Source organism: Anguilla rostrata, chromosome 2 (genome assembly GCF_018555375.3).
Source record: "Anguilla rostrata isolate EN2019 chromosome 2, ASM1855537v3, whole genome shotgun sequence".
Classification (NCBI taxonomy): domain Eukaryota; kingdom Metazoa; phylum Chordata; class Actinopteri; order Anguilliformes; family Anguillidae; genus Anguilla; species Anguilla rostrata.
Window position 1 is genome coordinate 51700489 of NC_057934.1, and position 144179 is coordinate 51844667.

General features: G+C 42.3%; 3 protein-coding genes and 1 long non-coding RNA gene across 13 annotated transcripts in view; 3 read left to right on the plus strand and 1 right to left on the minus strand.

Moving 5' to 3' along the window:
• Nucleotides 1-278, plus strand: part of kdelr2b (KDEL endoplasmic reticulum protein retention receptor 2b) — a 5921-nt gene extending 5643 nt beyond the window's left edge. Inside the window, exon 5 of the mRNA XM_064322970.1 lies at nt 1-278. This exon is cut by the window's left edge and continues 1172 nt beyond it. The gene's annotated coding sequence lies outside the window, so the exon portion shown is untranslated.
• Nucleotides 279-2775: 2497 nt separating this feature from the next.
• Nucleotides 2776-12723, plus strand: daglb (diacylglycerol lipase, beta). The gene is made up of 15 exons (XM_064322982.1): nt 2776-3360; nt 3560-3711; nt 4117-4291; nt 4583-4847; nt 6368-6490; nt 6850-6977; nt 7091-7217; nt 8018-8101; nt 8258-8335; nt 8783-8863; nt 9438-9565; nt 9799-9867; nt 10165-10237; nt 10557-10807; nt 11810-12723. The coding sequence occupies exons 1-15, from the start codon at nt 3266-3268 to the stop codon at nt 12003-12005; spliced, it is 2025 nt and encodes a 674-aa protein (XP_064179052.1). The 5' UTR covers nt 2776-3265; the 3' UTR covers nt 12006-12723.
• A 1241-nt stretch (nt 12724-13964) lies between these two features.
• On the plus strand, nt 13965-72032 carry spag9b (sperm associated antigen 9b). 10 transcript variants are annotated; one of them, XM_064322971.1, is made up of 31 exons: nt 13965-14491; nt 31167-31287; nt 35444-35514; nt 37627-37721; nt 43889-44042; nt 50019-50105; nt 51417-51627; nt 52137-52230; nt 52598-52719; nt 55597-55654; nt 56471-56623; nt 57523-57574; nt 57913-58043; nt 58426-58482; nt 61237-61410; nt 61505-61634; nt 61831-61923; nt 62185-62346; nt 62602-62773; nt 62865-63119; nt 63212-63416; nt 63631-63753; nt 65042-65122; nt 65570-65637; nt 65766-65914; nt 66246-66417; nt 66804-66917; nt 68157-68195; nt 68941-69117; nt 69390-69533; nt 69722-72032. In XM_064322971.1, exons 1-31 carry the CDS (start codon nt 14192-14194, stop codon nt 69838-69840), a joined length of 4083 nt encoding a protein of 1360 aa, XP_064179041.1. In that variant the 5' UTR covers nt 13965-14191; the 3' UTR covers nt 69841-72032. The 10 variants fall into 10 exon arrangements, with proteins under 10 accessions (XP_064179041.1, XP_064179043.1, XP_064179042.1 ...); XM_064322973.1 differs by having other exon boundaries at nt 51417-51606; XM_064322972.1 differs by having other exon boundaries at nt 50022-50105.
• A 60578-nt stretch (nt 72033-132610) lies between these two features.
• LOC135248395 (uncharacterized) lies at nt 132611-139045 on the minus strand. The gene is made up of 2 exons (XR_010328417.1): nt 138590-139045; nt 132611-133972 (listed from the first exon to the last, which is right to left on the minus strand). It is a non-coding gene; the product is annotated as an uncharacterized LOC135248395 (long non-coding RNA).
• Nucleotides 139046-144179: the final 5134 nt, after the last annotated feature.

The window sequence follows — 144179 nt, forward strand, 5'->3', positions numbered from 1 at the left end:
GAATTGTCTACACGATGTGCATATTGTTGAGCTCACAACAGATAACCTTATTTTTAATCTTATGTATGATGTTCTGGGCATTGTTGTATAAAATTAAACTCAGTGTAGTTTTGTTTTTTACTTTTTCTTTAGGTTCTACAGCCTTTGCTTCCTTTGTCTTTTCATTCAGATCATTCCTATAGGGACTTTTGTTTTAATTCTTTTTTTTTTTTACTGAGCTTTTGCATGATGTGACCCTGTGATACCACCTCCAATAAAGATTTTATGGGAAACACAAAGTTTTGATTTATTCCATGAATATAATTTACCTTGGTGGGTCTTGGTGATGTGTTCAAACCCTTTTCTGTTCATGTTTCTGGTGTTCAGTCCTGGTTGGGAACATAACTATTTATTTTTATTTTTATAACACAACCTGTTAATCCATTGTGTGTGTGTGTTACTGAACAACAAACACATTAAGTATAAATCATAATAGCCTACAACAAATTGCAATGGAGAATGGATGTAGTTATGCTTCTGTATGTTTTAAGTGGTAGAGAATGCCATGGCCAGTGTTAACCAGAACAGAAAAAGAACATGCATTACTGTAACATCAAGCGTCTTTATGAATGACTAATTCTATTAATTGTATGTCTCTCTGGTCACCAGTGAAGGGTTTTCTGCGTGCCCAAACTGATGGAATGTAATTGCAGAAAATAGAGGAATGTCACATTCTGTCCTGAAATAGATTTCAGGATTTTCACTTTTTAGGTTTCTTTCATATTAGTTTTATTTCATGCTTTCAATTAAATGCTTTATTAAATTTCAATTAATATTTTGGATAATTTAATTTCTTAGGACCCAGCTGGCTTTATGATTTATTGGAGCATCACTTGGTTCATGATCAAAGGCAAGAAAACTCCAAAGCAGCTGGCACAGTGATATATTTCCAGAGATTGTGTATATGAACAGATTAATTTTACCTAATGTATTCACACTTTTGTTTCACACACAGTTTGTATAATTGTGTTCTTTGAGCACAGTGGTCTTTGGGTGCATCATAGGAAATGGTTCCATGTTAAAAAAAGATTAAACAATTTATTTAAGAATGATCAGGTTAACATACACATGTACAAGCTGAATTGTCTGAAGTGTATTTTCATGCTTTTGACCATGAACCCCCATATGCCCCTATACCAGCCACTGTAAAGCTGACGTGGCATCAGAAACTACCGTATCTAAAAGATCCTTCATTATACACAAAAAATGTCTGTGCCAATTGAAAACATGCACTAAAACCGAAATGGCAAAAATTACAAATGTGAACCAACCCTTAAAATATTGAAATCCCACCTTTTCCATTTGGTTTTTGATGTAATAACATGCTGTTTTATTATTGGTTTGAATTATTTGAAGTGCACTGCTTTAAAAGAACTTCTTAAAGTTTTCCAGTATTATAGGTTGATTATAGCTGGGTTGAGAATGGAGCATATAAACTTAGCTGGTGTTTGTATAAGTAACACCCAAAGCAAACAGCCCCATGAAGTTTGCCTTATTAAATCTTCAACCATTTTCTTCATTGTACTAACATGATTGAATATTTGACACAACATTATTATCGTTCTTTTTTAAACCTCAAATTTGGAAATGTCCATGGCTAATGAGTGATTTATTCCTTTATAATTTCAAACAATGCAAGCAAATGCAATACAGCTATAATGTATTTCTTTTTTAGTTCCCTTTTGGTTTGCAAATGTTTGAATATGTAAGATTGAAAGCCTTTGGCCTGTTGTTGTTGTGCCGTTGACATCTGAATCAATAGGGTCTGCTTGTCAAGTCTGGATGAATGTGAATGCTAAATGTTGCATAACTATTGCATCAGAACCATACATTTCACATTATAAATCCTACCCTAACAGCTCCAATGGCCAATAGATTATTCATTCGTGGAAGCTGGTACAGGGGAAAACTGTATTTATTACTTTACTCTTGGCAGCATTTACAGTGCGATTTTCTGTCATCTCCCCTTGTTTCTGGGCCTGTATCCTTGTTAAAACAGTCCAGTTGGTTATTTACTGGTGTTAAAATTGGAAATTAAATTATGATCTGCCATCTGATCTCAAAACCAGTGTCTTCCGCATATAATGCCTCTGTGCTTTTTGAGCACAGGATCATTTAAAAGTTATGGATGGATTTTGTTGACACTTGCTGAAATTATTTGATTTGGGACAAGCATTGATTTGGTTTTGGAGCTGCTACTGCAGCTGGTAAGAGGATTATAAATTGGTTGTTCATTAAAAAAATTAAAACAAAAATATATAGCTATTTAGGATAATTGTTGGGCACTCTTCAAATATATTCAGTGGTTTTTAGAAGGTTAATTATTAACCCTTGACACTTTAAATACAATGTTTATATTCTTTCAAAGAACCACCCCTGGGGTCAACGGCAGAGTTTAAACCTCTAGACCACAGAACTGCATTACAACTGAAACGGCTATCCAAATCTGTGAAAATAAGGATTAGCTGTTCTGGTTGTAATGCAATGCTGTGGTCTTGGTGTTTAAACCTAATGTTTAAACTCCACTTAAGCACACTGCAATTGCCCCCTGGAACTTATTTATTCATTTATTCATTCATTCATGCATCTATCACTGCTGATCTGAGTATCAGTCATTGTAATGGGTGTAATTTCTGTCTACAGTACGTATCCCTGTCATTAAATTTACCATCTTGATTCAACGGTTTCGTCAGACGGAACTACTCTCAATCACTTTGGTTGGATAGGGACTGTTATCATGTAACACGCGGGTATGACAACAACAAGGGAGGGCAACAAGCGGGGACACCAGGAGCAAGGAACTAGCGATCTGTCAGACGTTGATTTTTTGGGCTTTGTTTTCTTATTGTTGTGCAATGAAAATGAAATTGATTTTGTTTGACTGAGATTATGGTTAAATGTTTATTATCATCTTAACCGTTGCGGCTAGTCGTGTCAATGTCTTGAACAGACAACAACGATGGCATGACAGCCCTGCTTGACAGAATGCAATTCTTAATATTTGCTTCAAAGCAAGGGGATAATATTGTTAAATGCTATATGGTTAGCTAGCTCGTTAGCTATATACTGTTTCTTTCTCTATTGCGATCGGGATCGTAGTGTAACATCTGGTTAGGTTTGTTATGGGGACGTTCTGCTAAGCTAGCAAGCTGATGTTGCAAGAAATTGGGGAGTGGTGAAGTTTCACAACGTTGTTTGACTGGAAGTCGTAAGCTAACTTGACAGAATGCCTGGGATGGTGGTTTTTGGTCGTCGCTGGGGTATCGCAAGCGACGATCTTGTCTTCCCTGGCGCTTTTGAAGTGTTCATCAGGATTATTTGGTAAGAAATTAATTCGCTACCTAGATTACTCCCATTTATATAAGCGAACCGATTTTACAATTTAGAAAATGTATCCACTAATACATGCTCCCCTGTGTCCTTTTGAGGTCACGGACTCACCAAATGTAATTAAGTTATCTAGCTACCTATAGCTTGACAGGCAGAAGTTTCCTCTCATTCTAAACTGACTTTCTTTCAGGTGGATTGGAATTCTGGTTCTGTACACGATCCATAAAGGGCGTTTTGACTGTCCTGGTGGAACTGTCCTCCACAGTTACCTTGTTGTACTACTGGTTCTTCTTGCTGCCATCATCTTGTCGCAGTGTGCAATCGTCTACGTCAGTGCACAGGGTAAGCCTTTCATTGGGGGCTGCTGTGGTATAGGAGGCCACAGGGCCTTCTCACACAACTTATTTCAGACATGTTTCCTTGAGCATTGGGAAGTGAAAAAATAGAATATTCTGGTAATTTAACATAATTTAGTAATGCAGTTATGTGTAACTCGCTTGATTATAAATGCTTTATTGTAAACATACGTAAGTTTTATTGCTGCATTATATGTTTCCATGCTTTTTTTGTGAAAGCCACACCTTTAAAGGATAAAATGCATATACCCCCACCTTTTCACTTCCTTTACCATTGTACTCACAAAAAAGGAATAGCAGCCTTTTAGCAATTGCACGTGTAATGCTTTGGTAGATTCCTTTCTTTGTATATTTCTCACCTTGTACTTCTAACTTCTGTACCTCTGAACAGGGACCATTACCAACCCGGGCCCGCGGCGCTCCATCCCACTGCTTGTGTGTGTGCGGTTCCTGCTGTACCTTCCAGAGCTTGTGTGGGCCTGTTTAGGTGCCATCTGGGTGTCCGATGACAGCCGTGGCTGCGAACCGGCTGGGGTCACGGCTGTGATTTGTGCAGTAATTGCTAGGTGGGTGGGGCTAAATGTCTTAAGATGTACCTTAACTGGGCCTTTGACACCAAGCCAGGCATTATCAACTTTAATACTTGATGAATAAGGGAAGTTCTTATTATGCATATAGAAACTCTTTTTCATTGTTTTCCACTGCTCTAATGCTTGGATGCTGTCACTGTGCATACCATGACTGTTTGGCAAGTCAAGTCAAACTCAGTAAAGTGTAAAGTTTCAAGTGTAAACCAGTGGTGCATCATGGTACTGACAGGCATCGTTGTATTTCTGCCCGTCTCCCGGTCTTTGCAGCTGGATCATAGTGTTCTTCACGGGCATTGGGGTGGTGATCGTGTTTGATCCCCTGGGCAGCCAGAGGCACTCTCCGGCTCAGTATGAGCCAGGGCCCAGGGACCTGGAGAGCAGCGACTCGGCCCAGCTGCTGTACACGGCCCGCTCCCTGGCTGTGCGCGTGTGGGAGAGCCGGCTTCGTCTGCTCTGCTGCTGCCTGCCCCAGGACGACAGCCACCGCGCAGCCTTCTCCAGCATCGCCCAGCTTTTCAGCGGCTTCTTCTCGGTCAGAACACCACCCCCTTGCCTTTTCTTCAATAGCAGACAGAAATGATAGCAATCTCCTCTTCTTCAATAGCAGACAAAAGTGATAGCCATCCCCTCTTCTTCAACAGCAGACAGAGAGAAATGCTAGCCACCCCCCTTTCTTCAATAGCAGACACAGAGAAATGCTAGCCATCCTCTTTTCTTCAATAGCAGACACAGAGAAATGATAGCTATCTCCTCTTTATTAGCAGACTCAGAGAAGTACTGGTGTTTCTCCCCATTATAATGTTCATGTTTTAGTTTAACTTTGTATATGGTTAGTTTAACAAGAATACTCGCTGATCAGGTTATTTAGAGGATTTTAAATTATACTTTCTATTGGAAATCTGATTTAACTACAATTTAACAATAGTTTTTTTGGATCAGGTACATTGTTTTTTTAGCTGCGACCGAAGCTCTATAGCTCTGTCTGTCGGTCGGTCGGTTGGTTGGTCGGTTGGTCCACAAAAGTGTCCCACCCCGTAGCGGCCACAGTTTTCGCCCCAGGAGGCTGAAATTTGACATGGAGGTTGGTCATAACTGAAGGTAGAGCTGAGTAACTTTCAGGCCTATTGACCAAGAGGGGGCATGGCGATGGGCGTGGCCTATCACAAAAAGGCGCATAACTCCCGAATGGATTCACAGATTTGCACAAGATTTTGTTGAAAGTTTGGTCATGAGCCAAAGAAGAGGTCACGTGTATGTGTCAGGGTGTGTGAGTGGATGCATGCACACATGGATGCATGTGTGTGTGCGGTCGCAGCTATGGCGGATTCACGCTTGTTTCATATTATCTGGACAAATTAAATTGATGTTCTGTTTAAAGTAGCTTGAATAATTTGTACATATAATTTACATTGTTCCTGGTATTTGCTTAGCTGTATAATAATAATTTAGAGAATGGGAAATATTATGCTAAATTACACTCATGTTTATGTCTGTCAGTTTCAGGAACCCAAAAGACTCAATTAGACTGCCTCTAGAAAACATTTATCCCTGACTTGCTCTGTTGTAAAAGCTGTGTTACATAGACACCTTATGCTAAAATCATCAGAAGCAGTAGTCTAAGAAACTCTTAGGTTCTATTTTTCTTAACATGGTTCTATATGAGTTATTTTTATTAGTCAGCAGTTTGGCCTAATGTATGTTTGAATAACAGTAACTTTTTATTTTAGACGTTGCTCATTTTAGTAATATCTCTGTCCCAGTGTAATTGAATGATTTTTCCCCTCCTCAGAATGTATCATATGAACCATAATACTGGTCTCGTCTCTCAAAGTGACACTAATTTTGTTTCTCTTGAAGTGACACTATTTTTGTTACTGAGAATATTTGAATGACCAAAAATTGCTCTTTAGAGTGCAGTAGATGCATAACATTTTTGTCGTTGTAGTGCTCATCAGATTCTTCAAGTATGGCACTGTTTCTGTGAAGGCCCTGTTGCCAAGCTCTTCTTGTGTGCTTTTATATCTTAATGTTATACCCATCTTTTCTTTATAGGACACAGATTTGGTGCCCAGTGACATTGCTGCAGGCCTCTCCCTCCTTCATCAGGAGCAAGATAAGGTGGAACAATGCAGAGATCCTGATGATGTAGTGGCCCACAGCCCATCCTCTCCCATTGTGAGTAGTGGAGAATTGTGGGATATAATTGACAGCTAGAATTTTTAGTAGCATCTATGGTATATGCGGTATAGGAATACAGCTGGGAGAGGTTTGGGCTGCAAGCCCTTGGAAAAACAAAGAAAGCCAACAAGCAGAGTGCTGAACTCCTGAAAGTGCCTGTGAAATTGTTGTTTGTTTCCCCCTAGTGGATCAAGTTAGGAACTAGTGATTATAATAAATGAGCATTTTTTAATGACCATTATTTTTACATTTTTAGACATTTAGCAGATTCTCTTATCCAAAGCAAATGACGCTTTTACATATTGTCAATTTAAAAAGCTGGATGTTTACCAAAGCAATGCTGTGTGTGCCTACAGAGAGAGGACCTGCAGACGGAGTTGGAGAGAGCAGCCCACTGCATGCAGTTTGCAGTAGCTGCATATGGCTGGCCCTTGTACGTCTACTCCAACCCTCTCACTGGAGTTTTCAAGCTCAGCGGTGAATGGTGAGCATGCTGGCGCTGAATCTTATTTTGGTGACGGTTGCACAAACGTAATGCAGTCTGAAACTCTGTCCTCAAACCCTTGCTAGCCTTAGTACTTCCCCTGTCTGCTTTAGCTGCCGGAGCCGCAGCGCGGAGTACGACATCGTGGGTGGGGATCACCTGGGCTGCCATTTCACTTCCATTCTGCACAGCACTGGGCTGCAGTATAGAGACTTCATCCACATCAGCTTCCATAACCAGGTAACTACATCCAAGCACATCTCTCGCAAACTAAAACAACATAGGGTACCTACATACAGGCACATCACTTGCTTACTAAAGCAATATAAACAGGTAACTACATCCAAGTGCATCTGTTTATTTTCACTGGACAGCTGTATCCCTTGATAGTTACTGCACATTAGTTGGGAAAATGCAAACTGAATCATGTGTTTGAATGAAGACAACAGCTCACTTGTCTTGTTTTATCTTGCGGTGGGCTTGTTTAAGTTATAACGGTCTGAATTCAAATGATCATTTTGGTTTATTGTTTCTTCTTTATTTTGATCACATTCATGTGAGTGCATATAGTGACAGTGCAATTCAATCAAGGTCAAACATGTCAAAGGTATGAATTGTAAGATCTGCTGGTTAAAACACTAAAGAGTGTGCCTGACACAGCTTTAAATTGAGTTATCTTCCAGTTTCTCAGTTTGCTGATAAACTACAAGTGTGGCTGCATGAGTGCCTGGCTTTCACCCTCTTTTCTACTCAGAGGGGTAATGTGTCTGAGGAGCGCAGCTATATTTAGGGAATACTGAGTGTCTTTTTGTTCAGAATAAAAACAGTAATAACAGATGTATTCACAGACTGCAGGCCCTCACTCATTTGACTGACTAAATAATGACTGTGTCCCTGTGATGCGTACAGACAGACAGGAATAACAGTTCAGGTGCATTGCCATTGAGCACAGTGTAACAATGATAATTAGTTTCAATCCGTACAAATTGGTGCATTGTGTGTTCATGAAATCCTTTTTTCTTTGTGTCCTGTTGTCTCAGATCTATGAGATTCCATTCTTCGTGGCTCTGGATCACAAGAAAGAGGCAGTGCTGGTGGCTGTGAGAGGAACTCTGTCACTCAAGGTGAGCAAACAGTGCCGTTAATAATCTGGTTGAGGATTATTACTACACATCAACCATGATATTTTTGTAACACTTTATGATAATGGTGAATAACCCTGCCGACCTTTCACTGTTAAACACTGTTCTCAACTGCGTTCCTCTGCTGACCTTGGGCAGGATGCTCTGACTGACCTTTCAGCCGACTGTGAGAACCTACCTATAGAGGGAGTAACCGGAACCTGCTATGCTCACAAGGTAGGGCTTGTCATCACTATGAATGCTCATGCTGTCCACAAGTATGTTACCATGGAAACGGGGGAAAGTAGTCTGAATTATAAACATCAGTTTTAATTGGCTGGATTTCCTTTGCTATAGTTTGGATCAGCAAGATGAGGGTCTGTGCCAAGGCAGTGAGTCAAATTTAGCCGGACTGTGCGTGAGGCAGAAACTGCTAAATAAATCATACAAACTGCTAAAAAAATCATACTTGTACTCCAACCATCGAAAAAGAAACTCAAGGATACCGAAATATAAGAATGTATCTGAGCTTACTTACAAACTTGACTGATTAAAAAAAAACAAAAAAAACATTGCAGTTGTTTGTCATAGCTTGGAATGTGACTTGACCCCATTTTCTGAATCCCATTCACATTCGAGCGTCTCGTTTCTAGTGCGCTACAATCTCTCCTCTCTCTTTCACAGGGCATAACACAAGCTGCCAACTACATCTACAAAAAGCTCATCAATGATGGGATTCTGAACCAGGCATTCACCATTGCACCTGTAAGATCACTCATTCATGTTAAAGTTCCCAGTAGCTTTTTGCTGTGGTTTTTTGAGCAGGGAACAGTTTAAAATTAATCTGACCAGGCAGGCAACAGATGGATCCCTCCTAGGAATCTGTAACACAAATTTGATAGCCTCCAATCATCTGTTGCAAATATATTTGCAGATGTGTGAAATAGCAGTACCGTTCCAGGATTTATGTTTTGTGATTATATAACCATTTCATTAATAGATTGCACATTTGCATTGATTTATAATTGTTCATATGTCTGCAATTAATAAATATTTTGAAATGGTGGGAAAAAATACACTTACAATATCAAATATCCATTAGATACATGGAGATGTGTAAGTTTTAAAAAAAATCTTGTGTACGATAAAGTAAATTCAAACATTTTTTTGGAACAAAATTAAATTCCTTGTAATAAAAAGCATCATAGCGGCTAAGTGCAGTATGATTCAGCAGCCCATGTCTGTGGGGGTTTGTTTTATTGTACAGAATATACTGTACATGTGTATCAGTGTAGTGTCCCAGCAGTAGCATGGAGCATGGCTGTCTTTCTCTCTACAGGAGTACAGGCTGGTGATCACAGGCCACAGTCTGGGGGCAGGCACAGCCTCAATACTGGCCATCCTCCTGCGCAGTGCTTTCCCCACTCTGCAGTGCTACGCCTTCTCTCCACCAGGGGGCCTCCTGAGGTAATGCTGATCCACCAGCAGGCTGTGCGTTTTCTCCATACTGAGAGTGATCTCTCATTAGACAACCTGTGACAGCTGTGGTATGACATACCCTTACCACAACTGGACAGATTTGTTCCAGTTTGAATTTCAGGCCGTTATAGTGTGAGATTTGACCTTGTGTGGATGTGATCTCAAAAAATGCTGGCGATGTATGTGTGTCGTTTATACTGTCCTCCTATCTCACCCCACAGCAAGGCTCTGGCGGATTACTCCAGGGAGTTTGTGGTGTCTGTTGTGCTGGGGAAGGACCTGGTGCCACGGTGAGCAGGGCGATGAAGTTAAAGGAAATGAACCCAGAGGGGTGGGGCTGTATTGAAAGTGTCCTGGGCACTCGGTGATGAGGCTGTATTGTAACAAGCTCATATTCAGCTGTTACTCTTGTTCCTCGGTATATTGGAGGAACTATAATTAGCATTGCTTAATCATAACCCCTCTTGAAATATTGATATTGTATCTGCAGTGGTTTGTCTCAGGGTACATGACTGTTGAATGTCCTGGCGCATACTACCTGTGAAGCCGTGGTTTTCCCCTTTGACTTCCCCCTTCATTTTGGCCAGGTTGAGTATTCCCAATATGGAGGACTTGAAAAGAAGGATCCTAAAAATGGTTTCCAACTGCAATAAACCAAAGGTGAGAATATTATGATAAATGAAATGCAGATCAGATAGTTAATGTCATGATATCAAATGTTAATGTCATGCCCTTACCACAACTTTGTGTCCTTACCACAAATTTACTCTATTTTGAATTTTAGGCCATTACAGTCTGAGAGTTGACATTATGTGGATGTGATCTCATAAAAGGCTTGTGATCTGTGTGTGTGTGTGTGTGTGTGTCAGAGTTTGATGATCACTAATTATATAGAGTTTGGCCCTGTGGAGTCACATGACAGGAAGTGTGGCCTCTTCACTTGACCATGGGTGATCACACGTCTCTCCCAATCTTACAGTACAAGATCCTGCTCCGTGGCTGCTGGTATGAGATGTTTGGGGGTGAGCCTGACGACTTCCCCACAGAGCTGGAGAACCGCCGGGAGGAGGAGCTCAGCCAGCCGCTGCTGGGGGAGCAGAGCCTCCTGCTGCACCACTCCCCCTCCTACCAGAGCCTGGACTCGGAGGAGTCGCCCAGTCACGTCACCCACCTGCCTCTCTTCCTGCCAGGCCGCATCCTGTACATCACTGAGGACGGGAGCCCGCGCAGGTCCGCTGGCCTGTGCACCACAGCATGTGCACACTGATCTGCCTTTCCTTACAAGGCTAACAGCACTCAGTGGTTGTTATTATATAGAATATATATTCGTAACCACTGTGTGTTGTGTATGAACACTACATGGCCAGAAGTATGTGGACACCTGAGATCCAACGTCTCATCCAAAATTGTGGGCATTAATATGGAGTTGGTCCACCCTTTGCTGCTGTAACAAATTCCACTCTTCTGGGAAGGCTTTATACAAGATTTTAATCTGTTGCTGCAGGGATTTTTTTTCTAGTAAGCCATGAGACCATTAATAAGGATGGGCACTAATTGGGTGATTAGGCCTGGCTCGCAGTTGGCTTTCCAGTTGATCCCAACAGTGTTGGATGGGGTTGAGGTCAGAACTTGACTGTGCAGGCCAGTCAAGTTCTTCGGCACCATTCTTGACAAAACCATTTCTATATGGACCTTGCTGTGTGCCCAGGGGCATTGTCATGCTGAAACAGGAAATGGCCTTCCCCAAACTGTTGGGGAAGCACAGAATCATCTAGAATGGGATTGTATGCTGGAGCATTAAGATTTGCTCAGCCCCAGACCAAGGGGTGTCCAGATACTTTTGATCATGTACTGTATGTTATATGTTTTGTTTTTTTTGGTGGGCCTCTGCATTACGTGGTGAACAGGCAGACAAACTTGAAATAAGTGTTGGTTGCTGCCTTTTATCAAGTCCACGAACTGAAGAAGACCAAAACCTTCAAACATAAAATGAGGAAACAGCCAACAAAGCATTCATTGGGGGAAAAAGGCAGGCAGAAAGTCCGTAAAAGAAAAGCCAGAAAACTGGAGCACACAAAACCACCGCAGCCTTTCAGCCAGCCTATCCTCCAAACTGTCCTCTAATAGGCTTGACAACCAGGCCTTTTATTAGGCCCAATGATTAGGTAATTTGCTGCAGCCATAGTGATTACAATGAATTACCGCAACTGACATCTCTGTCTCTTGGTGCAGATCGTGTTTCTCCCCGGTGAGGTACCGTGCCGAGTGGTCCAGTGAGACGGCTTTCTCCAGCATCCTGATCAGCCCGCGCATGATCACTGACCACATGCCTGACGTGGTGCAGCGTGCCCTCCAGAGCCTGACTCAGGACCGGCCTTTCTCCCTCTGCCCATCCTCCCTCAACAACAGCCATCTCAACGTCATCTGAGTCCCCGTCCCTCTGGCGCGTGGATCTGTGGGCCACCCGAGATGACGCAACAGAGGAGGCCAGTAGTCGAATGCCATATGCCGTCTACAGCTGTTTTCTTCAGACTGTGAAAGGGCCTTTTTTCGTTTGTTTCCATTTCAGCTGAACGATTTCATGAATGACACTGCACCTTATGGATAGTGCTCAGTGTACATTTGTTAATGTTTTACTGTGATTGTTGTGCTTGTGTTCTCAGATGATTGTATTTCACAGTCTGGTCTTGGACTTTGGTGTCATATGACAGAACAAAAAGGAGAAGGTATTTTAAGGGTGTAACTGCTTGCTCTACTGCGTGAATGAGGCTAGAATAATCAGGATGAACAGTGCCTATGCATTGAGAAACTGTCTTGGAGAACTCAGCACTTGTTGAACGTGTCACAACTTAATGTACCTACTGTACAGCTACACTATTGTTTTTATATATAAAAGCTGTAATGCACGGTAATTTATTTAAGTATGTTTATAGCATGAATGTATGAGAGCTGAGTTTCTCAACTGATATTTATGATGGTTTGTGATTTGATGTAATGTGCTATACAGAAAGGATGTTAATTTCTCGGCTGATGTATATAGAAAGGAAGTGCCCTCTCTACTATTCATTTTTTTCTTCTGTGCTTACATATCATTTATTGTGGCTTGGAAAATGATAAAATACTGATTAAAGCACATTTCATGAAAATGTAAGTTGTCATATTTTTGAACAGGTGATTGTGAAACATTATGTTTTAGCTTAAGTTTTAAGTCATTTAGTGTCTCCCCTTGGAGACTTTTTCTGTACAAAAGTGCAATTCATTGTGATTGGATCAGTTTTCACACAATTATTGAATGAAATATTTAACGGGATGAAGGATTTACTAAAATAATACATTTAAATTATCTAGAGTTAAATAATGATTCCTATTAGTTTATAGAAACTGATAGTCTAAACTCAACGCAGTCTTGTGACCTTTTATCTGTGGAAACTTGTGTGTTATATGAGATCACACATACTGTCTATTAAAAATGCCTAAGTAGTTCCTAAAGCACTGCATCCTTTATTTACAGTAAAACAGTCCCGGTATTGCATTGTGGAGATATACATTTTTATGGAAGATTTATTGATAAATCTATTACCTGTGGTTATATAGGATTGAGCAGTGGATGCAGTTAGCCGATGGCATGTAAAAGAGAAAGCTGTGCTGCTTGTCAAGCAATGTTGCCTTTAGTTGTATACACAGTTGCATACTTGTAAGACATGTATTGTACGCATGCAACATTTAGAATGACAATGGTACCTACCCCCCTCCCCTGATTAAAATTTCTTTGGAGTAGCAAAGACATGTCCTTTCACACACTAGAACTGCTGTACAATACGATGTAAATACAAAATACTCTGCTTCCACAATAATCCACATGTGTAATGTGTAATGTGTCTGTGAGGTGATTGTAAAGGTGAAGTATGCACAAGTATTGCATGGTAAGATAATAATGTTATATGTTTGCTGTTGTTGCAAGTGTACGTCAGTTAATTTTTGTATATTGCTCTTTATTTGGAAAGACTTAAAGACTACCAAAACTCAAGCACTGTTTAAGATTCTTCCTGTAAATATAAATTTTTCCGTTTGGGAACGGTGGTTTCTTTTCATAAACCATTGTCAAATGTGTATAGCACAATATGGTTGAAATGAAACTGCCATGAAAAAGCCATTCTAAATATTTACCATTCACTTTTTGAATTAATTTGTCTATTGTAGTCATTAGTTTAACATTTTTATGGTATATAACCATTTCATTAATAGCCAATGAAACATGAGACTGCATTCAGCACTGAAGAATTTACGTATGCTTGACAGTATATTTTCCTAAATCGACACTGATTATTATTACACCCTTTCCGTTATTCCCTCCCATAGTGTGACGTCATCACGTGATAGTCTCGTCAACAACTCAGCTGTTGAAGCCAGCAAGGAAGACTGGAGCGGCGGGAGGAAAGATATCGGTCCCTTTAAGGGAGGGACTGCAAGTTCTCCGGATTTCATTTATTATCTCTAGATAATATTTGTAGGGGTTCTGATCACGTTTACTTGTATTTAACAATCATATCGGTCGGATAGCTACTGAAGCATATCTTTAAAATAACTGTGCGTAATCGCAAGAGAAAGGCGAAAATGGAGTTAGAGGACGGAGTTGTGTACCAGGACGACCCGGGAACGTCTGCTATGATGTCGGAGAGGGTATCGGGCCTGGCCAGCTCCATCTACCGCGAGTTCGAGAGGCTGATCGGGAAATATGACGAGGACGTGGTGAAGGAGCTCATGCCGCTTGTCGTGGCGGTGCTGGAGAACTTGGACTCTGTCTTCGCCGAGAACCAGGAGCACGAAGTGGAGCTGGAGCTTCTTAAGGAGGACAACGAGCAGCTCATGACTCAATACGAGCGGGAGAAAGCGCTGAGGAAACATGCCGAAGAGGTAAGGTTCGAGTCACAGACCGAGTGAGAAGCAGCAAGTTACGCGATAGGCAGAGTGACTTGCGTTTGTTAGCTGGCAAGCTAGGCCACCTTATAATACTGTGATCTATACTAGCTATCGAGAATTAGCAACACTACCCGACCGACTTGATTGGCTACGGATTCACAAACATGGGCATAGCTAACTCGCTAAATAGTTGAGTGCTTAGTCTATACCTAGGCGTAACTGAAAATCAATTTGAATAGGCATTCTCCGACAGTTATCCGGAGGGTAATTTAAGCATTGTTATTTGCTTACCCTAGATTGCCAAATAATCTTGCTTGAAAACCACCCTTCAACCACCGTACCGCAAGGTAGTTCTAGCTAGCTACTTAACCACTCGTTAGCGAAGTGGCTCTGGCCCAGTCGTTGCTGCAAATCGTGTCTTCACATTTGCTTGGAAATTATCAGTTTGCAGCCAAAGAGCTAACGTGTTCGTTGGCTTCCTATCATAGTTTGTCTCGCATGGGATTCTAAGTTCGTTGTCCAGCTGTATAGTAACGTTGGTAATTCTATTTACGTTCAGTTGCAAACTTGCTAGCTAACTATAAAATAAATGCCAAGCACACAACGTTAGCTGGCTGGCAACTAGCTACCCCCACAATGATTTTGCATTGAAAACAATAAATCTGCGCATTGAGGCGGGGGAACTTATGGCACGGTGACGAGCTATAAAATGTGCATTGAAATGTCTCGGGCTGCCCTCCCATTGTAACTGTTGCCGTGCATGCAGCTGCGACCCTGAAAGCAATGTATTCAGGCAGAGATAAATCTTTAGATGGCTCCTACACAGTCGGTGGTCAGATGTCTTAGTTGCGACGGGGATCCTGATAAGCATTTAGAGTGTGAGGCTTTGTTTAGAGGTCTCACTGAACTGGAATTTGCTTCTGTTAAGGAAGCAATACTTGCATAGCGATAAATTCGACAGTTGCACAGCGCTGCCACGTTGTTATGGTGCAGTGGGAGCTGTCATATACTTGATAAAAACATTTTTATGTGAGCTTGAATAGTATCAAATTGCATTATTTTATCGATTATTTTTATTCTAAAAACTCAATGAGTTTTGCTTGACCGATGTTTGATCATCTTGTAAAGTTTATCATCTATGCAACGAGACAGTTCTTAGTAAAATTAGTTTATTTGCATAAACTCTAGATTTTCATTGAACAGAAAACTGACGCTTTGTTGGGACACTCGACAATGTTAAAGTAAATTTGCAGTAACTTCATTTTACTGTACATGTTACATTTTATACATTTAGCAGAGGCTGTTATCCAGGGAAACATACGCAGAGGTTTTTTCACAGCTGGACATTTACTGAAGCAATTCAGGTTAAGTACCTTGCTCAAGTCTACAACGGCAATGCCCCACCTGGGATTTGCTAGCCCAGTTCCCTAGCCATTGTGCTACAGTGCCCCATTTTAATTGTAGGTCCTTTATTATATCATATTTCCCTGATGGAATTTGAACTTACGGTGGCTGCACTTGTTCAGAACCTCATACATGGTAGATAGCTCAGTTTTCCTTGTAATGAAGTAGAAATCAATGTACCTGATCCACAGGAGTACAATTGTACCTATTTACTTGTTTTGTATAGTCAAATAAAAAGGTGATTACTTGCTGTGAAGTCATCTGAAAGTCTTGTCCCTAACTGTCCTCAAGTATTGTGTAAATGAGATCGAGATTAGATGTTTTTCTCCTCTCTCTGTTCCTTTATTTGGCTGGGGGGTTTTTGGTGGGGATGGGTGAAATGGAGCAAGGGTGTCCTGTATTTTGTGCCATGTAATATCCTACTGTTCCTGTTTAATTGACAATGATAGTGTGATGGAAAATAAAATGACTAATTTAAAAGCAAAAAAGAAACTGATATGGCAGAGTTTGGGGTTATGTTTGTTTAGTTCATAAACTCAAAATGATTATGGCTTCTGCGATTCCCTCACTGTTACCACACAAAAGAAACCCCAAAGAAGATCTCAAAGCAAAGAACTCTATACAACCTACAAAACACAAACACGCAGCGAACTACAAACCACCCGAAAGAAAGATCTCCCCTGCCTCATACTTCCGGGTCCGGGCTTATATTGGGCCACAGGCAGGTGGAGGCAATCAAGCAATTAGGCATTCAGGGAACTACCTCCACCTGCACTACCCAGACCAGCAGAGGCAGGGGACGTGACACTCACACATTCATCTATTTGCAGTTTATTAAATGGAAAGGATATCAATTCTTACTTAAACGTTCTGTTTCCCCTTATCATCTGCTTGAAATGTCAGAAACTTCCACTTTAAAACATTTGGCCAGTGGAGATTCCACCAAAGCGTCATGAATTTCTCAGTTATGGAATTGTCATTGAGAACAAATGTCACTACAACTCAACTTCTGCTTGTAATCTCGAGCTTGTCCTAGCTGGTTATGAAAAACAGTGGCAAAGAATTGAGTACACTGATGTAATAATCATTTGATATTAAATGCATTATCTCATAAATTCATGTACAGCCATTAGAGTAGAACATAGCCCATTTATGTTTTGAAATGTTTGGAGAGAAAACATTGTATTGTGCCATCAAAGACTTTGCTAAAGATTAAGCTCATTTTTGCGAAATTTTGTTATGCCAGCTGGGCAACATTGGTAGCACTGTTCCAAAGGAAACAAAGGAAAATAATGTTTGAAAGATGCAAGCAGTTATTGGTAGTAAGTGTGGTCCTACCATGACAGTATGTGTTATCAACACCTGCTTCTGAACAGCCTTTGGACACTGATTGGGTTTGATGGACATGGGTATCCTCCACACGAGTGAGAATTAAATGTGAGATTCAAAACAAAAGGTTTTGAGGGAAGTCATGATCAAAGTAGTTTGTCATAGTTACTTCGTTTTGATCACATTTTCTTCATCTCTGTCTTTTGACTCATTTTCTTTTTTTAAGTGCAATTATGGCTCATCCTGTGGTATTCAGGTTGACACGTCTTTACTATCAGTGAAGCACCCTGTGTGGAGGACCATAGAGAGAGGTTGTTCTTGAGAAGTCCAGTGCCATGCCCACTCTTCGTTTGATTTTGTAGGCAGCTCACTAGCAAAGAGAGAGCTCTGTTCATCTCAAGTGTCTGCCAGTCTGCTGACAAGTCTCTATGGTTATTATTCTGAAAGTGTGACTTAAATCATAACTTGTTACTTGGGTGCAATGTTTTTTTCATGCTTCTTTTCTGATTAATAATTTGGGGGTAGGGGTCCTTCGCTCTGTGCTGACTATTGATTTGCTTAATTAGATCTACTGCCTTGTCAGTTTTCATTCCATCTCTGATTCAGGTTCATTACGCCTGATTAGGTGCATATGATTGGGTTTGCAGCTGTGAATATTTATGATTTTATCACCTGTTGAAGTGCAGATTGCATTGGTAAATTAAAGTACTGAATTAATCTATAATTTCTTTTGTAGCTCTAAATGTGTAGAATAAAGAAGCTATAAATAAGACAAGTCCTTCAGTATATTTTCATATCTTTTTTCTGTCAGGATATTCAGTTCAAGTGGAGAAATAAAGACCACAGCAGGTAGTGGATGTAAAAGGCGCCAGGTTGTGGTCATGCCAGCCATGGTCAATGTGTTTCCAAAGTTACGTTGTAGACTGCGACATAACTGGGATTTCACATCCCTAATGTTCACAGCTTGCATTTTTCCTGCACAAAACACGACAGAAATGTAATGGAACACATGGGGCAGCAAGTGGAGAACGCGATGGGCAATGGACCTACAGAAGATGCAACGGAAGTGAAGTCACATTTTACAGGAGGATCACACATTTGAAATGGCTACTATAAGGAGCGTAGATGTCCTTCCCTGATTACACCGCAGGCTTCAACTCAAAGGAAGTGCTGGCAAATGAATTGCTTCTGTTTCACATATTCCTCACATCACCCTTAAGGTTTGTATTGACACAGCACAGAGATACAGCCAGTTTCTGTGGTTAATGGAAAAGGACCTGTCTACCCCGTCTTAAACTCATATTTAGGCCTATGTGCTCCATAATTTTTTTTCATGTTTCCATCTTGACTGGGGGTTTCTAATCAACGGGTAACAGCTCAACTAACAACATATTTTTTAGGCCTTTTTTAACCCTTTGCCCATTTACCTTGCTGAGCTACAACACCCAATTGTTAATGCCCACCTGGGTACTTCTGGATCTATGCAGGCTCAACTGTATGAATATTTCCAGCTACACTGCTGACATTGAGTGGTCTGGAAAGACCTGGAAGCCACAATATACTCTTAAAGACAATGTGTATCATATACAAGGCTTGTTGGGTCCAAGGCACATTATCTTAAGAATGGTGACTACCACCGAGAAGGGTCGATCAGTTTTGGCCCTATGCAAGGTTCCCCCATACTCTGCCTCAGCAGGGAGTTACATCACATGGTTTCCTGTCCTGTCCTTTCCTCTGCGGGCGGACACAGGAAAGCTCAGCTCTAGTGCGGCACTGACACATAGGAGGGCAGTGGCAGTCTGCAGAGGGGCTGAAGAAAGGGTCTGTTGCAGCAGGGCACGAGGAGCTTGTCACTAGTCTTTCTTGCATCACTGGGGAAGCATAGGACGGTGTAATTAAGAACACACCCAAGACTGCAAATGATGATAAAACAAGTATGGACAAAAGGCATGCTGAGTCATGGGTAAATTTAAATAAATCAGCATTTGGCAATAGTTCATCAAATCTGTAGAGTTCAGGCTACATTGTAATTTGGGTATTTTGATTCTGTCACTTGCCTCGATGCCATCTTATTGAGGTTTGTGAGTTTGTGAGTGTTTGCTAAACCGCTCTTCAGAGCCAGGTTTAATTATTGAGGAATGGGAAGACTTTGAGTCTGAAAGCTCTTTGGATCCAAAAAAAGTCTTCTCACACGTAACGAACAGGATATGTGCCTCCCTGTCCCCACAGCCCCCCCTTTCCCCTTCCCCTATTTACACCTGTAGCCAATGCTGCTGTGGGAGGAGGTCTAGCAACACCCACGCTGCTGTTCTGTATGAGCCATGACTCTGTACTGTAGTCAGAAAGACATGATCTGGTGATAGTAAGCTTGGAGTAATGTCCCACTGGTGCAGTGCTGTGGTCTGTGCATAGGCCTGTTTCTGTATTCGCACGGGACACTAATAAAAGAGCTGAATGGTGGCAATATCATGGCTACCCCTAGTACACAGACCTCTGTTGAAAGAAGCAACATTCGTCGCAAAGGAACAAGATAATCTGATTTAAGTGGTATGTGGAAGAGATTACTGAGTACCTGTAATTTGTGCGATAAAAATGAATAGGGCCTTTCAGATTTTGTGGAAATGACTAAATGAGGGGCAGTAGTGGAAGCAGGTTACTTGTCTTTTAGCTGTACGCAATACACGACTCTGGCTGTAGTAACAGAAGTGTTGTGTGGCTTTAAAATCATTCCCCGAATGATTTGATGCATTCTGTTCTCCATCTTTTCTTTTCCAACAGAGTCAGTTAGGTGAAATTGATTGAGGTGTGTTTAGAAAGGCCTGTGGTAAAAGCTGTGGTACTGAGGCTCAGAGATGCGGTTGCCTGGTTCTGACCGCTCTTCAGTATAGGCTGCTGTTCTTTAGGAAGATCATGTCACAACGCACCTTTTATCAGTGTGTGTTTATCAGTGTCATAGTTGCTAGTACCGGCTCTCTTCTGATGCATGTAACGTCGAGCAGCTGCTTCTTTGTGCAAGTTGAGCTTGCACAGACGTGAGTTGCAGGAAGAGTAGGACTGGGTCCCAGTGACTAGAGCTGAGATACCATCACCCCAGGAGACTAAATCCCTTCTTCACTGGGCAACATTAAGATCAATTGTGCGTTACCCAGTGGGCCTCGATCCCAGACATGGGGCATGTCCACACATGGGACCAGTGCCTTGACAGCATGAGCCACCCAGTTGCCCCCCCATGCAGTTTTTATTGCATTTTTTCTGGGACCTCTGCTATGGACTGACACCTTCAGTTGTGCCTGTCCCTCATGTGCAGTGACGCGTCATTTAGCTGTGCCTAAATATAATGCTTTCATTTCTGAGCTTTAGCTTTATAAACTACAGCTAAAATCTGCAGTGTGTAGGGGAATGTGTCATTATCTTCAGATTTTGGCCTATAACCTCAGGGATCATTTTAGATGAACAGTAGTGCGAAGTTAAAGGAGTCACAAAAGTAACTTTTAAACCTGGATGGCTTTTAAACTTTCGTCTGCAATAATTTCAGAGACGCTCATTTTTCTGGGTGAGAAAGAACATTCCAGAGCCTACTGTTTAACTTGGGGTGGTGTTACAACTCACAGGAAAGGGCATGTTTCTGTATGCCTGCAGTGCATTCTTTGACAGAACGGCAGAAGTCCAAAGGCCACAAATTAGCAGAACACTGTAGGCATGGCAATGGCAGTTGCGGCCTTGGTGAGCTGGCATCTGTGAATAGCGCTGGGGAGAGTCCAGCGGCTGGCAGGGATTGGTTGGTGCTGGTAAGGGGATCTCCCACAGTCTGCCAGATGGCAGGTGGGTCTGAATGACACCACACCTAGCTGTCGCGTTGGGAAACCTCATCCACTCGTCTCGTCCTTGGCTGTTACACACAATGTGGCCTGCGTATGCCCCATGCATTATTTAAAGATAATTGTAAATGGTTGTACTTGGCTCTATCGCTCAGTCATCATGCACTGGCCCCACTTCCTTATGTTCCTCAGGCTTGCAAGCAGCTGCTTATTTCAGTGCACCTTTGTTTGTGTGCAGGCGTGCTAATCTGCTGCTCAGGCCAATGTACAGAGCCATACGTTTCAACACACAAACTTTGCTCTTTTGTTCTTGGTATGAGGTGTTGTGTGGTGTCTTGTTGCTCATGTTAAGCAGTAAATGTCTGGAAATTAACTACTTGAGACTAATTTTAATGGCTCAGACTTGTGTATTCAGCATTGGTTCATTTACTGCTAACTTGATTTATCTTTTTTACTGATTGAAGTGTGCGTGTTTTTGCCAGTTTCATCTTAGTCTGATTTGCCCTGCTTGATGGCTGGTCTCACATATGACGGACTCTTGCAGATCGGCATAGTCCCTTTGTGTGTGCTTTTATGTCTGTTGTAATGGCCTCACATGTTAAACTGTATAAAGTATGATTGAAAAGCACGTTTTATCGTTCTTCCTCCTCACAGATTTTTGTGCAATGTGTTTTCTGTGCAATTTAATTGTTCATTTAATTGTCCTTATAAGGTTAAGTGTGTGTGTGAGTGAAGTACTGGCTGTCCTCTTTGGGTAAATAGCCACAGACTACTCTGTGTAATTGACTGTAACAAAATGTCCTGCTTGTGGTGTCATGGTGTCACTGATTGTCTGAAAAGGCCATTTCATCAAGCAATCCTTTTTCCAAGGAAAACACAACTTCATGTTGCTTTGTCCAATGAAAAGCTCAGGACAAACATGCCAAGTGTTGGAGGTAAAGTGTTAAAAGGATCAGGCCTATATGTTTTGGTTCCTTGCTATTTTTACATCTATCATTTCAGCACATACATTATGTAGATGGTGTATTTGTTTTGTATAATAGTGAAATGATCGTCGATTGTCGTTTTGTTTGTATACCGTAGTGCTGCTTCTGTTTTGCCCGGTGCTTCCTCGAGCATCAGACAGGAAAAGGCCCAGAGAGAATGGAAAGGCCTGAGCTCAGAATAGGGCATTGGTGGGCCGCTTCGCTGAACACAGGGACACTCCTCATAGCCGGTGCTGCTGAGCGTGCAGTCAGAAGCAGGAGTCCTCCGCTCACCTCCTTTGCATCTCCTCTCCTTTCGCTTGATTACCGGCCAGTGAAAAGCAGCCTCTCGGCTTGCAGGCTGGATTACAGTCAGCTGCAGCTCTCCTTTTGTTCTTACAAGTTGTGCTGAAAGGCTGCAGAGTGTTGCTGAAATGGGGAGAAGGGGGGTGGGGGGGGGGAATTGGGGGTTGTTGTTGGGATCGGGGTCTCTTTCCCTCTCGAAACGTGGCCTGTCTGGAGATTCCTCTCGTTACCTCCAGTGTGTCAGGTGATCCCTTGTCGTCCTGCTCCAATCAGGAGAGCGATCGCGAACGAAGCCTTGGCTGGAGACTGGTGCCTGAAGGGACACTGCTGGCCGAGTAAGCGTAGCCGCTGAACTTTCGGATGATGCTGTTTGTGCTTATAGCTGCCTCCTCAAGCACTGTGTCTTCCACGGTCAGAGCCAGGCTCCACGGTCAGAGCAGCGCTCCATGGTCAGAGCAGAGCTGCACGGTCAGAGCCAGGCTCCACGGTCAGAGCCAGGCTCCACGGTCAGAGCCAGGCTCCATGGTCAGAGCGTGCTCCACGGTCAGAGCCAGGCTCCACGGTCAGAGCCAGGCTCCATGGTCAGAGCCAGGCTCCACGGTCAGAGCAGAGCTTCATGGTCAGAGCCAGGCTCCACGGTCAGAGCCAGGCTCCATGGTCAGAGCCAGGCTCCACGGTCAGAGCAGAGCTCCATGGTCAGAGCCAGGCTCCACGGTCAGAGCCAGGCTCCATGGTCAGAGCCAGGCTCCACGGTCAGAGCCTGTCTCCACAGTCAGAGCAGAGCTCCATGGTCAGAGCCTGTCTCCACGGTCAGAGCCTGTCTCCACAGTCAGAGCAGAGCTCCATGGTCAGAGCCTGTCTCCACGGTCAGAGCCAGGCTCCACGGTCAGAGCCAGGCTCCACGGTCAGAGCAGAGCTCCATGGTCAGAGCCAGGCTGCACGGTCAGAGCCAGGCTCCACGGTCAGAGCCAGGCTCCACGGTCAGAGCAGGGCTCCGCGGTCCTTCTCATTGCGGTTCTACAGGCCATTGGCCAGCGGGCTAAATCTGCACGTCGTAGTGATAACTCTCTCGAGTTGTCACTTCATTCGCTTGGCAGGAGTCTGAAGGCAAACAGTCTTTCTTTGCAGTTCATTGTTTGTCTCATTCATTTACACTGGTCCAAAGAGCTGAGCTAATGTGAACTTTTGAAATGCCACATACGTGCTGTTTTAAGGTCTGCAGACATAATACCAGCTCTGTTCCTAGTGTGTACTTAACTCTGTCACCTGGTTCTGTTCTATGCATTCTCAGATTTGCAAGGGTTTCTAAGATTTTGTGCCTTTGTTAGCAGCTGGCACAATGTAAACTGTTCATAGTGGCTCACAAATTGATATGTGCTGTGATTTGAACTGACACTCTTACTAGACAGTGGTTGCACTAGCTATATATTTTAAAAAATCATCTAAAATGCTTGTATGAAGCATCTTTCTGTATAATATACAAAAACTACATGGTACTTGATTCTATAGTGAAATGGTCTAAGGGCACAATGGAATCAGTGGTTCCGTATTTCACAGGCAATTAGCCTAGTATGCGAGTGTTACTGTACACTTAAGTTCTCTTTTTGCATAGACTGCTGATACCACATTCTTGTGTTGCTTAAAGAGAAAATTATCCTGTGAGCCTGCTAGTCTTCTACACTGGAGGACAGAAGCAGATTTTGAATACTGAGGAGATTGATCACCCACGCTCTCCCACTCTAAAGCTGCCCAGCTCCGTTTAGGATAAGGACCGAGGGGTGACACATTCCTCTCGCAAGACTCCTGAAAGGAAGTGGGTGGTGATGAGAATTTTCAGGAAAAAAAGGGCCTTGCCTGATTTTCTCTCTCCCATCAGGATGTTTTGCAGAGAGCCTCTTTCTCTCATACTGACGTCACACCGCAGGAGATCCTGAGGGGCTCCTGCAGTGCTCACATACACATTCCTCCATGCCCTGGAGTTTCAAGACCATTTGACTTCAGCACTGCTGAGTGCATTCGAGCACTGCTGTTGGCTACCCAGTTCTCTTTTACCTAAAACTGAATGTTGATGATTTAAGGTCATGCAGGTCAGCTAAGGGGCACAAGTGTGCTGATACGGATACAGCTGTGGATGTTTTCATTTGAAGATGGTGCTTCGGCACTCCAATTCTTGTTTCATTATACAGTGCTGTGAAAAAGTAGCCTAATTGCCCCTTAACCTTAATAATAGGTAGCGATAACTGCAACCAAATGTTTGCCATTAGATATCAGTGTTTCACATCACTATGGAGGAATTGTTGCCCACTCGTCTTTGCAGAACTGCTTTAATTTCCACAAATTGGTTTTTCGAGCATGAACTGCTCATTTCAGGTCCTACCACAGCATCTCCATTGGGTTCAAATCTAGACTTTGACTAGCCCGCTCCAGAACTTTAATTTAGTTTCTTTTCAGCCGTTAAGATGGGAACTTGCTTTTGTGTTTTGGGTCATTGTCTTGCTGCATAACCCAATTGAACTTCAGCTTAAGGATTTTCTGTTACAGAGCACAATTCATGGTTCCGTCAGTAATGGCAAGTCGTCCAAGTCCTGAGGCAGCAAAGCATCTCTGCACCGTCACATTACCACCTCCAAGTGTTCTCCGTTTGGAGATAATGGCTCTCACTGTGGTTCGGTGGAGTCCCAGAGATTTAGAGATGTCTTTGTAACTCTTTCCAGACTGATATTTCAGCAACTTACTCTCTCTGTTCTGGAAATCCCTTTGATTGTGGCATCGTGTGCTTGTAGAAACTTGTGATGACTACTTCACTCTGATGGTAAGGTTCTGTATGGATGTGGTTTAGATTCAACAGGGCTGGCTGAAATCAAACCTGACTTTGATCAGTCATCTAGTTACCAATTAAATTTGGTTAATTGGTTGAATGAGTAACTTATGGGGCAATTACTTTTTCACATTTGTGACATTGGTGTTTGATAACTTATCAATTTGTGTCTTAACAGCTAGCAATGGTTCTTAGAGTTACGAGGCATGCATCTGTGCAGTTTAAGTGCTGCTTCTGTCTGCCACACTGAGCGGCAGAGAACAGCCCTTGGTGCAGTAGTCTTATATAATCACTCCATGGCCCTGTGGTTCTATTACTGGGGTACTGCAGGTCCCTCCCTGGGGCTTTTCATATGATAACTTCCTCTCCATTGAGAATTCTCTTGGTTTGTGCATCTTGATGATGGATGTACCCTCTCCCCAGTCCCTCATCCTCCCCCTTTTGTGAATCCAGGACTTTGGGTGGGGCGGTTTCAGGCCTCACCTACTGCAGGAGAAACACTCACCAACACCCCCACAGGTCGGGAACTGGGACCAGTTGCCTTCATGCAGAGAGGCGCTCTGCTGGGCACCACAACTTCCACTCAACTGGAGTTCACAGCGTGTGAAACTCACACTGTGCTCTTTATTTGGGATGACAAATGCGAACGACGCATTTCACGGTCACTATAACATTCTTAATTGAATGAGTTGAATTCAATTAAGAGCTGTGTGATGGAGTGTGTGACTGTAGATGATGGTAATGAACGTGCATCAGCTGCAGTCTGATGGGTGAGCCGCAGAGCTGACTGGAGAATGCTGGGAAAGCTGTGGGATGTTCCATGCTGTAAATCAGGTTTCTTTAGCTGAGTTAACTCTTTACTGGGGCATGATGGCGTTCTGGCTCTCCTTCTACCCTCCTCTGGCTTTGTGTGTCCTGGGCTTCTGGGCTAGGCTGGACTGGGCGTAGATGTCCCCTCCTGCCTGTCCTTTGTTCTGCCGTACCGGCTTGCCCACACACATTCTGACTGTTTGACATGGAGGCTGAGGGAAGTTTTCCGCGAGCCTCCCGTGATGCGCCCTTCACACACGCGGAAGGGCTGAATTTGGGGGTGTCCCCCGCTGTGCCCTCATGAATGTTGAATGAGGCCTGTGCACTTGTGCCAGAGCTCACTGCGATGCGTATGGATTTGCGGAGCAGAAATGGAGGATTCCTCTACCCTCCCTGCCACCGCTGTGGTTGTGGTTTCTGTACTCCCTTACATGGGGGCGGGGGGGGGGGCGGTTACTATTACTGAGAGATTAATTTGCTTGCTAATGTGGAGGACGCATTAAAAGAAAGATTCCTGTCTGGAGGAAGTATTTAATCCATTATTACTGCTGAGGGCATCAACATGATGATGTTTCATTCGCGACTCCAACTGCTAAATGGCTGAGAAAATGCAAATCGGCCTCTGCTGCTGTGGGCATTCTCATGAGGGAGTATTTCAGTTAACCGCCGAGTTAACTGACCGTTGAAATCGGCCACAAAAGCGCCGCTGTCTCCCTCGTGTGAATCGGTGAATAATGTCTGGTTTCTGCGTTTGGCTGGCCGGTGCGGTGCTGTGGCCAGCCTCCTCCGCGGACCGCCTGAAGAATCTGGCTGTGAGGGACTGAATTATGTATGTTAGGTTGAGCTCTCTGAAAGAAAGAGAAATGTATCAATTCGGCCTCTGTGATTATAAAGAGCACAATGAGGACAGTGTGTGTGGAGGGAAAAGCAGTGGGCTGTCTCGCGTTTGTGAGGTTCTTCCCCCGGACCCCTGTCATATGACCTCCATGCTCTGGGTCATGTGACCAGCAGCAGGGACAGCGTCAGCAGCCGCACCCTGGGCCGCGCTTTGCCGAGGGTTCCGAGGGCGGGAATCGGAACGCACAAAGCGTGCTTTTATCACCCCTCACCCGCATGACTGTCCCATGGTACCTGGGGTTCCCACTGCCCTGCCAGCCGAAAAATCTGACTTGCCCCAGCCCAGGGTCAGGCTGCCGGGGTCAGTGAGCCTTCACTTACGAACTTGAGTCTGATGCTTCTCACTGGTCTCGTTGCCAGTTCAGGGAAATAAACAAACTTGATTTCTTGTCGAAATTGATTTCTAGCTGTGATTGTTAGGATATTTGTGTATTGCTTATGAATATATTATGAACTGAAGTGATGTATTATGTGATTGTTTGTAGCCTAACAGTAAGTTGCTGCCAAAAGAAGGTTTTGGACGATGGGTGGCTCACTTGGGATAGTGCTGTTCTGAGAGGAGAGAGTGGAGGAGTACAGTGTCCTGACTCACAGTGGGGAGAGATGTTCTTTATTTGGAAAATGGTTAAGTTTGCATGTGTTCATTATTGGTTGGCATTAGTGACATATTGGAACAACAGTAGTCATTTTCAGATTTTTTTTTAACACCCCTAACAAATACTTCATTCACCTACATTGCTCCCGTTCAGCCTGTCTGTAGAGACGAACTGGACTCCACCCCCCAAATCTGTTGGTGCTTGTGCAGTGTTTTAGTGCAAATATTCAATATGAATACAGCTGAGGGAATTATGGGTGCACATTAAGCTTGGATTTTGGACAGAAACTTTGAGCAGTCTTTTAGTGTAGATCTAATTTCGTGCAGTTTTGCAGGTCGGTGCGATTAAAGCAGCCTGTGTTTGCAGTTCTGTCCAGTGCGTGCAGGCAGTGTGAAATGGCCAGGCTGTGGGACGCTCCTGACCAGAGCTGGTCAGCCTCACGCTGGTGCTGCTATAATGCTCTTATTAGGTTATTGATGGTTAACTTTCACAGCACCAGCAAGCCCGTTCCTTTCCCCATGCAACAGGAACGATTCGCTCAATAATTCTTGATTGTCTGACCTGCGTAATCCAGAAGTTATAACTTTGAAAAAGGCAGTTATCCCCCTCTTAGACTCCTGACCCTGACCCCATGCTCTGTAAACAGTTCCTGAATGCTATATTTGTCACTGTTCTGTCAGAAAAGGTGCTGTTGACCTTCCCAGCAGTGATGTAGGGCAGCATGTCAGTCCAGGAGTAGAGTGAGGCAGTGATGGAGTGCTGACAGTCCCTGGACAGACAGGGCCTGGTTTGGCCACCTCTCTGCACAGGTTAGGTGTGGGCGGTGTTCTGTGTGCTAATGTAACAGCCGAACCCTGCTGATTCTCACAGGGGAGCCTCTGCGCGTCTCATGTGAACTCGGGGAGTAGAAGCGCGGTTCTGCGGTCCGCTGCCTGAGGCGCCGCGAGCACGGTCGGATCACGAGGACCCGGGTGACCGCTCCCTGATCGGATGGGAGGTGCGATAAGGCCCTCTCCCCCACGCAGAGCCACGGTCACAAGATCCCAGCTTCGAACGCTGCCGAACGCCCACGTCAGCGATCGCCTGAAAAGATCATCTGAGTGTTTATTTTTACTCTTTCGCGTTTGGCTGTGTCCTTCTGCGCAAGCTGGAGGTCACATTTCTCCAGCTTCTTCCTTTGTTGCTTCTTACTCGGCAGCAGAAGTGACAGGATCTGTACCAGGAAAGCATCTGCTCTCCACTCCTGTTACTTAGAGACCCGGGAAAGTGCTCCAACGTGTCTTGTAGACGTGTGAAAATATAGGACATGCATCCCATGAGTTTAAATAGAAAAAGATTTCTTCTGATCCTCAAGTGGCTCACATTTATCAGTATTGCATATTGAATTGTGTGTGTATTAATTAGGGCTTCCGGACAGATGATGGGAGAGCTCCCCTGCGTCTGTTTGTCACACGGAGATGAATGGAGTCGGGACAGTCAGTGCACAGTGTTTGCAGAAGAGAGGCGTCTCGCTTTACTGCTCCATAGGGCCACTGGGAGACATTAGAGCAGTGGCTCTCTGTTATACACAGTAATGAAGTGGTCCTCCTGCTCAAGTGGCACTTGTGGGCGCTGGGCACTGTGGAGCGGCAGTGCAGGGAAGAGAGTTTGGAGAAATAATGCAGAATGAAAGTGATAGATCTGGGGGTGTAACATGTTCCTGTGTGTATAAGAGAAACGCACACATGCTTTTACAGTAGTTCGTCACACACACTCTCTCTCTCTGGAGTGCTCAGACGCTCTGGCCTTTATATAGATGTACCTGTGTGGCTGTATAGCAGGGTTTGTTATGCTGTACTTTGACACACTTGCGTAGCCTGTTTATATGCGATCTTGCCAAACAGGATTATGTCATGGCTGCTGAGCCATGTTTTTTTTTTATTGTTTTGTGACTCTGCTCTGAGGATATATGCTTCTTGTCAAGCACATATTTCGACACACTTTCCTCACGTGCACTTGAACACAGAACTGCAGCAAAAGCCTGCCAGTCCTCCGTGTCGTCTCCACATAGTTCAGGTACTTCAAGTGGCGAGCACGCAGTTCAATGTAGGTCAGTGAGTTGATGGTTTCGCCTGAAGGTCTTTCAGCGGAAAAGCAGGTCAGCCAGCTCCGACATTAAGCGCGGAACCCGGTGGGTTTTGGTCCGGGGCCTGCTCGTCCACTGTGCGTTGGCTGCGAGGCTGGGCGTGCAGTCAGACCCGCCATCTGCCGCTGAGTCATGTGAAACCAGGCCTGCTGGGTCCTGAGGTGACGGTGATGGAGGAGAGCTCGTGTGGAGCGCACGGTGCCTGCCTCTGCCCGCTGTGTCGGCTCATCTGCCCGCTGCCGGGGCTGCTGGGCGTCTGACGGCGGAGGCAGCAGCAGCATGTGTCACGTGTGGTAACAGAGCCTTGCTGGAGCCTGGAGAGAGGCTGCCCTGTGGTTGGGGGTGGGGAGGGCGGTTCCTGTACTGCCTAGGCGTGTCACAGCACAGCCTGCGCCCGCTGAGTTTAAGGATTATGGGAGCAGCGCGTGAGTCAGACAGGCTGACCTCTGAGCTGATTCACCAAAACCTGACTCCTTCCTGCCACAGACACAGTTTCAGTGATCCGGGGCTCTCCACCACATGCAGTCATCGCTTATTTTAACAACCCTTTCCCCATTCAGTGTACAGTGGTTAGGAGGAGACACTACTGCCGATATCTTGGCTAACATTTACATGGTAGACCTTCACCTTGAAAAAAACATTAATATCTGAGCACATGAGCTGCTTTTGAGTAAACTGTTTCAGTTATGAATGCTGCTTCTATTTTTTTGGCACTTGTTCCCTTCTGTCATGTGTCTGAAAGCTCACATGACCGCTGTAAAAGTGCTTACCCTAGTCAGAATGATTATTTTTGTATCAAATATTGATACAGACTTTTCAAAACTTGTGTGAAGGCCTATTGCTTTTCTCTTGTTTTTCTGTCTTCCTCTTTTCTTTTTTTGACTTTACTCCCAAATGACGACTTTGTGCTTCCCTTTACAGCATTGCTGAGTTAGAAATGTTGCTGCCTCACTGATTACAGTCCATAGGTATAAGTAAACGGCATTTTGTTGGCTGCTCTGGCTATCAGATGCATTTCCATGTGTGAATAGCCCTCGCACTGGCAGCAGATGTGCTCAAACTGCTCCTCATAGGTTTCTAGCCATGCCTAATCGTGCCTTATAAGGACAGAGCCTGACCGCATGGCTTTCGCGTAACCTTTTGCTGCCCTACCTCACTCGGCACTTTACTGCTTGTCGCGTGAAGACGTGCGTGAGGTCATCCCCGTTATCTCCAGCCTCGCCCTGTGTTTTATGGCAGCCGTGTTTGTCGCCGGTGTGCAGAACTTCACACAGCGTTCATCTCCTCCTCCCGGCTCCTCGGTCAGGCCTCTGCGCTGTCCCGCTGGGCTGCTGGGGCTCTGCGTTCGGCCTCCCTGTAGCCGTCAGCCTGGCTAAACCACAGCCTTACTAAAGACTCATGTACCGTCTTCTGGGAAAACCAGTGCATACTCAGGCCGTGTACCTTCCTGAATTGTGTCTGCCAGTTAGTGCATCTGAGTGAAACGTTGTCATGCAGTATTTCCTGTTTGTGTGGACGGGCGCACGCATGGACACACTCTGTAATGTTGTCTGCCCTGTGTTAATGTGATGCGCTCTCTTCCCTCTGTCTCTTGTGAGCAGAAGTTCATCGAGTTTGAGGACAGTCAGGAGCAGGAGAAGAAGGACCTACAGAGCCGCGTGGAGACTCTGGAATCGCAGGCCCGACAGCTGGAGCTCAAAACCAAGAACTATGCAGACCAGAGTGAGTGTCCCTCCCACTTTCTCTCCAAACGCACTGCTTTCACACTGTGTGCGTGCGTGTGCATGTGTGTGTGCATGTGCGTGCGTGTGCATGTGTGTGTGCATGTGCGTGCGTGTGCTGACTTACTCTCCCGGTGCTACTACACCTCTGTACCCCGCTGTTAGTATTTGACACCAGTAGAAATGTGTGGAAGGCTTGTCTTCAGGTAGCCACAGGTAACGTCACTTTGAGGGTGAGATTAATTGCATTGTGCCTGCAGGGCTGGTGCCCCTCCTCGTGTGAGAGGTGTGTGACTGTGTTCTGTTCCAAACTGCCCCTTATGTAACAGGATTGCTGTACAAGGCATGTGAAAGTATAAAAAATGCTGGGAATGCGCACGGAAACTGAGCCAGCTTCTCTAGGGCTTGTTCTCCCAGAAGTGTGTGTTCTTTTTCAGTGTCACGTGTGGCATCTCAATGCTTTCGGTTTTTCCCCTACTTTTAAGCACGTACACTCAAATGCACATGCAGCACATACAACACGCCAAGGCCATTCAGCAGGGAGACCTGCACAGGACTGCTTTGTAATACCATTCCCGCCCACATATGTAACATTTAAGACCATGCATGCTCAAGCCCGTGGAGGTTCTGTCCCATACCCACCCGGTTCCACAGAGGTTGTGACCGCACCTGCCCGCACCGCAGTTTTCTATTGCTGTTTTGCCTGTTCCTGTCCCTCAAATAAATAACAATAAAATTAATTAATTAATAAATTTAAAGAAAATCTGAATAATGCCATCTTCGATAACTACGTTTTGTTTTGTTTTTTAAAAACTGAAAGCAAATAAATGCTGTTAAGTTTTACGGTAATATTATGTAACACAGCAGTTACATTAAAAAGCCTGCAATATGTTTTAGCTGGAATAAACATGTCTGGTAGGTAAAATTTTTTCATCTACCTGCCACATCGGCAGGTAAGCCAAAAAGTTAATTTTGGACTCTGTATTCTGCTCTGATGGATAACCTACTACCTACAGTGAAAAAAGCTTTTCTTTTAGTTAACGTCATTGCCCGCATTATGTGCACTAAAGCCAAGCTGTGCATAGTCTGAACTGGTTTCTGGCTGTACATACACAATGGTATTTCTTGCCACTTGCCACTACTAATTCGGGACATTTACCTCAGGATGTTTTTGCCCTCGTTCAGCTGTAAACACATCAAACTTGTGCTTACGCATGTTCAGATACAGGAACTGTATTCGGACACTTCCCCAATGCTCTGTTTACAAAACATTGATCATGAACACGCTCAGAACGCGCACTGTGGAGCAGGTAGGACGGGACATGGACACGCTGACGGTGAACACCAGGCGAATGCAACAGGTTTGCAATCAGATTTAGCTTAATGATAAATGCTATTCGCAAAATACATGGTTAGGTCATAACATGCGTGATTTAACAGTGTACTCATTTATGTTGGTTTTTGCTGTATATTAAATGCCATTTATCTTCTCACACAAATCCTGCAAGCTTGGTTTTATCTGCCCGCTCCCACCCGCATCAGAGTAAATTGTGTTGACCCACGGGACCCCATCCTGTTGCAGGGCTCGGGTAGGGACTGTCTTTACTGTCCACTGTGTTAAACTGTAGCCGGTGTTGCTCCTGGTGTTCAGTCATGGCACCCTTGTGACTGAGCTCAGTGGCAGGTGTGATGTCAGAGGAGTAGGAGGAGTTGAGGGCAGCTTGGCTGACCCCCATGTGAGAGTCTCTCGGTGTGCACAACCCCGCAGCACGGGCGTCTGCTACTGAGGTCATAGGCCCAACATACAGGTCCTGCTCACTGCCCCCCACAGCACACTGTCACCCCCCCCCAAAGCCCTCTGCCACTGCCCTCCAAAAGCTCTCTGTCACTCCTCAAAGCTCTCTGTCCTTGTCCCCCGCACATCTCTGTCACTGCATTTGTCATTATTCCTAAAAATGCTGGAACTGGCCTCTGTGACACAGTAACTGTTAAAGTTCAGTGAGTGAGTAGATATAAACACAAGTTGAGATTAATTGTTCCCCCTGTGCCTCTAGGGCCCCAGCAAACAGCAGTTTGTGTGGTATTTCTCTTGTTCCTCTTTCTGTCACAGTCACAAGCTTTTACAAACAGCTGGAATGAAGTTCCTATCTGTTAAAATGTCATGTTTTCTGAAGGAGTGGGCAGCGGACGCTGGTTTTGCTTCCCATTTTCTTTTCCCCACAAAGGGCTTAAAGCGTGTGCTAGCTGTGAATGCGCAGAAAACTTGTCAAAATACCCTGTTGAATTGTGTCACTCCTCGAACTAGAGAACGCCCAGTCGTTTGTTTCCTTTGACAGAGATGGCCTTGTCTTTATCTGGGCTCTCTATCCATAGAGTGACAGGAGTAATCAGCTGAAGTAGTTTAACAGGGTGTGGCCATGCCTGCAAGTGCAAGTGAGGATTGAGGTAAAATGGAAGCATTGTCTGTCCTTGTGTAATGCTGGTAAACACACTGGAGCACTGAAAGCAGAAAAGGGCCTAAGGAATGCCGGATAAATGGACGTCAGCACTATTACTTTAGTTCTCACCGAACTGTCGTTTTTTTTCTCTGTACCATGAACACTGTATGCCTGACATCTTCACCATACACAATGTCACCACAGACTGTCCCATTAGTGAGCCCCCCCCCATGCTGCTAACTGTCTGTGTTCACCCTCATAACGTCATTCGTATGCTTGTGTGCACATCACACGACTAGTTTTGAAAATATATTGTGCGTGCGTGCATGCGCGCGTGTACAAAGTAGGACAAAAATGGAGAAATGGGGCATGAGAAAATACACTTTTATGGCTCAGTCTGATGTATATTTTTCCTTTCAGTGTGTTGAAACAAAGCTCCACCAAAAACAAAAAATTAAGTTGATATTTTTCTTTAAAAAAAACCCGTGGCTACAACTGTGACTCAATATTTACGAGTGTGTTTTAAATTTAGTCTAGATTCACTACTCTCTGTCTGTCTGTCTGTCTGTCTGTGTGTAGGGTCAGCAGAACAATGGCCTGCATGGCTTAGGTTAAACCTAACCGCTAATAGGAGGATTATGCTGTTTAGCAATCTCTAAATCAAGCCCATTTAAAATCAGTTGAAAGATTACAGGGTTTTCCTGTGTTTTGTGTTCCTTGCTGGCATCGACTGTTGCCATATGCCAGTTTGTTTCTGTGAAACAGAGGACCCCTTGTGGTCATTCCTGTACTCTGCAACAGTGTTTGTAGGCATCATCATAGATTTTTTCACATCCATGCCTATGGCAATGCAAAGTATGTGGACAATATATTAAGCTGTGTACATTTCATTTTTCACTTAAAAAGAATTGTTCTTTGTCACATTTGCTAGCATGTATTAAGTGCTGGTACAGTGAAAGTGGTACTCATTTATTGTTTAAATGAAAAGAGTAGCCTGTATGAAAGGTTCAGTGAACACTACACTGCTGTTGATTTTAAATGTACGCTCTTTGAGTGGCTTTCATTTTTACTGCATTGAGACTGCATTTTACGGCATTCAGAGTTTATTTAATTTGGGGGGGAACATTATTGTTCCATGATGATTTCATCAGTGAACTAGTGTTTTTGTAGTTTCTGTATCAAGCACAAATGTTTGAGACATGGCAAACTGGCAATAAATTAGTACGCATTTGAAGTAGGCCTACTTGGTTCTGAAATGTGGGATTAACTGAGTTGTTTTAGTTTGTGGAGGGTGGTTAGTTGGTGTATCTCTTTAAATGTAAAGCATTATAAAATTATCCTGACGTGTCTTACAAAACAAATAGAATTTTTCTATTTTAAAGCAATTTCTCATTTTACATTTTCTGAACATTTTGTCTAAAGTGAGAGCAGTGTACTGTGTATATGGACTGCTTACCTAATGTGCAGACATGCAAAATGGTGTGAATTTACCAAACACATCTGTTAATGGTTGGTTACTATCCACAGTCTACTGTCTATGAACTTGAGGCTTCCTGTTTGGCTCCTGCCCAGCCCTATCTGTCTCATCTCTACAGGTCCCATTGTCTGTGTGGTTGTACTGTCCTGCAGCTAATGCATAGTGTTCTTGTGGGGTTCGGGTTAGTGTTTTTGCACACATGGTGGGCTGGGGCATAACCAGGATTCCTCTCTCTCTCTCAGTTGGCAGGTTGGAAGAGCGAGAAGCAGAACTCAAGAAGGAGTATAACTCTCTTCACCAGAGACACACAGAGGTAAGGAGACATTGAGCACAGATTGACGTGGTTGTGCATCCATTCTGGTTGACAGCAATCAAGCTTTTCAGAGATGCTTCAAAGCTGGGCTATCCATTTATTCGCAAGAGGGGCTCCCTTTGTCAAGAACAGCTCTTCTGCATCCTCGCTAGAAATAGACATTTTCCTTTGCACTGAATTCAAATGTTCTGCCACAAGATGTGGAGATGAATTTGCAGATGTCACGTTGCAGGCCTTTATTATTGTTATTGTTAGTATTCGCATTATTCTGTGAAGAATATATAACAAGCCAGGAATGATCTGTAGAGCATCATGGAAAATACTTTTTTTTAACTTTTTATTTATTTATTTATTTATTTATTTTTACTGACTTTCTGGGATGATTTTGGGCCTAAAAACACAAATTTAGTCTAGATCTTGATACACAGTGCACACAGTATGGGATTACTTTATTGCTAACCATAATAAAAACGCTTTCTTTGTTTGGTTGCCTGTTTGCCCTGAATACAGTTTTTGAAAATTATAACATTTATTTGCATTGCAGTTTCAGTGGCTGGCCTTTTAAGCTGTGAGGCTGTATACTTCTGTTTCCATGGAAACAAATCCGATGCTTTTTTCTCATGTAGTGATACTGAAGCCCAGAAGGTGGCACTGATCTAAAGTTTTTACAGGAAGGGCATGTTTGTTTTGGTTTTTGATGTGGAGAAGCTCCAGTTCTAAAAGATAGTTCTATGGGGAACTGCTAAATGCAAAGCTTTGAATTCTCCCACATGACCTACATGCTTATCAGGAAGCCTTAATGCTGTTCTCTGAGTAGTGGACCCCAGCTGAGATAATTACTCAGTGAAAGCACACAAAGTGTGTTCAATTATGCACAATGGAAATTGGTATCCTAAAAAAGTTCATTTTTAAATCTGTTTTACTTTTTGATACAATACCCATTTCTTATTTAAAATAATCTATATTGGCACATTGCTAAAATGATTTGCTTACAAAATAATAGCGTCTACCAGGTTCCAGGCTGCTGCATTCAACATTCGTTTGACCCCCTCCTGAGTGAACCCTGTACTATATATAGCTGAGCTGACAGTGAGAGATTACAGTGCGCAGAAAAAAGATAGAAAATGGAAATGGGTCGGGCTCTTGGCTGGCTGAAGCACACACCTACCTGTCTTCATAAATTAAATTAAAATGGAAGGAAGCATTTTCCTGTCCACTTTTGCACCCAAAGTCCTTTGAACATTTTTAATGGATGACGTCTAGAAAAGCATATTATCAGTGTATCATTTGTTTTGCATGGTTCCTAGCTAGTTAACTCACTTATGACTATTTTGTCAATCGTGAGCTGGGTAAGTCCCTAGGAGTTGATTTCATTACGGAGAATCATCTCTGCATGGCTCTGATTATTGCTGTCCTCAGTAGTTTTAGTGTACTCTAATTTTACTCTGTTGCTTGCTTGCATAGCGGTATGCTATATCAAGAATCTGTCAAGAACTCTACCTGAAAAGTAAAAAAAAACTTGAAATTCAATGCCAGTAGGACTGTAATCGGAAATATTCAGGTCTCATCAATGTAGCAAAAGATAAAATAATCTATAAAGTAAGTGGGGAGAGATTCACATCTGTTGGAACAGTATCACAACCAGCCAGTGCGTTTGAACAAGGCAATGGAAAGCAATGCATCACAATGAGCCATTTTGTGCCAGCACGGAAAATTCACCTGTAGCTGAAGAGCTCTAATAGATGATGTGTGTTAGAAAGCAGGCCCATCGTTCTCTGTCTGTAATGCAGGGCTCATCACTGACATGCAGTGCTCCATGGTCAGTACCTGAACAGTGTGGCCTTAGTGCTGCTGTGTAGCAGTTAAACTCATGGGTCTGGTCAGATGTCTAAAAGGTACCCACGGTGTCACAGAAAGAAGCTTGAATATAAACAGCAACACAGAATCCCAAATGGCTCCATAACCAACATTACATGACTGTTGATTCAGTGCACACACAGAGGTGATTCAGTGCACTGCTTTATTATGACCAGCAACAGCTATTGGAATTGGAACCCTCCACGGTTGTAACGCAACACACACATTGAGCTCACGTTGTTGTGTTGATTTCAGATGATTCACAACTACATGGAGCACTTGGAGCGCACTAAACTCCAGCAGCTGACGGGAGGAGACGCCGCTGAAACTGGGACGCTGGGAAGAATTCGGTGAGACAAAATGGCCACATTCTTGCTTGATGTATTGGGCTACCTTATACATAATGTATATGCACCTGTCTTAACTCCGCCACTGTCTTGGACCATTAGATCATTTAGGCCTACATGATACACACGTACTGTATGTTTCATGGTACATTTTCTTTTTAAGTATGTTTGTTTCGTATATATAAAAACACACACACTACTGTATATATTTCCTTTTTGCCATATTGAACGGATTGTTTCGCTGCTTTTTGACCTATTGTATCCATGCTCTGTGCATTCGAGAGATCAGCTTGTTTCATATCTCGTGGTACAAAATGGCAGGTACCCTGCTTCCATGCAGATTTTCAGCCCAAATCAAAGCTAATGCACAAGCATGTTTGGCGGAGATTGAGTTCACAGCCTCAGTTTCCTAGAAGTCCTTCTTGTGTGAAACAAGCCTATACTTTGGCTTTCCACTGCAGGAAAGAATCGCAAATGTACCAGGTTCACCTGTTTACCTCCTTAACCAGGGAATTGTGGTTATTTATTGGTCGCCTCTTTTGCCTCCGCTCATAATAATAAGCCTAACTGTGCTCTGTGCTGGGATGCGGGAATCTTCCCTGGGCACACGGTGCTTTATCAGTAGTTTGTGTTGCACACAGCTGCCCCGTGCTCTGTGTAAACACCGCATTGCTGCTGTCTGCAGATGTGAGTTGGCTGAGGCTCTGTGCTGCAGGCTGTGGAGCGGCTCCCACACTGCGCAGGACGCCGGGGCTGATGTAGGTCAGTCACAGCCTGCCGGTGTCACGGCGCTCTGCGTGGTTAGAGCCTGGTGACCGGGCCTGGCTGAGCACCGGAGAAGCTTGTCTTTTGGCGATGTTGGTGATATTCAGATGCAGTGCTGGTGCACTGCAGTTCTGCAGCTGTCCTTCACAAGATTAGGCATCAGCTTCTCCTGTGCATGAAACTGAGTCATGTCTTATGTCTTTTTTACTCATTTTGAATGACAATCCTTTTATTTTCATATTTATTTATTTGTTTGTTTGTTTTATTCAATGTTGTAACCTTATTCCCTGGTTGGTTATTTGATACTGGACATGATTCTGAGTAAAATGGCGCTGAAGTGGATTTTTTTCTTGGAGCACTCACATCTGCAGTCACGTAGGGGGAGGGGGGATTTATGGTGTTCTGAATCCCGCAGAATCTAACCGTCCATCTACTTGGCCAGGATTACGGGATTATTAAAATAAATGGTGATTGAGAATGGAGTCCTCAATCCACCATTTTCAGATGCAGTTTTGACACGCAACATAATCAAACATGACACAGCTTGGCTCAAAAGTATCACAGCCTTGTGTATGTAGGGAGTGAGTGGATAAGAACCAAACACACTGGTGTTTTATGGACGGAGTATCATATGGGTGTGCTTTAATGTTGCTGCTTTACATTGGTAATTCATATTTATCAGATCCACGTTTGTGGGTGCGTCTGTGTGACCTGGCACTGCCGTTGTGAGCCGGTGGAAGTGGCTGTTTCCCATGGCTTTGTGGGATGAATGTGCTTTTAAAGCACCTCCTCTCTCTTTCAAAGACTCAGTTCCCACAGCACTTTTTCCGTCCTCCCTGTCCGGCCAATGGATTGAGTGGCAGTGCTGAGGAGAAGAGGAATATTTAATTAGCTTCCTTGTGCGGGGCTGCTGCTTCAGCACTGATGCTGAAGAGAGCGAGAGCGAGAGAGAGGGAGAGAGGGTGAGCGAGAGAGAGCGATCGAGAGAGGGAGCGAGCGTGCAGAAGAGGAGAGAGCAAGATTGCGTGCGTCCGCGTAATGTAGAGGGAGCAGGAAGAAGAGATAAAGGAAGAGAAAAAAGAAAGACTGAAGCGGATAAAAACAATCGCAGCGAAGCGGCCGGCCTCAGCCGAGGCTCAGAGAGGGGATGATGTCACCGCCCGGCTCGCCGCGGAGCTGAGCGGCGCGCGGGTTTCTCGTCCTTCGGCGTCGCCGCCGCTGCAGACGGGATTGTTGTCGTATCGGCGCGAGCGCTCGGCGGAGCCGGATCCCGCCCACGCCAGCGGGGCCGCCGGCGCCCCCCCCCGCCCCTCCCCGCGCGCGGCGCTCCACCATGCCAGGGCACAGCCATGAGCCCGGGGTGCATGCTGCTCTTTGTGTTTGGCTTTGTTGGCGGGGCGGTGGTCATTAACTCGGCCATCCTGGTGTCGCTGTCCGTCCTGTTGCTGGTGCACTACTCCGTCTCCACGGGCCTGCCGGCGCTGACGCAGTCTCTGCCCAGGATCGCCAGGTACCGCGCGGCCTCCGCGCTCCTGCTCCTCACCCTGCTCCTGCTCCTCTCCCCCTCACCCTGCTCCTGCTCCTCTCCCCTCTCCCTGCTCCTGCTCCTGCTCCTCACCCTGCTCCTGCTCCAGCTCCTCTCCCTACTCCTGCTCCTCTCCCCCTCTCCCTGCTCCTGCTCCTGCTCCTCTCCCTCTCTCCCTGGTCCTGCTCCTGCTTCTCTCCCCCTCTCCCTGCTCCTGCTCCAGCTCCTCTCCCTCTCTCCCTGGTCCTGCTCCTGCTCCAGCTCCTCTCCCTGCTCCTGCTCCTGCTTCTCCCACCCTCTCCCTGCTCCCCTCCTCCCTCTCTGCCCTCTTCTTTTTCTCACTCATTCCTTCATTCTTTTACCTTCCTGTCTCTCTCTTTGCTCTGTTCTCCCTGGTGTGAGTAAACGGCTGTCAGCGGTGTTGGCGGGGAGAGCCCGCTCTGGCGCCTGGCTCTCTGTGCCTGGCTCTCTGTCAGGCAGGATGGAGATCCTCCGCGTCCCCGACGCCCTCGGCTTTGGCACTGCGCACAGGGGACCCAGCGCTTCAGGGGCTGCGCAGTCAACACGCTCCGAGGCGCTCCAAAATGGCTCCCGTCTGCCGCTACGGGCTGGCGCCAGGATTTGTCACATAAATATTTAAATGAAAAGGCTGTGGCTCCATTCTCTTTTCTTGCCCTGCTTATTGCTCACCGGAGCTAAGGCGGAGAAGAAGGCTTGCTGTCCTGTGTTTGAACTCGGCGGCTGCTTCTGTCAGGATCAGGGTGTTGTCGGTTGTTATTGTTTGTGTGGTGTCCCTGAAAGCTGCTACCGTTATTGTATTGCTGTATTTTGATACAGAGATCAATGTGCCTACTCATTCAAATTTGAATGTGCTTGTGGAAAGTACGGTAAACTTTGTGTTCAATCTTATTTCCTTTGCAATGGATGTCATTAAGTTTTCCCAATGGAAATTAAAGCATTGATTATAATGACATCACCTTGCTTTTTCCATTATTAGGTTAGGAATTGGTAATTGGAAATTGAATTTAGCATGCAGCATTTATACATTTACGGATCAGTACCCTTAATTTCCTGTACGAGCGGTCAGCTTTAATTCGGGAGGTGATTTGATTAGATTGTGGATGCTGTTACCCTCTTCCCTCCCCAACAGAAGCTGAACGTTTCACAGGCAAATGGCAAAAACGGCCTTTATTAAAAAGCGGCCCTGTATTGAACGTGATTGAGTGTGACGCCTTTGTGTGAGGGGCTGCGCTGGGACCTGTGAGGACATGATGAATAAGCTGGCGACGCGCGGCCAAGGGGAACTAGCACTGACCTGAGAACGGGGGCAAAGCTCGGCCTCAGTGGGTACATATGAATTGCCTTACCCTGGTGAGAAAGTGTGAGCTGGGTCATAATTGGAAAGGCGTTATTTTATTGTGACGCGACTCCTATCTTAGCACAGTCCAAACGGAGCTTCTGATGCTTAGTGGAGCTCGCAGAGGGGCTGTTGTGGGAGCTGCATTTTCATTAATCGAGATGAGGAAAGCAGCGACAAGGCTCATAGAGTGCCTTTGTGTCTTAATGCAAAGCAGGGTTATTTTGGGACAGATGGTGATGTGCCTCATTGCCTGACCAGGATCGTTGCGTTCTGGGAGGACGGCTAAAAATGGCCCAAATCACCGGCCTGCGTAAAGAACTCAATTTAAGCAAAATCGCAGCAGGGAGCTTTAAGTGCTCTCCGGGGAATAAGGGAACTGGCCCCGTCCGGTCTAGGCCGGTCTCTCTGCTGTATCGATGACTGCATGGCACAGACTCAAAACAGCAGAGTGCTCTGATGCCTTATGAGTTTGGACTTTGACCAGTTATGTAATGCTGCCCCTGACGAAGCTTCTCATGAGTGAGGAAGACTTCAGGCCTCATTGGCCGTCAGCTGCATTGCACTGGCTCTTAGGCCCCTGGCTCTTAGGCCCCTGGCTCTTAGGCCCCGGCTCTTAGGGCCCCGTCTCTTAGGGCCCCGTCTCTTAGGCCCCGTCTCTTAGGCCCCAGCTCTTAGGGCCCCGTCTCTTAGGCCCCGTCTCTTAGGGCCCCGTCTCTTAGGCCCTGTCTCTTAGGCCTTAGCTCTTAGGCCCCGGCTCTTAGGCCCCGACTCTTAGGCCCTGTCTCTTAGGCCCCGACTCTTAGGGCCCCGTCTCTTAGGCCCCGTCTCTTAGGCCCCGTCTCTTAGGCCCCGTCTCTTAGGCCTTAGCTCTTAGGCCCCGGCTCTTAGGCCCCGACTCTTAGGCCCCGACTCTTAGACCCCGTCTCTTAGGCCCCGTCTCTTAGGCCCCGTCTCTTAGGCCTTAGCTCTTAGGCCCCGGCTCTTAGGCCCCGACTCTTAGGCCCCGACTCTTAGGCCCCGTCTCTTAGGCCCCGTCTCTTAGGCCCCGGCTCTTAGGCCCCGGCTCTTAGGCCCCGGCTCTTAGGCCCCAGCTCTTAGGCCCTGTCTCTTAGGCCCCGTCTCTTAGGCCCCGACTCTTAGGCCCCGGCTCTTAGGCCCCGTCTCTTAGGCCCCGGCTCTTAGGCCCCGGCTCTTAGGCCCCGTCTCTTAGGCCCCGTCTCTTAGGGCCCCGTCTCTTAGGCCCCGTCTCTTAGGCCCCGGCTCTTAGGCCCCGTCTCTTAGGCCCCGTCTCTTAGGGCCCCGGCTCTTAGGGCCCCGTCTCTTAGGCCCCGGCTCTTAGGCCCCGTCTCTTAGGGCCCCGTCTCTTAGGGCCCCGTCTCTTAGGCCCCAGCTCTTAGGCCCCGTCTCTTAGGCCCCGGCTCTTAGGCCCCAGCTCTTAGGCCCCAGCTCTTAGGCCCCGGCTCTTAGGCCTCGGTGCAGATTATGCTCTGATCCTGCTCCTCCTGCAGTGTCCTGGGCGCACACTCATCCTGCTGCTGTGCTGCAGGCATGCTGTGCTGGCTCTTCTGTCCAGTGCTAGCTCCCACAGTCTTCATGTTTTATCGAGCTGGTCAGCAGTCTGTGGTGACAGCTGCAGTGTTGAGAACAAAAGGAAGGCTTACTGGGATACGTGGAAGTTCAGTGTGCTCTCTCTTGTTAGTGGTGAATTTAAATAGGAAAAATTAAGATTCAAGAATGAGCATTTTTGGATTCATTACACTGAACACTTCTGTTATCACTTTAATGGTACTGTAATGGTGCACTGTACCTTTTCGAGTTCATGTGAATGTTGCTTTTTCTGGACCTTGTCATTTGACGCAAGTTGAAATGCCAGGCCAGTCAGCTCCCCCGCCCCCACCCCCATGTGGCTGGGTGCCTGTGTAGAGCAGAATGTGCAGTCAGCAGGTTGGGCTCTGTATTGTGTTGAGTGGAGCCTCACCACCTTTCTTTATCTGTCTCTACAGACTGCAGGCAACAGGGAGTCATTGCATGTTTATCCGTTTTCATATTGCTTTGTTTTAGAAATTTACATCTGTCTCGCTAGAGCAGCAGAGAATATTTCTTGTTGCTATGGAGACCACACACAGGCCTTCCAAGTAAGCAATATGTTTGGTGGTTTTATAGATGAAAATATAGCCAGCCAATTCTTTGTAATTGCAGCATACTGGTAGAAATTCTCATGAGGATTTGGAGTCATCAAATCCTAGTCAGGATGAAAATTTGTTACTCGACTGGTAGTTTTGCGCAGTTTTAGAATGTGTAATGGCCATAGGCTTTCAGTGTAAGCTCTGTTTGTGGTGTGGACATGGCATTAAATTAATGGTCATTGGTCTAATTGTCTCCCCCTCTGATGCTGTACAGAAGCCAGACTCACAGTATGGGGCATTTGTCTCTATATGTCTCCATAAAGTTGGCATTCCTTCACCGTGCTTCCCACCCAAAAATGATCATATCTGAAATGCTTTCTTTTCCTGTGTGTAGGAAGGAGCGGCCTGTGTCCTTGGGGCTGTTCTCGCTTCCTGGGGGGGACGCTGTCCACACGCCCGAGCTCCACAGAGAGACCGTAGAAACCCCAGGGTCAGACACCTGGAGATACAACGTCATCAGCCACCCACGCTCCAACACCAGCCTCAAGGTGCGCACCCGCCAGTCTGTCACTCACACGGTTTATCTCTTTACAGGAACCTGTGTATTTCACAAACAAAATGGCCTCTTAGCATTCTGTTTTCTCTTGACCTGCTTTTCTGTTCATCGATCCTTTCACCTGAATTCTGTTCTCATATGCCTCTGTTCTTTTTATGGATAAATAAATCCATTTGGTAATCTAAAACGTACAAAGACCTCTGTTGGATTACTTCATTGAGTTAATCTGAAATATTACATTATTACAGTCCAAGTCATCTTGGCTGTGTCTGGGAAAACTCTCATTTTTGTTCTAGTTTAGAATGACACAAAAGAAGGCATATTATCAACTTTGGTTCATAAAGATCCGGATTAGAAACTACTGATGTACTGCCATGACTGGGGAAATATTGTATAATTTCAATAACGTCATGTTTTCAGTAGGCTATTTTTACTGTCACCTGGCCTGGGCCATGGTGACAAATTGCCTCACACATTCAATGTTAAGCAGACTTTTTTTTACCCCAGGCAAATTCTGAACATCTCTACATTTTCAGAAATTTAAAGAAATAGAAACTATAAACGATTTTTACAACCGTATACTCATAAAGACATATCCAGATGGAGATTAGCGGGGTGAATTCACAGAATGGTGAAAGTTTGGGGGTTTGGGGATCATCCTTGTCTTTTCCCCCCTGAATTGAGCTGTGTGAGTAACACATGTAAGCGTCCTGCCGTTTGCCAGAAGAGACGAAGCCTTTGAAAGGGGAAGACTGGCGTCAGTGTGTTCAGAATGCCTAAGCAGACTGTTGTGAGGATGGCCGAGAGCCTGGTGAAGTAAACAGTGGGCATGGGTGGCGTGTTTTAGAGGTGTTGGAACAGGGACGTCTCTGTGCCAGAGCAGCCGTTTCCTCTTTGGATGCACAGACACCTCCAGAGCCCAGCACACAGGCCAGGCTGTTCAGCCCCTAATGAATATTCATCGGAATGAAGCGGTCATTGTTGTCACTTAGTTTTAGTCACAGTTGTGAAGTGTAATGAGGATGATACTGATTCTGAAAATGATTTTTGTTCTGTCACTATCCCTATCACTTCGGATATGGAAAAATGAGCAGGTGCAAAGACACTCATGCTGCTGTATTTTTTTCAGGACAGAAATTGATCACGTATAGAGCTGACACGCCAAAACTCCCTTGTCAATTAAGCAGAACTGTTTCTCACCCCAAGCTAACATGCACTACAGGCAGAAATGAACACACCATCATGACACACATCACTTAATCATGATGGCATTATACTATGGATCTACATGTGACATAGCTATTTAAATCAATATAAGTATTTAATAATTACAGCAGTCCTAATATTGCCTAAGATATATAAATCATGTGTTTTATGTGAAAGTCTGCATAATTTACTTTATATGAAAATGTTCTTTTAATGCAAAAATGTTTTAATGTAAGTCCCCCAGAGACTGCTTTGAAGACCCCAGTTTGGGAGGTCCTGCTCTAGCTCAGATGGTTTTCTAATTGCCTTTGAATATTGTAATGATGTCCGTACAGCAATATAGCAATGTTCGTGTAATTTAGTAATGTCCTTATTGTTTAGTGCTGGAACAACACACAAGTCCATTTTTATTAGCCATTAGAGGAGTATCTCGAGTATTGGCTAGTCTGTGCAGAGGTGACCTTCAGAAATCTCAGATCGAGTCTTTGGGCATTGACTAGTTCTTTCAGCTGACGTGTCATAAGTCCTTTCCCCTTTAGCGATCAGGTTTCATTGGCTCACCGTAAAGCTTGCCTTAGAGTTTTCATCAGTGTGTGAAGTAAAGGCCAGAAGCCATAGACATCAGCACAGAAGCGATAAGGCAGGGCAGTGCACTCTTAAGTTTACACCCGTGTCTGCACTGATGCCCATTATTCCTAGAGGACAGAGTATGTGGCCATTTTATTGAATAGGTTTGTGAATGGTCCTCATTTACTGAAATATTCTATATTTTACCTACATTTTTGTATATTCTTGACTGTAGGGTTAATAATTGTTTGCCTTGCAACTCTCTGATATTTAGCATGTTTTTTAAGATTTATGATTCTATTCCGTGACTGCAACTATTTTCAGGACTGTGACTATGTAAAGTTATTGGTGAGGGGGGACTTTTTTGACTGTTGGCTAGAAATGTTGTTTGATCATTATTTTTATTGTTTTCTTCCTGAAGCAACCAAAACTGTTATACTTTTAGTTAAATATTCACAACCAGCCCTCTGCATTACTCCCACAAAGGATGAACAGGGTCTGCTTCGTGTACTCTCACTTGATGTTTCGATCTCATATTACAGTTTGAGTTGAATGTTTCTGTAAAAAAAGCAGTTTCACAGAACAGTTTCTTGCTTACTCAGTGCTTCCTGTTCTGTTTTTACTTGTATTTGATGACCATAGGCTTTCACTAGATTTGTTACAGGCTGTGGGTGAAAGAGTAAGGCAGCAGAGGCAGCTCTTTTTATGTCGTTAGGCTATTGTCAGTCTCTCAGGAGAGGGAAGACAGGCTGTTGCTATTCTGTGATTGGTGGGTTGGTGCTGTCATGGCAACATGAGGCAATGATGCCCTTGTAAGCACACATGGACTGACAGGAAAACCATTCTGTCCAGTCCAGGTCTGGCAGACATTTTTTGTCACTGTCTGACCTTGATATTATTTAGCTCTTAATTAGTGTCAGATTTGTTTTTGTATGTGAATTATATGCACTGTTTCTGTACATTTGTTTCAAGATGACTTGCAGATCAGTTTATATTGTGTTACAGATTAATTTTAGTTCCTGTAGTGTACTTAATCTCTTAGCGCATTGCCCCTAGTGGTGGGCACGCCCGCGTGCCTAGATTACTAAAGTCAAACATTCGGTGCTACTGCAACCAACGTGTGAGATGAAAACAGAAACGCGTTGTTTCAGTTTCATTAGTAGACGATACATGACAACTATGCCGAAAACGGAGTTTCGCAGCCCCACCATTGTCGCTCCGGTCGTTCATTTAACACGCACCCCCTCCCTGCAGTCTCATCTAAAAAACACCCCCCACCCTTGACATAATGGACAATATTGTCTATCCTGGCATTAATAAAAATATTCTTTCACCACTAAAAAATCGTATTCCGTCATAGCAGCAAGATAAACCCGACAATAGCACTAAGATATGCCTATACAGCAGTGAAAACGCTGCTCACTGAATAACGAAATAAACGAGAAAAAGTTTTTAAAAATGATACCATGTCATTCTACAGTCAATATCTGGGACTAAATATTGAATAAATATAAAACCTTACTGTTGGTTTTACGTGTAGAGATGTCCCTTTTGAGACTGCGTGGTCATATATTGTCTTGGACAATCCGTTTGGGAAATATAGGCGCATCTGTGACGCCTGGGTATCTTCCAAAATAGCTGTGCGTAACACCACACCTGTTGTTTACGGCGTCGTCGTCCTTTTTAGTACAGTCTGACTTGATTTACAATTCATTTATTCGGTAGGCGAGAGTATAAGCTTTCTAACGATGTATAACATGTCTAATTCTGCTTTTGGAATAGCGTTTTATAGGTCAGCGTAACAGAAAATATTCTTAGCATAGCATTCACTTACGCAATCACTCTGCTAGCAGACAAATACGATGCACCTAACGAAACGTGTTCAAGGATATTTCGTAATTTCTTGGAAAATACTATTATTATTGAGGACTTCTGAACATAGCTAAACCATATGTTTGCTGATAGACCTAGCTGACATCGTTTTCTGGAGTAAAACAGAAGCGAATAGAACAATATTATTGATACCGTCTCTGTCTCTATCTACTGAACATAGAGGAGATTTCATCATTGCTATGTAAGTATTACCGTTCAAAATATTTCGGTTATATACGTTATTTTTGAAATTGAGTATCTTTAAATAGGTTAGTGGTGTTATATAATGTAAATATTTTACACTGTAATGTAAGCGTTAGACGGAAGTGTAATAGTTTTTGTGAAGCATGCAACAGTGATGACGTCATAGCTGGAACATTGCCAAAACGTGGTGGACGGGTGAAAATTGTTTTCATGTTGTCTCATCCCCATACAAGAAAACATACGAGAGTACAGAGTATAGAAATACACACGAGTTAATTATTACACATTTAGGTACTGTACCGCATTGTGTGACAATGTTTTCGCATTATTTTTTTAATCTGATAGCAATGTTTCATCTTAAACCCTCATAAGGGGCTCATTTATATGCTTTATAATGGACAAAAAGCATTTTATTCAATTTTGGAGAGATTTTGGATATGTTTCTGGACACCTAGCTATTTTAGACCACTGTACTGACTGAAAGCTTGTAATTCCCATTTGAAAATTATGCAACAGTGATTTTCTTGAGTCAAAACAGTTGATTTGTAGTGAAATACATGGATATGTTATGATTTACAGCAATGCATAATTTAGACATTTTGGATAGATTTGGAGATGCTGGGTACACTGCTTAGTTTTTGCTTCATACATCTATAGTAGTTCTACATATCCACCCTTAGATTTTATGAACTTGTGGTCAAGACGTTTTTGACCTAGCACATGTATAGTTTAACCTCCTGCATATATTCAATCTCGCAGTATTTCATTGCAAACTTAAAAAGTGCAAATTTATTTTGGATTTTTTGTCAAAACAATTGCATTTGTGGCACTTTATTTCTTCCAAAATTATGAATATAAACTAATCTGTGTTAGTATTGTAAATTGTACAAATGTCTTGCTTCATTTAAGCCATTTTTCAAGTCTCTGTGGTGTTCACGTCTGGAGTTATAAAGCTTTAAATAGGGTACCCCCTAAATGGGCAAGGATTGGCAAAATTTGGCTTGTGCCTTAAGAGGTTAACCACTAATGAGGAAAGAATATACAAATAGGTTATTTTATGTGTTCGCAGTATTTGTAAGTCGATTTTAAATGTAATTGGATGAAGATCAGTTTTTCTTTGGATAAAAAGAACTATGTCTCCTTTGTTGACTGAAATCCAATCAAAGCTGGTATATTTCACAAAGCTCCCTGATTGTTTCAGCTTCTCAGACTTTTTATGCTATTGCGTTTGTAGACAATATTAGCTTTGTTCATGTAACAGGGCTTATTCTGGGAAAGAAGAGTGATGTGTCAAAGATGCATATTAGGTTATATCGATTTCCAAAACGTAACCAAGTGAGCTGATATCGGGCATAAAAAACAAAGCAATGTAGGCAATGTACCTATTCCACAGTAATATTGTATGTGATAGTTTGTGTGTAGTCTGGTGTGCACATAATTACATTTAGTGCTGCAACTGCTGTCCCTCAAAATAAACCACTCTTTGAATGTAAAAACAAGACCGCATGCAAATCTACTTTTACACAGGAATTTAGACACTACAGCAATTCTTTTGATTCCTGTCTTCTTTTTGAAATATTTTGCTTAATTCTTTCCTGTCATTGGTCATCGATTTTTCACAACTGATGTCAAGAGTCATGTTTCAAGGTCACCTTCACTGCCTCCCCAGTGTCTCAACTGAAGATGTCTTGCTTTGCTTGCCAGGATCCATTTATGCTTATCTAGCTGTTATTCATACAGAAGAACATGCTGAAAATAAACTATATTCTCTTTCAAAACAACAATATTATAATAGTGTTTTCTTTAAACAATCATTAGATATCCGCGCTTGGTTTCACGCACAGTTTATTGTTCCTCTCTATGGGTAAGTGCTAGAGCTCTGCTTTCATCTCTGCTAGTGCAGCTGGGGGTTGGATGTCCTTAATGACCAGCTATTTTACTGTGCTCTTTATTCCTGTACAATGACAGCCTGGTTGTTCTGTGTCAGACTCTGCTGTGCAAACCTCACACACACACACACACACACACACACACACACACACACACACAAAGGTGACGTGTGCGTGTTACGTCTGCACCCATCTAAAGTGTGTATTTTATTGTAATTCTCTTCCCCAAGCAGTTGGAGGCGGAAGATTCTCTCAGAAAAAGGGAGGGTAAGAGTTCACAGGAGTCTTGGGGGAATTCGCTGGCTGACGAAAGCAAGGTAGTTGGACCTGTAGTCGCAGGAAAAAAGAAATTACGCCGCCAACAGCAATCAAGCTACCACATTCTGTGGCCTGTAGTTGTCTTTGCTGTGTTGTTTCATAAACGCTACTTTTTTGTTCATCTGAACCATGTAGTTCACAGACTGCTGCATGCAACCTCTTAGGTTTTGAATTTCGCGTTTTCCATTCCACTTAAGCTGTTAGCCCTTACTTCAAAAAAGGAACAAAAAGGGGAAATAGCAATTTGTATTAATCTTTTTTTGTGAAATAAAAAACAAAAAACAGGAAAAAAAAACATTCGGTTGCATGCAGTGTACAGTGTCTGGTCAGCCACATTGCATGGAACATCACTCACACTGTGGTACAGCTGCCACATCCTTGATGTGATCGTCGGACATCAAGCGGAAATCGGTAGACGCATCTCGCAAGCACTAATGCCTAAAGAAACGCTTTTTACCTCAGCGTCCGCAATCGCGTAGCCTAGCAGTAGCACTGTAGATACCAAATTGATCTTGTGTCTTTTGGTTTGTGTTGGTGTGTTTTTGCTCTCTAATAATATTGAGTTCTTAACTGCATCAGTCCTTTTGTCGTGGAAGTGAAGAGCTGTATCAATGTTAAGTGTGTTTCTGTTTCAGTGGATGGCGCAGTGGAGATGCTGTGTTTTCGGTTTCGTTTTGGTCTTCTATGTGCAGTTTTTGTGCTCATGTCTTTGTGAAGGCTCCTCTTGGCACAGCGCTCTGTATGTGTATGGTGGTGTATTTCCTGGGTCAACGCTGCTTATTTCTGTGTAAAGTTGTCCTCCGGAATTGCCTCTGTGTTGTTCTGAGTGGGCTTGAGGAGATTCCCTTTTCCTGCACAACAAATTCCCTGTTCAGACTGAGGATAATGTCTTCCCATTGCTTGGAATTTTGCACATAGAAATAGCTCTCTTAAAAAATACTTAACTTTAGGAGGTTCCTGTATAAAATATATTTTTTCAAATTTTGTGTAGCCTCATGGAAATATTAACAAATTCCAAAACATTGTAAGGAATCAAACCCTAAGTTTAATATATGAATAGCTTAACACACTGTGCCTTTTAAGACATGGGTTATAATTGGGCAATGGGTCTCTGCCTCTGTGGTGTTGGATGGCTGTGTGTGTACTAACTGTCTTCGTGTACCGTTTGAACTGGATTTGGAGTGCCATGGTGTGGCCGCATTGTGGGCGTTTCCTCAGCACCCTGCCGGAACTGGGGCCTCCGCAGGTCTCACGCCCCAGGAACCTCCTCGCTGTCTGACCCTGTTATGGTGCTTGGGTTGTCGCTGCAGGATGAGCTCTCCGACGCCAGCCAGGGCGCCTCCAAGTCCGCCACCCCCGTGTCGGCCGCCGGCTCGGACGTGGCGGCGCCCTCCGCGGGCACGCCGCAGAAAGGGCAGGCGGAGGGGCCGAACAGGAACCTGAACACCAGCAGCAGGAAGCCGGACAGCAGCAAGAACACTGAGGTGCAGGCAGCCCCAGGCACAAGTTCTGTCTCTACAGGTCAGTCTCCTGACAACAAGTTGTAGCTAAAGCTACAGCATGAACATGTATAGTAAATGTATACATTTATATATATATATGTATTTATCTGGAAGAAGCATTTATCCTTTGAGTGCCATTTAAAGAACATGCAAACTGTTTAGGTTAAGTGCAGCAACAGTACAGAATTATCAGTCTCCAGTATCAGCTAATATTGAGTGGCATAGGTGCAAGAGGGGGTTTTTGCATATGGTGCTATAATGGATAGTGGCATAGTGGATTTGAAGGTAAAGTGTTAAATGGAGCACAGCAAGGGGTATTCAGAGCTCTTTCTGATGGTTTACAGAATTGATTTGGTCTTTTATTTTCTTACATGTGCATCCATATGTAGGCCATTTTCAAAAGATCAAACATCCTTATTTCATCCATATTTTGTTGTAATATCAATTAATGTTCACTTATATTTGTTTTTATTGCCCTCCGGTATGTATAGTTTTTTTTGTAGAAGTTTCTGCCTTTTTGTTTCCTAGGTTTACCTGAAAATGCACAGAAGTCTGAGGTGCAGGCCATTATTGAGTCTACTCCTGAGCTGGACATGGATCTGAGTGGCTGTAAAGGATCCAGGTGGGGTGCTCTGTAATGCTGTCTGTGGCCAGTGTCATGCCCACTCTTTGCCTGATTACAGAGGTTGGCAATAAAGAACAGTCTCATCCGGAATGTCATTGTCTGTGAACAAACTTGTGTCCCTGTGAGTGGTGTTAGCTCATTACATCTATTTAATAACATATTCAGGGATAGCCAAGCTGCTCTGTCTTCACATTTCCAAATTCCTATTTTAAAGTATAAATGACCACCAAGTATTGTCATTCCTGTCCTAGAATCATTATGCCCTTTGAGTCCACTTTGACAGATTTTAGTGTCTGCATGTATTCTCATTCCTGTTTTAGAACTAAGCAGTTTTTTAAACTGTAAATCATCTTCTTACTTTTAGCACTCCCACAAAAGGGATTGAGAACTTGGCATTTGACCGCAACACAGAATCTCTCTTTGAAGAACTGTCCTCTGCTGGCACAGACCTTATAGGAGATGTAGATGAAGGAGCTGACTTGTTGGGTAAGGCTTTTAACTGTGACCACAAGGAAGTTTAATGGTAAGGAGGTTTGGGGAATTCACTCATGAATATGAACTAATGAAATTATTTCATTTAATTTGTTCTACAAATGAGCAGTCCACACACTGTTTATATTCTATTTTGTAGCTACATGCCAAATGAGTGCTGTGTGATGCTAGACTATAATGTGCAGTTGACCAGACAGACCAAGAGACACAGACCAGATGTCAATATTCTCTGTTTTCTACAATTGAGTGTACATCACGTCAATTAACTGGTAATAAAGTAATGGGAATGAACTCAAGTTAACTCCTGAAATAGTATGTTTAAGTTGTGCTACAGTTCTGTTCAGATATCAGGGTCTGGTAGTGTGATTTGGCCGTGAGTAAACAGACATGGTATAGGACTGTAAGGGCTGTATGGTAGGGCCTCATGCAGAGGCTGTGGTGTGTTCCTGTCTGTCATCTTCTGGGTTTCCTTGTCCGTTTTGTCCCTTCTTTACAAATCTTCTGCTCCATCTCTGTGCTGTGGTAGTGTGTAGATATACGGTTCACTGGAAATGCACAGTATTGTGGGTAGTGTAATTTCATCCTACATTTAGAACATGGCTGGAGGCTCAGTCTTCCAAGATTTAATTAGGGCAAAGTGCCTGATATACAGTGCAGTGTACGTATGTGGACAGTGAAACATTTTTTGTTGTTTTGGCTTGTACTCCAGCACATTGGATAACCTATGTATACATATAAAAGGTTGTAATTCCTAAGCGAATATCCCGATATGGCTGTAAATACCCTCAAATTAAAGCTGACAGGCTGCACTTTACCCTCATATTTATTGTTTTACTTAAAATCCAACATGCTGGTGTACAGAGCCAAAACAACAACATTTGTGTCACTGTCCAAATACAGACTGCACTGTTGTTGACTTTTAAACAATAGCCAGCTGGGCCTTTAATTAAATTTTTCTTTATATGCAGTGTAACAGCTTTGACAAATTGTAGATAGGCCAATGGGATTTTGAGGGAAACATCATCACCCATTCTGTGGTAAATAGCCAGTGAATCTAACCAGGGTTTCTCTCTCCTTGCTGTCTCCTGTCTTGGGCTTTTTGTTCCTACCTCCAGTGGAGTATTCTGGTGTGTATTTCACTCGTCCTCTTTTCCTGTGCTCAACCTCCATCTATCAAACTGTCCCCTTACATCACTCATTTTTGATCTGCTGAACTCATTTTTATCTTCACTTATTTTAAATGTCCCTTGGATGCTTCTCTGCAAGTTGACCTATCATCCAGCTGTACGTAAATTACTGGAACATAAGCATTTAAACTCAAGTTTTGAATTTAAGCTTGACTGAAAAGCAAGCCGGAAATGGTTCATCGCTAAAACACATTTTGACTTCAGTTTTGCTATATAATCTGAAACAGATATAGTTTTGAGTTTCTATCATTTATTCAAATGTCAAAAGGTTGACATTTTATAAATTCCAGTTACTGAAATTTTTCACCAATGATAAACGTGTTCTGGAGTTAGGATGCTGAAAGTTAAGGTAAGATGTTATGTTGCAGTCAAAGCTTTTTAGACACCCAGGAAGATTTGTGGATGCAAGTTTATTCTTTTTGACTGCTGTTTATTTAAAATATTTCACAAACACTCGACATGGGCAGTGAAAGAAGTAAAATGAATAACTAGACTTTTAGTATTGTCTGCTTTCACTGACTGCATTTAAGCATGGGCCATGTATAAGGTCACCATTTTTCCTGGAGGGTGTGACTGTGCATTTAAACTTGCATTACCATCGATATATTTGAGGGGTCCTCATAGGCACTGGATTAGCAGTCACCTGAATAATCATTCAAATAAATGGTTAATTTGACCCTTATGAAAGCGATGTGTTTACATAACATCTGGAGAGGAAGGAATGTAAATGTGGATGGAATGTGGAACCAAAAAATTCCACCCATGTGCAGCGACACTGTACACAGATTCAATATATTCTGTACAGTTTACAATTTATCCATAAGCAAAAAACAAAAAAATAGATTGACATACGCAATTAAAAAAAAAAACATAAAAGTTCTTGTTCAGAGACCAATAACAATTAGAAAGCAGGGCTCAAGAGAACTTTGAGTGGAGGGCATCCAACTCGATTTCAGAGTTTGGTAATATCTATTCTTCTGAACTTGTCAATTGAAACGTAAAACACCACTACAATGTCACTGAGGGAACGCTAGGACAGAGACGAGAAGATCTTGTGCAGAAAGCAAAAACAATACTTGTCCATTCCGACAAATTCCAATGATGCAGAAAGGCGTACCTCTTCATATGAAGAAGGCTCTAATGAGCTCCCTCTGCTGAAGGATCACTGAACTGCAGGTGTGAGGAGTGCTTTGGAAAAAATGGTGACCCTTGTCATGTGATTTTCAGCTAATGGATTTTAAATGGCAGAAAATAATTGGTTGCAAGGGAGTGTTTGTTTTCCCTTTGCTTTGTCTAGACTTGTGTGCCTGGCTTATCCTCTCTTTTCTGAGAAGCTGTCTGTCGCTCATAGGACTCCAGCTTTGTCTGTGCATCTCACTGCTTTGCGTCTGTGTGTAAATTTCTCCCTCACTTCCCACCTGTTTCTGTTTTTGCGCTTGACTTGGACTGCATGGGTTTCAGACCTTAATTTCTTTGGTAAGACCTCATCTGCTTCTCATGCATTTCTCTCATGCTGCCAGCTCTCTAGAATCCATGCTGAATGAGGATTTTAGGAGGATAATGGGAAGACATTGTGGATTTATTATTTATGCATTTAGGCTGTCTCTTAGCCAACATCTGTGAATCTTATAGCGATGTGATTTTACAAGTTGTTGAATGTGATTGCCTGGTTGTGTTTGTGCAGGTATGGGCCGTGAAGTAGAGCATCTTATCCAGGAGAACACACAGCTCCTGGAAACGAAGTAAGAACTGTAGATTATAGGACCTGTAAGGAAGCATTGTATAACTGCTAACATTGCATATGATCCAGAGAAGGAGATGTACCATTCAGACAAAAAGCATGCATAACTGAAAAAATAAATGGAACGACAGTCGGTCGATTGGGCATCCTCAGGGTGGTACGTCCAATTAAAGAGATAAGCCTTCATGCAGTATATATATCCACATTGCTATGTAGCCATGATGTGGAGCATGGGTAGCACTTATGTATTTATGATCCCCAGATGAGGTTCAGTAATGGATACCAGACACAAAACTCTTGAAAATGTGGTAGGCAGGTGTCCTGCCTTTTGTGGATTGTTTAAATGACAGATCACTCCGTCGAATTATAGCCTAAGTCTGCATTGTCCAACATGCCATTTACAAGCACCTTTATATGGGCCACAAAATGAAGATCGTAATTGAATATGCTGTGTTCTGTTGTGCTGAAATATTAGTTGTATTGAGGAACACTTCAGAGGAATTGCTATTTAAAATACTACTCACCAGGTGCATAGTTTCATTTCATCTTTTAGAGAACAAATTTGAAGGAAATGAAAGATAAGATTGGCCTTAAGGCAAAAAACTCTTTGGAACACTTTCAGACAGCTGTGTTTTCAGGTGGAACAATTTATGCAGCATGTATCATCAGACTTATAGCAGAAAAAAAACCCTCTAGAGACATTTTCAGAACCAAATTTAGTAGGCATTGCGTTATACATTACATCACAAATATGTAGTTTCTGTTGAATCAGTGCAGTCAGTTTAATGATGAGCTCTTTGTGCGGTGTGCTGTGCAGAAATGCCCTGAACGTGGTGAAGAACGATCTGATCGCCCGGCTGGATGAGCTCTCCTGTGAGAAGGAGGTGCTGCAAGGCGAGCTGGACGTGGTGAAGCAGACCAAGAGCAAGCTGGAGGAGAAGAACAAAGAGCTGGAAGAGGAGCTCAAGAAGTGAGTGATCTGCTGCTCGAGCTGAGCTGAATGGCTGTCTACACACGTAGACACACACACACGCACAACACACCCACACACACACCACATATACACACGCATGCACATGCATCCACATAGATACATATGAACACACACACAACACGGACAGACACACACTACAGACACAAAGCGATGCACAGACACAAAGACATGCACACCCACGCGTAGATGATTAAATACACTGTCGGAACAAAAACCAATTTTAACCGCACCTAATTAGTTTTTTTTATTACGATGAGAAATGTATACAGAGACACACTAATAGAAGGGCAGAATCTAATTTTAACTGCAGCCAGTGTGATTTATAGGATGCTGCTGTAGGCTGGCATTGTAAGAATGCAGGGGTTTATGGATGAGCTGAGTGCTGGTGTGGTAGCAGATGGGCGCAGCACTGCAGAGTGCTTCTGCAGCCAGATCTGCTCACTCTGCTGCAGTTCCCCCTGCGGCCATCCTCTGCCTCTGAGGCCGGCGCAGTGGTCCGGACAAACGAGCGCTCTTACTCGCAGCTCAATGCCCTGTGAGCTCCGGACCTGCTGAGGAGTGCCACCCTGCTGACTGCTAGTCCTGTCCCGGTTAAAAATAAAACAAATAAAATTAGCTCATTGCATCCCACTGTTGTGACTTGAAACTGGGGCGAGTCAACAGCCACCTGATAATTAACGTTCTTGCTCTAAATGTGTAATTTGAGATTTGTGTCGGCAAGCTGGCGGGGCTGATGCGAAGATTTTGGAAGCGCTTAGGAAATGAACAGCCTACTGTAATGGTGGGTGTTGTGGAGTGTGATAATGCTGGAGTGAGAGGTTTTATTCCTGGTGGGGCTGCTGGGTGTTCACTCGGGTGTCTGCTTCTCTTGTCAGGGTGCGGGCTGAGGCGGAGGAAGCAAAGCAGAAGTCTAAAGACGAAGATGATGTAAGTTCACCTAGAAATAGGACTCTATCCCAAATCCAGTCTAAAATGCAGTAGAGCGCTGAGGGTGGATCTCATTCTGTTCTTCTGTCTGCACTTGTTACCGTTGTTACGGTTGCAGATGTTATTTCAATTGTTTCCCTCTGCTGAACACCTGTCTGTCTATTCAGTAATTTAACAAATGTTTTTTCAAACACTCTGTGATTTCTGGCACTTTTTTTCAGTTTTCTGTTTTTCAATCTTCAACAACTTTGCAGTGACTGCCCAGTGACTTGAGCCAGTGTTTTCCATCACAAACACCCAGCCTTATTCTTGGAGGCTGTGCTCTTTCCCCCCTGCAGAGTGACGTCCCCACAGCGCAGAGGAAGAGATTCACGCGGGTGGAGATGGCCCGGGTCCTGATGGAGCGAAACCAGTACAAGGAGAGGCTGATGGAGCTGCAGGAGGCCGTCAGGTGGACAGAGATGATCCGGTGAGTGGGCTAGGACGCGCATATGCGCTCACAATAATGTATACACCTGTAACCATCAGAGAAGAGAAGCCATCATCACTTCCATTATCCTGCATTACTTGACTGGTGTCATGAACCTGTGGGCGAGGGGTCACTAGAGTTATTAATTGAGCGTGCATGTAGGTGTGGAAGCCAGGATTGCCTGTATTGGGACAATTGTCTGAGTTGTGAGGTGTTTACTATAAATTAAGGCCAGAGAGGACTAAATTATAAAAGCCCTGCTACTTTTTTTTTTTTTTTTTTTACAGAGGAATCAGATTTCAAAATTTTTAATATAATTTCTGTGCACTGATCATTTCCTTTTTTATTGTAATCATATATGCCGTTATTTATTTCTCCGCAGGGCGTCGCGGGAGAATCCAGCCCTTTCTGAGAAGAAGAAGTCTAGTATTTGGCAGTTGTAAGCTACTCCTTCCTAACTCACATAAATGAAATGATTCAAAATCATATGAAAATGTGTCAGTGTAATGCTGTTTTTGTGGTTATTCAACCTGTTTTCCTTTCCTTTTCTTTTTGTCTTTTTATTTTATCTTATGATTTTTGTTGGTCTCCAGGATGTAGGTAAAGCTTTAAAATGATCATAATAATTCCTCTTGCACCTGGTCTTATCGGTAAAGCATGGACTACTGGTTCTGGGAATGGCTTCTTTTTGGAATTCTTGTGCAGCTGGTTTTCTAATTGAAACCAGTTAGAAATCAAATACTGTGGAAGCTCAGTATCTTCCCCCTGTTCAGTCTTAATGGGTGTCCCAGTAACGTGTGTAGTACAAGTACAAGCATGACCTGCACATTCCAACAAGCAAAAGTATCTATACCTTAAATTTTGTATGAAGTGGTGCCAGTCCCTTTGCTTGGTATTCCTTGGTTGAATTTCATCATCAACAGGAATGGTTTTGTTGTGGTCTGTCTTTGCTCTGTATTTTTTTTGCAGTGGCATTGTTTTTAAAAATCGGTTTTATTCTCCTGCTGTTCGTCCTCCCATTTTCCTCCTTATACTTTGCCTCATGTTGTCCTGTTTGTTTGCAGAAGGTGAGTGCGAAGGGCAGATTCTCCTACCGCTAGAGTAGCAGGGACTTTTTGGACCTGGATTTGTACTTCCTGAAGGTGTTGGCTGTGTAGTGATTGCTGTTTATGATTAGCATGGATTTTTTTGGTCTGGAGGAGAATTGGTTGAATGTTTGTTGCTGATATTGCTGACGATGCACTGGCAGGAGTGAGCGTAGCAGTCCCTCGCCAACTATGTGTTCATATATCTGCTGTTTTCACTTTGCAGCTGCAGCACCAAGTTTTATTTACGTGCAGTTCAGCCTGGGATAATAAAATAGTTCTTCATGATCAAATTTACAAAACTGCATCCTACACAATATCCACTAAAGCTAATAAACAAGCAAGTTTAACATCATAGTAGTAATCATTTCAGAGCCAGCTGGTGGGGAGCTAGTACAGCGTTGTATCTGCAGTGATGTTCGCTCGACTGGGAGACATCAGACTACAGGCCGCAGGAGGGCGGGGCTTGATGTCAAACCCCACCCTTTGTCATCCTACTCCCCAGCGCAATCCAGAGCTTCCAAAGGCAGAATTGTTTTTTTTATCTAATTGCATGCTTCAGTGGGTGGGAGTTGACATCAACATCCAGCCCCACCCCCCCACATCCTGCCATTCGATGTACTTGGCTATATTTGCCAAAAGGCGGGGAACGAGTTAAATCTGGATATGCCTCCCATACACAAGTTTCAGATACTGTCACATTTTTAATTTTTATTTTATTTTAAAGTGCACAAACTATGCTATAGCAAAGAAGGGAATCATGTGGTGTCACAAATGGCAGGGTTATTTCAAAGATTATTTATCGAAATGAACCGTGATCTCATTGCTTTGCATTGCCACTGGACACCAACACGCATGCTCTGCTTGTTGGAGAGAAAGATTTGAAGTGTTTGGTACATAGTGCTATAAGAGGGAACCCCTTCAGCAGCAAATGGCCATCACGATCGGTTTGACCTGCAGAGAGAATGGTTGTGTTGACTGTAGAACTATATAGAACCTCAGCTTCATTGTGTTTAGCTACCTGCATAGCTGTGGTGAAAACCGAAGAGAGCTAATCTCATTGGCTGTAGACTAGACCGTTCCAGATTATAAATGACATCATAGCACATCACACACTACACCAGCCATGCCTAAAGACTATCAATGCCCAATAGCCTCTAGTCTTGCCAACCATGGGAGTTTTCAGGAACCTTTCCCCCACAGTTGGCGAGGGACTGCTGTATGTTGAGTGGTTTATCGGGTCATAACCATTGTTTTTAAAATGATTAGAATTTTCCATGCAAAATGTCACTTTATGGGGAGTTTGCTTGATGAGAGAGCTTAATAATTTTGTGTTTTTGCAGTGTAAGTGTAACGTATGTTAAAATATTGAAATCTCAGGAAGACATTCTGACAGACACAAGTCACATATAAACTGTACTTTGAGTGGCTCTGTATCGTTCAGATGTCTATTACGGAAAGTTAGTGGGCAGGCTGGGCTTTAGTGTTATGATTTTCTTTTTGGCATTGCAAAGTTGGAATGAGGAATCTGTATGTCAGTGTGCCACAGGCTAGACTGGCAACAGGCCTTGGTGCTGTTGGTCAGCAGTGGAGTGCTCTGCATTAGCTTTATCTTCAGGTGGGGAGGATGTTTGGCCTGTTTTTGAGTGGTGACACATTGCTTTGGCAGGTTGCTCTTTCGCTTTGGTGTTTCTTTTGCTTGATGAGGCTTCTGAAATGGGATGAATGTCATGGGCAGTTCTCTTAACCTCAGTGGCCATTTAAGGGAGGGTTTTGTGGTGACTAACAGCTCGATCATTTTGCTGAAGTATTGTTTTCATTTCATCTGTCATCGTATGAAGGGAATGCGTCTGGCATCGTGGAGGCTTTCTTCATCTCTGCTCTTTTCTTGGCTCATTTTCAACGACCGTTTCAAGCCGCTAGTCAGTAACATTCAGTGAGAGGGCCCTGGAGGACGCTGCTGGGTGTGTGAGCCGCTGAGGTGCTGGAGGATGAGGTTGTCGGGGGTGGGGCCAGGCTGTGGGCACAGTGCAGTGCTTTGTCCCCCTGCTTCGCTGCTTGTGTCTGCATCTCTATTAGTCTTTCTGTCTCGTCTCTCCCAACCCCAGTTTCAGCCGGCTCTTTAGCTCCTCCAGCAACGCCGCCAAGAAGCCGGAGGCCCCCGTCAACGTCAAGTACAACGCGCCGACCTCCCACATCGTCCCGTCTGTGAAGAAGAGAAGCAGCACTTTATCTCAGCTCCCCAGCGACAAATCAAAAGCATTCGACTTTCTCAACGAGGAGTGAGTGACGCGCCGGCGTTCGCCGCTGACGTTCCTGGGCCTGTTCCCGCGCCGCGCGGTTCAGACTGACCTGGCCTTTCTTCCCCCTGCCCAGAGTGGACTCAGGAAACTTGGTGTCGCGCCGAGAGCAGAAGAGAGCACAGTACAGACAGGTGAAGGCGCACGTCCAGAAGGAGGATGGAAGGATCCAGGCCTACGGCTGGAGTCTGCCACAGAAATACAAGGTCAGAGTCCTGCCTGTTAATGTCTGTGTTTCTCATACAGTAGCATTTCCTGAAGCGGGCATGTTGATAAAACATGTTGGATTTCCCTACTGCTGCACTTTTTGTTCTGCGGCACCATTCGTCATGGCAGTTGTTGCTATCAAATGTTCGATTCTGTTCAGGTTGTCCTGACTCTCTTCTGTTTGCTGCCACTCAGGTTGCCAATGGTGGGCAGGCAGAGAATAAGGTGAAGAATTTACCTGTGCCTGTGTACCTGAGGCCCTTGGATGAGAAAGATGCTTCTATGAAGGTGAGGAGCTTCTCATGCAGGTGTCTCAAGTTGGTGCATTAACCTCAACTGGAGCATTGGGCACAAGCCCAATGCTGATTCATTTGTGTTCTTGTACTTGTGCAAAGACCATGCTAAGGATGAATGTCCAATACTGAACCTCTAAAATCCATCTTGTAGTGGGCTGTAACTGTGCCTGGTGCTCTGCTGAGCATTTGAGGTGCATTAAGTGCATTGTTGAGGTGGACTGGACCCATGTTGTATGCGTGCGCTTTTCTTTAGCTGTGGTGTGCTGCGGGCGTAAACCTGTCCGGGGGAAAGACCCGTGACGGGGGCTCCATTGTGGGGGCCAGTGTCTTCTACAATGACGTGGCTGGAACAGACAGCCACAGGCAGAAGAAGGGCTCTCAGAGCAGCCTGGACCGGCTCGAACAGGAACTCAAGGTGACCTTCCTCACCCAGGACAGCACGGTCACACCACGTCTCCCGTCACTTTAATACAGGAATCCATAACCGCAGTGGTCACAGCACCGTATCCCACAGCACTTTATTACACTTGAGATGACTCTGAGGAGTCTCTTCTGTCCCTTTCCCTTGTACAGAGGAACTGATGTGGGAGAAGCGAAGTGTACTGGCTTAAGAGCTGAACAGCGTGCCTCTTTCTACAGTGCTTGTGTGTCTGTCTTTGATTGGCTGCAGGAGCAGGAGAAGGAGCTGCGGGAGCAGGAAGAGCTGTCCAGCCTGGTCTGGATCTGCACCAGCACCCAGTCCACCACCAAAGTCATCGTCATTGATGCTAACCAGCCCGGCAACATCCTGGAGAACTTCTTTGTGTGCAACTCGCACGTGCTCTGCATCGCCAGCGTGCCAGGTCAGCTCAGGACGCCTTGGCAGGGCCAGGGGAGTCGGCTGTGAGGGGTTCCCGCCGAGCGCGGAGATTAAAGCGTGCTTTTATGCTGTAGGGGCCCGGGAGACGGACTACCCCGCGGGGGAGGAGGTGCCCAAGGAGGCGGAGACGGAGGCGGGGCCGGGCGACGGCTCGTCTTTGACGGGCAGCGTGGCGAGCAACAGCTCGGCCGGCAATGACGGCGTGCTGGGCGGGATCACGGTGGTGGGCTGCACCGCGGAGGGAGCCGCCGCCGCCCCCCAGGCCGTGTGCACGGCGGTCAGCGCCCCCGCGGAGCCCAGCGCGCAGACGGGCGCAGCCTCGGGCACAGGTAGCGCAGGCAGCACAGGCTCCTCTCTCTAGCACAGCGTTCTCACACGGAGCACCGCTGCACCCCCTCACCCTGTCCCCGTCACCCTGCAGGGGAGCCGGCGGGAGACCCCAGCCCCTCCGAGGACGGGGTCCCCACCGCCGAGGAGGCCACCGAAGCCACCGAGGCCGGCGCCAGTCCCGGGGACGAGGGGGAGGGGCTGGACGTCAACCAGCCGGGCATCTACACAGAGCACGTCTTCACTGACCCCCTGGGAGTGCAGAACACGCCAGATACCCCGCCCACTTATCCCAGGAGGTACAGTGTGTACTCGCACTCTAAGACAGAGAAGATAGAGACTGAAACGGAGCTGACAATATTTATCTTAAAAGTTCATCTGCACTGAGTAATCCCGTGTAATCACACTCCTGTCTCCTGTGGCCATATCTGTGGAATGTTTGGTGTCACTAAAGCTCAGGAGAGAAGCTGCGTATGTGCTGGGTGACTCTGCTGCGCTGCTTTATCCTCTCAGCGAGTCTGACCTGGTGAAGGACGGGGTGACCTCCCTCCCGGAGGAGCAGGACCTGATGAGGGAGGAGGCGCAGAAGATGAGCAGTGTGCTGCCCACCATGTGGCTGGGCGCTCAGAATGGATGGTGAGGAGGATCTCAGATCGCACTGTGTCACCTTAACTTAATATCCAAAAAAGGTCATATTTTTTGGATATTACCTAGTTAAATTAAAGTGAAATTTTTAATATTTTAGATGAAAACCAATGATAAAGGTATTTTTTGAGGCCAGACCCACGGTTCTTTTGATTCAGCCTCTACCTCTAGTGGCACAACATGGATACTGCACCTTTCTGGCTCCTGCAGAGACATACAGGCATAGGGAGAAAAATGCTAGATCCTCTTGGTAAGAGGACATTACTGTACTGGGACGTGATTGCCTTAAGTGGCAAATAATTCTAGCATCAGATGTTATGGCAACAACTGGGGTTAGAGCTTGTTCAAATTATCCTGTCGGTTTCAGTGTCAGGCTGGGGATAATTGTTACAATGGTTAAATGTCTTTGTTTTGACTTGAGAAGCAGTCAGACATGCAGCACTAAGCCAGCATGAGTTTATTAATTTAGTGAGGCGGCGCGAGGGTAGGGGGGGAGGGGGGTGGGGGCGGTTGAGGGGAATGAGTTCATAAGGGGGAGGGGCTCATGGGCCATGTCTGTGCCCTCTGGGCTGAGTTCAAACCCTGTTGTTCCTGGTCATGCCTGGAGCAGATCATCACGAGCACCAGGAGAGGCTGTGGCCTTTGACCTTTCCCTTTCCGTGCCGCGGGGAGGGGCCTCGCGAGCTTTGGCCGACGCGTCCCAGCCCAATGTACAGTGAAACAGCCATAAATTGCAGTCCGAGGGGAGGGTGAAGAATGGCGAGCGCGGAGCTTTTAGCTGCCGCAGCACATGAGTTGTGGCGGTCGATATTTTGTTGGTTTACCGCTAGACGAGGCCCATGTGAACCATGAAACTGCGCAAGTTCCCTTCGACCGGCGATGACTAACGACCGCAGAGGAATCCAGAGGCCCCTCTGAAGGGTCCTTCAGTACGCACGAAACAGCCGGCTGTTTTCTTTTCTGTCTGCGTTGCCAGACCTGGCTTTTTATTCCTGAGAGCAGCACTGTCACGTGAATTTTGAGCAACAGTGTAAATATTGCATGTTGTGGTGTCCTCTCCACATGAGAAACAATAACAATAGCAGCTCTATCTCTGTAAGGGATGACATTTGGCACAAATGGCTTTGAGTGATCCCTATTAAATGTGATTTAAAGGTTTTACATAATTAGTCATTTAATTGTTTAAATAAAGGGCAAGCTACAACTCTGAAACAAACCAAAATATCTGTTTGAACATTGAACATTGAGTTGTACCTGTTGCTTCCTGTGTCTCTTGCAGTGTGTACGTTCATTCGTCTGTTGCTCAGTGGAGGAAATGTCTCCACTCTATTAAGCTGAAGGACTCCATTCTGGGCATTGTGTAAGTAGTCCGTCTTTAATGTAATGGTTCTCTTAGACAGCGTGAAAATACACATTCACATCGCTGTGGTGTAATGAGAAAAATAAGAGCTTAAAGGGATATTTCTCTTTGGTATAACACAAGTAATTTTGTGGAGCATGCCCCATTGTATTTGCGTAGTGTGAATACTGTCAACATCAGCTATCCTTGCTGACTGTTAACGGCATTGCCATTTTCCCAGTTTCCCAATTCACTCCCATTCATTTCCGTGACCTCACAGAAAGTAATCGTTTTAAAGCACAGAGTACCAGCGTCAAACTGTTTCTGTTTTTTTTTGAGGTGAGAAGCTGTTTTCTGGTTTGATTCCATAATTCTTCATGAATATATCCTATTGTAATTCTGCATTTTCATTAGACATTACAGTGTGTACTCATCCTGATGTATTGAGGTTTTTTGTGTGTCTTGTAGCCATGTGAAAGGGCGAGTGCTGGTGGCCCTGGCAGATGGAACGCTGGCCATCTTTCACCGAGGCGTTGGTAAGAGGTTTCTGTGGGCACGGAAGCAGGCCTTCCTGCTTGTATGTATTTATAACATTGCTTTGGTCTACCCGTGTCATTCTGAGTGGCTGAACATAATGACTGAGCGACTGTGTGCTGCTGTATAGATGGCCAGTGGGACCTGACCAACTACCACCTGCTGGACCTGGGACGCCCACACCACTCCATTCGCTGCATGACGGTGGTGCACGACAAGGTGTGGTGTGGGTACCGGAACAAGATCTATGTGGTGCAGCCCAAAGCCATGAAGATCGAGGTCAGTGAAACTGCACACTGGTTCAGTCATTCCTGGCTGTGGTTTGCTGGTTCAGTTATTCAAATTTGTTCAATTGTTAGAAAGTGATCTTTGCCTTAAGACTGTAAAGTTGTGCATTTGTAATGGCTGCTTCTTTGGCCCTGAGCACAAAGTCTAGTTGGAGTTTGTAGTAAACTTGGGTCCTCCCCAGTTGATGTATGTGTTAGAACCAATAACGTTTTCCATGGGCTCTCATATAGTTGTATATTTTAATTGTTATGCTGTGTGTGTGTGTGCGCACATGTGTTGTATATAAAGTTAAATTTTTCCCCTTCTTATTTATGGTGTGCAGAAGTCCTTTGATGCTCACCCGCGTAAGGAGAGCCAGGTGCGCCAGCTGGCCTGCGTGGGAGACGGCATCTGGGTGTCCATTCGGCTGGACTCCACGCTGCGGCTGTTCCACGCCCACACTTACCGGCACTTGCAGGACGTGGACATCGAGCCTTACGTCAGCAAAATGCTGGGTACGGAGCGCTTTGTGTTTTGTGCGCTGTGTGTCCTCCTCTTTATTCCTGCTGCCGACACGGTACAGTGCTAACACATGAGCTCCCATTGTTTATATGCAGTGCTGTAAGAGCTGTGCTGGATCAGTGCACCAGCCCTGCTTTTAACACTTGCATGGATTAGTCATGAACTGTTAAGATTTTCTTGCTGACGAGAATCGCGCAACTTGTGGTTCATTGTATCAGCGTCACGGTGCCCTTTTTAAAAATTTGCATGCGGTCTACTCCTGACATTTTGTTACCAGTTATTTGTTGGCCACATGTATAATATTAGAGGTTTAGTTGGTTGTGTATCGAGGGTGCCCCCTGGCTCTTGGGTTTGAGTGGTATCTCTGTGGTCCTCCCAGGCACGGGCAAACTGGGCTTCTCTTTCGTGCGGATCACGGCGCTGATGGTGTCCTGTAACCGCCTGTGGGTCGGAACCGGGAACGGCGTCATCATCTCAATCCCTCTGACAGAAAGTAAGAGCGCACTCTTCCTCCCTTTACTTCACATCTGTCCATGAAACACAGTAGCTGTTCTATTACTGTAACCAAGCAAAAACTACCCATCTGTGCCTGTGGTATTTGAGTGGACACAAACCGCATTGCATGCTGGGAAAGTTTTAACAGCACATTTGGACCGGCACCATTAATATTTACGTTTGCTGTTGAGATTCGCTCATCATAACACTGCGTGCCCATTGGTCAGCATGTCTTCACCAGGACAGTTTCCCCCGTTAGTAGAGAGGGAAGCTGGGGGAATGTTCTGTGCACAGTGGTGGAGTAGCCCAGGTCCAGCAGAGCTGGGGGAATGTTCTGTGCACAGTGGTGGAGTAGCCCAGGTCCAGCAGAGCTGGGGGAATGTTCTGTGCACAGTGGTGGAGTAGCCCAGGTCCAGCAGAGCTGGGGGAATGTTCCGTGCACAGTGGTGGAGTAGCCCAGGTCCAGCAGAGCTGGGGGAATGTTCCGTGCACAGTGGTGGAGTAGCCCAGGTCCAGCAGAGCTGGGGGAATGTTCCGTGCACAGTGGTGGAGTAGCCCAGGTCCAGCAGAGCTGGGGGAATGTTCTGTGCACAGTGGTGGAGTAGCCAGGTCCAGCAGAGCTGGGGGAATGTTCTGTGCACAGTGGTGAGTAGCCCAGGTCCAGCAGAGCTGGGGGAATGTTCCGTGCACAGTGGTGGAGTAGCCCAGGTCCAGCAGAGCTGGGGGACTGTTCCGTGCACAGTGGTGGAGTAGCCCAGGTCCAGCAGAGCTGGGGGAATGTTCCGTGCACAGTGGTGGAGTAGCCAGGTCCAGCAGAGCTGGGGAATGTTCCGTGCACAGTGTAGAGTAGCCAGGTCCAGCAGAGCTGGGGAATGTTCCGTGCACAGTGGTGGAGTAGCCCAGGTCCAGCGAGCTGGGGAATGTTCCGTGCACAGTGGTGGAGTAGCCCAGGTCCAGCAGAGCTGGGGGAATGTTCTGTGCACAGTGGTGGAGTAGCCCAGGTCCAGCAGAGCTGGGGGAATGTTCTGTGCACAGTGGTGGAGTAGCCCAGGTCCAGCAGACCTGGGCTGCGGGGGCCTATGGGCAGGATGCCAGCGTTCAGGTTGAGGGGAGCTGTTTCAGGAAGAGTCAGGCGCGAGGAGCGCTGAGTTCTCATTAACTCTTCTCCCCCTCACACCTTTTTACTCTCCCTCCTCCTCCTCCTCCTCCCTTCTGTCTTCTCCCTCTCTCACTCAAGCTATGTTTCCTCAGCAGGGGCGTTCTCTGAGACAGCGGGGTAAGTCCCAGCCACAAAACAAACTCGGCCGGCCTCTCTCTTTCCCTACTTTTCCCTCTCTTTGATCCTTCATTTTCTAATTGCAGTTATGTGCTACCTGCTGCCTTCAGTGGTTGATGTTTTCCAGCAGGATGTTTGGTTATGCTGGACGCCCACAAACTGGCTGCTCAGTTTGTGCTTGTTTTCTGGCACCATGGCTGTGTTGTCCCATTCCACTCTCTTCAGTTTATGACAGCATTTCTGAACTCATCGCCTAGCAGGGCTGTCCTCTGATTGGCTGCATCATCTCTCAGTTGTATTTCTCCCTCCTGAGCACGTTTTTATTTTGACACACTGTGATTTCCCACCTGCAGCAGCCGGCCTCAGGAGCCTTTTCCCCCCCTGTAGGAGCGGAGGGGTGTGTGGAGCGAGGAGAATGAGCTTTTAGAGGTCACCTCTAGAGAGACCGTGACCGTGGCATGCTCCATCGCCTTGTTTTTCAGTTCGCATCATTAGGCATGCCTGCTTTCTCTGACTGATCTTATTTTCAGTTCACCGCTGTCTGCCGCGGTTTGAGAAGTGCCGGCATTTCTGCTGCAGTCTGTCCTGTGTTTGAAGGCCTCGCTCATCTGCTCGGGCCTGATTGTCTTTCAAAATATACCCGTGCCGAGTGAAGAAAATGAATCGAGTGAATGCCACATGGTGGAACCATTTTGAAAGAAACTCTTAGCTGACGCGTTATTTGTTTTTTCCCCAAATTCTGAAGCAAATAAGGTCACCACAGGCTCTTCGAGTCGGCCAGGCAGCGTGATCCGGGTCTATGGTGATGAGAACAGCGATAAGGTGACGGCAGGCACCTACGTCCCATTTTGCTCCATGGCGCATGCGCAGCTCTGTTTCCACGGACACAGGGACGCAGTCAAGTTCTTCGCCGCCGTCCCAGGTAAGGCTCCGCCCGTGCGAATGCAGGCGCAGCCCTGTGTGTTTCTGCGTGGCTCGTGATTGGCCGTAGCTCGTTTCTGTCATCACTGGAGACTTGGGCACACTAAACGCAGCACTGTTGCATGCATGTGCTTCAGTACTGTGATACTCACAGTAAAGACTTACAGTCCATAACAATAACAGGTTTGTGTGATAGAGTATGGAATAGAAGGAGAGTGATGTTTCTGCGGTTTGTGACTGGGTCTGCTCTGGTGTCCCGTGCTCTCGTAACAGGCCAGGTCATCCCTTCAGCGGGCGCCGGAGGGGAAGGCGGGCCCGACAAGCCCAGCGCAGCGTCCTCAGACCCCCCCTCTCAGGAGCTGGCCAAGTCCGTCCTGGTGATGAGCGGAGGGGAGGGCTACATCGACTTCAGAATGGGTAAGGGATGCACCAGAGCCAGGTTACGCTAGTTACAAGCACTGCATGACCTTTGTGTGGCAGGTTAGCTTAACAAAAAGGGCGTAACTTCAAATGCGTTCGTCTGGGACCGCGGCAGTGCCAGCGCTGCTATTGGTCTGACTGGCGGGATGGCGGGCGAGCGAGGGTAATCGCTCCTCTCTCCTCAGGGGACGAGGGCGGCGAGGCGGAGGAGCTGGACGAGCCCACGCTGAAGCTGCAGCCCTTCCTGGCCAAAGCCGAGCGCAGCCACCTGATCGTGTGGCAGGTCCTGTGTGGGGAGGAGTGAGGAGTGAGGGGCCCCTTGGGCCGGGCGGAGGAGGACCCGCACAGACCAGAGAAACACGCTCTCACACAGACTCCTGCACGAGTTTTTGCTTTTTTGTCTTTCATTTCAGTATTTTTTTCCCTATTTGAATGATAATAGCTATCATGTTATGTTGGTATTGTTATTGCTGTTTATAAAATAATTTGTCTTTTAGTTCTCTTATTTTCTCCTTCATTAATTTTTATTTTTTACCTTTTTTTTGCGCCTGTGGGATTGATAGATATTTTTCATTATGTACCCGGTTTGCACACTCGTACCTGGAGGAGTGGTGTAAGTATGCTGTGCAGTCACTGCAGCCTGAGGGTGTGCCCGCATTAACCCTCCTGCTGTTTCTGCAGACCTAACAGGGCAGTATCTGCAGGCTTTAATCCCAGTGAGGCTTTGAACATCCCTTCAGCTGAAGGCTGTCCTGACTGGAGCGCTTTCATCTCCCCTTCCACTTCCCAGAGGGCCCTGGGTCCTCCAGGGCCCATTGAGCAGCCTTGCTGCGTGATGATACTGTACTGAGGGCGTAGTCCGAACTGGCCATTTCTAATGCAAAGTCTGGACAAATCTTTAGCAGGATTTGTTGTCATTTGATTTAAGGAAATAAATAACAAAAGGCACCTTACTGTGGTTTTATAAAGTATGGCAGGATAGGATGATAGAATGTGTGTCCCCTGTGTGATTTCATTTTTTCCCCACCTTTCTTCCAAGAAATGGTTTTGGACTGTGTGCAAGACGTTTTACGGCTCACTGTTCTGTGGAGCTGTCCATGTGTCCACTGTGCAAGTGCAAGTTGAAATCTCACCCTTTTAAAATGCCTACTTCATCATTTGTAGTACCTACAGTGGTGCTGGCGATGTATGCACAGTCCAGCACCCTCTTAAGGAGTAGATTCAAATAGCTAAGCCTGAGTTTTAGGTGAAAGTATGCCTGCATGGTGAATTTCTTTTCTAGTTCCTGAGCTGCTGTCTTACGGTTGGCCGTCTCCCCTTAGGTCTTCCTTACTACGTGCTAGAGCTAGCAGACACTTTAAAAGCGACTTGGGCTGCCTTAGTTTCACAAGTACACAGTTTTGCTATAATGTGCTAACTGTTCCAAGAAACAATTTTTTTTAATTTACATTGTTGTATGACAGATTATTTATTTATGTGTGTATTACACAATTACCAAAGGAAAAAAATGACAAGAAAAAAAGAACAAAAAAAACAGCCTCACTAGTTACCTTTTAACACACCGCCTTTTCGCGGTGTTTCTGGCCCTACAGCTTAAGAGTTACAGACAGTTATGTAGAGAGTGCTTCACTAGTTGTTGTCATGATTACTAAACAAATATATTTATAAGTCTTCATCTCTACAAATCAATGGAAAATATCTGCTTGCCAGGGATACAAAAGAACGTAGCAAACTACGCTGCACCTCAGATTTTGTACACTTCTAGTGAATGTTTTCATTAATGAAAGCAGTTCCTCTGATTTAATGTGTTGATATTGATGCATTCTGAAACTTTTAAGCCTATTTTTTATGGTCTGTAATTTTTTGTACGTTTTGTCTTTTAGACTCTTTAATCTTTGTTTTACTGGCCTCTGTAACTTGAAAGCAGAACTCGCTGACGTTGAACTAGTGTTTGTGCTGAAAAACTGTGGGGCGGGGGCGGTGGGGGGGGCTTCATGTTTTTTCTCCAGGAGAAAAAAACTTCATATCGCAGTGTAGCCATTTCAGTATTTATTTCTATGAATGAGCCTTTGTGGTTCAGAATGTAACTTTGTACATGAAAAAAATATATATCTATAAATATGTATATGAAACATAAGTGGCTGGGGTTTTATTGTTTTGAAGGTGAGAAGTATTATGATGACAATGAGAATGATGATTTTGAAACGACACACTAATTTACTAAGCTATGCACATTTTTGAAAAATTACAGCGGTGTATTGTGTTTCAAATCCATCGGTAACTGCCCCCATGTGAGGGTGGGAGGAGCTGTGCCGGGGGCACATTCCTTATGTCCCGTGAGATGTCCTGCTCTGGGGCTACCGGGCCTGGCCTGCAGGAGGGGCAGTTTCCACTATCTTGTTGCCATGACTGCGGTTTCTCCTAGTAGCTGTGCGCTTCTACCAGCATCTTAGCCTTATTTTTTTAACAATCTATTAAACTGACTTTCATGGGGAACTTACAGTGTCCTTGCATCATTCATCTGCAGGTTTTGTTAATGGTATTTGGTTCATCTAGCATTTTACAATAGGGTAACAAAAACAGTCAACAGTTTGTTATTTGTTTATCCCGTTGGCGTTTCTTTGCTTTTTATCCGTAGCTTTTTTTTAACAATCTAAAGCCATGATCTCACCGATCTGCACGTGACATACTGCCTTTATGACAACACATGACTTGTTCTTCATGTAGAAGTCCCTTTACATCTGGAACTACCTTGCCCTGTTGCAGCACCAGTGCAGAAGGATTTCAGCTGGCAGGTACCCACCCCATTGCTCAGGAATAACTTCTGTGCTTGATCATATTCCTGCAGTCTGTTCGCCTGTATTACTCCAGCTGCACGAACTACCCTCCAGCTGTTGATTTTATCAGAGCAAGCACAGTCTTTCTTGCCCTGGTGAATTGACAGGGGATTTTGCAGCAGTGGGCCAGGGCTATAGTTTAGATTGGGTTTTGAAGAAAATGTACAAGTGGGAGAACACAAGTACCCTGTGTTCACTTAAAAATAAGGAGGAATGTTTAGGCGGGGTAGACCTGGTGGGATGGAACTTGAAGTACACCTGTGAGAGGGTGTAATTGTGAAAGGAATCTGGCTATGGGGAAAATGGTTGTCCTCTTTTACTACAAGCACATAAACTAACAAAAAGAAAAAAAAACCCTCAAAATGAAGGTTGATAATAACATGCCATTGGATAAGCAACTGTACTTGTGTAAATTGACAGAGGGCTCTATACCCAGCCCTTCAGGACTGAAGTGTAGTTTACTGGTGAGTGGCATGTCCTGTTAATACACTCCATCTCTAGCAATGTGCCTAGCACTGTGGTATTCTGGCTATGCCAGTGCACAGTGAGCAGCACATGATTGGCTGTAACGTCCCCCAGGGAGGGAGGGGCTCCTTATGATCCTTATAAGTGACAGGAAAGACTCCTTAATAAGATCTGTACACTCAATTAGGATAAAATGGTGTGGGTAAAAATTTGTATAAAAAGACCCCATGTGGCCTCTGAAGTGGTCAGGGGTTAAGCAATAACACAATAATTGTTAAAAACAACCAAATTCTCTAGAATGCAGTTAAGTGTAAGTGGTTCCAAGGTGCGAGAAACCAGGGTGGGAGCACAAGCCTTTTGAATTGTTGATGATCTTGTGCCTTGAATAAATGTTTACCCCTCTTAACAAATTGGCCTATTCAATAAACTGAACACAGAAACCTCCAATGGTTGAAAAATGTAAGTGGTATGTGAGAGACAATGGATATGAAAACAACTCGTACTGGATTTGTCAGTCACACCCACTTGCACCCATCTCCCCTGGTCTTTTCGCCAGTTTCACTGCCTGTGTTGGCTCCAGAGTAACAGCTGTCCTGTGTGGCCATGATCATAACCCAGGTGTTTGCTTTTTATGATCATACACGGTACTATTTTTGCATGCTAGGCAGGTGTGCTCTTTTATTTTCCAGAAAAACTCATAATTTGCTGTTCATTGCTAAAACATTATTGCATGTTTCAGCGTAAACACATTTTTAGCCTAATGATTTTGAGATCTCAGCAAATGATAGTCAATAGTTGTGAGGTTATATCTACATGCCTTTCTCCTGCCTAATCTATTTCCATGGAAACACCTGTTTTTGTGGTTATTTGCCATTATTAGAAGTAATCGTTTGCAAATGGATGCGCAAAATGGAAATTTGCTTTTCCGTTCTAATGAAAATTCACCCCCCTCCCACTCTCTCTCAAACACATGCACACACATGTGCGCGCGCACACACACACACACACACACACACACACTCTTCTATAGTACTATACAGATATAAATCTGGCCAGAGCCTTAGCTACTGATCCTTTCATTTATTAGTGATGTTTTGCAGAGCTGGCTGTGCTGCAGGAGTGGGGTGCGTGTGTGATGAGAGGCTGGTTTATGTTCTGGTTTGATGGGCCCTCTGTCATTCTGCCAGCAGATATTATGTAGCCCCAGGATAATGTTGCTGATCTTGACCTCTGTGCTGCCCCTGGACGGTTTGGAGAACAGGCATTTTTCACTATCTCCATGGCAGGAGGAGGAGAAATATAACCATTCCCAGATAAAGGAAGGGTAAGTGAGTTAGAGCACAAGAGTCTTTCCTTCTCATTCTAATTTGTACTGTCAAGAGTAACTGCGTAATGTGCTTACTGTTAATTAGTCCCATTTGAGAAGACCAAGGAAGGAAAGTTTGATGTGTAAATATTGGGAATTTTAAAGTGGGGTAAATAAAACTTGGGGCAATGCAGCACGTCCTGTGATGGTGTGACTGTTCAGTATGGGATGGATATGGAAGCTGTGGAGCTCCTGTAACATTATTGTGTGTGTTGGTATCAGCTGAAGGTCAATTGTACCCCCCCCCCTAAATTCACTCTATCCAGATTGATTTCCTCTGAGGAGAGAAAAAAAATCAATGATTTTGTCATTTAGCAAAAATGGAATCTGGCATTGCAATGAAACAAGTTGTCAATAAATTGCATTGTGTGTGAGAGTGTGAGACCGAGTGTGTCTGTGTGTTTTAATGCAGCAATAGAATGTAATATGCCACCTGGAATAGGACAGTATTTTTTCCATTGCAATAAGGTGGCGTGATTGCTGCATGCACTATGAGAATAGAAATAAACATCGGAAAGACGTAATTTGCAGTCCTAAGAGCATAGGGTTTCAACTGATGGTGAAAATAACTAGTATGTTTTCTTGTCCTAAATTTTTGAAGTGCCAGTTATTCTCTTTGGAGAAGAACTTGTAGTTGGAGAACATTCTGCTTCAAGCTTTTTGCATAAAATCTGGAGAATGGGTGTTTGTTTACTGTAGCTTTACGAAGATGCATCTAGAATATTAAGCCAGACTCTGCTTGGATAGTGTGGATTAATTGCTGGGTGTCTGAAAAAAGCAGGCCTGGCTTGCTTACTAAAAACATAATTATCCAAGTTATCACAATGTATAAATGACCAAAATGTCTTCCGTACAATTCTGATGCTGTCAAGTCAGAGATATTGGTCTCTTCAAGTAAATATTTTAACTTGTTTAGTGGCAGGCCATTAACTGTTTTCTACAGTTTTTCCCCAGTGGAAAAGTTTTACCCTTGTTTTTTTGCAATACGTGAAAAGTCTGAGCCAGTTTGTATGAACTGATACTACTCAATGAGACAATCAATTTCCTTGTTCTCTTTCCAAAGCCTCCAGAGATTGTGGGATCGACTTATTGTTGTGGTTCTTGTGTCCCGGCAGACACTGGGTTGCCTTTTGAAAGTCTCAGCAAATATAAGCCAGGATAGAGGGTTAAGAGCAGAGGGATATGTAATTATTTTTGGAAAAATAGACCATTTGCTGTATGCTTTAGTGTTGGGCATGTATGATAAATCATATGCTTACTGTTTGCAACACTGGCATGTACCCAAGCTCTTGTAAATGATCATGACACTCAAGCGTCTAAAATAGGTAGGTGCACTCATAGAATAAAGGGACACTCCTGTGTTTGCCAAATACTCACTTCTCATGAAATCAATTGTTCTTACACAGCGCTATGGATGAATGTTTTGTGTTGGCCTACCACTGGGTGGCAGCATTGCATTACAGCCAAGTCTGTGAGGTTACAAGCACGAATGTGACATAATTTTAAATGAGAGGAAGTTCAGCTTGACCAGTAAACTGCATCTAATAGACACGCCCCCATTCCTTATAGTTACTGTATATACCAAACCACAGTGTGACTGACTAAGATAAGGCTAAGATAAAATGGTCTGTGATATGCCATTTCAACTATATTCTCTCATCTTATGTCCACCTATGCTTACAGGTCTCTGATAAGAAATCTTCTGGGTGGAATACCGTATGGAAGGTTTACTTTTGGAAAATGAAAGTAAACCTTTCATCTGCCTAAAACAGATCATTGACAATTATGCCATTTCAAAAGGAATATCTTTGTCCCAGCTGTCTTCTTTCAAAGGAGTAAAGGGTTAAAAACAGACAGTGCACTGCTTTCCGTCAGTTCTCGGTAGTTCATGGATTATCAGGTGGGATGTGCTGACAGTTTGTGCGTCGAGAGACACACTGGAGAAAAACAGGGCCGCCCACGCATCACGGCAGCCTGGCTGCCTGCTCCTGGTTCAGGATTGGCCCGTTACGTAACGCAGCCAGCTGGTCTCTCTGGAGGGTTTCTCTGGGCTGTGTAATGTTGGGGCATGAGGGCAGAAAACTGACAGCATCACAGCACTCACCGCCACGCTCAGTAAATTGGACGGCCTCAACTGTTGGGCCACAAGTGTCTCCACGCAGTCACATTTTTGGTTTTGCAATGAAAAACAATTTTGGAGAAAAATAATAAACACGGCCCTCTCTTAGGATTTGTTGTTGGACCCTCCTTCAGTGTTGTCAGCAGTAACAACAGCAACCCATGGCCAATAAAAAATGTAATAAATTAATGAAGCTCTTCTTTTCAAATGCATGGTGTGTCACCTTCCCTTGTTAACTGTAGTTACATAATATGGCTATTTAAGAAGATAATTAATCTCAACTTTTTATAGACAATATTACATATGCCTTTTCGTTACATAAATTTAGGGTTAGAGGTATTGTTGTGTGGTTACATGATCAGTTTGCCTGCAGTAAATAAGTAAATAAGCTTTTGCATTATCATTGGCACAAGTATTGATACCTCTTTGGCTCGGTGGCGAATTATGTGTCTCGGCAACCAAATATAGGCTGTTTGCACTACAGCACTGAATGTTTATGTGGGCTTAGTCAGAGAATATTTTTTAAATCTCCTCAAAAAAATGGGGAATGGATACTGGGAGGACGGAGGGCACCTGCGTCACAAAATCCCGGGTTGTGTGGCGGATGAATCCGCGGACAGCTGGGGATGTGTTCTGAAGTCAGCTCTTATTTGAACAGCTGGCTCGCGGAGCGCAGTGCAGAAAGGAAACTTTATCCCACCTTCACAGCTTGCTGCACTGTCCAATGGGGCTCCTCCCGGGGGACTGCCTACGTCAGACCAAATCCCAGCCATTGTTTGGACCCAGTCAGGAACGTATCTCGCATCTAATGATAAAGGCAAGCCTTCCATGTGCTTTCAGAGCAAGTCCACATGGACAGATTGGAGGGTCACTTCATCTGGCAATCATTATTTAAAAAAAATAAAATAAAAAAAAGGACCAGACAGCAAAACCAAAAACGATGAATCATAAATGAATACCTAAATTATACTTTTGTACAGAAATGCACAAATATTTGTCCTTCCATATCTTCAACGTATTAAAGTTTGCCATTCATTGTAATAATACTTTGTAATTTCATGGTGGAGAGGTACTTTCGTTGATTGTTTTGTTCTTTGGCTGATATTATATCAGTTCAATTAAAATGTAAACAATGGCATGGAACTGTGCAATCCAGTCAGGTGTTTTTGAACCTTTTGGAGAGTTATTCTGCAATTGTTCAATTTGAAATGGGCAATGCTCAGTCTTTAAAAAGGTTAAACTTGAAAAGATGTATTTTAATTTAGTTAACCAAACGCTGTGGTACTGTTTCTTAGGGTAAAAGAAAAGTAAAAGCAAAAGGCTCATATCCTTTAACTCAGGAACATGGGTTAACAAATAAATACATGATCTTTACATTCAACAAATATAATTTATATAACTGTAAACTTCCCTTGTGAAAGTTTTGGCTTCCTGTAACTAACCAAATAGCGGAATCCTACTGAACCACAATAATACACTGTCACATTGCCTCTTTAGTAGTAGTATCCACCTCACTCAGTGTTGCTCAAGTGTGTTGAGTAATCTGAATACTGTTGATGTCATGGTCCACACCTGGCTTTGCCTGTGTTTTTTATGGATGTGAACCGTCTTATCACCACTATTGAACCTTTTTTTTAAACTAACAGAATAGGGAGATGGGGATTAGACTCCTGTCAGCAGGTTTGTTTAGGTATAGGTTTTAATAGTTCCAATCATAAAAATGCTTTTATTTAAAAAAATCACAACAAAGGTCTGAAAACAATGTCGTAATTCATAAACCTGCTTATGAGGAAGACACTCAAAGGCAACATGATGGATGTATTCATCATTCAGCCTTTTCACTTAATTAATTTAGCCTACTTGGGTATGCTAGAGAGCAATATCATGATTTATTCATGGTTGCTAGCTGCATCCATACCCCCAATTCAAGCGAGCTTTGTACCAAATCCATGAGGTATCTGGATATCAAGCTTGAAAATGTCTTCCATTTCCTGTTTCCTATTGACTCTCTCCGACCTTTTTTGCATAGACAAACTTTACTTAAAAACTAAACATGTGTACATAACAGAAGATTGCATGTACATTACGCCATTATGTTGCTACTAGTTATGCGAGTCCTTTTAGCACAAGGGTCACCTGGAGTCCAGTGTAGACTGGACTGCTAAGTCCAGCAGTGTTGTTTTTGTTACATTCTTGTGTCTGAGAGTTATGTGGCAAGGTCAGCAGAATTATTGCCACAGCTGTCTATCATTTTAGTGGGCCTTCCACTGGTAGTACACATTTCATACTCTGGAGAACACTTCAGAAGGCAGGTTTTTAAGAATGATGCTTGAGTGAGCCATGTTGCTTCTCTACCACCACAAGCCACATCTGCGTTTGCAAATGCAGACATACAGTGTCATGAAAAAGTATTTCCCCCCTTCCTGATTTCCTCGATTATTTTTGTCTCACTGAATGGTTTCAGATCTTCAGACAAAATGTAATACAGACAAAGGGAACCTGAGTAGATGTAAAACACATTTTTAAAATGATTTCATTTATTTAATGAAAAAAGTTATCAAACACGTATATCACCCATGTGAAAAAGTAATTGCCCCATTAAACTTAATATCTTTAGCAGCAATAAATAAAATGCTACCTGTAATTTCCTGCCTAAAAATCTTTAACCATTCAGTGTGACAAATATGCACTGATCTTGTGTTTGCTTCTTTACCACCACAAGCTATATCTGCATTACAGATGCTAATCATTTTGAGTTGTCTCCTTTCACAGTGTTACCCACTGGACCTGTTTCATTAGTGCGATAGTGACAGCTTGCAAGGAACAAAGCCCTCATTGGCTTTGCATTACTCTTTCCAACATGTTAACATAGAATAAATGATCTGAGGTTGGGCCACATATATATGTGACTAAATCAGAACTTCACTGGAAGAGCCGAAAGCTGAAATTGAATCTTGAATGTGAGCTTGCTTGCAGGTACATTATTACTGTTGATGTTTGGGTTGAACTTTTTCCTGAATACAGTGATAACAACTGTACACAACACTCTAAGAAGATAACAGCCAGCCAAACTTCTCAAAATGCATATAATAAATTTAATAACCTCTACCTTATGTTTTTAATGGTTAAACATGTACCCTGTAGAAATAGACTTTGGCACCTGCGCTGATGGATGGATGAAAAATGATCAGCATAGTGCATGCAAATGCAGTCTTTTATATTGCATTTGCAATACATGTTTTTGGGAAAACTTAATAAACTTTGAAAAAATACCTCAGGGAAAGTATATAATTTACCAAGCATTTGCCAGCTTGGTAAATTCAACCAAACATAGTGTATTCAGTTTAAATATAGAAACTGTTTAAATGGATTAAATTCCCTTTGAAGTATAGCAAGAACGTGCTCCTTTTGCCGAAGTATGTTTTCTGCTTTACCGTGAGTCTGTGGCCATTCTCCCAGTGGTTGCGTAGGTACTGACTTGTAGAGTACATGGTACATTGTGTCCTAAAAAGGTAATAATGGTTTATGACTGTGCAGTTGTAATTTGTTTGGGGGGTTGTGGATCCAATATTTAGCCCTTTGCAAGGACGTTTGTGGCTTTGATTGCAAGCATGTCATTCAATTTCTTGCTATTTCAGTAATTTCAGATTAAATGTGAATGCCCTCATTTAATATTTGGGACTAGTCAGAATCTATCAAACTGGTAATATTTGTATTTTTTTTATTAACTTGTTGCTTATATATTATACAACAAATGGGTATACTTACAGTATAAATCAAACTCTATCACATTATAATATGTGTGTTTTAAGATTAATTTATTGCTTTCTGATATAAGTATACAACAAATGTGAAAATGCAATACATGCAGTTGCTTGCAACTTTGTATGTATAAATGACATATATGGCACTTAAGGTGATGTTTCACTGACAGCTGTAAAATCTAGGTCCTAGAGGGAATATCATGTCATATGTTCACCCTTGGTTTTAAAGCAGCCTAAATCTATCGTGCATTCCCTTTCCTGTTTTATTGCTGCTGATGTAATTTATGGGTCTCCCAGTGATTGAGTCTGTATGCTATATCCGCATGTAATGACACAGCTCCCTCCTCCTTGAGTCTCTTCTCCTATCTTCCCTTCTCTCTGATGTTCAAACAGACTGCTGAAATGGGAATCTATTCAGAACTTCTGAAAACCACCACCAAGCAGCCTTTTGTCATTTCTGCCATCTTCAGTTTACTTTCAGACCCCCACCCCACACACACACACAACCACCTACTGTTCCTGGCCACTGTTAACTAGGTGGTCTTTTGCATTGGGAAGAACAGACATCTGTATGTTGAGGCACCGCCTACTCCATAACCTTTTGTTTTTCAGACTAACATTTCTTTGCAGGACAACACATTTCATTACAAGCAAAATCGTGAATCTCTGTCACTTGATGTGACGGCAGTGCCTTTAGCTGAAATAAATCGGAGAGCAGTGGTTCAAACCTCTGATCCTCCCCCATCAGTAATAGAAGAGATAAACAGCCATCTGCAGTCCACTTTCATCCATATTATACTGAGGAATTTTGACCTGCTGGCTGCGTGTCTCGTTCTCATCAGGATGTAGTGGATGTTGCCAATGAGAGCTAGCTGTTTGTCATTGTCAGTCAGCTTCTATCTCCTCTCCCCAGAGGCATCAAGACCTTTTTTGAGCAATCCCAGGAGGAAAAGCACATTGAGAATATTAATACGTTGTGCAGTGTATATGACCTGGCAACATGATTTTCAGATTTATCCGCTCTTCTTGGTTGAGTTGTGCTTATAGTTATGCTTTTTTCCTTATTCTTTAACTCTCTTCCCCAGGAGAAATGCCACTGCTCATTTCTAAATCACACCAATGACTGTTATAAAAGGGAATGTGAGAAAGACAAGCACAGCTGAAAGATCAGATCACAGGGAGACCGAGAGCCAGATTGTTCTTTCGAAGCACAGGCAGATCACCCTGGCCCTCAGCTATGGACACACAGCCATGCACATACTGGGCTGCAGCTGCACTGAATAAAGTAAATAAAGATCAAATTAGCTTTTGTACTGAGAGAATTCATATAAATGCAGTGCAGTATTTATCACTATGATCATTCTGTAGTGTTTTTGACTGTTTTTCTTACAGTAACATAATGAATCTATTGCAGTAATGTTTAATAATCAATTCTATTAGCACCTTTTGATGGAAGTACCCCTTTTTACCACTTTTCCTTTAAATACTGTGATCTGTCTTAGATATGTACTCACAGTACATGTAAATTCTTTGATTTCCTTTTTCTTATGTTCCAATATAAAATTATGGTATGCCTAAGGTACTCAATCCAGGGTTAAGATTGAAATTTGACCTCTGCATGGTTCGTAACCTGAACAGCTAAAATGAATATCTAGCTCTTTAAATGGATCATATGTAAAAATAAAAGCATTGCAAGCTGCCCTTGATAAGGATGCAAAGAAATTATGGAATGATACTAGCCTCAGTTCCTAGTAACATTACTTAACCTGGGTATAAGGCCAAATATCAAAGGAGATTAATCCAAATCCTATCATTGTGTCCTCTTGGTCCTACCCACATTGGAGTAGTTTTAATGTGTGAAATGCTGTCTGTAAAAAGCTCTAAAAGATCCAAGATGATAATGAGTTAAACATTATGCAGTATAATTTTGTAGAGCAGATTTTTTTTCTTTCCCTCTAGTTTTCATCACAGATAAACAAACCACAATGTGCCCTCGGCTTGTTCTTCATGAGAACCGAGAATACAAAACACTTCTCGCTGGGGTGAAGGCGGAGGAGCCCAGCAGTCGGCCATCTGCTCCACAGCTGATGGGAGATCAAACGGGGGCCGCGGAGAGAAAAGCAGATTGAGCGAGCCTCAGTGTCCTGGCCGAGGGCCACTCACAGGTCAGGCGCCGAGACCCGGAGAGAGAGGCGTGCCTCACACATTAGCATCCATCTCCCACAACAATAGGCTGCCCAACCATCAGGGTTATTGCATTTACTTGGATGGACAACACAAAGGAAAAATGTGTACATGTGCTATGTTTTTCATTGATTGCCATTAACATGACAGAAAATTCACAGTGGAAAATTGTTTCTCCAGCTGTATTTAAACTCCTAGGCTGTAAGCTCTCGATCAGATGCATTCATTTGCAATGGCCCAAAACTGTAGTGTAAGCTGTCCCGTCCTAAAATCACACAGATCATCATGTGATCATCAGATACGCTTTGTATGTGTGCTCTGTATGCACATATATGTTTGCATTTGAATTTCGGACATTTACAAACGTGCCTTTCAGAGACTGGCTGCTTTGTGGGATTCTGCTCCGTGAGCTGGAACAGGTCATTCTTTCAGGGCTGTGCAGGGGCTCACTCAGTCTAGCGGGCTGGGTGTGTTTACTCTGCTTATGTAGGCCAAGTTAGTCACAGTCCCTTGCACAGAGACACCCTCCCCTTATACAAAAATAACAGGATGGAGAATTAATAAGCGGTGAGAGCTGAGGCATGGGACGCCCAATACGGACACATGTATCTTGCCTCTCCTTGCAATTACTGTATCTGCAAATTCCAAACATATTACAGCTGTGCAACTGATAGAGATTGATCCCATAACTGACGCTCTGATTTGCTGAATGTATTATTCTCTTACCGCACTGATTGGGAAGCAGGGTTTGAGATTAATTTTACCACGGGGTGGGGAGGAGGATGTATATTACATCTGAGCTCTGGCTCTGACTGAATCGTTACTGCTGTCAGATAGTCATCATTGAGCTGTGCTCATCTGCAGCACTCTTTGAGCGCGTCCTTGCCGCTGTCCCCTGCTCTTAGTTTGCATTCGCCCTTGGATTGGCTGGCACAGAGGGTGGGGTTTATCTGTCCAGAAATTATTTATGACTTTAATGGGAGTTCCTTGCTCATCGCTGGCTGTCTTTGCCTGTCAGCCATTAACCACAGCTCTCAGATGAAAAGTAATCCCATCAGCAGATATTTGGCAGATGTAGATGATGCAGAAGGAATACCTTTTTCAATTAAAATATAGCAGTTCCAGAATGATCATCATTAATCAAGATTAAACCGCTCAGGATTTAGTATAGGCTGGTCACAGCAAAGGTGCGCTGTATTTCTAATGAGGCACTGGTGGCTAATTGGAAGACAGGCGGAGCCGGTGCTTGACTTCCCTGGAAGCCCAGCCCTGGAGCCCAATCCCTGCAGTCTTCCACCCCACTGCCCTGCCTAGTGGACGTGCATCCGTTCCAAACAAATTAAAATGATTTTTGTCCATGTTCATTTCTCAAGAGGCTCTACACAGTGACTCAAGTGTTTTTATTCTGCCACAGCACTCCAGCGCAGAATAAATCCAAACTTAGAGCCCATCTCTGTGGGACGCGCTGAGGAAACTCAGCACGTTTTTAGCACAGCTTGTGCCTCAGTTCTCTCTTCAATAATAGCAGCGGGGAATTTGTCCAAGCTGTAGCTGGAGCCTTCAAAACACTAGGGATGTTAATGAGTTATGCTCGTAACAGTACTGAGGGCAAGGATACTCCACAGACCCGGTCCTGCTGAGAAGTGAAGCACATGGCTTACACCTACATGTATAACTAGAAGCAGCAACATACAGTTTCCCCCCATGCATGTACAGTAAGCTGCTTATTTATACAATGTGCCCAACCTCACCTTGATACTGTGAGGCTCTTCCTGAAAAACAACGATAAAACACTGTCCCCCCAGCCCCTTATTTTTATCTGTTCCCTCAGGACTATGTGAGGAACTTGGCAGGATTCTCCAGAACACGTAGCGCATGAGCTTTATGTCCAGCCAAGGTTAGAGATCACCTGCTCTGTGAAAGGAGGGGGTGCTGAAATGTGAGGATCTGGGAGAGACGCCACTGCAGCCCTGTTCCAGTGACATCACTGCACTGATGGAGCGTGACAGGAGCCGGGGCAGGGTTATATCTGGCTCCGGATGAGTAGAAGGGTATTATTACAGATGCCCCCTGCTTTATTTGTCCCCCGGGGCTGTCTGTCATTTTATGGGTGAGGGGATTGACTTCTCCCCAATGCTCCCTTCTCTGACAAATTACACATTCCCTCTTAAAAAGTGCTTCCCATGCACAGTGCACTCTCGCACTTTCTGGCACATGTCTGAAATATTTCTGCTTGCTGGAGGAACCACTGTCTGGACCCATCTCTTTTGCTGTCCACTACCCTCGAGACTGCTTCAGGATGCTGTGCTCACTTTTCTGGGGAATGGCAACACACACCAGTATCTTAAAATACAAGGGGGTGAAAATACACAGTAATCAAGCTGTTTACATGCTCAAATTACCCCTGAAAAACAAAGCTAAAGCAAAACGATGTTGCAAGAATATGAAAGCACTGTAGGTTATCATCCCTGTGGAGCGATGACTCAGCTCTCAGCCACAGTAATCAGGCAGAGCTCTTCCTTCCATTCCATCCCCTCTTCACAGTCTGACTCGCACCTCCCCCCTCCTGTGTCCAGGCAGTCAGCAGGGCTCTTCACCTGGGGCGTGTCCTCACAGCACAGGGAGGTGAGCACTCAAGTGCTCAGGTGTTTTCAGTGTCGCTGCCCACACACCAAGGCTCATTGGCTGCTCTCCCCAAGGTTACAGGAACAGAGGAGGGACCCAGGCAAGCAATGGGGCCCTACACGGTAAATCATCTTCACACATTTTTGATGTTTAAAGCAGCCTTAATGACAACCAAATACAATGAAAAGGTATATATATATTTTGTCCTAACTATTTGCGTCTAAACTAATACGAAAGTAATTTTAAAAAATCCAACTCTAGCAGTCTCTGTGCTCACCAGAATTTCATTCTTGTGAGCAAGTCCATTGCTGAACTTGGAATTTTGAACAACTGAATAGCAAAACAGTTTCTATGCAATGCAGTTTCTCTATTTTTGTTATAGAAGTAGATCAAAGTATGATATTTGATGCTTTTTATACCCTGAATCCAGGCAGGGATATCAAGCAAATCCAAAATATATTTTACAACTATTTAGGCTGGTAATCTTCATGTCCTGTATTTCTGCTTGTATATTTCCTGTTCTCTTTTGATTAAAAAATGACATCAGAGTTTAGGAAATTCCAGAACTCTTAAGCTTGCCATCTGTTTTGGTTCTCTGATTTTGAAATGAAATCTTTGTGAATAAAATGTGCTCTCTCTGTGGGTTTTGCACCATTGTCACAGGAAAAAAAATGTGTCTCAAACAGTCAAAGAAAAATGAAATGGATGGTTAAAATCCTTTAATTATATATACAAATATTTTCTTGTGTATCAAATGCTGTATGTCATAATTTCCCTACTACTACTACTAGTCAGCTGATTACAAATACCTCTGGCTCATGTCTGTTTCCATTTTTTTCTGTCTTGGGTACACTGTAACAGAAATCTGAATCTAAGATCTTGCTGACAAAAACTATGAGCCCATTTTTCTTGTAATAGTGATTTTGTTTGATAAGGGTCATAAAATTGCGTTTCACAGTCTAAGGCACCACCACACCATGCTCTGATGGCCTGGTCCCCATAGAGCAGCACTGCTGCACACCACTGTGACTTTGATCTCCAATATTATGGTTAAACAGATTTGAGAGTTGCTATGACCTTCCTCAGCCTCTCTTCCCCCAGAGGTGGCCCATGGGACGGTGGTGCTAGCTGTGGAAATATTGACATTCTCCATCCCTGAGGAAACTTGACATCATGATATGAATGTTCATACAAGTCAAGTCTATTCCCTCTTTCTGGCTATTTGTTTTACATTTACCCTCACGTGCCATGTCACTTCCTGTGATCTGATTTGCTGCCTGAGATGAAGGCTGCCTGAATTCCTTCAAATTTTTCATCCTGGCACAGCAGTAGATGGAGTGGGAGTTTTGGGTCTGAGAGCGTGCTCTCAGTGCGTGCCGTGGCTTACAAAGAGAGCTCATCTGCTTTCCGGGGTAGCGAGCAACAGGCAAGCGGAGCAGCAGCCTGCAGGGAGCAGTGATGGTCTGTGAGCAGAGAGGGTGTGCACAGCCTCGCTGTCTCTCCGCCCCTGGGGCCGAGCAGCTCAATTAACTCCCTGGCTCTGATGTTGGCCATCCTCCTACGCACTCCAAGTGAAAGCCGAGTTGGAGGAGGCGTAGTACGCCATGTGCTGGTTAGGCCACTGAGAATGGGGCACTTCAAAATGTTTACTTTCTATCCATTTATTTTAGGAAAACAAATATGTACCTTTGGTGAATACATTACTTGCACTTGTCTTGTTGGTTTTATGTACTGTAAATATGAGCCAACAGTTCTGAACTCTGCAACTGTGAAAATACTTCCATGGTGATAAAGACATTGCATTCTGTTATTTAAAGCAATAATGTAGAAATCTTAGATCTAGAAACATGTTATGGTATTTCTAGATGGTTTTCTCATTAAACATATTTCACAAGAAACAGTTGGGACATACTGTATATTATAGAACTTCATTATATTTACATTCAGTTGTAATATTGCATAGACAAGGATATCAATAACTTCAACATAAATGAATATTGATGTATTAAAGCAAATAGTAATCCAAACCCTGAAGTGATAACAATCAGTACAATTAGGAATTAAAATAATGATAAGTAAAAGATTCAGTCGTTTTGTGTACAACTATGTGTTGTATGATGTGCTGGTTTCATTCTCTCTTTTTTAATAGTTTGTTCATCAGATGCATGAGTGCAGTCTTCTGCATCAATCTGTGTGATGAAACAGAAGTTTCCAGTGCTGGAGTAAATAGGCAAACACTTCACTGATCACTGACGAGTGCCTTCCAGGAGCAAGAGGAGTAGCACGTGAGATGACTGACACAGCGTGTACATCACAGAGAACTGTCTTCCAGAGGAGAAATGCCACACCTCCCATTAGTCCTGGAGGTGCTCCCTCCCTCAGCCTCTACAAAGGCAAGCTGTGTGGAGAAGCGTGGACCAATGGGGACAAGGAAAGGCTTTGAACTGCTCCGCAAAAGGTCTCAAATTTCTTTTGACCCATCCAGATAGCATATCATTTGTACATGTGGTAGTAACATTTAAAAATCATACTGAGGCTTCATACTGCCAGCTCAAAGTACAGCCAGTAAGGCTGCCAAATGGTTAAGTTCTACAGCATTCCTTTTTGGCACGATTAGAAGATTTATCTACAGCACGGTATTCAAACAAACAGCCTGAGAAACCTGAAGGACGTGACTGTTTTTGAATGTCGATGAGACATGCTACAGTCCTGATAAGCAGACCAAACATGACATTGTTTCCACTGGCCTCCTTCAAGTGTATACTATAACTGTACTGTGCCAGCTAGGTCTTTCTTAAATACAGTGTTGATTGGTTGGTCTCCGGTACACTTCAGCTGTACCTTTACTGATTGAGTGCAGTTTGAGATGGCACTCTACATTTATTTATCTTTCCGAAACAGGCCCTGGAAGTATTCCAACAGATAAAGACTTTGTAAGAAGCACCATACAAATAAAGCTGAATTAAATTGAAAGGTTAATTGTCCTTGTCACTCAGTGGGTACAGCGTGGTTTCTTCTAATTCAGTTTAATGTCTGACACTACTGATTGAAATCAGCATTTGGCAGTCCCCATATTGTTTTAATAGTGATACTGACTGACTGAAATGCTCCCTTGGGAATGTTAGAGCTAACAGTGTCTTCACCCAAAAAGCACATTACTTTCACTCTGTAACCGTATCTTTACCAGATTTGCTGTACATTATACTTTTAGATTATACAATATGGTATCCTCTGATGTCATTCCACTAAGAAGAAACACACCGCAGCACATTCACCATTAATTACATCCAAGGCATTGAGTGTTTCCAGACTTCTTTTTAACCTGTAATTCCATCCTCCAACCCCAGGAAGTTAATACATTACTTTGTGAAGGCACTTTTAACATTTCTGTACCCGTCCTCTCAATCAATCCATTTCATTACCACAGTCCAATCTTATCTAGGGTGTGGGTGCAGGCAACACCTCATTCAACTAATGAACTCATTTTGGTCTTCATGGTCTCGATTAGTTGAATCAGGTGCTTTAGTGCCAAAAACCTGCACTCATGCCGGGCCTTGGTTTACAGACTTGAAAACTTGTGCCAAAGATTCAGCACTTGGTCCTTAATGGGAGAATTGTTTTTTCTTTATCTGTTTCCACTGATTACTGCAGTTAGAGTGGTTACGCTACAGTGTTGCCTTGAGGATATGAATTGAAAGCGGGTTAAATGTTTCCTAGGGTCATGTGGTCAAGGAAAAACTAAGCTGTTTAGCTGTTAGATAGCATAACTACACAGCCCGGCAGGTGTCATTGAGTTTTTTAAAAATTTGTGTGTACGAGATATAAACCGTGCTCACAAATTACTGTACTGTAAATTGTGCGCACAATAAATAAATTGTGTGAGATAAAACAAAAAAATCCTTTAAATTATGTTACTTGCAACTATCATCTAAAGAAGTAATTCAAACCAATGAGGTTTATATGCATCCATGTTCAAACTTTGAAGTCTAAACTGCCAGAGATAAGTTACCTAGCGCATGTTTTACATTTCATTAAGACAAGGAGAAACACCACAATTATGACACACTGCTGATGACTAACAAGTAATGGCAATGCTAAGTATTTATGAAACATAGCCAGCGACTATGCATTAAGATGTGTAACATTATGGGATACAGAAAATCATAACACCATTATAATAACCTGTTACAAAAGGTACCTTCAGTACTATATTCTGCATTTCATCTACAGATGAGATGCAGGCAGAAATGCTGTGAAGCTACTGAATGAATAGCAGTCTGTAGACTCTTACATACTTCATAAATACTGTGATGTTATTTGTAAACAGTGACAGCAATGCCTGGCTGACTAAAGTACCAATTGTTCTTAAGTTTTACAAAGAAACTAAACCTGCAAAGCAGCTCTTGAAGTGTCAGGGAAACAGGAATGGATGGATTTTACACGTCCTGTAACCCATTTATACAGCTGGATTAATCAATAGGATCCAGTGGCATTGTCAGATTCAAGAATGCAAAACCTTGCATCCACAGCCCTCCAAGTCTCACCTCTACCACACTAACCCGTGCCCTGCATCTGTGAGGATGCATGATCTCTGGAAATAAATAACAGAAATACTGAGGACAATACAAATAAAGGGCTGCTGTGTGGCTCATTCGGTTAAGGCCCCATGCCATGTTGCAAGGATGAGCTCCACGGACTCAGATCCAGACTGTGTTAGTGCCGACCAAGGCCAGGAGTTCCATGGCTTGATTGCACCACCCCGGGAATTTGAGGGTTCAGTTGATTAGGGGTCTGAGTTTCACTGCCCTCTGCCTGCTGGTCGATTGGGCGCCCATGGACTGCGTGCCAAAACCGCATGTGAATGGTTTTCCTCTGACTCCACTCTAGGCAAGCTCAGTCTGCAGTGTGAAAGGAAACAGACTGGTGATGCTGCATGTTTTAGTGGAGCTGCCTACACACTCCCGAATCAGCAGTGGGGTTCACTCGTAAATTGAATAATTGGCCATTCCAAAATTGAAGCGGGAATTGTACAGCTCCACATTGGGTGCCAAATGTTTTAAAAAGGAAGAAAATATATGACTAATAAACTCAATAATAAATTAGACAATGAACGAAATAAACTCATCATATAATCATATCATATCAGATCATATAAGTTCTCATATTTTTCTTATTTTCTCATCTTACATGACATTTTACAATATTTTATGCAACTTTTCCTGTGTTACTAGTCCAAAGTTTTACCAGTAGAAATTTCAAAGTGTAATCGTATGTTGTGTTTTTTGAAGCTAAGGCTAGTAGTGCAGATTATTTTATGTAAGAGTCTCCATTATATAAATGTGGCAGGTAATGTGTTTGCCCCCACGCATTTATTGGCAAAATATTGCACAATATGAAAAACGACTGCAGAGTATATACATACAAGACACAACACAGCTCTGTCTAATGATGAGCTGGCTAATATGAAGACACTCTCTGCTTTAAAGGCCAGACAAGCTACTGTAGAAAAATGTAAATGGACAACCATGACAGGGCAGTTGAGGGAATGTTGATTGTTTTGTTACCGCGTCTTCATTATTTCAGTTTGGCCCCAAGGTAATTAATCAGCATGAACATTCCTTTCAAATGCTGTTTGTGCAAGCAGTGCAGAACAGATTTGGTATGAATGTAAAGTGTACCTGGAAATCTATTGCTTATAGTGTGTAATTGAAAACCCATTCAGTAAGCACAGATGTTTATGAAAACTGACACTGTGCCAAATAGATGCACCGGGAATGTTTCAGCTAACAGTATTATAATGTCAGTATCTCATCCTTTTGTTTTCCCCTTAATATCTGATTTTTTTTTAACATTTGTAATGAAAAGATTAAACATAAATCTTAGTAATATGCCAAATGAAACTTTGTTCCATTGGAAAATCTAAGGTTAATGCTTAAGAACCTTATATGTCTCCTAAACCTATCCACAGAATTCACTATACTCCTGAAAGATTAGCTGTTTCAAAGGCAAAACATCTTCACATTGCACCAGAGGTAAAATTGTGATTTGAAACCTATGAAGTTTAATTTTGTCTAAATGGATTGATGAAGACCCCCCTAGTCCTTCACAATTGGTAAATTAACTCAATTTCTCCATGTCCTTAGAAGATATTATGTATAATTTGAGAGGTAAATCCACAGAGATTGCTAAAAACATGGTAAGCCTGGATTGAATTTTCGGAAATGTAATTAATCTTGGGTCGACTGTACTGCATCACCACCCTTTTTACCCAGATGTGACCACACACAGATCTGCGTGTATGTGTATGTATGTGCATCTATATGGATACTTACTGACATGTCTGGGTATACAAATTAGTTAATGTGTGTAAATGTATGGAACATGTAGATTGTATATTACACGTGAATTGTAGATTGTATGTTATTATACATTATACATATTATTAAACAAACTAAGAGAAGGAAGAGATTAGCTGACATCTTTATTAGTGCAATATAACCTCTTTTACCTAAGGTAGTTGAAATAAATCAACTCTCTCTATTTAATTAAATTTTTCTTAAATTCCTTATAGAAAGGAGCCTTAAAAACAAGCTGATATGTTCAGTATACAGTACATAGTCTCCTGGGGTTACAATTTTAAGACTTGATGCATAATACATTGAATGGATATTGCAACAAAAATGCCAACGTGAATTGATATCAAATATGGCATTTTTCAAAATGAAAAAATTAAGGTTTACAGCTTTAAAACTTTTATAGTAGTAGCAAAATGCATATTCAGATAATTCTGTGCTATTATTGCATTTCACATTATAACATATAGTAGGCTTGATATAGTTGCCTATAACATTTGCACATCACAATCTTTCAGTCAGTAGAGTAACACGCTGAATCCACAGCAAGCCAAGGATCCTTGAGGCCTGAATATTTCTATGCTGAACTCATACCTACTGTTTATTACCATCTGCTCTCTGCTCCCTCGTCTCTCATTCAGCCAATCTGTCAAGAAACCTGTGAGCTTTCAGTACCATCAAAACACACTGTGTACAGTGCCAAGAATCCTCTGGAACATTACTATAAAGAAGCAGGTCATACCAAGTGAGGGCATAACCAAGTGGGAATAATGGCAGGGTTTCGTTTTATATTTATCTTCTCTAACAGCTTGTCAAGAAGGTTTGGAGGAAATGAAAGACTGTAAAGGCATTGACAGTTTGGTGGGACCTGATTTCTATCCTGCAATTACTTACCCTGCCAAAGAAGCAGTACACACAGGTGTGTGTGTGTGTGATTCTGCACAGGAGAGGCGCTGCAGTAACTGTGTTGTGGAAAATATTTGTTCTGGTGAATTTGTACTAAAACTGATAGTATTCTTTATTCCTTTTTTTCCAAATAAACATATTGTCTGCAACATGATATATGTATTGCTTGTAACGTGGTACTTGAAATTAAAATAGAATGAACTACAATTTTTAAATCAAATTCTTATAACAGCTGGCATGTAGGGACAGAGTGAAGGACAGCAAACCGCTGATTTGCTGAAAGTGATAGGTGGTCAGAAATTCAGCAAAAATGCAAAGACTTTTGGATACCACAACTTTATAGCTATTATAAACTATTTTTATAGACTATGCTCACTTATGAAACTTTGAGCCTATTTTAGGACTTTAGGAGATGTAAGAATTTTTACCTTGCATTAGTAATGAGCTCTGCAGTTCAGTTTCATTGAAATGATTTCTCATAAGTCAGCAGATCTGATGTGCTGCTGTTCTTAAAGGGGGAAGGGGGGGGGGAGGTGCACATCCAGACCAGCCATTCTCTGTGCCACAAGTCAGGAATTGATGTTAATGTGTGCCACAGAATTAATGGACCCATTCAAATCCAAGGTGCATATGCCAACATAACTTTAGATAAAAATGAAACTGAGGGTTTGATAATAACTTGCTTTCGATAATTTAGCTCTATGGTGCAAAGGCAGGCATTTGTGAGATAACTATGCCTTTAAAAACAATGCAGAAGAAATTAAACAGATTCTTGTTTTGTTTTTATAAATGCAACTAATTAATTAAAACTTGTAAGCCGTGTTGTGAATTTAGATGCATAAGTCTGTGGTCTGGTGAATAACAACTAACTTCATCTGAAAATTTAATCTCTGCCTGCTTTCTAAAAATTTCCTTTCAGGTGCATGCTTGCTTCAGGGAAGTAACCTGCCTGCATATTCCAGATAAAACCACAATAACAAGTGCACTTCAAAGGCATTGTGGTGCTGCATATGTACAGATGGCTATATTTAGAGAAGAGCACATGACAGGTTATATCTAACTGCAGGCAGGGAGGGGGACTTGAGTAGGACGCACTCCAGATAATTGCTTGACATGCAGCAAATTAGTCAGTTACATACAGCAATGGCTGTGTCGATCTCTCGTCTATGTAGGTGACGGTTTGGTGAGCTCATAGACCACAGGAGTGATCACATACTCCTCCAGGTTCGGACAGTGGAGGTGACAAATGTGAAATGGGCAATGGACAGATAGACTGCTAAGAAAAGATAGAGTTTCATTGAAAGAGCAAATTGGAGATGAAAAAGAAACTTGACATGTAAGACTTACAGGAAGGCTGTAAGATTTAGAAACTAACAGCTGCTTTTGGCGGAAGGGGTTGGGCAATAGGTCTGCAAAACGGGAGGAGAAGAAGAGGCAAAAAAAGCTGTGTTGTTGGGGGGGAGTGGGGTGGGGGGTGGGGGGCAGGAAGATGGTCATATTGCTGTCTGCTGGAAAGACTCAAATCAAGCCTGTATGCTGAAGGGCTGAGAGTTGTGTGTGCACATTGCTACAGTGTTGATGTCTATGTTCTTGATGCATTATGGAAGCACACTGAGGGGGTGTCACTCCTGTTGGGAGGTGATCAATAATGGAACAGCTGAAGTGTGTGTTGAATAGGTGGCTGCAGGGCAGATGAAGTTGCCTACCCACTTGTAGTAAAAAAAGTAAGTTTGCTTGTTTCGTTCTGGCCTGAAGTGAGGTTTGTGGTGAAAAAGATGCAGGTGATGATAAGGACACATCAACAGCTTGGGGCCTGTTTTTTATGCAGCAGGTACCCATTGTTGTGCACAGGCAGTGGTTCACCCCTTACCCTGTAGTGGCTCATTCTTGTTTCAGACTTTGTTCTAAGGGCTACCTCCATCCTGCCATCTTGTTCCAGGACTGCTACATCATGGGTGGGCTCCCTGTGGCAGATGGCCACGAGAGGGCATTACAGGGAGGGTGATTTCTCCTTCCTGGCGCGGTGTGCGTGCTTTCAAGCATTTATTGCCTATCAGCTATCAGTGCAGCTTATGTCTGAGGGGTATAATTGCCTGAACAGAGTAGTGACAGTTTCCTGTTGATTTTCTCTTTTGCTCTGGAAGGAAGACTGAGGTGCAATAAAGAGTCGGGTTTGGGGGCAAGGGACCAATCGGAATGTCCAGTCCTTTTTTTATTAATAACCCATCCCAGCTTCTCTTACTCATTCCAGAATGATCATCTTCCTCAGGCCTTCCTAAAGTGAATGTACTCCCAGAAACTCAAGTAGCAGGGTGAGCTATGAGGATGTGTAGCTATTGGGAAGTTGCCTCCAGAAAGGAGCTGTATTTCTTCAAGTCATTGGCTTGTTGTTACCAGCTCCTTTTATAAGATACTGTGTGTACTACTGAGAAAAACCTATAGGAGGGATTTAAAGACTATACCAGAAAAGAGGGCAAAATTTGACACACACTGGATCAGATTGTTGCCTGGATTCATTTCTAAAACCACATGATTAATTCCACCTAAATTAAATGAATACTGAGGCTGAATACATGTGAATGATAAAAAATGTCTGAAAACCACAGCCTGTTCAGCTTTGCAGTAGTGGAGATGAGCACTCATGGCAAAAGTGACAGATGGGCCCTTTCTCTTTGCCTCATTGGTTTGAGCCCCTGATCGCTTAATATGAAATGGGTAAAGCGGATGAGTTGTGTTCATGGAGAAAGACAATCTGGGCAGCAGCACCACTCGGATGGCATAACTAAATCCCTCAGTGGCAGGGAGGGGAGGACATATTTACAGGGAGAACAAGATTATATAATGCTGAAATCTGTACTCATCATTAAGTCAGCAGTGCAATTGTCTTGAAATGCCTGTCTACACCTGAGGCTAGTGTGTTACACTACAGAACCAGCGACTGACTGTGTGCTGTGACTTGTGTCAAAATTAAGTAGCATAACCAGATCCTGTCCGTGCCAATGAAAACTTGACTTTTCGTCCTAATAGGAGCCAGGGGTGATGACCCTGGTGTCACAGAATGTCTGTGGTAATGGAATCTGCCTGCCATGAATTAGTTGTGACCCACATCAGTTCTTTCTGGGCGTCGCCTTGGCCAGTATTTCTTACAGCCACATTACTATACATAAAACAAGACAAGCAAGGGAAATAACTTTCAAAGCCAAACCACTGAACGTACGGACGCAATGCTCTTACTACTTCGAATCAAGACAGACCAGAATAAAAGTGGGCTTGACCTCTAAATGTTTTTCACTTGTGTGAGAGAGGGGTAATCATGTCTGCATGGGCTCAGACTATGTTCTGGAGTGATTCTTTGATTTTTTTTGTGACTTGAAACTGAAACTCATAATTGGCTGTAGTTGTCATTCTTCTAAAGATGGCTGATCATGGCGGAGCAGGCTTTTCTGTTCTTTATCACAAACCTGTGTTAAAGAAGGTGGAACAACCCATTTGCAGGAGCAGTCAGAGTCCCCTGTATACATTCTTTTTTTTAAGACAAAAGGGCAGACCACCTTCCTTATGATTTTTTAACTTTGTTCAGACAGAGAAAAAGCAGAGGACATTTCAGATAGACATGGGATCACTGTATAGACAGAGCTATGGTGGGGGAATCAAACCCCTGCCACACAGGGGGATTCATACAGTGTATGTGTTGAGTTGGCTGCTCTGTGGACTGCACCACAAGGTCTCCCTGCCCTGCATTCAACCATATTTTTGTTTTGACATCACAAGTGCTGTAGTCTGTCTGCTTTACACTCTGAAAATGTACTCTGATCTCTACGGGTGTAAATTGTAAATATAATCCCCTGGGTTGATGAGGCATAGAAGTCCTCTACCCTGCCCTTGTGCTTTGGATCTTTTTATGCCCTCAGATATAGATCAGCTCTCGCTTTATCCTTACCCCCGGTGTTCTGACTGGCTCTCGGTGCTGTTAGCATGGCCGCGGTGCCGAGCGTGCGCTCTCACGCCGCAGGAATAATCGTGTGATTCTGCAGCTTTCATTTGCCCTGGTCCTCTCGCTCCAGCCCATAAACTTGTCAGGTGTACGATTTGTGCCGGCTCATCTTCTCCTTAATAAGGTCACACCTGTTTTCCAGGCCTTCTCCGACTTCTCAAACTGCCACTTTAATATTGCTCACAACACCAGGGAGATGCATGCCACTGCTAACATGAACATTTTTCATTTTAAAACTGGGTATTTGCAGCCGGGAAATGTCACTTTGTTCAATGTGTTCCTTATATAATAAAGAGTACTCGTAAAGTTAAGGAGCAATTAAGAAATAAATGTTCCCTGTCATCAAAGTTATATTTAGGCCTAAGTAGGAAAGATTAATTTGCAAAGCAATAAAATGGTTGACTATACAGTTTTCTTATCTTCCATAAACATATGGTACAGGGAACTTTTATTTATTTTTTTAGGATCCAAAAGATGCGATTTGGTTGGGGTACCATGAATATTTAATTTGGTGGTATTTAAGTTTAGAAAAATATGACTTATTTGATGCCAAATGTTTGTACCACAATGTCTTACAAATCGTATACAATTATATGTATTGTATACGTTCTTAAACCATTAGGAAATTATAAATAAAAAAATTCTGACGAGGGAGGTAATTGGTACTGTTTCATGCCTTGTCAGTTTCTGGCCTGGTAGGAAGCATTCTGGCCACCTCTTGGGTGGCAGGTCCAGTCACCTTGAAGCATTAACATGACAGTAGAGGCCTGAATGATGTGATTGAGGTTGTCACCCTGGTAACCCCATGGAGCATCTGGCACTGTCACCAGACCTTCCAATGGGGAGGAGGGTGTGTGTGCGTGTGTGTGTGTACCTTGTAAGCAGAGGCATGCCGTAGCAGTAAACAGTTTCAAATAAAACAGTGAGTAGGGGAGTTACTGGGTAGCTTGAAGGCGTTTAAGGGCGAATCCAATTTGAAGCAAGTCCAATTTAAAGCTGACTAGACCATCAGGCAATGTGATCAGCCTACCTTAGAAAAGATGGGGGGTGGGTTAAGGTAGTTGAATGACACCTGTCTAATCAAATCTCTAGCCATGAAACAAGTTTCCACAGCAACATAAACCCCTCACTATTTCAGAAAACCACTCAACTGTGCTTTTTATTTCCAAGGACAACTCTGACCTCAGTGCATGGGGAGCTCCACACATGTCTTTTAAATTTTGAAATGTGATATGTTGTATTTTATAGGCCTATGTTTCAGATGTGTTATAGCCTATGTTAAAATGTTATATTTGGCCGTTAAATTCCTAAAGGACATTCACACTAGATTGTTTTTTTTCTAGAAGCTTGTTACATTTCTTAAAGCACGTTTCTAAATGAATAATAAGATTTTCCATGTTCCTCAGAGTGAGCGTTGCACCTCCTTTGTCTTGTCCAAAGGGTCTATTAGCAACACCAGCTGTCCCTGCAGACCGTTAACAGCAGCACCCTTCCTCCCAGGTTTCAAGCTCCCAACTGCTATTCATTTTGGGGACCTTGCTGAAATTAATAGTTTTAAAACACTAACTATGGAGGGTAATACATCAATATAATGTTTATTTTTTTCTAAATCAAAGATATCTGTTATTGTGCTAATAAGCTGTTTTCAGGTTTAGGTTAGCTATAAATATGGGAACTATTTTAAAGAAGAACTAACTGCATAGAAAGCCATTGATTTACTTCATTATTGTGTGCAAGGATACATCACTTTGTTAAAATAAAGAAACCCTTTTATAAGTCAATGAAAACGGTAAAATAAATCAGTTCCTGATGCGTCTTCATCCAGGGCAGAGCAAATAGGTTGATTGAACAGACATTTTTTACATTAATGTTATATTTCATTGATCTATTATTATTGTTAGGTGTGTGCAAAAATGTAATTTCGGCAAAGTCCCAAAAATTCATGGGAGTGAATTGGGAGCATGACAACCGGGAGGATTGGCCATGCTGCTAACAGTCAGCAGGGACAACTAGTTGCTAGTATTCATGCTATGCAGATAAAATCTGGTAGGCTCCACAAAATTACTTATGCTATACCAAACCTAAATATCTCTTTAAGCTTTGGGTGGTGTTGAAATTGCAGTATAGGCCTTTATAGGCAAGCGGCTGGAGGTGCAGTAGTGAAAAGAGAGGAGAGGGCCTCATGATATAATTTTGAAACGGCCCCCCATGGGCCACAGAATGTCCCTGCCTGCATGTGTGCGCGTGAGAGAAAATGTTTCCTGTCCCTAGAAACCTATGATGCTCAGGGACAGATGGCTGCCTGTTGGTTAGATGGGTATCATATATCTCACTAGAATGCAGCTGAATATCATGGTGCTTATTACATGAGCATAATGGTAGTGCTTTCAACAGCTAGCTTGGTTTCTGTCATTATTTAGTGAAAATATAATTTTACCTTACCAAGAGGAGGCCACTTCTGTTTATTGTTCTGGAAGGAAAACAATGAGAACTACATGACTCTTTGAATTTCAATTACTAACTGGTTTCTGAAATAGAAGATTTGCTTGAATAAATAATAAATATTGATAAATGTGCATTATTATGCTAGTGACTACATTGACTTTATTCATGTTTGCCTGAGCATGGTGCTGTTTTATTACAAGGAGAGGGAGAAAGAGATGTGCCTGCCTGCTTGTGCACATCACCAGAGACAAAGCAGTCTGTAATAGGAGCATAAGATAACCCTTTTTCTCTCTTAATATTTTTAATTATGAAGACAGAGGTGAGAAAGTCAACAGAATCAATTCATTGCAAATCTATTACAATGCAGCAAAATGTGTATGATGTGCAAATAGAATTTCTTAATAAAATAGAGCTGGGTGGGGTGGTAATCAATTTCAAACTGGGGTATTGTTTCCATGTTATTATAGTATAGTAAACAATTATTTCAACTAATAAATACAAGATGTGCAAAGGTATAATCAGCCATGGGTGTTAGAAAATTAAAGCATAGCTTTTACACCATTATGTCCTAGTTTTAAAGAAATGAAATTATTCAGGTTTTTGAGCAAAGCATTGGTTTTAGATACTTTGTTAATGAATAATGATGTAGCAATGTTTACCAAATTTTGTTGTTGGATATGTTTGATTGTTATTGCACTTATTGTAAGATGGTTGCTTACACACTAGATACAGTTACTCACACTTATCAGACTTAAGATAATAACTGTTATGACCTGGTCTATGGTCAGACTGTAACAGGATGTAAGTTAAGGGAAATGAGTGGGAAATGGGTAAGGGAAATAATGCTGCAAAATGACCAGTAACTCCGGTCCCTATCTGCCTATCCAAATCTAACTGAAAACTGGCTTGTCTTCCAAGGGTACTGGGCTTTGGGCGGCTTTAAATGCTGAGCTTCATGACAATTAGTCGGTAGTCTGAAACCAAATGTCTGAATAGCGTAACCGCAACGGAGAGGTAAAACTCCCCCCAGAGTGCCTTCAAATATAATAAAACAAAATAACAAAGTTGTGTCCCGATGGAAGGACTGGTAGTACAGCTGGGGACACACTATCTAACCAAAGTCACTACGTGGTGAGCAGCAGGCAAAATTAGAATCAAGGTTGAGAACGAGCGAATGGTCAAACACAAAATCCAATCAGCAAAAACAAAGCAGAGGGGCCAGGCGAGAATTGGAATCAAATACCACGAGTGAAAGGTCAAAGGCACAAAATCCACAGGGCACACAAACTAGAAGGACTAAGGCAAGAATCGGAGTCAAAGGGAATGAGTCAGGGGTCAAACACCAGATCTAATCAGCTAACAAACCAGAAGGACTAGACGGGAATCGGAATCCAACAAAAATAGGGTCCAATACGTGAAGTTAAACAAAGCAATCGCTATACATAAACCACAAGTTTGAAGTGCTAGTCTCCATGGGTAAGTGGCAAATGGCAGCTTTTTCTAACAGAGTAACAGGTGACAGAAATGATGAGATGATGAACTGGAAGAACAAAACACACGCAACAGAGACAAATGTAAACAAAACTTATGACAGGGGTCATAACAGTTACTCGATAAGCAATGTTTGTAGAGATAAAACAGTTTTTATTTAAATGCATTCCACTGGTGTAAGATGACATATGGGAGTCAATCTCTGAATAAATATTGTCCTTTGAGCTACAGTCCTTTTCAATGGAAAAGATATCCTTAGATATGTGAATTTGAATTCTTACATTACATTTCCCACTGCACTTTTAATTACAAAACAGACTGCAAGCACTTTATCTAAAATGCAAGCCAGTTAAAATAGATAATCTGCATTGGGAGACTACTTTATTATGCTTCAATACTTTTGTTGGTTCAATTCCACTGCCTACATTTAGTTAGTTGAGATGGACATGCAGTAATATGTTGGTTGTTCAAAATGATTTACATTTTACTAACCTTTGACTGCTTCACCTGATCCATTCCAATAATATCAGAGGTCAGCTGTTTCTCTGCCTACAGGTTTTTCATGAAGTTAAACCAAATAGGCCCAGCAAATGTTTTGGGGTGTGTGTACTGTTAAAAGCATTGACTAACTTGAAAATAAATGGTGCGTGGAAGCTGAAGAAGAAAAAAAAGATTATTGTCCTCTCCTGCTTACAGTAGAAACAGTCACCTCATCTGTCTTCCAAGGCAATTTAATGCAATGTGCAAATGGGAAAGGAATGTATGAAGGAAAACATTGTAATGTGCCATCCCACATCAAAATAGACTCACCTGTTTCTGTCTTGCAGGTCTTCTTTGGTAACAAAAGCAGGGATCCCATTTTCTCTGATCAGGTGCACATATGTATGGTGACCAGCTGTCCCATTTTTCCTGGGACAACCCCGTATTTAAGCCTCTGACTTATTCCGAATTATTCCCATATTTCTGTGAAACCACATTTCAATGGGTTTTCTGACTGTAACTGCCATTATTGATGGTTGTCATCCCTTTATGTGCACAGTCACCTAGGGAATCTAGTCACTCAACACATATGTCATTTTCATCCAGTCCATTATGATGGTTTGCATTTCATCTTGATAAGTCCATCTTAATGCTAAAGTGCTACTGACCTCAGGACAGTAGCACTTTGGCATTCACTTATTTTGAAATGATCACTAAATGTGGCTCAGTTCATTATAATAGCTTTGCTTGCATGGCCTGCCTATGAAATCATTTTAGTGATAACAAATCAAATTGATTCTAGGTAGAGAAACAACCTCTTATGAGATAATTGTAATTAAAATAAATGATCTTGGCAAAAGATATCACCACCATGTTAGACTCAAATCAAAGAAAATTGGGCAGTAAAGGGCGAACTGTTGGGGAAAGCTTGTTAATCATAGCTTTGGAATCATTATTGGTTAAATTAGCTATGCTCTTCCTCCCCTACTATATGTGTAGCTCACAGTCCACCATTACTCATCAATATTCAGAGCAGTGGCAGTATGGAGACCCACCTACCCATGTTCCGAGGTAGGTATCCTTCTTCATAGACTTTGACAGGAACAATGGCTAGATCAATAGCCTATTTAGTTTGAACTGATTGATAAGAACATGTGGTTTGGGAGCTGTCCATATGCAATTGCTTTTGATTATGTATTGAGAACGGATGTGTGTTTTTTCTGATCATTTTGGGGAAAATGCAGTTATTTGAAGTATACAGTTACATTATAAACTCTTGATTGACTGCATCGAAGTTTGTAAGTCATGATTTATCCATTGACATTCCATTATGTTCATCAGTAGGATAATGACTGTGAACATTTAATTCTGCCTTTGACAATACATTCACTTTGTGACTATGAAAAGCTCTTCTTAAAATTAAAATCTTAATTAGTGTAACACAAGGATCAATAAACAACATATTTTTATCCTTAAGTAATTTTTTTTTTTTACACGTGTAAGTAAAATAAGAGCTCCATTAGTGACCACTACTGGTATATGTAGTTGTCATGATTTTATTCAGCTGTATTAGTTAGTCTCACTTACCAGCTGAATGTAAAAAATAATTATGTGGAGAATTTTGCTTGTAGACAGTGAAAATGTGAATAAGTACAGATAGTAAAACAGAATAATTTTGTTGGTGGATAAAACAAATCCCTTCTACCACAAAACAGGGTTTTGTCAATGTCATTCAGCAGCTCCTTTTTCAAAACAACTTTGTGTGCTTTAAAACAGACAAAACAGGCCATTAAATCTGAGTTTTTTCATAAAAACTAATTTTAAATGTCTGACTGAAATCTTCAACTGAAATCTTAAAGCCCAGCCAAACATCAGCCACGTAGTTCCCAGAATAAAATGACTGAAAGATCAGTAATGATACTGGATTTCTGTGGAACATAAAAAAGTAGATATTGGTTTACAGCTTGAACTGATACTGTAGTACTCAGATTTTATTGACATACTGTTAGGAAGCAAAGACTCTGGCTTTGATTACGCAAGTAGAGAAATTGGAAGCTGAGGAGAAAGACCTACCTAAGGGAAGCTTACCTCAAATGTAAAAAAGGTATGTGACATTTTCTTACAGAAAGTTAAAAACGTGAGATGTAGGTTTAGTTTACAGAAGCTAAGATGGTGGAAGGTGTATATTGTCATTGATAGCTGTGAATGTATGCCCTTTGTTACTACCAGTGTGTTCATGTGAGCACCAGTGTTTAAAATGCATACTTTTATGTTTATTGAAGCAAGAAAAGAATAAAAGGATTGGTACATATATTTTTGGAAAGTACTGAATACCCCTTAAATGTGCTATGAAAGGCACAGTTTCCAGTTCAATCGACCTATTTGCTCTGCCCTGGATGAGGAGGCTCAGATAATGACATTTCACCAATGTCACAGATGTATCCACCTGGCAGATAAGAGAGAAATAAAGCAAGCAGATGAAGAGCACAACTCAGGCACACGCCCCAGCATAATAAGACAGCGACCGAGGCACAAAAATAAACCATATGCGTTTAACCAGCTAGTAGAGGTTGACTAGTATTGCTACCTCTGCAGCTTGAAAACATCTCAAATGACTGTAAGGTTATTGTTGCTAGTTAGCTAGCTAATATCTGCTACAAAATGAAAAGTTATTTTTTTGCAGACCAATTAACAGACAGATTTTCTCACCAGCTTGCTAGGTAATGCTGGGACATTTTATTTTTAGAATAATGCAATTCAGGCAGTGCACCTACTGTCTGACATATGTTTAACATCCAGTCCTCATTCTGAGTGCAAGTTAGTTAGCCAGGCAAAGAGTAAAATATGACATATGACATGCAGCCTTTCTGTGGAGCATCTTTTACATCTAATGAAATCCACTACGTTGTATGTTTAGTAGCATATTTTTTACATGTGAATATTTGACCAGTGTGGCTGGCTGGTTGCTTACGATGCACACTGTTTCCCATTCAGAAAAGTAGCGAAAATCCAGCTTGAAGAGGTAATACACATTCTCCATGCATTGTCTGTTCAGGGTGAAGCCTGTTTAGAACAGTGCCAGTGCAGAGAAAATAATTATCGATCTCCCTGCCCTTGTGTTCATCAGGAGCTGCACCCCTGTGTCCAGTGTCTATGAGACAGGATTTCAATGCCTGACCCTGGAGAGCTTCTTCAGTGTCTATTCTCCTGCAGGGTGTAACAATACCGGGCCTGTGGACCTGACACCAGACCAAGGGCACGTGCCTGACCAAGCATGCAGGGCGCAGCTGCCAGCTTAATTAAACTTTCATGAGCATTAGGAACAATGCAATATTCATCCCCAGATTAACAAATTGCTGATATGACTAGGTTACTTGCAAGCCTTCTCTAATGAGCTTTGTGTTAGGTTTATGTATAAGGGGGGAGAGAGAAACAGAGGGCGGGAGGAACTTCACACTTCCTGGTTTCTTTACTGATAAAGACAGCTAAAACAATGCAATTCTCTCCTTTTCTTTGAATATTCAGCTTTCCCCTCATTCAGGCTGTTAGCCAATACCCATAGAGAGAGGAGTTATGTATTTACCATCCACAACTGGATCAGTATCTGGCATATTACTTAACATTCTTTTTCCATCATTGTACATTTAAATTGCAACCTTGTGCCATTACAACACCATTTTGACACTGATAGATTGTGTTGTCCTTGTCTGGGGGAAAATGGAAAAGGAACAGAACTTGAGCATTGATAAAATGATCATTCACAGTTTTCTGTGACTGTTGTAATTGGTTAAGTCTCTTGGAGAAGTTATTTTCCTGCTATCACCCAAAATGTTACATGCATACAAAAGAATCCATATTTGTGGTTTAAGTATAAATCACTCAATTTCTTATACCTCCAGTGTTATACTTATACAGTTTTTATTTACAATAAGTTAAGTCACAGTCTCATGTATTACTACAGTGCAATATTAGTATGGATTTTGATAACAGTATACTAAAATGGATTTATCTAATGTGTAATGTATAGGTATTACTAAGATTTGGACTATTTCTGTGTTTCTATCTGATGTGTTTGGGGTTGGTCTTTCTGGCAGATATCAGTGGAACAGCAGGAGTCCCCACTATGGACCCCCTCCTCCCAAATTTCCTTGCCCTTTGCAATCACATCCATAATGCCCTTTTTTTCAAGTAAAGTTGGTCAGGAGGAAAAATAACTGATTGTTTCTTGTAGCTCGAAGTGTAGGAGTCCTGTGAGAATAGTGAGGGTTGCTTAGTTACAGTCGGTAAAAAAAACTCTTCCTTTTTCTTGCATACTGTGGCAGGGAGGCACTTTACTGGAGGAGTTCATAATGTTGCTTGTGTTCTGGAAATAGTATACAATATACATAAGTATAATATATATATATATATATATATATATATATATATATAGTATAGTATAATATATAAATACATAAGTTATACTAAGTGAAATTGATCAAATTGACAGGAAATGCATACCACTCTCTCGCCCTGTCCTTGAGTTGAAATTTGCTGAGGGTCAAACACTACTTGGATTCTTTCACAGCTACCAATACTTCTTCCTGCTCTTTCTTCCTGTTTCTTCCTGCCCTTTCTCTTCCATTGTGCCAGAGAATGTACTCATGGCAATGATGGAAGGTTAATATTAGGCTGCTTAATACTTGATGGACTAAAATAATTTTTTTTCAATCATATTCATTAAAAAACACATTAAAAGCCAAATAAATTACAATGGTTTTTATTTTTCATGAAACAGCAAAGTCTCTGTGTCTGGATTTGGAATGCATGATAAAAGAATAGGTCATTTGGAGTGACCCTATGGGGGGGTGGTTTTTTGGTTCGAAATTTCTACTACTTTCATTCACTGCACTTCAAAATGTGTTACAAGCCTGGAAGGTGGAACAGTGTTTTGCTTCATCCTACCCATCTGGAGACATGCACAAAATACAAACAAAGGACTGCTTATCTACCTCTGCCTCTTGAGGTAGAGAGGATGAAGTAGATTTTCAGATAGCAGAAGCTTTAAGCAAAGATTTACTGCTGTATTAATAGCTGTGCTAATCATGAGAACTGGGACTAAGAATAGGTAACTCCTGCCAAGAGGCTGTCCACCCTGACCCATAGGCACAGTGCAATGGGATTGGGGTCAGTATCCATCGCGAAGGACATCTTAGAAAGTTGAGCATTCGAGTAAGACTGGCCTTTATCTGCTAGTGACCTGCAGGCTATTCGTCTTTCCAGATAAGGAAACAAGGCCAGAGGCTCATCCTCCACATACACGGACCTGTCAATCGTCAGCTCATGACTATTCACGGCAAGTCTCATCTTATGAAGCATTTTCAAATACTAGCAATAAAGAACCTCTTTAAAAAAACATATCTAGTGACAAAAGGAGCATTCACCCATCTTATAGGTGTAAAGAAAATAATTGAATATGCTGCATGTGTACATTTACTTTTTTGCGCCCAATGTGGGGCTGAGTGTCTCCAATTCCCACTGGAAGGGGATTTGGAAGGGCCAAGTCATCTGCAACTACAGCCTTGTTCATGCTGTGAACCCCACTGCCAATTTGGAAGAGTGTAGACATCCACAGTTCTCTGAAACGTGGTTTGCCAGCTGCTTATTGTCACACTACAGACTAAACTCTTACAGTGTGGAGTTGGAGGAAGACCTTTCTTATTTGGCTTTTGCGTGCAGTCCACGGGTGCTTGATCTACCCAGCACTGGCACAGTCCAGATTTGATCCAAGGCCATGAGGCTCATCCATGCATCACAGTGCAGTACCAAAACTGAATGAGCCATCCAGCAGCCATCCCAGACCTGCAGAGTAAATGTTGTCATTCAACTCTCAGAGTAAACCAGACAGTTAAATGTTTCCTGTGGGGTATTCCACTACGTGATGATTTCTGTACTAACATCATATCACAATACAATGCTACCGCACTCTGTATCCATAGGACTTACAACCCTTTTTATACATTGTCCCGCCATTTTAGAGGAGACTATTTTTTATTTAATGTAAGCATGCTTATAGTAATTCTGTGAAAACACTAGGTATTTTCACTTAATGTTTAATATACACATATGACATATGACCACATATAAGTATAAAATTTATATCCTGGACATTGGATGTCATGTGATAGACTGATTTTAAGGCTATGCAAGTGGGGTACAAACCTTTCTCACACATTCACATGACAATGCATGCATGTATGCGCACATACACAAAGCCTTTCTGGTTTTCTCAGGACTTGAACTAGCTCAGAATACCATCAGGACAGAATGTACATTACTGTAGTTGGTATCTGAAAAGCAGTTTGTTTGTTTTAAATTTGAACTCCTTGTTGCACATGATTGGCTTAATCTTCAGTTATGTGAAACTACTGTAGGAATCTGTTGTAATTTGTTGTGTGTGTTATTCCCTTGCCAGAGGTTTTACAATCTGTTGTTTCACTACCTATGTCCCGCCTCAGTTTCAGATGGGCGGAGAGTTGAAGGATGAAGTATCATCAGTCAGGTAGCAGCGGCACTCTCATTATACAGTGAGTATATGCCACTCTAGGTTCTTGCATGCTTTGCTCTTTGTCCTCGCTGATTAAATACACCCGCTAGTTCTGCAGGAAAGGGACAGCTATAAAGTGCATGCAGTACCAGACCTTTTGCCCCTAAGGCTAATGGTAATATTTGTTCAAATATTTCAGTAACTGTCTGACTGCACACTGCTGGGTCACAGTTTACCTGGGCATATCAGCCAGTGATAAACATCTAAGCTGTTGCTGAGTTAATGTTAGCTGTGTAATATGGAAGTAATATATATATATATATATATATATATATATATATATAGCTCCATAATGTTTGGGACAAAGACATATTTTTTTTTTATTGATTTGGCTCTGTACTCCACAATTTTATATTTGTAATCAAAAATTTGCATGTGGTTGAAGTGCACATTCTCAGGTTATATTTAGGGGTATTTTTATACACTTTGGTTTCACCACATAATAAATTACTTTTCATAAATAGCTGTCTGCAGTCCAGGGCACCATAATGTTTGGGACATATTTATGTTATATAAATGAAAGTAGTCATGTTTAGTACTTGCATATCCTTTGCAAGCAATGGCTGCTTGAATCCGTGACTCATAGGCATCACCACATGCTGTGTATCTTATTTGGTGATACTCTGCCAGGCCTGTACTGCAGCCATCTTCAGTTCCTGCTTGTTTTGGGGGCTAATTCCCTTAAGTATTCTCTTCAGCATATGAAATGCATGTTCAATTTGATTCTAATTGGGTGAATTACTTGGCCAGTCAAGAATCTTCTAGTTTTTGGCTTTGAAAAAATCCTTTGTTGCTTTCGCAGTATGTTTGGGATCATTGTCAGGCAGTAGGGTGAACAGCCATCCAATGAGATTTTGAGGCATTTGCTTGAACTTGAGCAGATAAGATGCTCCTGTACACTTCAGAATTTGTTTTGCTGCTGCCTTCAATGAAGTGAGCCAGTACCTATGGCAGCCATACATGCCAAAACCACAACACCCCCACCACCATGTTTCACAGATGAGAAGGTGTGATGTGCTTTGGATCTTGGGCAGTTCCTTGTGGCCACCACACTTTGCTCTTGCCATCACTCTGATAAAAGTGAATCTTGATCTGTCTGCAAAACTTTTTTCAGGAACTTAGGTTTAGGTATGTCTTAGCAAACTGTAAAATGGCCAACCTGTTTATGCCATCCTGTCCCAGTGGTTAACATCTTGCAGTGTACCCTCATGAAATCTTCTGTGGATAGTCACTGACACATCCATACCTCCCTCCTGAAGAGTGTTTCTGATCTGTCGGACAGGTGTTTTGGGGGTTTTTCTACATTATGGTGAGAATTCTTGGGTAATCAACTGTAGAGGAATCTCTTAGCCTACCAGGTCCTTTGCAATTATTGAGCACTCCAGTGCTTTCTTTCTTCTTTATGATGTCCGAAACAGTTGATTTTTGATAAAAGCCTAAGGTTTGGCCTGTCTCTGTCTGGCCTATGACTGTTTTAATATTATTTCTCAGCCTCATAATGACTTTCATTCGCACAACAACTGATCCTCATGTTCACAAATGTTGATAACAAGACTCCAAAGGCACTTAAAAGCCTATAATCAAGATTAGATACTGATAGATTTCTTATACCTGCACTGATGAAGCAATTGAACTCACCTAACTGATCAGAAACACCTACAGTATGACGCCGTTTGTCCCATACATTATGGTGCCCTGAAATTGAGGGACTATGTATAAAAAGTGTTAACCACATGTGAATTGTTTGATAAGAAATCAAAAATTGTGTAATACAGAGTAAAATCAAAAACAAAATATATCTTTTCCCCAGACATTATGGAGGTCTCAGTATATTATTATTCCATATACTTCATGAAATTATCTCTTTAGCGGAAGTATTTTATGTCAGTTTCGATCTCTCCTCTAATTAGTTAAGGCATAAATACTTCACTGCTTACCAAAGAGTCAAGATCAAATATTAAAGCAGAGGCTGTATATTTTAAGAACACTGCAGTCAGAGGCTGTGAAACCTTCTATTCCTGAAGCAGCGCCTGCTGATTTTCATTCTTATACCATGAAACTAGTTTACCTGTGTATTTCTCCTGCATCATGCTTTTGTCTTCTTTATGTAGTCAATAGTCAATAGATGCTATTGACCAGAAATTAAAGATTCAAACTGTATTCACTTAAATTATTTGTGGACATAATTATGTTGGTGTATTAGGCTAAGTGGGTTATGTATCCGTTCCCCTCATGGTGTTTTAGACATGAAGTAGATGTCATAATGTTAGATCCCTCACATTCCATGCCAGAATTGTTTTTCTGTGTGTTCATTTAAGTTAATAATCTAATAGCCAATGCATGACTGGAGAAACCCCTACAAAACCTGGGGTTTAATGACAAACACTAATTATCAAGCTACAGTAGCAGGTAGCCAGCATTAGTTTTAATTGACAGCAGTTTTACCTAATGCTATTTTTGTGATTTAATATTTAGCTAACTAGCTTTAAAATATCCTAAAATAAAATGCACTCAAAACTATATTTTGTCTCAAGTAAAAAAAAATTTCCTTCTTGTAGTTAGTGTTTCTGTATACATACTTGGAAAAATCTATGCATATATTTGAATAATTTTTTATAAAGAATAGTATTTTTACCAACACAAGGATTTATCATTACTCGTACTAATTATTTATTGCCACAGCAAGTCCTCCCCATTTTCAGAGGATTTATTCCAGACTCCACTAAATGGAAAAATATGCAAATACTTAATCTGTTGAACTGTATAAATATTAAAAGATTTTTAAAAACATAAAATGATTCAAATTTCCTATTAATTGACATTAATCACATGTTTAAATAAGTATTAGACACTAAATAGTATTAGATAATATGCATGTTAATGTAATACTGGCTTGTGAATTGGTAAAGTGAGGCAAATACTCTGTTGCATGAATCACAATTCCACGAACTCAGATGGTATCTTGGACTCAAATTTTGATACGCTATTTTTATAAAAACATAAAATTGGTTAAAATCTGACAGTGAACTCTGGTTACTGGGGTCTCTTCTTTCAGACTAACACAAAATACTACTAGAAAATAATGATCACCTTGGTGTTGCCATGGAGAGGTATTCTAAGGGGTCTTCTATGAACATGGAGAAAAACTGTAATTAAACTTCTGAGTCACCCATAGTTTGGCTACAGCTTACAGACCATCACTGATTAATCTGTTTCGCTCACTCTAGCAGTCCCTAGTATACAGTGTTTATGCAAAGAGGAATTATACTGAGCCCTATGTGAAATACTGTATCTCTGTCTTTTGGGAAGGAAGCTTAACTGCACACAGCACACACATCCGGGGAGAGGGGGCTGGAGGGCTGGTAGCTTGTTTGTGAGAGAATGCAGCTCTGTTTGTTCCACAAGTCCGCTGTACCTCACAGCTGCAACTTCCTTCTGAGGATCACCTTTGACCTTAAGGAGACACACATTTGGCTTGCCTGTCCATGTCATCCTCAAATTCCTGAGGAAACCCTGCCTGCATTCTCCTCTTCTCCCACACCTGCTCGCAGTGTATAAGTGACTGCAGCAGCCTCGGTGACGACACTTAATCTGTCAGCCTTGCTCTTGTGTAAGAAGCTCAGTCTGTCAGAGGGCTGGCTTTTAGTGCCGTATAACTCATGGGTAGAGCCTCCTGACTGGACTTAATAACTCCCACATAGCTTTTCTGCTGAGGTGTCAGGACTGGGAAGAGATGGACGAGAGACCAGATTGGCTGACATGCCTCAAGGCGCACATCAAGGTTGCTGGAGTTGACACTCGAGTGGGAGGAGTTTAGGGGCAGGACGTTATCAAGCTGAAAGGTTGTAGTGCTCCGTGATGTTTTAAAAATAGGGCAAGCCTTATAAGCCTGTGACAAAATACAAAAAGGAATGTCTCATCATGTGATACACGTAAACATGAGTGAGCACACTCCGGTTATAAAGAGATTAAACCATCTGTGTTATAATCTTGCTAAGAAATTTAGGAAGCGGTACAATGTAGACTATACATAAGCTATGGTTTTAAAAACATGGGGGATGCATTGCAGTGAGGTTTCATAGTACACAACAACGACATTTATCAAACAGGCAGAAATGTGGCTTTATTTTACAGGTCTAGCTTTCTTGCATGTCTCAAGAGCCATTCTACCTGATGTATTGTGTATCTGTTTGTAAAATCTGTCATTTGCACCTGCCGGCGATCTCACAGTATTCAATGCAAAGGGTATTTTTGTCTCTTACATAAGACCCAACATCAATATTTGAGCGCTTAGAGAGTCCCCATCATGTGATCTCTGGGGCTGTCCACGTACGTGTAAGATGCTCTGTGCCTATAAAAAGCAGGACGGTCCCTTTAGAGAGGATATAGTGTTAATGTGTGTGAGTGAGTGGAGTGCCTTTCTGCAATGAGCATACGGAGCTCCCTCGCCCAGGGGTTCTTGCCAAATCCTCCTCAACATATTATCCCTCCTCTGGTGCACAAACAAGGGCTCAAACCGAGATTTGAAGGATCAAGGATCAACTGAACTTTCCTAACGCAATAGCTTTGCATAGGATAAATTAAAGTCTATAAATGCACTGAGGTCAATTTCTGGTCATCAAGGCCAAATTACAGTGGCTATGCTGCCCTCCACTGCTAAGTGCTAAGAAGAGGGCCAGAGAATACCCTCTGAAATCCCATTAGCAATGCCTCTGAAAGTTTTTGGCAGCTGCCCTATTTCCAACCAGATACTGGTCTTGTGAAATGGCTTGCCTGCAAATACCCCTGAAATATTAAACCAGCTAAAAACAGTAGCCACTCAAACCCACAAGATTGCTGGGGTGAACGGCTCTCATATGTTTCACTTCCCATAACTCACTAGATGCTGAGTGACTTGCAATGTTTTTTGGGAAACAGCCCCCTGCTACCAATCAAAATGTTGTCATGTTTCTTTTTGGTTCATTTGCTGGAGTTAAAATGCCACACAAGAATTAGAGCTTTGACTTGGATCAAGATAAAATGCAGCTAGAACACATTTTCAGTGCAGTGATTTGTACGTTGAGTTATTGAATGATTGTTAGGATTGTTTTCACATTAGACAATGGATTCTGTTAAAAAAAAAGCTTGACAGGCTAAAACCAGCCTGGTTAGGAAGATCCTTTACTTTGGGCATGAGGGGCAGGTTTTCGGACGGACACTGATACTTGCGGATTGCTCAGCTGGTGCAGGCTGTCTGTGGGGAAGCAGCTGTAGCTCACAGGCAGAGAGAGCCAGAGGCATTGGGCCAGGGAAACATACCAGGTGGAGGTCTGGGGCATACAGCAAAGTGAAACCCGGCATGAAGTCATGCCTTATTTTAAGCAGCTTCACAATAACGGAATTGGGAAGCACATGTTAATAACACATGCTAACAGGGCTGACCTGGGAAAAAAAGGCTTGGGATTTGGAGAGGCCCTCACCGCTGCTGGGCGGCTCTTTGGCTCCAGTCCTAGCTTGGAGATTTGCATTTGGAAATCCTTTGGCCTGACCTTCCCGTGACACTCTAACCCCTTTCACTCAGTCACCAAAAACTATTCCTTTACTTGATTTAAGTGGCACAGTTTAGTTAACCCCCTGTATGTCTACTAATATCAGCTAAATGAATAAACTGGAAAACCATTTCATTTATATTGTGATGGCTTATTTGTAAAATAGTGCTGATAGCTACTTCATAGCTACTATAAAGATTATCATCATTTATCACAATTATTTATTTTGCAATAGTCAATTGTGCCTCTTGAGTCAACACTATGCCAACCAAGCTAGAGTGTGTGTTAATCCTCTTACACCTTCCTGTGAACCATGGCTATTTCCACCTTGCAGGCCAAACAGCAGGAGAGCTAGCAGCAACTGGGGTAGGGGCTTACAATTGGTAGCCTGCGGGACCTTGCACATGGCTAGGAGCTGGTGCAGTAGCAACCCGAGCAAGGAACCCTGACTGGCTTAAACCCACCCTACCCTTGGTGGGAAGAAGCCGACTGTGTCCAGCTGCTGTGGCCTCCCAGTGAGCTGGCTAATGAGGCTTGAACCTGTGAATGCTAGACTGTGGAGTGCAGGCTGCACTTGTGGTGAATGAACCTGAATACTGTTTCCAATTTTGGCCTTATTCACTTCAAAGAAATGATAGTGATTGAAGACTTATGGATTGTTTGTAATAAAGGGCTTAGTCCTCAGTTTCTCATTATCTCCAGGACTATGTATTTAAAGAATGCAAGAATAAATTTAAGTTGAATTTGAAGTACAATGTTATGCATTAGTATACTGTTCAGTAATGTTTTCTGTGGTACAATAACTGGTTTCTCTGGTTACATCAGTAATAAAGCTACATCAACTTGAGTAACAGAAGAAATCAGTCCAGTTCATACACTAGCCATATAGGACCATCCATGCAGGGTCATGGAACAGAAAGAGCCTGCAGCTGTGCAGGTCACTGATCCTGTGACGGCCCTCAGGTAATCAGACAGATGGACAGCACTCCTTTCATATAAAATACCGGCAGGCTAACAGCAGGGTGAGAGGAGAACACAGAAAAACAGATGAGTAATTTGGAGGAGTGGGGGGTCATTGACACAGGCAGTTTTCCCTACAGCATGAATTCAAAATTAAACAGAGAATTATTATTCTCTGCTGTAGGCACTTCAGCCATGCCCACACTGTTTATTTGTAAAAATAGGATTGGCGCATTTGAGGACTTTCATTTGGTATTCTGAATAAATAATACAACTGACATATGCCCATACTCAGTGCTAGCCCAAATCCTTCACAGAGTGTGAGCAAATTAAGAAACTAAAAACTGGAATGTAACTATTTATGACTGAAATTTGAAAAACACAACATACAGGAATGTTTGATGAAACAGGCAGATGAGTTTATACAAATACACCATGAGATGTGATATGCCAGTGGCTTCAAAATTCCAACAGTATCCTCCCTCATTTGTTAGCGTATATACTTGGAATTCTAAACAACTGCCTTTATAATTAACCAACAAACAAGGAAACAAGCAAACAAACATACCCTCTGTATACTGTATATGCTTATACATACAAAGAAAAACAGTAAAACTATTACTATTATTACTACTATTTCAATACCATTAATAACTTGGGCAAATTAATATTGCCTATATCAGTACATAGGACATTTATTATAGGGTGTATTATTACACTATTTAAGGAAATTGTGAATTCCATGACATTCCATTCTTGGTGAAATGGTCTAGCCTGCTATATAAGATAAAGTTTTAATGACAACTTAATTCCAGTCATGTTATGCTTCCTATTGACATGATCAGTACAATATAAATAATTAATATAGTGATATTCAAACTGTAAAGCATTATTATAATTTATTTATGTGGTAGATCTACTTGCAGAGAGACTTACAGAGCCCGAGTAATTACAGAATTAAGACAAGCAAATACATTACAAAAGAAATGTTACATTTCATAACAGATTCAGTATGCATCCACATAAGACAGCTCAATTACCACCAGAGCTTGGTTCAGTGGTTTACAGTAGACTACAATTAAAAAAACACTTCCCCATGGTACATGAGTATACTCATGTTTTGACCTTCTAATTTTGGCTGGAGATTTAAAAACAGAACTGAATTACACATGCTATTTTCTTTTCTTTTCAAAAATCTTCTATATTTCAGACTATTTCAGACTGTAATCACAAAATACAAATACAAATACACAAAACCCTTGAAAAAAAGAGAAAATGGAATGTGTAATTCTGTTCTGTTTTTGTTTATTATGGTGATGCTATTTAGACACAATTTAAAGTAGAAATTAGGAAGTCAAAGCTCTTAGGAGTAAATGCAAACTACACCTGTTTCCACCGAGGTCATTACACTCTTTTTCCATGCCTATTCTTGAGCATCAGCAGTGGAGCCTCTAATGGAAACACAACCAAAGCAGTCAAGTCCGAGTCACAGGTCAAAAATTTAGCAACAGGAGTAGGACTCAGTTATAAGTTGTCAGTATGTCCAGCTCAGAACCAAACCTTATAGCTTCACACTCCTGTGGTTAGTACTATGCTTTTTCCATTCTTGGGTTAATAAATAACTCATTATCGAAGGTGTCGTGTCACACTTGCCTGCATTTGGTGAGGCTAATTATTTATCCCTTCTCTTTTAGCACTGTTTTTCTCTTGGTTTCCCCATGTATATTAACTTGCAGTCTGTGGGAACAGATGGAGAGGGGTCATGTGACACAGGCAGGTGGGCAAGACATGCAGGGCTGATGCCTGTTGTCACAGTGGCCCAACCCGGGAACAGCGCTTGTTTTCTCTCAGATAAGATACTGTACCAATGACCTTTAGATTATTTTGGGGGAAATTTTCCAGCCGCTATGACCTTTGCTCTGCGTTTGAGGACTTTTGCATTGTGTGATAATACTTGGTGATAGGCTGTCTGTTTGCTCCTTTTCCTGCCTCGACCACAGCAGTGCTATCAGCTGTGCTGTGACATAATGTTCAGTTCTGGTGTGTTCCTTCATCTGCTGTATCACTTCTAGGATAATGTGTTAACAGTCCTGTTGGTTTAAAGGTAGGTTGCAACTGTGACATAATGGTTAACTTTTTCAAAGCAGTGCTGGTGAAAATGGATGGGTGAACGCTGTAATGGATGTGGGCGGGCAGGTGTATTTGACAGACTTTTACTCTTATTTAATAACCTTTAATTCTGAATGTTAAACATGAAACAAAAATAAGTGAATAAGTGAATGCTCTTGTTTTAAGTTTTTAAAAACAAAAACTTTTTTAGCTCCGCGTCATACTTTAAAGTCATTTAACCGCAGCACACCACATCATGGATTATCCCTTATGTAACCATTTTGTAACCTCCTTTCCTCAAATGATGGAGAAGTATGTATTGAGCTTACAGGGACTTAATTAATTCCTTACTGAATGCTTGTATAAAATGTTTTACTATGTACACACTGGTGTCTCATCAAGCGCAGTGTAATTCAAATGATAAAAGGCAGGATTTGCATATGAATCTACAGCACAAGGCAGAGATGAAGGTGCGTTTGCACTTTCAATGCATCTATTTTTCATTCTTCCTTTTTGAAAGCACAGACTCAAACACCTCTCCATTTCTATTAGATGAAAGGGCACCGCGGAGCTGCTACTGCCTCAATTACATCAGAGAGCATGAAGACAACAATGGAGAGACTTACGTCACTGGTGTGTGCATGCGTATGTGACTGTGTGTTCTCAGCAGTTGAAAGCCTAGCTCCAGCGTTGTGCGTTTTTACAGAAGGGAAGGAAGGGAGTTTTTACTGGAGGACCTAGAGCATTGTAAAGAGACCTGCATCAATACGAGCTGACAGAGCATCCTATTTGATAAATGCCCCAGAAAATTTCAAATCCAAAATAATAGAAGGGAAAAAAATAATATAAGAGATCAAACAAAATTCAGGAAAGCAAGCAACATGCATATTTCCATAAAAGGCAAGATAACTTCGCTTTATTACCTGTTCTTAGATTTGCTAGACATCGTTTATTTGGTGTGAAATTGTATAACATATCTCGCTATTCATTGTGGAAATCAGCACCCACATGCCCACTGACACCTGAGAATGACCTTGGTAGTATTTCTGGATTTTAACCCATCAGTTCATTCTCTGTTTGAACAGCAGGATGTCCTTTGGGGGCTCATAAAGGCGCTCTGACATTGAGTCCACAGTGCTGTAACTCACGGTGAAATGTGGGCATAAAGCTAAAAGGAGTTGCATTGCCATTTGAAATATAGAGGCAGCTATCTTCTTCCATGATTGCATTGGTAGATTTCATGCACACTTACTGCCAAAACTGCTATCCAATTTAGGGTAAATTAAAATAAGGTTAGACATACCGATATAATAATCTGAACAAGCACCATGATGATCATACAGTAGTCACGTAAAAAGAATTGCGAAATAGTTTTACAGTGCAACAAAAAGCGTCTCAAGTTTATGACATGTAGACAAGAAACTGTGTCCCTGGCAACACATGAGAGTAGGAATAATATCTGGAAAACAACCACTGCCATCCCATGATAAGTACGAGTTTACACTTCAATGAAACATAACAAAAACATTCCAGTAAATAGCCTAAACCATAAATACAATCTAGCAAACCGAAACTCATGCTACTTTCTCTCATTTTAATCAAGCAACAAGCCAGCATTATGCCAGGTTCACCGTAATATTAAAATTCAATGGTATCAAATGGTCTCACAGTATGTTTTCTAACATGGATAGCTAACCATTTACTCAATTTACTGCAACAGCAGCTATACTGTCTTAGCAAAATTGTAGCAAAGCCGTAGTCATTCAGTTCAGCACCTATGTGATGACATGGGAGCCTATGTAGACTAAGATCAAAGCACAATATACTTTGTGGACACTTGCTAAATTGAATAAATATGGCACACATAGATGCTTTCAGTGGAACGTTCACATGTGGTCATGGTATACCCCAAGACCAAACTTCCAAACTTGTGAACTATTGTTGTTGTTTTTAGCAGAGTAACTAGCAAACATGCTGGCTAGCTGGTTACAATGAGTTGTATGGCTCTTGTTGTGTTGTGGGATGCTCTGTGAGGTGGGGAACAAACTGACTTTCAAAAAATTTGGATGTTTACCTTTCTTAAAGAAAGGCAAAAAGCATGGACCAAGAGGGAGGGCAGGAAACCAGAAAAACATTGCATATGCAGCAGTACTCATTCATAACTGATGCAATACTTTGGTTTTCCGTGATCGAAAACTATCTAGGCATAGATAACTAGTTTAGCTAGCTATGTAGTTACTTGCTAACAAGTTACCTAAAAACATTGCGGCAGCCAGACAAGCTGAGCTCAAAGTCAGTTTTGTTTAACGCTGTACAACAATCATTGGCCTCAGGCAACAGATTATGATTTGTGCCATGAAAACCCCATGTTTTTTAAAAATGTTTTTTACTATCAGTTTGGTTAATGACATTTCAAAGTTGGAAGAATTGCACAAGAAATATGGAAAAGCAAAGTTAAAATAATATTGATGCACATGTGCAGTAGCATGTTATTGTCAGTTTGAAACGGCCTATATGCTAAACTGCTTAGCTAGCTGATGTAATTGTGACATTCAATTGATTTTTTGAACCTATTTTAACAGTACTTACTACTGCTTTGTCGGCTCATATTTGTTACCCCATGAAAGACACCTTTCCTGACAGCAAGAAACTGGTATTACTTTCACATCAACAGCAACGTTTACCACAGATTTGATCAAGAGAAAAGGCCTACCTACACCTTTAGAGTCCTCAAGTGTCAGAGACTCACAATGAAGACAAATCTCATGCTTTTCATTGGAAATGTCTTTGGCTTTTCAGTGATATATACTCACTTGCTCTAACTAATTAATTCTTCCTGAAAAAGGAACATATTTATGAATGTTGCCAACAATCTTGGTTTGTTTTTCCTTGATGGTTGTCTTGTTGTTTAGTTATTTCTTTTCTCAAACAATTTAAATTTTCTGTTAGGAGTGCTAACTCTCCCCCTGGAAGGATTATATATAGTTTGGTTTTTGGGAGTGCAACTGCATAGATAGAGCTACAGAATAGAGCGTGAAATTGTATGCACTGTAAAAATCATTCTAGACAAGGAATGACTGAGCAGAGTCAGGCAGCATAGTTGGACATTAAAAGTTAATTAGTTTTGAGGCAGCAACGCTTTCTGTCCAGCCCATTCAATCAAATTGTTTTCCATCAGTTGCTACAATATATTGCCACATGCTGTAGGTATATTTCAATGACTATTTTGAAATATAGCTCTGGCAATGGAATGTTGACATTGTAATTGTTTGGATAGAAAGATGCCCAGGATTCTTTTCTAATTTGGATCACCAAAGAAGATGAACAGAACCAGTGGGAGTCTGCTGATTGACTGTGCATAATTACAGATATACACCACACTAAACTGAGAAGCTATACTAGTGCACAATCTTTGGATCTTCAAACAGCCCATGCAAGCTCTTATATTGGTGCCTTATAAAATACTTCGCTGGGAAATTCTGAAAATTATGGTTTCGTCCTCCTACCTTTCCATTTGAAAATGTATAGAGTTTAGAGGAAAGACTTGAGGAAGCACACATGGGCATGTCTAAGATTTATGTTTTACATTACATTACATTTACGGAGTGTAGCACAGTGGTTAGGGAACTAGACTTGTAACTGAAAGGTCGCAGGTTCGATTCCCGGGTAAGGACACTGCCGTTGTACCCTTGAGCAAGGTACTTAACCTGCATTGCTTCAGTACATATCCAGCTGTATAAATGGATACAATGTAAAAATGCTATGTAAAAGTTGTGTAAGTCGCTCTGGATAAGAGCGTCTGCTAAATGCCTGTAATGTAATGTAATGTAATGTAATTTATTTAGCAGAAGCTTTTATCCAAAGCGAGGTACAAAAGTGCATGTTTTAACATGATGCTCCTGATAAAATACCCCTTACATTATAGATGGTTTTTACAGAAATATGAATATGTAGAATACTGAATATAAAAATGCAGAAGGTTTGCGTGGAGCGAATTGTGACAGCACTTTCTTGTCACAAAAAAAAAAAAAAAAAAAAAAAAACAATGGTCTTGTCAAAGGTACAACTTCATTAATGTTTTTGTCTAAAAAGTTTGAAACATTGAAATTATGTGTAATATGTGACTCTGAGGACAAATATAATCAGAGTGGATAGGAGTGACTCATAGTAGGAGGGTGGAAAGCTCTTCCTAACTATTCTCATTGACAGGGATCGTAGTGTCTCACTCCATGGAAGGCTCTATGGTTAGTCTTCAGGTGTCCTCTTAGAATAAATCCTTGTCTGATTAGAAAACCCAGGGGATAACATCATGGCAAGTTACATTTTCAATATAAGTCACATATATACAGTATGAGAGTAATCGTGCTGCTGAGGTTAATGATTGCTGCTTCGTGTGAGGGGCCTCTACTGCTATAAGACTGCTGCCTGGGTGGAGCAGATCTTGGTCAGCAACAGTTTGAATGGTCCTCCTTGGTTCCCTCCTATCACAAATGTGGATCTTTTGCGCAACACTACAGCCCACAGGGAGATGTGTGCAGCCCAAGGTAGAGACTGTCTCTATTAGTCAAGTGTAATAGTGGTGAACATAAAATGGAAACACTAGAATCAAAGTCATATCATCAACAAAGGGCCCACTGTTGTCCTTTGCAGATGATATGTTCCCTTCTGCTTTCAATGTTTACTTTAGGCAACCTTGCTCATAAAGTGTAAGAAAATAAAGCTATCACTGAAGCTCCCACTAAATGCATCCCAACTGTCAATTGCATTTTACTGTAAGTCATCCAGGTCTCCTCTCGCAGTCATCCTAGCCGTACATAGCAAACAACACTTTTCAGTATTATTATAGATGACCCTATGCATGCTGGGATGTTAATTGCTTTATTAATGGATGTGCCACACATGCATATATTTCCTGGTCTCTGGACAGGTTTCGCTCCAGTACAGAAGAGAGACAAAGGCCATATGTGGTTTTCGATCACTGGAGAAGGAAATGTGAAGGACAAGTTATATTGTGGTCATATTCTGAATACATTATAGTGATACATTTTTGTCTGAGCAGAATTGACATTTACCATTTACCTCTCTGTCTGACTCAAGCCCTTTATATTGGGATAAGGGAAGTGAGCCTCTGCTCTGCTCCACTGTAAATTTGCAGAAGTTACTTTGAACATCTATTATTCAAAAGTGCACAAGTGCAATGTGTTCTCAGCCCTGATGAACTAGAGCTGTTCAGTTTGGCTGAACATGTAGAATTCTGTGTTGGCACAGCCACGTCAAACCTAGATTGATTCTACATTCTGTTTCCTCTGAAGGTGCACCTTATGCTCATAAGACCCGCCTTTTACTTACTCATAAGGCCCTATAATACAGGAAACAAGAAAGGGTTTGGGCTGAAACATAGTGTCTGAGCTAGGTGGTATCATTTTTAAAGGGTACGTGAACAAATGGATGGTTTGGCTACGCAATGCTTCTTTCCTAAGTCTTCATAAAGCTTGATAATTAGATTGCATGCCATGGCAATGGCTGTGGACCCATAAACAATTATTGCTGCATACAGTAGAAAATTGTTGGTATTTTAAATATGCTTCAGTGAATTATTAAGCACTAATCAGAAACACATCGCCAACCTTATGGAAATCCACAAAGTCCTGGGAAACAACCTTCGATGAGCAAGAAATGCAGATAGAAAAACATGATTTGTTCTCTAGAGACTGTCCTCACAATTATGAGAATTTCCTTCAAATGCCAAAAAGAATGGTGGTATTTAAGCAATACAGCACAAGAAGCAGTGCTGTATCATATATACAGTCATGGGTTAGGCACCCTGCAAATTGTTTACTGAATAAACCAACTGCCACAACTCAGATATAGGAAATCAAATCATATTTTGTCTAACCATTTTTTGTGTGTGCTTGTTACGTATATCCCTGTACCACCATTGACAAATGTTAGGAGATGTAGGTTAAATCATTAATGGGCAGTTATAAAAGTATATGTACCTTTTTTATTAATTGTTGAAGAAATGTATTCAGTCATCCACAAAAGTAATGTATTTTTGAATGAAAAGTATAAATGGAGTATAATAATTGTATTTACTCATGATGAATAATGAAAACTTGGTATCAATTCTTGGTAGTGTCCTCAGGTCCTTACTATATTTTAAAGCTTTGTAGATTTTATTTACCCCCCTTATCATACGGCCCTGAAATTAGACTGTTTTGTCAAAGTCTACTTAGGAAAAGGGAACAGCAGCCTGAACAAGTCCAGGCTTAAGCCTGAGCCAAACTGTCCAATGGGAGTTCCTCTACTGCTAAATCATGTTTTTTCACACCTAGCAAAAATGCAAAAACCTTCTCTCACTACGGAATGGTACAACGGTACAACTTAATTTATGATTTCTGACTAGGCATTTCCCGCCGTCTCATTCAAAGATGATAAGTGTTTAATTACTGCCCCCCCCCCTCCTGCCTACCCCATACTCTCTGTGCTAAACAGGTCAATGGAAAGGGCTCAAAAGGATTTCTTTCAGTGCTGATTTATGGAACCTGTGCATTTCAGGACTAGTGTTAGTCGTGCCAAGTCCTTAATTTGCAGTCCCTGAAAAGGCAGGTGTGCATATGAGTAACAACCATTTCTGGCATTCTTTTCACTTCATAAATATACATACTGTCTTATTGTTGACACAAATACTGCGATGCCAGAGAATCTTGATTATGTTGTGCACTGGTCAGTTATTAAAAGCAATTTTTTGATAAATGTCTGTATGTATGCTGGTCAGTAAATAGACAACACATCATCACAGGCTGGAAAACATTTTATAGTCGCACACATAATCATACTAAACAAATCTATGCACAATATATTGTTCTCACTTTCTGAAAGCATAAGATAATTGCTTAGTTCAGGCTAACTTTTCTATTTGCTTATTTCATTTTTTCTTAAATTCCTCATAGAAGGTAACCTTAAAAACAAGCTGATATGTTCAGCATTGTCTCCTGGGGTTTCCAATTTTGGCTGTTACATCACAGTCTCTGAGGACATGCTTATGACCCTGTATTTCCACTACAATGTTAAAGTTTGCAACTGCAATAACTCCACGGTGAAACAGAAGTGTGCACAAGCTTATATTTTTAAATACAAACAACACCTTAGATAATGGCTCTTGAGTGGAAGATTAATAATTTCTTAGATTTATCAGATGCTTGAATGTGCTTTTCACAAGGGCAGAAATTATATTCTGAAACAGGTGAGCTGAAGGTGAAAATAAAATATGTCTAATGAGAGAGAAGTAGGATAGTGCTTCTGCCGACCTCTAATAACTGAAAGATATATCGATACATTTTAGGGAAGTGTGTAAGGTAGCTACAGTATATGCATTGTGTGTGTGATTAGGAATTTACTGAATGTGACAGGAAATTAGTAAAACAATCATGGTAAGGGCAGAGACTCTTAGCAACTCCTAAAATAATGTCCTTTACACCATCCCTTACTGATATACTAAGAGCTGAAGACTTCAGTTCTGCTACCTAAGGCAATTTAGTCTGTACTCTGCAATCTTGCCTATTTGCTGATGTATTGTAAGATAAGATGGTTATTTCATTATTCTGTGCTCTGACCATTTGCAGTCATTTGTGTTGTCCGCAGGGTAGGCTTACTCTAAGTATCTGTGATGGTTCCTACTACCACATTGTCTTTACAGTGATCGGCCCTGGTTTTCTCTGCAGTTATTGTGCATAAGAGTGTCAGTTTATTTATTTAATTAGTCTGTTTAAGTTAAAAAAGTGTCAAAATGCTGATCCACAGTGCTGGTATAAAAAATAGTCCTTATTAAATATGAAAATAAGAAAAAACAACAACAACAACAACAGCACAACACATGCGTAACATTGTTGCTGCACTGGAAATAAAGAAAATAAGCTATTTTATATTTTGAAGACATGCTGAAAACAAAGAGGACTACACTGGACTCAAGACTTTATATCAATGTAAGGAGAGCCGCACTTCCAACACCAATTTTAGCAGTCGATCCACTAAATTATTTATGTACTACATTTTTAAATCATTAAAAAAAAAAATCGTTCACCAGTATATTGGCACAGCTAATTCAAATTTAAATCGAATGCACATACTATACTCTTTACCAATACTGTAGTAGTGTTAGGTGAATAGCAACTAGTACAGAGGTATAAGTGACCTTTATGACCACCAGAAGCAATCTAAGGCTGTATGTCTGTCCCATTTCTTTTTTTTTCTTTTTAAAATTTTTTCACCAGATAGATTTTTTATTTTCCAGATTTATAATACAACAAAAACAATATACAGAAACACTGACAGGGCAGGTATAACTCCAAGATATTTCATGCCCTTTCATTCCCCTGCCTCCTACACAATAGGAGTTGAGGTCAGATGTCCAGGGCATGTAAGACGATTTGAAGAGATAGCCTCGCTCTTGGACCAATTGACTTTGTACCCAGAAAACAAGCATAGTAAATAGTTATATAGTTGCTTGGAGAGCAAAAGAAGTTGCAAGCAATTAATCAACTAGCATTCTGGCAAACTGCCACAGCTCTGTAGATTGTAAGCTGGAGTTAAGTGATCAGAACTTGTTGGCTTACAGCCCTGCTGTAAAGTACTATCACCCTGTACATTAAAACTTCTTGTTCCTGGAAAGGCTAGTCCTCCACATAATTTAAAATCTGCTGTTATAACCCTGGAACTGATGAGAGGGGTCAAATGTTGCCCATCACATACATTTTTATGAGATTAAGATGACTTCATTCCATATTCTGTGGAAAGAAGGATAAATACACACTTTTATAAGATACAGGAATACATCCTGGACAGGCCACCAATCTATCGCTGGGCACATACACCATTCACTCACACACTCATACCTATGGGTAATTTAGTCTCCATTTTGCCTACCTGCAAACCGGAGTACCTGGTGGAAACCCAATGAAAGCTACATTGTATTACAGACTGGACAGTAATTATATGTTTAATGTACAATAAGCTTTTTATCATCTTCTCATAAGTGAGATGAAGTGAATGAAATCATTTTCAAATAGTAGTGCTGTAACTTTGAAAGAGCTATTTCAGTGAATGTAAGAACATTCTTCAGCAAGACAATGAATTGGGAATGCTTTAGCTTTAGCAAAGAGTATGCACAGCCTCATGCCCTTCATGTAAATATCATTATTTCATTTTACATATACTAAGGTCGCAGTCCTCATTAGGACACTGCCATCGTACCCTTGAGCAAAGTACTTAACCTGCAGTATATATCCAGCTGTATAAATAGATGCAATGTAAATGCTATGTAAAAGTTGTGTAAATCGCTCTGGATAAGGGCGTCTGCTAAATGCCTGTAATGTAATTATCTATCAGATTATCAGCTGATAGATTGGTAAAATAGTTTTTTCTTTTGCAACAGCGTTACATGCAGCAATGAAAATTCTTAAGCATACAGGCAAGATAAATGACGGTCAATTTGACTGCCCATGGCCATTTAAACCATTAAAGCCCGATGGCCATGAAATTAGACCAGCATCTAAAAATAACATTTTCTTAAATTATTGCTTTTATCAGTCATTGATTGAAGGTGCAGCGCTATAACCCATAAACCATTGTATAGCTTTGATGCAAAAAAACCCATTTTGATCGGTAAAACCACTAGAGATTAAAAAAGACAGACCCCTTCCCTTATACTAAAAAATAGCATAGAAAAACATATATATAGCGATAAAGATAAATGACTGCAAGAGTGATACTATTGTTGTAAATGGTTTTGTACATTTAAAACATGTTTTTGTTGAGATTATATTGTTGCTCTGCTGGAATTTGGGGGTGGCATGGTGGTGCAGTGAATACCAGCGTTACCTCACTGGAAGAAGCCTGACATCGGGCCTTTCTGCGTGGAGTGTGTTTGCCCTGTGACATGTGGGTTTCTCCGGTACTCCGGTTTCCTCCCACAGTGAATGCATGAGTGAGTGGTGTGTGTGCCCTGTGATGGATTGGTGACCAGACCATGGTGTATTCCTGCCTCTTTCCCACAGCATGCTGGGACCGCCCCAACCCCGATCCTAATTAGGAACTTAAAGTGGTTTAAGAAAATGGATGATGAATGGATGCTGAATTTCACTTACCACTATTTAAGAAGACTAGTATTGTGTTTTGTGGGTTTCAAAAAAAGCATGGATATGGAGATACACGCTATCGCTGAATTCCAAAAAATGATCAGTAGGGAATACCTTTTAGTTCACCACTATTCAGGTAAATTGGAAAACTAAAACATACAATGGATTAGTTGTACATTTTTTGATGTGACCATTTCAGAATTGTCTTTGTAGTGGTAAACCTGAGACTTTTCCATGTTAATACATTCCTAATAAATGTCCACCATCTAGCTAATTTCATGTCATTTTATTACTTGGTGCCCTATTTAATTAATCAACCAGGCATATTTTGCATCAATATCTCTGTGACCATGGAAACTGTGACTGTGTGGTGAAGAGTGGGAGGATTGCACTGTTTAAAGGCAACCCATTCCCACATCCATGAAGCAGTGAGTGAGTGGGTTCAGGAAGCAAGGATGAGTGAATATTACAGTTAATGCTCAAACTATTCTATTTACTAACTGCACACAGTTAAATAAAAAGCTAAAGCAATATAGAATTAATTGGAAAATACCAATGGTCAAGATTGTGGAATTAAATTATAATTGTTGTACAATATTTTCATTTTGTCACTCATTACCCTAGTATAGTAATATGTGTATAGTAATACAGTCCCTGATTTAACTCTCTAACCAAGAATAAATACAGTTAAATGTAAGCAAGTAAATCTCATCTGTGATTAAAAAAATATATCTCAGTCCCTCTCTTTTGGAGATTTCTGAATGTAAAATAAATACATCTGAGGATAGAGGTATTTCCTGCTGCCAAATAAAGAAGGAATTAACTTAAAGCAGTGTTTGGTCTTCCCTATATTAACGATGACGAATTGGGTGACAGCCACTGAGCCCTCAAAGCTTTGTGAATTTTTTAGGTCAGCTCAAGGGTTTCTGAGAGCTTGGGATGTTTTCATCTTGAAATAGGTGCAGGGAAAATTCAGCTGTTACATAAATTCCCTGCACATGTGTAAGTGTCAACCAGATTTCTTTGTTCAGTAAAAAAAGTAAAACAACATATTGAGGCCATGACCCAACCACCATCCACAATTAACCCCCTTTACAACCACATAGACAACAAAACAGGACACAGGAAGGTGCAGGACATAAATCGCTGGAATAATTGAAAATTGGGAATGGAGCCAAGGCAAGGTTTTTTCACTGCCATTTTATTTTGGAGGCAGATGATCCAGATTGAGACTGGCAGCTTTGTTACGCAGTCTTCAGTGAAGTGGGCTGTACGTACACGTCGATTTCCTTGTTCCTCCAACCGTAGCCACAGCCTGTAGCCTCGTAGAATTCATTCAACCCTGAAAGAAATCTGCTTTCTCTTTCTCACTTGCATGTTTATTCATTTAAATATGCTATTGCTAATTATAATTGCAAAAACAACTCTTTGGCTGCAATGTTGCAAATGACCCTATAAAAACCAAGTTTTCATTTCACTTTTGGAAATTGTTTTGTTTGAACAGACATTGTCATAGCTGTTGGGTAAAATGTCAAATTGTTAAATTTTACAGTAAATTACTGCAGTGTAATCAATAGTTAGGTGTGTGTGCGCGAGTGAGTGTGCGTGTGTGTGTGTCTGTGTGTGTGTGTGTGCCTGGGTATATGTGCATGTGTGTGCGTGCATGCTCCTGTATATGAATGTATGTCTCTGTGTGTATGTGCATGTGTGTGTGCCTGTGTGAAAGCATGTAGGAGTGTGTGTGTGTGTGTGCGCCTGTGAAGGTGTGTTTGGGGGGGAGGGGCTCCTTTCTGAGCACACTGCCTCAGGTTTCTCCCTTCTTCCCTGGCCAACCAAAGGGTTGAGGCAGGTAGATCAGTATTCTGCCAGCATGAATGTCATTGAATCCCTGCTGGCTTCAAGGCAGACTTATTTGGGGTAAACTCCACTGTCCTCATCCTTGATCCTCTATTTCTTTTTGGTTGCAGCACACTGGTGTGGGAAGGGGTGGGCCTTTCACATCAAACTGATACTGGACTTCTCCTTAGAATTCCTGAATACACAACATATCCATAACATTTAAGAGCTCTTAATGGTTCTGACCCCATTCACTATTCCTCTTTTATAATTCATATGCGCATAGCGTGCTTGGTGAGTTGTGTGCCAGATGTGCGCTGTGCAGCTTGCAGAGGGCTTGTGGGTCGTGACGCCCATGTGCTCAGCTGCAGACTCAGTGAGGCACAGGGATTCTTCAGTGTCCTGCTGCAGAGCACAGTTTAGGCTCCAGTTACTCAAAGCCCCAGTGGACCCACAATCTCATTATGCTGATGCAGTTTCCACAACAACAGGAAGATTGAATTAAAGCAAACTTTATGACACTGCGTATTAAACATAAGGGTTCTAATTCTGCCTTCGAGTTGTTTATTGGCATTTCTTTCATTTGATAACTTGCCAATATATTAGAGTGGACTTGTCACACAGAGGAGAAAGCTCAACAATTAGGTTTTGACCATTAAAAATGCAACACAAATGACCTCCTCTCTGTATGACCTCAGACATTGGCCCCCGAGAAACACAAACCGGAATTTCAACAATTGAAAATTTTATTACAAATTTAAAAATGAAGTTCAGAGAGAGCAGAAACTGTAAGAATACTGTTAACAGGTTAACCCTTTAGGCCCTAACTATTTACAGCAGGTTAGAAGTAGCCTAATACTCAAACCAATATCTTAAAATTGACACCAGTTATTATGCTACAATAAAATTACAAAAGTGTAATTAAATTTTTTAAAATAAAAATTTATTAAAGTTACTAAAATCCCTGGCTTTTATGGGGATGAAGCAATTCCTCTTTTGCTTTAGACTGGGTCTATGCAATCAGAGACAGGATTATCTCAAGCTCCCTTTTGCCAAATGAGTACTATGTGCTGAATATCGTTTAAACTATGCTGAAGGAATGAGGCTCTTTTTTGTTTTGTATAATTTTGGCACATCACAAGGACTTTCATTCCCCTGGAACTTTTTACAGTTTAGCCTGTGTGTTTCTATGTGGAATTGTTCCAAACTGCATCAAAGATACCCTGAATGAGGGGCAGAGGGAACATGGCCACCAATGTAAGTGTAATTCTAATTATAACACAAAATGGGTGTGACTGTTGCTATTGCTACCACTCCTATCAATGAATCACTGATTTGCACTAATCAGTGTCTTTTGAGATCAAAGTCTTTTGATCTTCTTTATATATGACCGTTTTTGACAGTAGCTGAACCCATTGTAATGTTCTTGAAGCCTCTTTCTCTTTTCACTATTCCCTAGCAACAGAGTTATGGCAAGGTCTATATACAAGCTCTTTCTTACAATGTTAATCCATTCTTTAAGAGAAAGGATAAATGGAAGAAAGCATGTCCCTGCTGAACAAGATCTCAATTAAACCTCCTCAATGTGAATTTCTGTAGGGTTCAACTGTCAATCAGTAACAATGCTCATATGTTCACACAATATATACTTACAGTCATCTTGGTTTTTATTTCATTTGTCCTGAGTTCTATTTTTACAGTGGAATATAACTGGAATTTTCTGAACAATATGTATGATTTATACTGTCTCACTATTAAGGGATGCCATTTTACAGCAACTTGTATTTTAAAACTGACATTTTCACTCCCCCCTCCAAAGTAATCACTCTGTAGCATCACACCAGTGAGGGGAACAGCCAAGGGAATCGGGGACACAGGAGAGGGGAAATGGAAAACAATCTGTATAGAAGAAAAAGGAGGACTTTGAGACAGTGACTTGAGCAATGTGAATTAAGCCTGTCGTGATCTGTTCAAGCAGACTTAAGGTGCACTGAACTACACATTTAGTCTGCTAAATTGTATTCAGTCACAAATTCCCTATCCACTATCCCATGCATGCAATGCTAGCCCCTTATATAACCATAGACATTAATATTGATTTAATTTTGTTCTTATCATCCAGAGTGTGATTGATATACAACATATTATTATTTTTCAATAATTTAATCTTTTCAGAATTTATCCAGCTTATTACAACAATAATTTCTGGGAACAGACAGGATTAGGTTCTACAGATGAATAATTGATCAATTCCAATTACCTTCCAGACAATAAATAATATTTTAATCATTGTCCCAGTATTCACTCCCATAGTCAGGAACACACCTCAAATTCCTTTTTGAGCAATAGCCAAATATATAAATATAATAATAAAATGGTAATAAAAAATAAAATAATAATTTTCAGCCCACTCAAAAATGGAGTCTTCAAAACCCTTTCAAGGCCCATGAATAATATAATATGCTGTTCCAGTCCTATAGGTTCTTAAAAAGAACAGAAATTATGCAGAAAGAATGACAGCCTCCCATTGGACCCGCAACCATTGAACAGGAGAAAACAGAACATACGTATATGGTTTTACTGATCTGGATTTTCACCTCATTGTTGGGTTATAGGTGCTGATTGAGCTCAGTGTGTCAGTGGGAGCAAAAACAAAGAGTGCTGGGTTAGCATAGTTTGTCCCTGTACAGTTCTGTAACACTGCCCCAAGACATGACAGACAGGTAGTTACAGAAACACAATGGCTCATTAAAAATAATGAAAATCTGTATATGTATATATATATATATATATATATATATATATATATATATATATATATATATATATATATATATATGTGTGTGTGTGTGTGTGTGTGTGCGTGTGTATGCGTGTGTGTGTGTATGTATGTTACCTATTTTATATATATTTTATATATATATATATATGTGTATATATGTGAAGTCTTCTCAAGGAACTTCAGTGATTGTAGGCCTAAACTGTGTTCTGCTGAGCACTAGAATTCTGTATGCTTCTTGTCTATAAAAAGCTCTCCTGTGTCCTAGGGTTAGGAAAAACACTATGCCTTGCATAGAGTCTGACGGCTCAACTATCCGTCTCTGAGGATTTCAAATCGAAATGCATGCACTTTGCAATCCATGTGTTTCCAGAAAGCAAAGCTTACACTTTGAAAATAAGATCAAACATTTGGCCATTAACTATGATATTTATATTTATATTTATAACTGTTTATCAGACCCCATTTGTCTTCTGGCCATGTGATTGCTGCTATTTTCTGTGTGGCAGCTGTGCCGCAGGGCAGTGCACACTCCTAATGAGTGACACATTTCCTATTTAGCTGCTTCCTGTTCTGGTATTCAGGGGCACTCATATTGCCTCTCATGTGACCAGCCTACGTAAGTGTAATAAAACATAGGTATCTGTGACTACATTGGCACTGCTCAAGGGAACATACTATGTTTGCAACAACCAAACTGAGCAGTTAACATGGAACCACAACATAGAACGCTGTTCTGCATCTTCTTCTTCTTGTCTCTGTCCTTGTGCATATTAGGCCTTTGGTGGCCATTGATACCCCCGCAGCACAGTGACACAGAAATCAATAATGTAATATAGATGCATCTCCGATAGCTCAATTCATCCATAACCATCACTTTATAATCCAGTTGCTATGTTCTACAATTTGGTTTGCATTTTTATTATGGTGCATTGCCTTTGACTTAAAAGAAACACAAAACATCCAAACAAAAAACGTTTTGAAATTTATGTTTTTTTCAGCTTTGGATTGATACATCAACAGATCATTATCATTCATGATGATTTTGATAAAAGCAAATAAATAGCATGTTAAGGAGACATGTCAAGTGACATTAGCCATTGTATTTCCCCTTGATAGTGAAGAAATGAGCAAAGTAGTCACAGTGTGTTCCAGTCCTCTCTCTCTGTTTATTTCAAATCTCCTCATACTCCTCTCCTCATACTGCAGCAAAGGGGATCCAGTCCAGCTCCACCTGCCTGCTTACAGGTTAAATGACTGATTACCATTCTTGGGTGTAATACCACAGTATAACCCCAGGATTTGTCATTGCGTTAATCCTTCTCCCTCCTTCTCCGAGGAGTAGAGTAACAAAATATTTGATTTGTCACATCATAAATTTATGCAGTGGACTACTTGGACACGATAAATTACATGGCACATGCTTTGTTGCTTTTAACCACTTAGATTCACTGTACTCCTAATATAATTCACATCTTTTATGGGTGGCAAAGGCCCTGGAAGGTAGCTTTTTGCAGAATGCTCAGAGAAGTCCAGGGCTTGCTGTACACACATTATTTACTGGCTTTTATTGGCAGACGGAAGACCGGTACTGGCCTTGGACTTACATGGTACGGCAAGGGACCTGCAGGGAAGGCAAGCTGCTCTGTGCAGACTCACGCAAACCCCTCTTATTCCCTCTCTCAGATGTCATGCAGAGGCTGAATATTATTAGCACGGGCTATGCACCACACCAAACTGGAAGATGTGTTTTCATAGACACTTATTTAGGGCAGTAATTGGTTCAGGTATGCATTCTTCTGTGAGCTATATTTTTGTTTTGTTTTATGGCGTTACTATGGATGTGATAAGACCAGTGATTGTGTATTAAATAATGCCATCACTAACAGCCTCCACCAGGGTGAAGGACTAAGATTGTTCAGGTTCCCCAGCAGACAGAAAGCAGTAGGGAGGGATACTGTGGCACCAGACTTACAGTGATGTTTTAACAGTCATTTCAGCTTTGTGATATGCATATGCATTTGACCATTTATCAATTTCTCAGCTCTTACAGTAAATGTTTTTCAAAGGGATTTTTACCTCTGTAAGGAAAAAAGGACGTCTCTCGAACGTGATGAAAAAGTACAAAGTTTATTTCCAATACCGGCAGTGACAAAGCGCACGAATGACACCTTGGATTCAGCAGAGTCAGAATGAACCACGAACCTTTCCAGAGGCTGCTTCTTATTTGTTTTCGAAGCTTTGATCAGTAGTGTTGAATACACATACCAAGACGGATGTAGTCGGTCCTTGTAACACCTATCAATTAGGCCATAGTGTATTGGCCGTCCTGTTGTGATTGAATTAGCACGTCTGTTGACTTGAATGGTTCCCAATCTCTCACTCCTGGTCGCTATTCTACCATTGTACCAACTGTATTGTGATAATGATAAGATCAAGGGAATGTGTGGCTAGCAGACATATTGGCATCAGAGACAGACTTCTTACAGTCCCCCGTTTGATGCTTATTTGCAATAAAGCATCACATGCACATAGTCTTCATCAGTGGCGGTGCTGTCCTGCCTTAGGTTGCTCTCCTATCACGCGGAGAACCTTACCCGTCATTGGAGCAACACCTCATTCCACTGGTCTTACTCTGAGCGCTGCCTGCTATTGCCTCTGCTTTCCCTGTGGATGTTATCACCACCACAACCTGGGTGCCATGCTGATAAATAATAAACTATAACAATTAGTCAGCGGCCGAGATATTTGAGACTGGGTACTACCCAAGCCAAGGGGACTGCTTTACAAAATATAAGTCTTTGTCGGTTTAGGACAGAACACATACAACAAATCATAACACCTTGAATCAAAATCAGTATCAAACAGATGCATACAGCGGCTTTAAATGTCAAGTTCAAAATCAAATTCTGGGATTTCTTCTACAAATCCTAACTCATCCTCAGGCCTAGTAGACAAAATGTGACGTGTGGTATTTACATATGGAAAATGGTAGGGCCCAATGGACCACGCTGTAGGACCTGAGTGGCAATCAACTCCTTCAGTTTTAGTTCATTCTTTTTCCTCTGTAGGGTATCCATCCAATTTGAAACACCTAATCCGGTTCCCGTAGCTCCTAGAACACCATCCAGGAACCCAAGCAGTTTTTGTCTGGTAGGTGTGGGGGTTGGGCTGTCGCTCTGGAAGTTGGCAGCCACTATGTCATGGTATTTCAGGAATGCTGTTGTCATGAGGTCCTTGTACTGGGTCCTGCTCTCCCCCTTGCAGTACTCATCCAGATCTGGAGACCATGCTGTCAAGTTCACCAGGACTGGAATATGGACCCATTGGACATTGTTGTTCAGGGCGCCCTGATGTGGTCTTGCAATTATCCCAGACAGAGGTGCTGGGCGCTGCTCTGGGCACTCTTGTGTCATCGCCATCACCGGTAGCATTACAGTCAAGAGGGTCTCCCACATATTTATGCTGGTTTTCTGAAATAAAGAGAAGAGAAACAAAAATATTTATAACCCCCCCCCCCTTTTTTTTTTTTTTTTTTTTGTAATATGCTAGTACTTCTGGTGTTGAAGCTACTACTGGAGCACAGGTAGGGGTGCATTTGTTAAGTTCTCTGTAATCAACACAAAGCCTCCAGGAATTTTCTGGTTTCTGAACTGGCCATATGGGAGACATTGCTGGTGAGAGACAGGGTCGTATGACGTCCTGTTGCAAAAGAGACTCAATTGTAGATTGAATATAAGGGTTTGCTTCCTCTGGGTACTTATATTGGTGGAGTGACGGAGGATCACGGCCTTGTATATTCACCTCCATGACTTCACGATCTATTCGCCCACAATCATGTTTACTATTAGCGAAAACACCTCTATGTTTTGCTAACATTTCCTCCAAACCTGCATCGTTAACTCTCAGCAATGGATGTAAGTCATATTCTTCCGACTTCTTTATGGCATGCACTGCATGAACATCGGAAATCTCCACAAACTCATCTTTAGACTCAGTATTGCGCCAAATGCAATTGTTGCCATAATCTATAATGTAACCACGCTTTTTCATGATGTCTGAACCTAAAATGTTGCGACCATCTCCTGTTGCACTAAGCCAAGCTTTGTCTTTAAAACTGTCTTTGCCAATTTCAAAGGTAAGGTTATCTAATTGGGAAGCCAGAGACATAGTACCATCAAAGCCTTCTACTGTGATAGTCCTATTACTGTGACTAGGGGCTGCATTAGAATGAATTATGGACAAAGAAGCACCACTATCCACTAACCAATTATCGCATCGGCCTCCAACAGCGATCTGTGTAATTGGTCTACCCCATCTATCACGTGACAAAGGTGCCACGTGCAGCACGGAGGCCTGACACCCCTATGCTGAGTGTGAAGTGGTATTGCTCTTCATCCTAGAAATAGCTGCCTGCAAATCAACATTCTCTGCACTCAGTTTTGTTATTGCTGACTGTATACTACTGAGTGTCTGGCTCAAATTCGAGTGATCAGTACCCTTATTGTGAAAAGATTTGCATTCCTTAGTGTGGTGTGGGGATGGCTGGTTTAAGCAGCCACACCTGCCCTGGGTCAAGCTAATTAGACCTGGCCAATTGGATAATTGGTTAATAATTAGATAATTGGCCAGGCTAATTGGACCCAGGAACAGGAGTGGCTGCACCTGTGCGTAGTGAGGTAATCACTGCGCACAGGTTAAATCTGCCATCCCCACCCACATCAGGAGCTTCTCTGTCATGACAGTGTTTGAGATCTGCTCACTTGGCTGTAACATCTTGCCAAACCCTCGTGGAATAAATGTGGACTGTTTTAACATCATCTCCCTGTGTCTCTGTGCTGGAGGGCCCCAAAGAAAGCCACTTCGGTGGCCTGTGGCAGGCGTGTTTGCCACAGTGGCGCCCAACGTGGGGCTCCTCCAGCACAGCAAAGAGGCACAGGAGGGCCAGCCAGGAAGCACACTGGAGGAGGGGCGGCTGAGGTGTTCCCGACAGGGCTTCGGGCGGATCCTCCGGGCCAAAAATGGGAGCGGAAGATGACCAGGGAGGGGAAGGAGGCAATCCTCAGCTGGGACGCTGAGGAGCTGCACCTGGCCGAGGAGGCAGGTCAGCGACGGGCGGTGCACGAGAGGTGGTCGCGCCGTGAGCTGGACTTGGCCGGGAAGGCGGGTCAGCCACGGGCGGCGCACGAGCGGTGGCCGCGCCGTTTTGCTTCCTTTCTCGTCCGTTTGGTTGTTTTTAGCTCTTTGTTTTGGCCTGGTTGGTTTGCCCGGAGCCCATGAGGGGATAAGCCTGCAGCCGCCCGCCAGCAGAGCCGACTGGCGGCCACCACAGCCACGAGGGTTCCTGGTCCCCAGCACCACAAGGCCAGTCCACCAGCCCACCAGCCCAGCCACCCCACCACAGCCCCTGGAACAGCCCAAGCCGGTGACGCCCCCACCAGCCAGCAGAGCAGCCCAGGACTTCCCGTGCTCCAGGAGGGAGGAGGAAGAAGGGCTGCCTGGTCGTCCGAAGGAGGGTCACCGCATGTACTGGACTGTTCCGGGGCCACCCACCCTGACTTTTTTTTATTTAATTTTTTAGCGTGTTTGGAGTGTTTTGTTTTTGTTTGTTGTCTTTGGCTTGTTGGGAGTGTGGGGGTGGGGGTGGGGGGAGTAGGCTTCGGCCAGGGATTCTCCCTGGCCTCAGTTTGGCGTTGGGGGTATGTGGTGTGGGGATGGCTGGTTTAAGCAGCCACACCTGCCCTGGGTCAAGCTAATTAGACCTGGCCAATTGGATAATTGGTTAATAATTAGATAATTGGCCAGGCTAATTGGACCCAGGAACAGGAGTGGCTGCACCTGTGCGTAGTGAGGTAATCACTGCGCACAGGTTAAATCTGCCATCCCCACCCACATCAGGAGCTTCTCTGTCATGACAGTGTTTGAGATCTGCTCACTTGGCTGTAACATCTTGCCAAACCCTCATGGAATAAATGTGGACTGTTTTAACATCATCTCCCTGTGTCTCTGTGCTGGAGGGCCCCAAAGAAAGCCACTTCGGTGGCCTGTGGCAGGCGTGTTTGCCACACTTAGCTATGTGTCCTTCCTTTCCACATGCATAACAAACAAACTTTTCATCCAAATTATAGGGTAATGGGCTCTCTCCTCTTTGCTGCTTAATGTAATCTGGCTCATATCCTTCATTTCTCCATGACACAGACCTATGTGAACTATTATTATGAGGCCTTCCTCCAACTGCAGCTACTGGATATCTCTTCTTATTCACCAACCTGTTGTTTTTGGAGTTGTAAAGTTGAGTCATTTTTGTAACTATTTCTGTGTATGGGGTATGGGAGTCTATGTGAAGTGTTAAGGCATCTCGGGTGTATGTGTCACTCTGTGCAATCAATGTAGACTTGAAAATAGGGTCTTGTTGGGTTAAATGTGGCATACCACTATAGTCAGAGAAAGCTTCCCATAATCTAGAAGCATATGCTGCTGGGTGTTCTCCCTGTTGCATTTCTACTTCCCTAATTCTTTCCCAATCTATCTCTCGAGTTCCCAGGACCTCTAGTAGTGCCTTCTTCCTGCTAGCTTTGTCTGCATTTTTGTTCTGTATATTAGTAGAAAGCGCTCTAGCTAAGGCGTGTGGAAGGCATGCAATTAGTGTGACACAAGCATCAGCATCAGTAAGTCTGTGTAGATCTACCGCACGTTCTAGTGATGCAATGAATTCGAGCGGGTCTCTCTTATAAGGCTCAAAGTAACCAATGTTCTTGATTAGGGATTCAATGTCACCAGGTGAGAGAGGCCTAAGTGTAGTGGTTGTACTTGTGCGTTCCCTCTGCCCCCCCTCCCCAGGCTGAATAGTAGTGGTTGAATGTACAGGGGCCATAGCAAACTTAACTGTGTAATCCGAATAGCTATCCCAATTACCCCATGCAGGTTTCCCCCCAAAATTGTTGGTTTTATCATCCTCATTGTCTAATTCAGCCACTAATCCCTCAGGAAGGGGTACCCCTACCGCTGCTATGTGTCCTTGCATGATATCTACTGCTCTCTTGTATTTTCCTACCCGGTCTGAATTGCTAGTGTGAGTTCTGGGAGTCAGATCGGTACATTTACTAATCAAGTAATCATACGCCGCTTGTGCACGATTCAAGTCATTGACTGTTTTTTCTAGTGACGACATAAGATTCCGATTATTGTTTTCTAGCTGTGCAACCTCCTGCCTCAGCTTTATTTGAATCTCCATGTTAAGCGTGGCATTCACTTTATAGCTTTTAAGAGTGACTGCATTCTCTGCTACTTGCTGTTGAAGAGTATGGTTTTCTATCTCTACAACGTCTAATCTCTTTTTAGTCATTTTGTAAGATGCCAGAATCGCTTGCAATGCTGCAGCAATCTTCCCTTTCTTATTTTTAGGTAATTTCGAATCGTTTTCAAACTGAGACAATGCCCACTCGTAAGGCGCGTCTTGGTTTTCTATCCCTTCAAGCACACTGCTTTTGCCATGTTTAGCAATGTACCTAACCACAAGGTCTTCCATCCTCTAATTTATAGTTAGCTATCACACAATACACGAACAATATTGCCAAACCAGCGTTAATTCGCAATCTAGTCACGTGAATTAGTAAGTGATAAATTACAGAGTACACCCAATTTAAGAATCTATGTTCCAGTGCTTCGGAACCAATAAATTCTACAGACCAGTTACTTTAGGTCTATGTTCTAACCGTTGCATTATCTAGTTGCTTTAAGATAAACGACAGCTACCCTGTTCCTGTACTTCGGACACAGGTCGAGGATTCCAGTTACTTTAGGAATACTATTTTAGCATAAAGGTCCCGGTGCTTCGGGCACAATTGATTCTAAAGACCAGTTACTTTAGGCCTACTTGTATCTACAAGTTACAACAGTGCCACACTCCGTCGGGCACGGTCCAGTTACTCTTAATTCCAGTGCTTCGGAATTAAAACTCTTACTGCCAGTATGATGGTGAAAACAAACAAACTGTCCCAGTCCTTAAAACTCCTTTCTAGGTTTTTTTAAACGAGGGGGTTCCCTAAAATACAAACCAGCAGCATAAAAGAAGAAACCGCGTTTCTTACCTTAGTGTCCCCGGTTTTTTTTTTCGGAATTCCTCGCTGGGTGGCTCGCCAGTTGTAAGGAAAAAAGGACGTCTCTCGAACGTGATGAAAAAGTACAAAGTTTATTTCCAATACCGGCAGTGACAAAGCGCACGAATGACACCTTGGATTCAGCAGAGTCAGAATGAACCACGAACCTTTCCAGAGGCTGCTTCTTATTTGTTTTCGAAGCTTTGATCAGTAGTGTTGAATACACATACCAAGACGGATGTAGTCGGTCCTTGTAACACCTATCAATTAGGCCATAGTGTATTGGCCGTCCTGTTGTGATTGAATTAGCACGTCTGTTGACTTGAATGGTTCCCAATCTCTCACTCCTGGTCGCTATTCTACCATTGTACCAACTGTATTGTGATAATGATAAGATCAAGGGAATGTGTGGCTAGCAGACATATTGGCATCAGAGACAGACTTCTTACACCTCCTATGATTTAAAATGAAATGATGCTAATGCCTGTCTTAATGAATTACCAGGGGTTACCCATGTCAGATTCTAGTTTTAAGGCAATATTGCATTTCCTGGAACATTTTGCCTAGGGTAGGCAAGTTTTGCTGAAGCATAGACCAGCCATTAGGAATAGTTGATGACTGTGTTGTGTTGGGACTGTATTGAGTAGTAAAACATTACCCAGCTATGCCTCTCAATAATATGCATATGCATTTTACCATTTATCAATTTTACAGCTCTTACAAGTCCTCCAAAGGGATTTCCCATATGATTTAGAAAGAAATGATGCTAATACGCATCTTCCAAATGAAGTACTAGGGATTACCAATGTCAGATTGTAGCTTTAAGGCAATATTGCAAATCCTGGAGCATTTTTCCTAGGGTAGGCAAGTTGTGCTGAAGCATAAACCAGCCATTAGGAATAGTTGATGACTGTTTTGTGTTGGGACTGCATTGAGTGGTAAAACATTACCCAGCTCTGCCTCTCAATAATGCATGCTTAATTAGCAGACGCTCAAATAGGGCGAAACTGAGGAGAGGCCAGAAACAGGAGAGGGAACGAGACTCAAGCACAGTGTACCCTATTCATCCCTGCTATAGTTTGTTTTTGTTTTTTGAAGAGTTAAGACTTCCCACTATTCAATTTTATCTGTCTTCAGACCTCACACATATGCATTGTTTAGCGATTTTAATTCAACAACATGCAAAAAGAGACAGATGTCAATGTTCTGCAGTGAGACAGAGATGCAGCAGCCATGATTTTTTCCATCCTCACATTTCAAACTTTTTGTATTTTTAGCCTGGCTGTATATTGATTGCATCTGCTTTCTTTTCATGTAAATTGTTCTGCCACTGTCAGAAGTAGGCCACGTTTTCCATTGTCCTTGAGGAAGCAGAATAAAATGCCTCTTACATTATTTAGCATGAAATCTTCTCAGTTTCATCAAAATGTAAAGTGAATCTAATACAGTTGGTACAATCTCATCAACCCCAGGAGACCCCAAGAGACCCAAGTGTCTTTCATTGAAATCATTTGAGCAGTGTTTTCATTTTTCTCTTGCTTAAATAGGATTTGACACTTCCTACAGGACACTTCTACTGACAGCAAATAATTATTCACAAATAAATGTAATTGTTATAATCTACAAACAATGAACAATGAACAATTTATCTGCAGTTAACTATTATAAGAGATGTAAATGTATCAGAAGCATGTGTATTTTTCAAATTGTATTTTAGGATTGTGAAGAAAGCTGAAGTATTATTTTCAGGATTTTTGTCTTTCAGTAACCATCGTTAAAGGTGTTATTTTGGGAGAGCAGAGGGAGGAGAGGCTACCTGAAGTCATCAGTGGCATGATTTATCATTACTTTTATTCGTTTGGATTTTTTTCTTTCAGTTCATAATCTGACATGCTGAAGTGCTGTCCTTGAGCGAAAGATGGAGACAGTATAACACATTAAAGATGGGCGAGGCTTACTTTTGAAATTGGCTTTCACATTGCTTTCACAGTCTTGTTGACATTATTTGAGATGAGCGCAGAGTGAAATCTGGTTTCTGCTGTGTGTTAAGACACCATTGCACCATTGTCTTATTTCATTTTACTTATTGAAGATGAATTATGTAAAGTTGCTTCAAGACCTTGACCTGCATTCAAACATTTGTCCTTAACATTGGCTTACAAATGTTGTTTTTAAAAAAAAGAAGTTTTTTGTGATTATCAAACTCAGTGAACTGCATGTATAAAGAAAAAAAGAATGTCTGTGTTCATTTACATATCTTTCAATAGATTTATGTTTTTGATGTTTTTCTAGGATGCACTATGTAGTGTGATTATGCTTAAGGATGGTTCACGTCCTGTTTTGCTGTTTCTTCATAGGCTGAGTTCATAGAGTTCTTCATTGCCAGTGCTGAGAAAGGGGTTTTTATGTATTTTAGGCACACTCCAGTCATCATTTCTGCATTTTTTTCCTCAGGACTCAACAACAGGGACTCAACACAAAACCATGGAAACAGCAAAGCTTTTTTTGGAACTACAAAAGCAATCATGAGCATTGTGCTGATTTTGAAATCAATAAACATCCACACTTTATAAAGGTTTCAGATTGTAGTCAAAGACTTGTGAGTATGATTAGCAACAAAATTGTATTAATTCAACCAAGTTTAGCTAACTGGTTATGAACGTAGTGTATTAGCATAGCAGCTAATAACAAAAATGTGCCTGGGACATCACACAAAGTAATTCTGTTTAAAATAAGGACGAAGGACGGAGTGTAGCACAGTGGCTAAGGAACTGGGCTTGTAACCGAAAGGTCGCAGGTTCGATTCCCGGGTAGGGCACTGCCGTTGTACCCTTGAGCAAGGTACTTAACTGAAATTGCTTCAGTATATATCCAGCTGTATAAATGGATACTATGTAAAAAAAGTTGTGTAAGTCGCTCTGGATAAGAGCGTTTGCTAAATGCCTGTAATGTAATAAGAGGTGTACATGCATGTACACTTTGTCAAATGGGAAGTGAGTTTCTTATTGCTGATTGGAACACCATTAAACGGGTGACTCAGTTATTTCTGGTGCCATTTTAAGGTGAGTTACTGAGAGTGAATGAAAATTCCTTTTGAGATGCAGCTTTGCTGCAGACCTCCATACCCCTACCCCCCTCTCTGTCCTCAATCCAAGTCATACCTGTGTGCATTTGTTCAGCCATTTTAAAGCAGTATTGTTATTTTGTGTCTGCACCATTTTATCACCACAGGAATTAAGGATCAAATGTTCTTTCTTAAAGCCTGCCCAGGCCAGTGCCCCTGAAACATTAAGTGCTTTCTGTACTTCTATTCACATTTACAATTTCTCAATTTCCAGCTACCTAGCCTAGATCAAACGGCATTTGGTATATTTACCTAATATTTTCTACATACAGTATGCTCCAGTAGCTACAAAAATGATAATTATTTAGGCACAGCAGTATCAGTCTGACCTCTGTAGCAGCAGTGGGTGTCCTGATCTCAGCAGAAAGGTGAAGCATGTCCTTTACTCTTTGACAGTTTTCATAATTGTGTTACTATTTGTACCATAGGACAATTGCCTGGTATTATGTGCACATCATTCCAATGTCCAAGGAACTAGACAAGAAAAGTTCTTCCATGAAGTAAATATAGCTTGCTAGTTAGCTAAATATGGTATCTTTTTCTAACATAGGTTATACACTACATGGCCAAAAGTATGTGTACACCTGACATTGAAAATCTCATTAAAAAATATATGCATTAATATGGAGTTGGTCCAACCTTTGCTGCTATAACAACCTCAATGCTTCTGGGAAGGCTTTATACCTGATGTTGGAGCGTTGCTGCAGGGATTTTCTTTCATTCAGCCAAAAGAGCATTTGTGAGGTCAGGCACTGATTGGGTAATTAGGCTTGGCTTGCAGTTTGCTTTCCAAATGATCCAAAAGGTGTTGGATAGGGTTGAGGTCAGGGCTCTGTGCAGGCCAGTCAAGTTCCACACTGTTCACGACAAAACCATTTCTATATGGACCTTGCTGTGTGCCCGGGGTCATTGTCATGCTGAAACAGAAAGGGGCCTTCGCCAAACTGTTGGGGGAGCACATGATTGTTTAGAATGTAGTTTCATGCTGTAGCATTAAGATTTGTCCAGTCCAAACCATGAAAAACAGCCCCAGACCAAGGGGTGTCCAGATACTTTTAGTAATGTATTGTAGTTCCCATTGATATCTCTGCAGCTATCATCTCTTTGTATGCTTTCTTTTTCTTTTTTTTTGGCTTGCTTTCATAAACCCCAAGAAAGCAACCTTGTTGTCTTATCAATTTGGGAATATTTTACTCTTGTGTTAACTTGCTCTTCCAATTCATTCCACATGAATCCCCCCTCCTCCTTTCTTTTTTGTGCAACCACAGTACATTTTCTTCATCCATCAGCAATGGTTTAATGATGATAATTGTATGCAGCACTGTTAGGGGACTGTTTTTTCAATCCCATTCTGCAGTGGATGTGTGTAACGCGGTAACTTTAGAAACAAATCTTAGATTTAATAAATTCTGATGTCAGAGCATGACATTCTACTCTCTGATGCATGGGTAAATAATGGATACTTAATTATTGACTCCCAGCAACTAGGCCATCTCTGTAAGAGCTTTCAAAGTCCAGGAAGCTGTCCTGAAAATGTAAGCAATTTAATTTTTATTGAAATGTTGATGTTTCATTAAATTTAAGCTGAAACCAACTGCCCTTCTCACTTTGCTCTGGTCTACCTCTGAAAATCTGAATACACTATGGAGCTACAGAATTTTTACCCTTTTGGCCCAAAGGCACACTAACAATCAACTAAAATGCATACAGAATTGAAATTCTACACCATCAGGCACAAGTTATGCACGAAGAGTAGTCTATATCTACAGATTAGGCAAGCATTTGGAATCTTTTTTAATTTTGATGATCAAGAAAGGTTTTTAAAAAGTAACAAGAATGTAATTTAGACAATAAAAGTGCACAAAGGGAAGAAGCATGATTCTGGGAGTTGTATGTTGTTAGACACTGGTTAAGAAACCATGAAAGGATTTTAAATTAGGAATGTACACATATGTTCTATTTTTAAAATAGAAATGTATACATTTCTAATATGGGCACGGAATAAAGGATAGCCCTGAGAAGGCTATGCAACTTCTTACCTTATTAACATTTTTCATTTTAAGTGCTATATTTTGCATACTGGGCAGGGATTTCTTAATCTTTCATCTTCTGTATACACAAGATCAATATCTACATGAACAGACTCAAATGGGATTTGCCCTCTTTTCTTATATATATCTGTTTGGAATTAGTGCTGGGGAGATTACTTAATTAAATACTAAGTAATATGCAAGCATTAATCTAAGCCTTCACTATTACAGCACATCCTGATGATGCTAAGATCAGCTGATGTATCAAAGCACACATTTTAAAATGATTATTGTGAATTGTTTGTCTCTAATACATATGAGATCAACAGCCTTGTACAGATGAAGCACTCCCCGAGACTGAGGCATGAAAAGTTTAGGAATTGGTGTCACAAAATAAATTAAACGATATTTGTCAGGGTTTAGTTGG

What these genes read in the sequence shown, in the direction of transcription:
- spag9b (XM_064322971.1), top strand. Translation starts at nt 14,192, where the DNA reads ATGGAGTTAGAGGACGGAGTTGTGTACCAGGACGACCCGGGAACGTCT. An exon ending in CAAGAACTATGCAGACCAGA is followed by an intron (nt 31,288 to 35,443) that starts GTGAGTGTCCCT and finishes TCTCTCTCTCAG; the next exon opens with TTGGCAGGTTGGAAGAGCGA. An exon ending in CACAAGTTCTGTCTCTACAG is followed by an intron (nt 51,628 to 52,136) that starts GTCAGTCTCCTG and finishes TTTGTTTCCTAG; the next exon opens with GTTTACCTGAAAATGCACAG.
- daglb (XM_064322982.1), top strand. Translation starts at nt 3,266, where the DNA reads ATGCCTGGGATGGTGGTTTTTGGTCGTCGCTGGGGTATCGCAAGCGAC. An exon ending in GAGGAACTCTGTCACTCAAG is followed by an intron (nt 8,102 to 8,257) that starts GTGAGCAAACAG and finishes GACCTTGGGCAG; the next exon opens with GATGCTCTGACTGACCTTTC. An exon ending in GGGAAGGACCTGGTGCCACG is followed by an intron (nt 9,868 to 10,164) that starts GTGAGCAGGGCG and finishes CATTTTGGCCAG; the next exon opens with GTTGAGTATTCCCAATATGG.